A 144,179-nucleotide genomic window follows, 5' to 3' on the forward strand; every position below is an offset into this window, starting at 1 on the left:
CCCGTAAACTCACGCATTAACCCAGAGGCCCCCTTGACACTAGGGACAATTTAGCATAGCCAATCAACTCAACCCGCACATCTTGGGTTGGGTGGGAGGAAACTGGAGCACCCCCACGCAGACACGGGGAGAATGTGCAGACTCCACACAGACAGTCATCCGAGGCTGGAATTGAACCTGGGACCCTGGCGCTGTGAGGCAGCATGCTAACCCTGTCTTGTTGAGGTGGCAATTGTCAGCCTGGGCTGGAGGTGGGGATGGGAGGAGGTATGTGGGTGGCGGGGGGAATGGAGCAGAGATTGCAAATGTGAGACTCCTTCCACACCAATTTAAAATGGGAGTTGCTTTCATTGTATGGTAAGGAGAGGGTTTGGTCTTGTTGAGGTAGCAATTGTCAGGCACTCAATCTGTCAGTTCATTATTGGCTGTCCAGCTGGATTTTGTGCAGAGACCACCATGGGGGTTCATGAGCATTTACACTCGCCAACACATAATGATGTTGAAAAGGAGGTGAAAGTGAAACATACGCGTGTATTTGACGTGGACAATGAGTTGCTTCCTGGGTGGGGGTGAGTAGGTGGGTGGGGCGGGGGGTGATGTCCTTCTGCCTCTTCAGCAGCTGCTGGTCTGCACAAACATGGCGGCTGACGTCTGGCAACCGTCTCCATGGCAACCGTAAACAGACGGCTTCTGCGGCTGCGCAGTGCACGGCGGGCGGCAGGACGGTCAGAGCAACCCCAGCAAAGCTGCAGAGATCAAAAGCTGTGAGCGCAGGAAGGGCAGAGCGGCACTGAACCTCCCCCACACACACTCATCAGCAAGAGTGAGTACCGGAGGGAGAGGGGGAGGGAGGACACACACACACACACTGAGGGGGAGAGAGAGGGAGGACACACACTGAGGGGGAGAGAGAGGGAGGACACACACACACAGGGGGAGGGAGGACACACACACACACACACACACAGGGGGAGGGAGGACACACAAACACAGGGGGAAGGAGGACACACACTGAGGGGGAGGGAGGACACACACACACACTGAGGGGGAGGGAGGACACACACACACTGAGGGGGAGGGAGGACACACACACACTGAGGGGGAGGGAGGACACACACACACAGGGGGAGGGAGGACACACACACTGAGGGGGAAGGAGGACACACACACACACGGGGAGGGAGGACACACACACACTGAGGGGGAAGGAGGACACACACACACTGAGGGGGAGGGAGGACACACACACACAGGGGGAGGGAGGACACACACACTGAGGGGGAAGGAGGACACACACACACACAGGGGGAGGGAGGACACACACACACTGAGGGGGAAGGAGGACACACACACACACACAGGGGGAGGGAGGACACACACACTGAGGGGGAAGGAGGACACACACACACACACGGGGAGGGAGGACACACACACAGGGGGAGGGAGGACACACACACACGGGGAGGGAGGACACACACACACACTGAGGGGGAGGGAGGACACACACACACTGAGGGGGAGGGAGGACACACACACACTGAGGGGGAGGGAGGACACACACACACACACACTGAGGGGGAGGGAGGACACACACACACACTGAGGGGGAGGGAGGACACACACACACAGGGAGGGAGGACACACACACTGAGGGGGAGGGAGGGAGGACACACACTGAGGGGGAGGGAGGGAGGACACACACAGGGGGAGGGAGGACACACACACACACACATACACACATACTGAGAGACAAGGAATGGTTGCTGGGTTGGACAGCTTGCAAACACACACAAAATCACGAAATCAATCTCAAAAATAGAAAATGCTGCAAAATCTCAGCAGCATCTGTGGGAGAGAGGGAACAGAGCTCTGACCAAGGGTCACCCACCTCAAAACGTTGGCTCTATTCTCTCTCCACTTGGTGCTCAGGGCGGGATTTTCTGGCCACCCTCACCCCCGAACTGGAAAATCCCTTTCCATGGTCCGCCCCTTGCCGGCTTCGATTCCTGTGGCGCGTGGGACGGGAAAAACCACCCCTTAGGGTCTATTTATTAGTGTCACAAATAGGCTTGCATTAACACTGCGATGAAGTTACTGTGAAAATCTCCCCAAGTGGCCACACTCTGGCGCCCGTTTGGGTACACCGAGGGAGAATGTTTAGCAAGGCCAATGCAGCTAACCACCACGTCTTTCGGACTTTGGGATGAAACTGGAGCACCCAGAAGAAACCCATGCAGACACGGGGAGAACGTGCAAACTCCACACAGACAGTGACCTAAGCTGGGAATTGAACCCGGGTCTCTGGTGCTGTGAGGCAGCAATGCGAACCCCTGTGCCACCGTGCATTTTCTGTGTATGTTTCAGATTCCAGCATTCGCAGTAATTTTGCCTTTACTGCAAATCGATTTTGTCTAGTTACAGTTTATTCTTGCCCATCCAAAGAGGCTCGGCAGCTGTGTGAGAGGATGGAGTACAAGTGGGTGGCTGCAGGCATTTTAGATGAGAGCGGTAAATTTATTGGTCAACAGCTCGGTAGGCAATCACTGTCTTAAATATAGTTTGCACATTCTCCTTGTGTCTGCGTGGGTTTCCTCCGGGTGCTCCGGTTTCCTCCCACAGTCCAAAGATGTGCGGGTTAGGTTGATTGGCCATGCTAAAATTGCCCCTTAGTGTCCTAGGTAGGTTAGAGGGATTAGCGGGTAAATATGTAGGGATATGGGGGTAGACATTAGACAGCACCTTCCAAACCCACAACCATGACCATCTAGAAGGACAAGGGCAGCAGATACCCTGGAACACCACCAGTTGGAGTTTTCCCTCTAAGTCATTCACCATCTTGACTTGGAAATATATTGCTGTTCCTTTACTGTCGCTGGATCAAAATTCTGGAAATCCCTCCCTAAAAGCACCGTGGGTGTACCTACACATTATGGACTGCAACGATTCGCCACCTTCTGAAGGGCAAATAGGGATGGGCAATAAATATTGACCTAGCCAGCGATACCCACATCTAGCAAAATAAATAATAAAAAGGTCAAGGTTGCAGGGAACAATTTCAAAGTTTGCGGGTGACACAAAACTTTAAAGTATTGTAACCTGTGAAGAGGACAGTGTAGAACCTCAAAAGGACATAGACAAGTTGGTGGAATGGGCAGTTATGTGGCAGAGGAAGTTCAATGTGAAGAACTCTGAGGTGATGCATTTTGATAGAAGAAAATGAAGAATATAAAATAAGGGGTAAAATCTTAAGGGGGAGAAGGAGCAGGGACCTGGGTGTATATATGCATAAGTCATCAAAGGTGGTGGAATAGATGGAGAAAGCAGTTCATAAAGCATAGCATTCTGGGCTTTATTAACAGGGGCATAGAGTACAAGAACAAGGAGGTTATGCTGAACTTATACAAAACACCGGTTAGGCCTCAGCTGGAATATTGTGTACAATTCTGGGCACCACACTACAGGAAAAATGTGAAGCATTGCACAAAATGCAGAAGAGGTTTATAAGAATGGTTCCAGTGATGGTAGGATTTATGAGGATAGATTGGAGAGGTTGAGATTCTTCTTCTTGGAGAGAAGAAGGCTAAGAGGAGATTTGATAGACATGTTCAAAGTCACGATGGCGGCTGGACAGAGTAGGTAGGGAGAAACTGTTCACGCTTGTGAAAGGATCAAGAAAGTGATTTGCAAAAGAAGGAAATGGGATGATGAGAAAAACATTTTTCACAGAACAAGTGATTCAAATCCGAAATGCACTGCCTGGAAGTGTGGTGGAAGCAGGTTCAGTTGCTGTATTCAAGAGGGCGTTGGATGATTAATTAAATAAAAACAATGTGCAGCAGTACGGGGGAAAAGCAGGGGAATGGCACTAAGGCATGATGCTCATTTGAAGAGTTGGTGCAGACATGATGGACCAAATGGCCGCCTTCTGTGCCATAGCAATTCTGTAAAACCCATCTCTGAGCTAACACCTACTTATGTAACTCAGTCTTATACTTTGTTTCATAATGCTTCTATTAAAGTGCCTTTGGATGTTTCATTCTGTTAAAAGGTGCTGTATCAATATAAGTTGTTGTTAATGCTGTATGCCGAAGTTCTGCCATCTTTACTACTTACCATGACGTACGTAAGAACACAAATGATGGTAATAGGCAACAGTATTCCTTTATTAATAGTCGTTTACGGTGTTTTCAGGCCATCATTATTGCAACGTTGCATAGAAAAGCAGACATTTTAATCTGCGTAGTGAAGCTCTGTATATAAAGCTGTTATGAAAACGACTAAGTTGGTATATACGTTGGTTTTAAGGAAACATTGCTACGATCTGCGTGTAATCTTTTATGATAATTGAAGTCAATAGTACAGTTGGAAGTAAGAAAAATAAAGCTGTCATCTTTTCTGCATCCATGCAATTTTCTAATCCCATTTGATATGTAGGTTTGAAAACCATAGCAACCTTTTTCTCTCTCATGGGTGTATCTAATTCACAGTCAGGTGGTTTGACTTGTTACAACAGGAAAAAAGAATTCCTCCACGTAATTTGTATCTGCAACCATTTCTCGGGTGAAAACTTAAGAGTAAGGGATCATTGTTTGTTGCCCATACTCTAACACAATGTAGTAAAGAAAATTATCATATAAATAAATGCAGGATGCTGTACAAACTAACTTTCTAATTGTGCCATATTTTAAAAAGGTGACGGGAGCTGTTTTGGTTATAATCTCTTATCGTTTTGAGGGCCTGGTCCAAGTGTGACTTTGGCACTTGTGGAATGTGCAGTGTAATTAAAATGCAGTTGATTGCTGATAATTCAAAGCTGATTCTGCACAGGACTAAAATTATCTACCAATCTGAATTAAGAAGCATAAAGAAAACTTCAAACTGGGTAATTTAGATCTAAATGTTTCAATTATCAGATAGTTTGAATGAACCAACTTTAAAATAAAAGTAGATTCTTTGTAGTATAACTTGTTCTCATTGCATTTTCCCCATTACAATTAATTCATCGAATCCCTACAGTGCAGAAGGAGGCCCGTCAGCCCATCGAGTCTGTACCGACTCTCTGACAGAATATCTCACACAAGGCCCTCTTCCCTGCCTTATCCCGCATTCTAATCAGTATTCTGTAACTTGATTTTGTGTCGCTGTGCACTGTTTGAGAGCACATTTCCACTCCATCCGACGAAGGAGCAGCACTCCGAAAGCTTATGGTATTTGCTACCAAATAAACCTGTTGGACTTTAACCTGGTGTTGTTAAAACTCTTACTGTGTTATCCCGCAACCCCATACATTTACCATGGTTAATTCACCTAACCTACATATCTTTGAACACTCGGGGGAAATTTAGCATGGCTAATCCACCTAACCCACACATCTTTGGACTGTGGGAGGAAACCGGAGCACCCAGAGGAAACCCACGCACACACAGGGAGAACATGCAAACCTCACACAGTCACCCAAGGCCAGAATTGAACCTTGGTCCTTGTGGGGCAGCAGTGCTCACCACCGTTCAGTTAGCACATGGTTAGCACATCCACTGGTGAAGCATACATTACTATTTGTAAACTTGTATTAAGGCTGTTAAAAAGTATGGCAAATGTCTAGACAACCATTTTCCACATGGTAATCGTCGGGTGTAGTCTGAGGACAGGCTTCAAGGTGTGAAACTGAAATAGGATAATGAAAGACTGAATTGCAAGTCACAGAACCAGAATGTTCAACACAAATTAAAAATAAGGCTGACAGTAACAAGCAAACAGCAATAAGCAGACAAATTAAGAACAGAGATAACAAAGATATCAGGCTTCTGCAGATTAATCTTCAATTCTCGGTAATTCCAAGACAGTCCAGGAAGGTCGGCAATTCTCACGTAACGCTGTAATAAATGGTGTAACAATATAGGATGTATTGTAACAAGATAGCACACAAGCTTATCAGAGATATCAGAGACAACAAAACTGATGCATTCAATCTCTGTTAGTTAATAATAACTGCAGCCATACCTCCTCCTGGATTCAACACACAAGATGGAAATGATTGAGAACCTGTTGGGATCAGCAATTGCAGGGAATACCTTCTAGTCAACATTTGACCTGGTTACCCGCTGAATAAACATTCTGGGCCATTTCTGAACTCAGGTACAGTTTACTCTTTCTTCTCATGATGCTGACTTTAGTGTATCTTTTTTCTGTTCCTTCTGTAAAGCGAAAGACTAGTTTAACTGCAGATTAATAGACCAGGACCACCATGAATTGGCTGGCAGGTGTTTTGTCTATAGTTTGGTAAGTGAGTCAGTGGGGTCAGTGATTTCCCTGACCTCATCTAAGGCACTCCACCAATGTGAAATGGGCTTTCTATCAACACAGCAAAGAGCTGATGACACTAGCAGACAGAATGGAATGACAAAAAGACATCAGTGGGACTGAAGAAACTCGCGCACGCTGACTGTATCAGTTGTATCCTTCATTTCCAGTTTCTTTTTATTTAAATCTCCCAGCAATATTTCAATTGTATTTTATTTTTTGATTACACCCAAATGAAAACTAAATTCAATATTACAAAACCTTTTCTCCACTTTTCTTTACATTTTAATTCTTAAACTTGAGATTTATTTCTTTTACGTACATGTTTTCTGACTCTGCTTACATAAGATTTTTATATTTGTAGGTAGAATACCAGAGAGAAGATGAACAAAAATGCTGCATCCATATTGGACACCATCACAGTGTGCAGCTGAAAAAGACACACAAAACCAAATGTGAAAATAAATAAAAGTGAGTGTTTTGTTTGGGGGGAGCAATGGGAATTATGTATGTTGACAAATTTGACAGTTCTCTGGACCCAATCAGTAAAATCTGATTGTAGATACTGTACATTGAGATTTTATTCCTCTATGTCTGGTTAGAGTGACAATTGGCTCGAGGGGCACTGTCAGGGAAGTCTAGAACTAATGTAGGGGGGAGCTATACAATAAATGGCAGAACCATAAAGGGTGTAGATACGCAAGTCCACAGATCCTTGAAGGTGACGTCACAGGTGGAGAAGGTAGTGAATAAGGCATATGGCATGCTTGCCTTTATAGGACGGGGCATAGAGTATAAAAGTTGGGGTCTGATGTTGCAGTTGTATAGAACGTTGGTTCGGCCGCATTTGGAATACTGCGCCCAGTTCTGGTCGCCACACTACCAGAAGGACATGGGGGCTTTGGAGAGAGTGCAGAGGAGGTTTACCAGGATGTTGCCTGGTATGGAAGGGCTTAGTTATGAGGAGAGATTGGGTAAAGTGGGGTTGTTCTCACTGGAAAGACGGAGGATGAGGGGTGACCTAATAGAGGTGTATAAAATTATGAAAGGCATAGATAGGGTGAACGGTGGGAAGCTTTTTCCCAAGTCGGTGGTGACGTTCACGAGGGGTCATAGGTTCAAGGTGAGGGGGGGTAGGTTTAACACGGATATCAGAAGGATGTATTTTACACAGAGGGTGGTGGGGGCCTGGAATGCGCTGCCAGGCAAGGTGGTGGAGGCGGGCATACTGGGAACGTTTAAGACTTATCTGGATAGCCACATGAACGGAGTGGGAATGGAGGGATACAAAAAAATGGTCTTGTTTGGACCAGGGAGCGGCGCGGGCTTGGAGGGCCGAAGGGCCTGTTCCTGTGCTGTATTCTTCTTTGTTCTTTGTTTATTTTTCTTGAAACTCAAACCATGCCATGTACTCTATCGACCGTTCAGATCCTACATGGATTGCAACTCAGTTTATTATGTATACCTAAGGATGATTAAATGAGGGACGACGACAGTGTCCCTACTGATTACACCTGTGGGAAGTGCACCCATCTGCAGCTCCTCCAAAACCGTGTTAGGGAACTGGAGCTGGAGTTGGATGAACTTAGGATCATCAGGGACGCAGAGATGGCCATAGACACAAGCTTTAGGAATACAGTTACTCCGAGGATTGAAAACAGATGGGTGACGGTGAGAGGGGCTGGGAGGAAGCAGTCCGTGCAGGGATCCCCGGTGGTCGTTCCCCTTAGCAACAAGTATTCCGCTTTGGATACGGTTGAGGGGGATGACATACCAGTGGGGAGCCGCAGTGAGAGGATCTCCAGTACTGTGTCCGTCTCTGTGGCTCGGGAGGGAAAGGGGGAGAGCGGGAGGGCGATAGTTATTGGGGACTCGTTAGTTAGAGGGATAGATAGGAGGTTCTGTGGCAGCAAAAGAGACTCACGGATGGTATGTTGCCTACCGGATGCCAAGGTCCGTGATGTCTCAGACCGTGTTTTCCAGATTCTGAAGGGGGAGGGGAAACAGTCACAAGTCGTGGTGCACATTGGTACCAATGACATAGGTAAGAGAAGGGACGGGGATTTAAAGGAGGAATTTCTGGAGCTGGGCTGGAAGTTGAGAGCCAAGACGAAACATGTGGTCATCTCTGGTACGTTGCCGGTACCACGTGATAGCGAGTTGAGGAACAGGGAGAGAGTGCAGTTAAATATGTGGTTGCAGGGATGGTGTAGGAGGGAGGGTTTCAGATACGTGGATAATTGGAACACGTTCTGGGGAAGGTGGGACCTGTACAAACAGGACGGGGTGCACCTGAACCAGAGGGGCACCAATATCCTCGGAGGGAAATTTGTTACGGCTCTTCAGGGGGGTTTAAACTAATTTGTCAGGGGAGTGGGAAAGGGAGTTGTAGTCCAGAAGTCAGTGAGGGTGGTGAGGTATTGGGGAAGGTATCAGGGTCAAGGGTGGGTACTGGTAGACAGGAAGGTGGGTTGAAGTGTGTCTACTTCAATGCAAGGAGCATCCGGAACAAGGTAGATGAACTTGGGGCGTGGATTGGTACTTGGGACTACGATGTTGTGGCCATTACGGAGACGTGGGTAGAACAAGGACAGGAATGGTTGTTGGACGTTCCGGGGTATAGATGTTTCACTAAGTGTAGGGAAGCTGGTAAAAGAGGTGGAGGAGTGGCATTGTTAATCAAGGATAGTTTAACGGCTGCGGAAAGGCACTTCGTGGGGGATCTGCACACTGAGGTAATATGGGCTGAAGTTAGAAATAGGAAAGGAGCGGTCACGTTGCTAGGAGTTTACTATAGGCCCCCAAATAGTAATAGAGATGTGGAGGAAGAAATTGCTAAGCAGATTATGGATATGTGTGGGGGTCACAGGGTAGTTGTCATGGGGGACTTTAACTTTCCAAATATTGATTGGAACCTTTGTAGGTCAAATAGTTTGGATGGGGCAGTTTTTGTGCAGTGTGTGCGGGAGGGTTTCCTGACACAATATGTGGATGGGCCGACTAGAGGTGAGGCCACATTGGATTTGGTACTGGGAAATGAACCGGGCCAAGTGTTAGATTTGGTTGTGGGAGAGCAATTTGGAGATAGTGACCACAATTCGGTGTCTTTTGTTATTGCAATGGAGAGGGATAGGGCCGTACGGCAGGGCAAGGTTTACAATTGGAGGAGGGGTAATTATGATGCGATTAGGCAAGAATTAGGGGGCATAAGTTGGGAACAGAAACTGTCAGAGAAAGGAACTAATGAAAAGTGGAACTTTTTCAAGGAACAAATACTGGATGTCCTTGATAGGTATGTTCCTGTCAGGCAGGGAGGAAATGGCCGAGTGAGGGAACCATGGTTCACAAAAGAGGTGGAATGTCTTGTGAAAAGGAAGAGGGAAGCTTATGTAGGGATGAGGAAACAAGGTTCAGATGGCTCGATTGAGGGTTACAAGTTAGCAAGGAATGAGCTGAAAAAGGGGCTTAGGAGAGCTAGGAGGGGACATGAGAAGTCCTTGGCGGGTCGGATCAAGGAAAACCCCAAGGCTTTTTACTCTTATGTGAGGAATAAAAGAATGACCAGGGTGAGGTTAGGGCCGGTCAAGGACAGTAGTGGGAACTTGTGTATGGAGTCAGTAGAGATAGGCGAGGTGATGAATGAATACTTTTCTTCAGTGTTCACCAAGGAGAGGGGCCATGTTTTTGAGGAAGAGAAGGTGTTACAGGCTAATAGGCTGGAGGAAATAGATGTTCGGAGGGAGGATGTCTTGGCAGTTTTGAATAAACTGAAGGTCGATAAGTCCCCTGGGCCTGATGAAATGTATCCTAGGATTCTGTGGGAGGCAAGGGATGAGATTGCAGAGCCTTTGGCGTTGATCTTTGGGTCCTCACTGTCCACGGGGATGGTGCCAGAGGACTGGAGAATGGCGAATGTTGTTCCTCTGTTTAAGAAAGGGAATAGAAATGACCCTGGTAATTATAGACCGGTTAGTCTTACTTCGGTGGTTGGTAAATTGATGGAAAGGGTCCTTAGGGATGGGATTTACGACCATTTAGAAAGATGCGGATTAATCCGAGATAGTCAGCACGGATTCGTGAAGGGCAAGTCGTGCCTCACAAATTTGATAGAATTTTTTGAGGAGGTAACTAAGTGTGTTGATGAAGGTAGGGCAGTTGATGTCATATACATGGATTTTAGTAAGGCGTTTGATAAGGTCCCCCATGGTCGGCTTATGATGAAAGTGAGGAGGTGTGGGATAGAGGGAAAGTTGGCCGATTGGATAGGTAACTGGCTGTCTGACCGAAGACAGAGGGTGGTGGTCGATGGAAAATTTTCGGATTGGAGGCAGGTTGCTAGCGGTGTGCCGCAGGGATCAGTGCTTGGTCCTCTGCTCTTTGTGATTTTTATTAATGACTTAGAGGAGGGGGCTGAAGGGTGGATCAGTAAATTTGCTGATGACACCAAGATTGGTGGAGTAGTGGATGAGGTGGAGGGCTGTTGTAGGCTGCAAAGAGACATAGATAGGATGCAAAGCTGGGCTGAAAAATGGCAAATGGAGTTTAACCCTGATAAATGTGAGGTGATTCATTTTGGTAGGACTAATTTAAATGTGGATTACAGGGTCAAAGGTAGGGTTCTGAAGACTGTGGAGGAACAGAGAGATCTTGGGGTCCATATCCACAGATCTCTAAAGGTTGCCAGTCAAGTGGATAGAGCTGTGAAGAAGGCCTATAGTGTGTTAGCTTTTATTAACAGGGGGTTGGAGTTTAAGAGCCATGGGGTTATGCTGCAACTGTACAGGACCTTGGTGAGACCACATTTGGAATATTGTGTGCAGTTCTGGTCACCTCACTATAAGAAGGATGTGGAAGCGCTGGAAAGAGTGCAGAGGAGATTTACCAGGATGCTGCCTGGTTTGGAGGGTAGGTCATATGAGGAAAGGTTGAGGGAGCTAGGGCTGTTCTCTCTGGAGCGGAGGAGGCTGAGGGGAGACTTAATAGAGGTGTATAAAATGATGAAGGGGATAGATAGAGTGAACGTTCAAAGACTATTTCCTCGGGTGGATGGAGCTATTACAAGGGGGCATAACTATAGGGTTCGTGGTGGGAGATACAGGACGGATATCAGAGGTAGGTTCTTTACGCAGAGAGTGGTTGGGGTGTGGAATGGACTGCCTGCAGTGATAGTGGAGTCAGACACTTTAGAAACATTTAAGCGGTTATTGGATAGGCACATGGAGCACACCAGGATGATAGGGAGTGGGATAGCTTGATCTTGGTTTCAGATAAAGCTCGGCACAACATCGTGGGCCGAAGGGCCTGTTCTGTGCTGTACTGTTCTATCTATGTTCTATGATTGGCAGCGCTTTCCCTCCACACTCAGCTCTGCACTCTGATTCTGCCCACTTGCACACCCCTCATTTTCATCACTCCCTCACTGACGGCCACGCATTAGGCCCAAAGCTTTGGAATTCCTCTCCGCCTCTCACTCCTTACCAACATTCCTTACAACCTACTTGGGTGGCCATGCTTTTGGTCACCTATCCTAATATCTCCTTGAATGACTGTCAAATTCTGTTTGATAATTGTGAAGTTCCCTGGGATGTTTTGCTACAGTAATGATGCTATATAAATGCAAGTTCCTGTTGTAGATTACATCAGGTAGCTGCTCTTTGATCAGCTAGTGAGTATGCTTGGTTGACAATGAATTCTTAGAGAAAAGTAGGAGAGTGGTGACATTAACAGGCATGTTTCTATAATTTGTCATTACATTCATTACATGACATTACATTACATTCATCATTGCCATCATTGTCACTGTTACCAAAATAATTCAAAGCCCAGAACTGTTACTTTTACAAAATATGAGCCATATTTACAAAGAAGAACAGTACAGCACAGGAACAGGCCTTTTGGCCCAACAAGCCTGTGCCGACACAGATGCCTCTCTAATCTAATATTTTCTTGCCTCTACTTAGTCCATATCCCTCTATTCCTTGCCTACTCATGTATCCATCCAGATGCCTCTTGAACCTACAGTATCTTGAACGTTGTTATAGAATCTGCTTCCACCACCTCCTCCGGCAGCGCATTCCAGGCATTCACCAGCCTCTGTGTGAACCATAATTCTCTGATGGCTGTAAAGAAATCTCATATTGTGATGCTCAGTGAACACAAATGATGTGTAGAATAGATCAGGCTGGAATCCTTGTTCAAGCAACATATGTATAACTGAGAGTTTTAAGCATAGAGTCATGCAAAAACCATGGGTTCAGCACAAAGACTCCTTTCAGAATATATGGCAGGTGTTGACAAATTATAGAACAGAAAGGTAGCACCTCCCTTTTCATTCGCACTCATAATCTGAAAGCTGATTGATTAGCTGTCACAGGTGAAAATAGTTCTCACTATTGCTAATACACCCTTACTGTGTTAAACAAAGAACAGGACGGGGCGGCACAGTGGTTAGCACTGCTGCCTCACAGCGCCGGGGACCTGGGTTCGATTCCGGCTTGGGTCACTGTCTGTGTGGAGTTTTCACATTCTCCCCGTGTCTGCGTGGGTTTCCTCTGGGTGCTCCAGCTTCCTCCCACAGTCCAAAGGCGTGAGAGTTAGGTTGATTGGCCATGGTAAATTGCCCCGTAATATCGCGAGATGTATAGATGTGAGGGATTAGTGGATAAATGTGTGGGGTTGTAGGGCCTGGGGTGGGATTGTTGTCAGTGCAGACTCGATGGGCTCAATGGCCTCCTTCTGCACTGTAGGATTTCTATGATTTAACGCGAACCTGGCCCCTCAGTACCTTGTGACTGACCCTTCAACTAAAGGGCTGCTCCTTATCCACCCTGTCCATGCCCCTCATAATCTTGTACAACTCCATCAGGTCGCCCCCTCAATCTTCACTGCTCCAATGAAATCAATCCAAGCCTATCTAATCTCTCCTTCATAACATAAATGTTCTATCCCAGGCAGTCACCACCTTCTGGATAAAAAGGTTTTCCCTCCCATTCCTGTCACCAGCAGATGCAGCAAGACCTGGACAATACCCAGGCTTGAGCACTCAGCCGCCCAAGTAATTAACAGAGCTACCCCACTAACTTTTCCTAACTTCCTATCTTTTCAAAACATAAAGTATGCTTCAGTGTTTAGGTCCTAGTCTTGGTCACCCTGCAACCATGCCTCTGTAAGAATAAAAGGAGTGAAGCATTCCAAAACATTTAGGCCTTGGAAAGAAACTTATTCTCAAAGTGGATAATGTGGACAGCCTGCATTTATTTATTGACCCCAATTGCCATGAGATCGTGGTGGTGAAACTTCTCCTTGAATCACATACTGCTTCCACAGTACAAGGGCAGTAGACTCATGGGAACACCACCACCTGGAAGTTCCCTCCAAATCACTCGCCATCTTTATTTGGAAATATATCACCGTTCCTTCACTGTCGCTGGGTCAAAATCCTGGAACTCCCTTCCTAATGGCACTGTGAGTGCACCTACACAACATGGACTGCAGCGGTTCAAGAATGCAGCTCACCACAACCTTCTCAATAGAAATTAGGGATGGACAATAAATGCTGGCCTAGCCAGCAACAGCCACAACCCATAAATGAACGGAAAAAAGTAGTGTTCGGTAGGGAAGATATTGACCCAGCGACGACAGAACAGTAAGGTGGGGTCAAGTAAGGCTGGTGTGGTATGAAGAGGGACACGTGGATGTGATGATGTTCTCACAATATTGCCTGTCGTGTTCTTCTCAGTGATATCATCATCAGAGTGATTAAAATAAACTTGATGAATTGCTGCAGTCTATCCTGTAGACTTTATTTGATTTGATTTGATTTGTTATTGTCACATGTATTAGCATACAGTGACAATTGTTTCTTGCGCTATACAGACAAAATATACTGTTCATAGAGAAGGAAACAAGAGATTGCAGAATGTAGTGTTACAGTCATAGCTAGGGTGTAGTGAAAGATCAGCGTAATGCAAGGTAAGTCCATTCAGAAGTCTGATGGCAGCAGGGAAGAAGCTGCTGTAGAGTCGGTTTGTACGTGACCAGTGGTAGTTACAGTAAAAGATGGTGCAATGAATCTTGATTTCATTACAGGAAGGAAGAAGAACTTGTATAAAAATAGTCTAACAGTGAAATATATATGCAGAACAGAGTTGAGGTTTGATAACATGCTGGAGTACGGCATTCCAATTCTAGCCATCATATCAAAATAATAATGAAGAATATTTTACAAGTTGTTGCTCCCAATTGAAAGCTTTAGCTGACAAGAAGAGATGTTATGAACTTAATGGACAGCAAAAGTCATCGCCATGCCAAAACCCAGAAGAAAATCCATTCTTACAGCTAGCTACCATCCAATCACTCTTCTGTCGGTCCCATACAAAATCCTTTGACATCTCACCCTTCATTGCATATCCCCAATCGTAGAAGTCCTTAGCATCAACCAAGCTAGTTCCCGCAAGATCCACAGCACAGGGAGCTGGACCTCATCACTAAACATAAAGACGTGTGTTATGTTCCTTGACCCCACAGCTGCCACAACACTGTTTGGTACACTGGCCTCTTCCTGATGGTGTCACGCTCCACCCACACCCACCCCCCTCCCCGAGTGACTTGAACCATCAAAACACTGTTGAACAATGAAAGGTTCAGAGTTCACCTTGGACAGACGACATGTATATGAGAAAGATAAACTAATGGACTCCCCCAAGGCTCAGCACTGGCTCCAGCCCTGTTCAACTTGTACACAAATGACCTTCCAAGAACTACCTCCTGGAAATTCATATCTGCCGATGACATCTGCCTCGCGACTCAAGCCCCTGCCTTCACCACCTTGGTCTGGACCTGAAATGAGGACTTGTCAAAATTTGGAACAATGTTATAACACAAGGCAACTCAAGCCAAACCTTGCAAAATCAGTATTGAACTTATCCCATTTTCAGATTGCAAAAACTAATAAAGAGATCAAATTCAAATGAGTGGCCACAAGTTAAAGCACCACCCAACTCCAGCATACCTCAGAGTGACCCTAGATAGGACACTAACCTTCTGGGAACATCTAAAAACAACTGCAACCAAGGGAAAGCCCAGAAACAATTTCATTACCAATGTGAGGTGCTGCTACCATTACCCTCCAAACCTCAGCACTCGCATTCCCATACTCAGTAGCAGAATACTGTACCCCTGTTTGGTCAAGATCAGCACACACACTTAGTTGATACCCAACTGAATGTTGCCATGCATATCATTACTGGAACACTGAGCTCAACACCACTCCCTTGGCTCCCTATCCTGACCTACGTCACTCCTCCACATATCCGCTGACTTGCACCAACCCACAAAATAATAAAAAAAAGTTTGCAATGCCCCCCACCTGCCACTTCATGCTCTCTGTTCAGTCCACCCAAGGTATGACTCCCATCAAGAAGGTCGATCTCAGAAAACTCTCCCACACAGGATTTCAACTCAAATTCGACCTGGACAAATAAATGGGAATCATTGGACACAACAAACAAGTATCTGGTCTTAAGCCCAACCAAGCAGCTGCTTGGTAGCAACATTCCAAGGAAAGAGTGGTCTACCCTCAACAGGTTCAGGACCGGCCATGGCCTTTTCTTGGCCAAACTCCACAGATGGGGTATTGGTGCCAGCCCCTTCTGTACCTGTGGAAGAGAGCAAACTGCACCCCATCAGAGGAAAGTGTCCAATCCACAGACAGCGGAGGCCTATCTGCACACAACATAACAGGACCGAAAGAAACTGCTTGGCTTAGGGACTTTGCATTCGCTCAATAAATATATCAATGAATTTGTGGAAAGCCAGCGTCTGATCTGGTGTCTGGAACCGATGGAGCATGTGATGGTGCATCTGCAAGAGGATTATATTCCTCTCAGTGCACTGGCTACCTCCTGCGGCACAGGACCGAGAAGAAAATGAAATAGGACAAAAATTGTACATGGTCTTGACTTACAGAAAGAAGGGAGGAAAGTTATCAAGTTAATATTTTGAAGTGACAAATGCAGATCCATGTGGTTTATGTGTTCAGAATTGGGGAAAAAGCAAGATGGAATGAAAATGGAGAAATTTGATTTGATCTGATTTATTATTGTCACATGTATTAGTATACAATGAAAAGAATTGTTTCTTGCGCGCTATACAGACATAGAGAAGGAATGGCTAGAGAGTGCACAATGTAGTGTTACAGTCATAGCTAGGGTGTAGAGAAAGATCAACTTGGTGCGAGGTAAGTCCATTCAAAAATCTGCTGGCAGCAGGGAAGAAGCTGTTCTTGAGTCGATTGGTATGTGACCTCAGACTTTTGTATCTCTTTCCCGACATAAGAAGGTGGAAGAGAGAATGTCCGAGGTGCGTGGGGTCCATGATTATGCTGGCTGCTTTGCCGAGGCAGCGGGAAGTATAGACAGAGTCAATGGATGGGAGGCTGGTTTGTGTGATGGATTGAGCTACATTCATGACCTTTTGTAGTTTCTTGCGGTCTTGGGCAGAGCAGCAGCCATACCAAGCTGTGATACATCCAGAAAGAATGCTTTCTATGGTGCATCTGTAGAAGTTGATGAGAGTCGTAGCTGACATGCCAAATTTCCTTAGTCTTCTGAGAAAGTAGAGGCATTGGTGGGCTTTCTTAACTATAGTGTCAACATGGGGGGACCAGGACAGGTTGTTGGTGATCTGGACACCTAAAAACTTGAAACTCTCGACCGTTTTTACTTCGTCCCCACTGATGTAGACAGAGGCATGTTCTTCTCTACGCTTCCTGAATGTAAAGCGATAAGTGAGGTAGAAGCACTGAAGGAGCTGGTAGTTGTGTTAATTTCTACCATTTATCATTGCTGCACTGACTTTGTTTATTTATTTATTTATATTATTGTCACAAGTAGGCTTACATTAACACTGCAATGAAGTTACTGTGAAAATCCCCCAGTCGCCACACTCCGGCGTCTGTTTGGGTACACAGGGAGAATGTAGCACGGCCAATTCGCCTAAACAGCAAGTCTTTCCGACTGTGGGAGGAAACCAGAGCACCCGGAGAAAACTCACGCAGACGGGGAGAACGTACAAACTCCACGCAGACAGTGACCCAAGCCGGGAATTGAACCTGGGCCCCTGGCACTGTAAGGCAGTAGTGCTAACCACTGCGCTACCGTGCCGACCACAGTGTTTAGTGATAAGCAGCAGATTGATTCAACACAGCAGCACCATATGGAATATTGAACAGTTTGAAAACTTGGAATTGACATACTTACTGATATGGGATGGCCAGATTAATTGTGATGAATTACAATTTTTGAAAATGTTGAAGTTCAGATTGCTGGTGCATGTGTCTATTTCCTTCCTTGCAAATCTTTCTGTTGTACAGTGAACTGTATCGGTGTTTGGTTTCACAGCACTTTACCATATCTGTGAAATACTTTAGTATCCTTCAACTTATTTACAGTAAACTGTGCAGGATGTCAGCATCTCACAGATAAACCTGGGACATAATCTCCTACCAAATATGGACAGTAGGAGTTACTTAGTTACCTCCCCCATCTCAGCTGCCTGAAACTGAGCCAGAACATGTTCCTGTTCTGTCTGACAAGTCATAACAATCTCTTCCTCTCACATGAGTCTTATTAGACACCAAAAAGAAAGAACATTCTTGCTAGTGTCGCACTGAATAAGTCAGAATCTCTGACAATTAGCAAAGTGAATTTAAAGGAAGTAATGATTTCCCATCTTTTATCATGCAATTATTGATTTAGCTGACAATCTCAATCTGTAACAAAGATCCCTCCAACTTGGTCCAGCAACCCAGTCTCTGACCATTTGCATTAACTGGTAGGAAGCCACAGATGACTTTTGCCAACTAAATAAGGACGTTGATTTCCAATACTCCTTTGAGGAAGAAAGAGAACTAACAAAGCTGTAGGCTATAGATTGTGCTATGGGATCTTTACATGTACTTAATTTACTGGAATAGAACCTCAGAGCCTGGTCTAATCTCTAAACCAAAAGAGAGTGAACCGGGTTTTCACTAGCAAGGCAAATAGCGGAAGATTTCCTGGCTTGACAGACACATTTAGGTTTAAAAGGCCTTGTAACATTATAGCTTTGCTCCAGGGAGGTAGGGATGGGATAGAGTGGGGCCTGCTGACCCCAGAAATTGTGCTCTGTGGGAAATGTCTGTCACAGTAACAGTTCTGTCCAAAAATGGAAGGTAGCTAAAGCCTTCTTGAGTGTAATTGTTTTTCTTAATATATTTAGCTCAATATTGCAAGGCTTCTGATCTAAAAAAGACCTGGGTCATCAGCCAAACACTAATCCATTCAATAGAATAATCATACACGCAAGCCTATCTAATGTTTATAACAAAAACAGAGTGTGTTGGAAAATCTCAGCAGGTCTGACAGCATCTGTGGAGCGAGAATAGAATAGAGCTCTGATGAAGGGCTATCCAGACTCGAAACATTGGCTCTATTCTCTCTCCGCAGATGCTGGCAGACCTGCTGAGATTTTCCAGCCTTTTCTGTTTTTGTCTCAGATTCCAGCATCCGCAGTATTTTGCTTTTATTTAATGTTTAAATATGTTTACATCTGTTTCATCTGTTTCCCCATCCCATTCCCATAAAGATACTTGTTTAGGCAAAGTTCAAGGAAGCCACTACACGCTTCCCTTTAGTCAAGTCCAGTAGAAAAATCCTAACCATTGTGGCAGTTCATAATTGTGACTTACAGTTATGTTACTCTTATAACAGAGCAAAAATATCTACAGGATCAAGGACAAGATGGCTGGTGGCAGCTGTTCCGAGGAGAATGGTAAGATGCAAAGCACTCACTGTTGCAATGTGAGTTTAACTACTCTCTGAACTTATCAAAACATCTCTTTCTGTTTCCTTTGGAGAAAATAAAAATTAACCCACTTTCTTATTAATTCCACCATCTTTAGGGAGCTTTGCAAAGTGGCAATGCTGTGTAGGTTCAAATTAAAATAATTTTCAAAAAGTAGAAAAAAATCACAAGCAGAGTATTTTATTCAAGAAATATTATTTTAGGTGATGATTCAGTCAACACAAGATTTATACGACAGGCTAATCTGGAATGGGGCTAGCTGTGTGCATGCTACGGCAATTTTTAAACCAGGGAGAGTCATTGCCTGTAATGTATTGCATTCGATAAGAATGCTTGCATTATAGTCTACTCTACATGGGCAGCACAGTGGTTAGCACTGCTGCCTTACAGCGCCAGGGACCTGGGTTCAATTCCGGCCTTGGGTCACTGTCTGTGGAGTTTTCACATTCTCCCCATGTCTGCGTGGGTTTCCTCCGGATGCTCCGGTTTCCTCCCACAGTCCAAAGATTTGCAGGTTAGGTTGATTGGCCATGCTAAATTTGCCCCTTAGTGTCAAGGGGACTAGCAGGGTAAATGTGTGAGATTACGGGGATAGGGTGGGATTGTTGTTAGTCCAAGCTCGATGAGCCGAATGGCCTCCTCCTGCACTGTAGGGATTCTATGATTCTACACCATGCCTGAACAGAGCCTCAGTTAGAACCATTTTGTACTGCCTACAGTTGTGATGACAGAAAAAAATTGAAGAAATCATCTAGACATTAACTATTATTCCCTGAATGGAATTAGGGAACACTCGATAAATCCAAAGGATGCACTTCAGTCTGAGGTCCTATAGTGTTTGGTAAACAAAGAAACATAGAACACTCCTCTCAGTCCCTCCACCAAGCCAGCAGATCTGAAAAGCAACACCCTGACCCTCAAAAATTAATTGCATCTGTGTGCACACCATTTCTGATAGGAAACAGGGCTTTGGGTGACTGAACCATCCCTTTCAGACAAGTGAGCCAGAGTAATAATATCCTGTGGAAGTGGGACAAGTCAAAGAGTTAAGAGGAATATTTCCCTCGGCCTGATTTAGATTTCACAGAACTGATTCTCCAGACTGTCCTCATGTTTTAATTAGATTTTCTCTTTCGTTGACCTAGTTTCTGAGAAACAGGATGACACCATTCAAATCATGGATGGAATCCGATTGAAACAAAATTCCAACTCCCAGGATACTGAAGCCAAAGGGACAACCAAGGCTTGCGGTGAGAAAGTAGCTGTAGCCATGTCATCTGCTGTATTCATCTGTAACTCATACTGACTCTTAGATAACACATCCGTGATTCGCAGTCTCTGAAATTTCAAGCTAATGTTTATTTATTAGTCACAAGTAAGGTTTACATTAACATTGCAATGAGGTTACTGTGAAATTCCCCTAGTTGCTACATTCCGCCATCTGTTCGGGCCAATGCACCCTAACCAGCACGTCTTTCTGACTGTGGGAGGAAACCGGACCACCCGGAGGAAACCCATGCAGACACGGGGAGAATGTGCAAACTCCACACAGACAGTGACCCAAGCCGGGAATCAAACCCAGGTCCCTGGAGCTGTGAGGCAGCAGTGCTAACCACTGTGCCACCGTGCATTCACAAAGGGTTTATGATATTTATATTTCTGCCTGCGACTCTTGTTTCTTTAACAATGAGTCTGTCATTCACACCGCATACCTGTCAGAAACACTGTATTTCTAACTTACAATGTGTCTCTGGAACTCAGTGTATTCTCAGGCTACTTGTACTCGCATCTGTCCCTCCTACCCCATACAATGTTCACAAGAGACACTTGTGTTGCTTTCACTATAACTGTATTGTTCAGATGTACGCACACTTACTATGTTTGCCTATGACTGAGTCTGTATCTCTGTAACTGTCATGCTGCATAGGTGTGTTGATTTTGTATGATTCACCTGTATTCTTCTGTTGTATCTTTTACTTGGACCATGTCACTATCTTTTTCATGTTGTACAATGATGTGATCTTCACAATACACACCCTCTCAATGTAATTGTAATTCTCACACTATACACCTGGATTGTTTACATACAGCATTCTTATACTGTACACTCGTATTATTCTCATATTATGCATCTGCATCATTCTGCATTGTACATGTCACACACACTGTACCTGTGACATTTACAGTTATTCATTTTTGCCTGTTAGATCAATATTCCTTAATTGAAAGATCTACCACGTTGACCTCTCAACCTTAATTGAGCATGATGTCCACCACCCAGAAGCACTGGTATCCTATCTCAGGCAATGGCTTACGTCTGAGCTAGAAATACTTTGTTTTGAAATGGATTTGTAAAGTCTTTTAAATCCAAAGATGTGGTGATTTATAACCTTGCAGCAGTAACTGTATTTCTTAAATGGCAAATAAACTCCACGAGTCAATCTTTGTAATATACCTCAGAGTTGTATGATATCATTCAGAGAATCCCTGCAGTATAGAAGGAGGCCATTTAGCCCATCGAGCCTGCACTGACAACAATCCCACCCAGGTCCTATCCCCGTAACCCCATGTTTTTACCCTGCTGATTGCTCTGAAACTAAGGGAGAATTTAGCATGGCCAATCAACCGAGCCCGCACATCTTTGGACTGTGGGAGGAAACCGGAGCACCCAGACGAAACCCACACAGTCACGGGGAGAACATGCAAACCCCACACAGACAGTCACCCAAGGCTGGAATTGAACCCGGGTCCCTGGCGCTGTGAGGCAGCAGTGCTAACCACTGTGCCACCATGAAACTTAGGGCAGTATGGCTGAGTTGTCACAAACCTAATGACACTTCACAGTCCATATGAAAATTATTTGTAATTGAATAGGGAGAAGATTATACAACTGATTTCTACAATTTGCCAGTGCATTTAGACTCAATGCAAGTTGATGAGAAATTTAAGAATTCATTTTTTTTAAACTTCAGAGTCTATGGTAAGCAAAGAGATCAAAACCCACAAGCCTCCATGTATGATGGCGTCAGAGATAAATTTCGACAGAATGAAAAACTGCAAACGCCTTGTGGAAAAAGCTGTGAAGGTAAAAGAAAAAAAAACTTTGGCAAAGTTTTAAACTACTTTGTGAGGAGCTGAATGTTCAACAGGTCAAAAGAGAAAGTCGTGGCCATAACACCTTCTGACTGCATTTCTTCAAGGCCACCTACACTTATACTAGAACTTTGTATTCTGTTCTATTTTGCTGCAAATGCTAAAATTGTAGGGTAACCTCAGAATCATGATCTGACCTGACTCCAGACAGAAGTGGTGTTACACTCCTTGGAAAGTTGTCTCATATCACTTGCATATACCACTGCATGGAGTGTAACCAGACTTAAAAATGAGCTGTGGGTCCATTGTGCCCGGTGAACACATTTTAATCACACCTGTGATTTATTTAAATAGTTAATTAAACAGCAGGGAGACTGCTGCTTCCACTCTCTAACCATTTAAATTATAGTAAGAAATCTCCCAACACCAGGTTAAAGTCCAACAGGTCTATTTGGTGGCACGAGCTTTCGGAGCGCTGCTCCTTCATCAGGTGAGTGGAAAGGTAGGTTTCACAAACACGGGCATATATAGACAAAGACAATATTGCAAGATAATGGTTAGAATGCGTGTCTTTTCATGTATTATTATCTTGCAATTGTGTCTCTGCCTATATATGCCGTGTTTGTAAAACCTACCTCTCCACTCACCTGATGATGTGGAGATGTCAGCGTTGGACTGGGGTAGGCACAGTAAGAAATCTCACAACACCAGGTTAAACTCCAACAGGTTTATTTGGTAGCGCGAGCTTTCGGAGTGCGGCCCCTTCATCAGGTGTGATGAAGGGGCACCTGATGAAGGAGCAACGCTCCGAAAGCTTGTGCTACCAATTAAACCTATTGGACTTTAACCTGGTGCTGCGAGACTTCTTACTATGTTGGAGACTAACAGTTTATCCATTATCAGTATAGATGCTTTGATCATTGTTTGCAGATGTGAACACCTTACACCTACTTCCCACTGAAGCAACCTGGGCTCCCCTTTCATTTTTAATACTGTGGCCACCCAGGTTTGCTGTCGGCAGAATTCAGAACAGGTCACATCACCCGCTTCATTCCTCCCATTTCACCCTAAATTAAAGACACAGTGTGGAATTTTCCTGTCCTGCTTGCCACGGGAATCATAATGGGCGGGACACGGACCATACAAAGGTCCTTTGAACTCAGGTGGGATTTTCCGGTCTTGAGGCGAGCACGGCTGGAAAATCCCATCCACACTCCCAAAACTTAACCGTCTTCTAAAACCTCATATTTATTAAAATCATAGGCTAATAGTGACTGTCACATTTTTGATTTGCACTTTTAATGCATGGGAAAGAGCAGTGCGGTGAATGTTTTAATTCCTAGCGGGGACATAAAGCTGTCCCTTACATTTGGCACAAAATGTCATTAAAATGGCAACAATACTCAGAAAGGGAATGAAGATTGTCAGTATGGAAAGATGCACACTGGTTCAGTGGGGTGATGGGTAGGGTGGACTGTATGCAAATATTTCTGTCTGCGTTATCATTGATCTGAAAGAACTTGATGGTGAATCTGGAAAACAAAAGTGGAAAATAGACTCCTCTGCCCAGCAGGATCAATTTATCAAAGAAATTGAAGACAGCCTGCAATCTAGTCAGAACAATTAATGCTGTGATCAAATATAACTAGTGGGAAAGGAGCTGCACTTTGCAGAGGAGAAAATGGTTTATCTGTTGGGACAAGTTGCGCTCTGCACGAGGCATGTTGTGAGCTAACATTGCCGTTTTCTGTTGTACAGAGTGAGTGAGTTAAATATAATTTCATCAAATAGTAAATAATTGAACAACGTTTTCATTGCTTAGCTAAAAAAGATATTTACCATCTACGGTCCATATCCAGTGATCCGACAAAGTTTGCGCAACAGAGGGTGGTTGGAGAAGAAGATGCCTAGACCCCCAAAGAGTCCTCAGAAGAAAGAAAGGATAATCATTGAGGAAAATGACCCAGATGATGGTGTTGGTGATTCTGATGGTTGTGACTTTGATGGTAAGCAGGATTTTATATAAAGCTGATGGAAATTGTCCTGGTAGAGTGCAGCATTTCACACAGATATAACTTTCAATGTAGTTCCTCTAATTTTATACTACTTTCACTATGCGTTTTCATCCAGTATCCTGCACATAAAACATTAACCACAAGAAGCTTGACAGGCCATCACGTTCAATGGAACATCAAATGCATTTTCTTGTACAAACAATGCACTGATCACATAGCTTTTCCACACCCAATCACAATTACATACAGCTGAATTATCATGTGCTGTTTCATAGATAATCTGGTACACACAACAAAGCACACACATGGTGTTGCATATACTGCACACAGAATGCAATGAAGCACATCATACATACACTTCCCTGTAGAATTAATTCATTTAACACACACGCACACACTCCCCTCTTTAGTTCTTAAAGATGCTCATGCTTTTCTGGGCTATGGCTTTGTGTGTGTCCCCCAGCGCCTCATAAAGTAAAGTTCATCTGTTTGTGAATCTTGGCAATGAGCTTTAGCAAGTGATTCATTTGTGGGAAACATCAAAGCAGATCCCTGCAGAGGTCCCTGGCATCACGGGTGCCAGTCTATGTCCAAATGCAGCAAGACCTGGACAATATCCAGGCTTAGGCTGACAAATGGCAAGTGACATTCACACCACACAAGTGCCAGGCAATGACCATCTCCAACAAGAGAGGATCTCACCATCGGCCCTCGACATTCAATGGCAATACTATCGCTGAGTTTCCCATTATCAACATCTTGAGGGTTACCATTGACTAGAAACTGAACTGGACTCGCAATATAAATGCTGTGGTTACCAGAACAGATCAAAGGCGAGGAATCTTGCAGTGAGTAACTCACCTCCTGACCCCCCACCAAACCCCGTCCACCATCTACAAGGCACAAGTGAGGATTATAATGGAATTCTCTCCATTTGCCTGGATGAATGCATCTCCAACACCATTCAAGAAGCTTGACACTATCCAGGACAAAGCAGCCCATTTAATTGGCACCCCTTCCACAAACATTCACTCCTTCCACCACAAACACACAATAGCAGCATCTACAAGATGCACTGCAGGAACTCACCAAGGCTTCTTAGGCAGCACTTCCAAACCCACAACCCCCATTACAATCTAGAACGACACAGGTAATAGAAACATGGGAAAACCACACCACCTGGAAATTCCCTTCCAAGTCATTCCCATCCTGACTTGGAAATATATTGCTGTTCCTTCACTGTCACATGATCAAAACCTTGGCACTACCTCTACACCAGAACTGCGAGTGCCTCTACATGGACTGCAGTGGTTCAAGAAGGGTGCTCACCACCACCTTCCCAAGAATAATTAGGGTTTGGCAATAAATGCTGGCCTATGTGATGATCACAGTAAGAAGTCTCACAACACCAGGTTAAAGTCCAACAGGTTTATTTGGTAGCAAATACCATAAGCTTTCGGAGCACTGCTCCTTCGTCAGATGGAGTGGAAATGTGCTCTCAAACAGTGCAAACAGACACAAAATCAAGTTGCAGAATACTGATTAGAATGCGAATCCCTACAGCCAGCCAGGTCTTAAAGGTACAGACAATGTGGGTGGAGGGAGCATTAAACACAGGTTAAAGAGATGTGTATTGTCTCCAGACAGAACAGCTAGTGAGATTCTGCAAGCCCAGGAGGCAAGCTGTGGGGGTTACTGATAATGTGACATAAATCCAACATCCCGGTTTAGACCGTCCTCATGTGTGCGGAACTTGGCTATCAGTTTCTGCTCAGCGACTCTGCGCTGTCGTGTGTCGTGAAGGCCGCCTTGGAGAACGCTTACCTGAAGATCCAAGGCTGAATGCCCGTGACTGCTGAAGTGCTCCCCCACAGGAAGAGAACAGTCTTGCCTGGTGATTGTCGAGCGGTGTTCATTCATCCGTTGTCGTAGCGTCTGCATGGTTTCCCCAATGTACCATGCCTCGGGACATCCTTTCCTGCAGCGTATCAGGTAGACAATGTTGGCCGAGTTGCAAGAGTAGGTACCGTGTACCTGGTAGATGGTGTTCTCACGTGAGATGATGGCATCCGTGTCGATGATCCGGCACGACGTGGTACATTGGGGAAACCTTGCAGACGCTACGACAACGGATGAATGAACACCGCTCGACAATCACCAGGCAAGACTGTTCTCTTCCTGTGGGGGAGCACTTCAGCAGTCACGGGCATTCAGCCTTGGATCTTCAGGTAAGCGTTCTCCAAGGCGGCCTTCACGACACACGACAGCGCAGAGTCGCTGAGCAGAAACTGATAGCCAAGTTCCGCACACATGAGGACGGCCTAAACCGGGATGTTGGATTTATGTCACATTATCAGTAACCCCCACAGCTTGCCTTCTGGGCTTGCAGAATCTCACTAGCTGTTCTGTCTGGAGACAATACACATCTCTTTAACCTGTGTTTAATGCTCCCTCCACCCACATTGTCTGTACCTTTAAGACCTGGCTGGCTGTAGGGATTTGCATTCTAATCAGTATTCTGTAACTTGATTTTGTGTCTGTTTGCACTGTTTGAGAGCACATTTCCACTCCATCTGATGAAGGAGCAGTGCTCCGAAAGCTTATGGTATTTGCTACCAAATAAACCTGTTGGACTTTAACCTGGTGTTGTGAGACTTCTTACTGTGTTCACCCCAGTCCAACGCCGGCATCTCCACATCATGACTATGTGATGATGCCAGCAATTCAATGAGTGAATTTTTAAAAAATCTACTGTACTCATTTCTGGCCATAGTTGTGATCAGGAGCAGGAAACTTGACGAGTCTTGCTCTTTCCAACTCGGGCGTACTGAGCTAGGCAACCCTAACTGAGATCAACTCGCCCAATCCAGACCAGGGATCAAACCTGGAGTTTTTCCTGGACAGTATGGACAAACTCACCAAACCATTAGTGGAGCCTGCAACCTTTTGTTTTGCTAATAAAAGTTCATGACTTTGAGAAAAATCATACTACTTTGCCCGGTATGAAATGAGTTTCACATGAACAGTCTTCAAATTCTTTGAAAGATAACACCCCGTGCTGGATTTTACAGGAGTGGGGAAGTCGGGGCCTGACCCCGGCATAAGAGTTAGGGGAAAGCCCAGACTCACTTGGCAAGCTTGCCCCATGGCTGTTTAATGACCATAAATTGGCTTGAGACAGGCCTTCTGCCACATCAGGGGAGGATTAAGTGCGCCTCCAGGAGCATCTAGTCAATCAAGTGGCCAGCAGCCCTCTAGACCCAGCAGAGCCACTAGGAGACAGTCTCCAGTGATTGTTGATGGAGCCAAATGCAAAGATAATTCAGGAGTGGGATGTAGGTATTGCCAGGCCAGGCTGGCTGGCCCCGAGAGAGGGACCAAGGGTGGGGAGGGGAAACACAGGGATTGGAAAGATTTTAGGCAGAGGAAATCTTCTGGGCATAGGGAACCTGGAAAGGAAGTTACTCCCACCTTAACCAGCCACCTGCCTGAGAGTTGAAAACATACCTGGTATAGATCTCGCTCATCATGAGTTAAATCCCAGCAACAACAGGAAGAGGCCCTAATTGATCATTAATTGACCATTTAAGTTTCTCAGTTGGCCCACAGGTGGGTGACCTCCTGATGTCTCCCCCACCCACCCCATTGCTGATAAAATTGCAGCAGCATTGGATGGGTAGACGCCAGGAATGTCAACTGTGGCATGGTGCCCAATTTTACACCCAGGGGCTGTAGAATTCAGCCCTTTGTCTGTGAAGTGTTTAAGCTTAGACTGCAAAGCCATCAGCCTTTGAAATGTTCCATATCCTAGGCTGACGTAAGTAGGACTTAAATGAGATTGACATTTAGCTATAATTGTTTTATTTTACATCGCAGATAAACAGGGCGATGAGAAAGACAACTCTGATGACCCAGATAACATCTATAACATCACGGTTAGTGTTGTATAGATATTAATCTTATTAACACTGTCATTCTCAGGTTCGAGAACAATGGGCGTAATGTTGATTGTAACGACATACAGTGTAATGGTCAATTTCAGGATGCAGGCCATTTAGTGCAGATTTAGTGGCAAGAGGGAGATCATGTGGATAAACACAAAAGATGTGCTCTGCGTGACCTTGGTTGGAATTGGCTACCAGAATCATACTCTGCATGTGGAGCTATCCATCTTGGAGATACTAAATAGGCAAACTGGAACCTCAACTAATGGGATATGTCCAGCAGTTTAGCAATTTATCTTGGTTGGTATTGGGGTTGGGAGGTTGAAGCCTTCATGACAGCATAGCTAACCATCTCAATAATGTTGGGGTAAGGTAGTATGTGGAACTTGGGGCATCCAGATGCTGCATCTGGAGGTAAATGAGGTAAGTACTGTCAGGGCAGTTGCATATTAACCGGTCAGATGGCCAGTTCCTCAGATTATCCTGCTCTCCTGGGAATAATGCAGTAACATAGAGCAGGAGTAATTAAATAAAGGGGACAAATACATTACATTTTAGGCCATCCATTATAAGAAAGATACAAAAGCATAGAAAAGGTGCAGTAGAGTTTCACCTGGATGTTACCATGGTTATAATACCAATAGTAGACAGGATTTTATTACTAAATTGAGAGGTTACAGTTATTAAAAAGGCTCAAGAAGTTCAGATTTTTTTCACAGGAACTAATTTGATTTGATTTATTATTGTCACATGTATTAGTAGTGAAAAGTATTGTTTCTTGTGCGCTATACAGACAAAGCATACCGTTCATAGAGAAGGAAAGGAGAGAGTGTAGAATGTAGTGTTACAGTCATAGTTAGGGGTAGAGAAAGATCAATTTAGTGCAAAGTAGAGCCATTCAAAAGTCTGATGGCAGCAGGGAAGAAGCTGTTCTTGAGTCGGTTGGTACGTGACCTCAGACTTTTGTATCTTTTTTCCAACGGAAGAATGACATTCCAGATTATTGAAGATTATGATAAAGTAAACAGTGATATATTAAAGTTTATTTATTAGTCACAATTAGGCTTACATTAACACTGTTTTCACAAGTTACTGTGAAAATCCTCTCGTCACTACACTCCGGCGTCTGTTTGGGCACACTGAAGGAGAATTTAGCACGGCCAATCCACCTAACCAGCACATCTTTCGGATTGAGAGAGGAAACCAGAGAACCCGGAGGAAACCCACGCAGACATGGGAAGAATGTGCAAACTCTACACAGACAGTGACCCAAGCCGGGAATCGAACCCAGGTCCCTGGTGCTGTGAGGCAGCAGTGCTAACCACTGTGCCCTTGATTGGCAAGATAAGAGGAAAAATACACAATTTTGAGATAATCACAAAAATGATACTGCAAAGTCAAAACAAATTTCTCATACAGAGTGTGGTTAGAATATAGAAACCTCTGCCACGAGCAGTTATTAAAGAAAAATCTATGATTTTTTGCAAAAGAAATTAGACAGTTACTTTCCAGGCCTCGGAAGAGTATAATGTATAGGGATTAGTATAATGTATAGGGATTAGTATAATGTATAGGGATTGGCAAGGTGACCTGTGGAGAAAAATGCTGGTTGCAAATTTGATGAGCCAGATGACCTGTTTTCATACTGCACAAATCTATGATTCTGCTGTTGAGCAGAAAGTAACAGTGAATGGCAGAAATGCAGATATTACCAACTTGTGATGATTTATAATGGAAACAGCGGCATAGTCAATATGTGACTGTCCTAGTAATCCAGAGGCCCGGAATAATGCTCTGGAGGTATGAGTTCAAATCCAACCATGGTAGGGGGAATTTAAATTCAATAAATTAATAATTCTGAAATAGAAAGCTAGTGCGAATAATGTTCATGAAACTAACAGATTATCATAAAAACACATCTAGTTCATTAATTAAAGTTTACTTATTAGTCACAAGTAGGCTTACATTAACACTGCAATGAAGTTACTGTAAAAATCACCTAGTCACCACACTCCGACGCCTGTTCGGGTAACACTGAGAGAGAATTTGGCATGGCCAATGCATCTAAACCACATATCTTTGGACTGTGGGAGGAAACCGGAGCACCCGGAGGAAACCCACACACAGACACGGGGAGAATGTGCAGACTCCACCCAGACAGTGACCCAAGCCGGGGAATCGAACACAGGTCCCCGACACTGTGAGGCAGCAGTGCTAACCACTGTGCCACCGTGCCGTCCTTCGGCGGGAGAAACTGGCCATCGTTTCATGGTCTGAACTACATGTGTTCTGTGAAATAACCTTGCAGGCCATTCCGTTTGACCAAACTGCTACAGAAAAGTCAAAACTAAAACCAGTTGGATCACCCGACATTGATTTAAGCACTTCTAAAAACGTACTCTTTCATGGGGTATGGGCGTTGCTGATTAGGCCAACATTTATTGCCCAACCCTAATTGACCTTGAGAAGGTGGTGGTGAGCTGCCTTCTTGAATCGCAGTAGTCTATGTGGTGCAGTTAGATCCACAGTGTTAGGATGAGAGTTCCAGGACTTCGATCCAGTGACAGTGAAGGAACGGCAATATAGTTCAAAGTCAAATTGGTGTGTGGTTTGAACGTGGTCATGTTTGCCTCCATTGGTTGCCTTGTTCTTCTAGGTGGTAGATGTTGTGGGTTTGGAAGGTGCTGTCAAAGGAGCCTTGGTGAGTTATCGCAGTGCTTCTTGTAGATGGTACACACTGCTGCTACTCTGGGATATGGTGGTGGAGGGCATGAATGTTGAAGGTGGTGGATGGGGTGCCAATCAAGCGGACTGTTTTTTCCTGGATGGTGTCGAGAGTCTTGACTTTTGTTGGAACTGCGCTCATCCAGACAAGTGGAGAGTATTCCATCACAATCCTGACTGTGCCTTCCAGATAATGGAGAGGCTTTGAGGAGTCAGGAGGTGTGTTAGTCCCTGCAGAATCCCTGGCCCCTGACCTGCTCTTGCAGCCACAGTATTTACATGGCCGGTCCAGTTCAGTTTTTCTATCAACGGTAACCCCGGGTGGATTCAGCGGTGGCGATACCATTGAATATTGTTGGGGGAAATGGTTAGATTATGACTTGATGGAGATAGCCATTGCTTATGGAGCATGAATGCTATTTGTCACTTGTCGGCCCAGTCTGAATGTTGTCCCGATCTTGCCATATCTGAATACGGATTGCTTCAGATTCTGAGGAGTCACAAATAATGCTGAACATTGTGTAATCATCAGCAAACATCCCCGGTTCTGACCTTATGATAAAGGGAAGGTCACTGGTTGAGCAGCTGAAGATGGTTGGGCCCAGGACACTACCCTGAGGAACTCCTGAAGCTATTTACCCAGACTGAGATGATTGACCTTCAACAACCACAACCATTTTCCGTTGTGCCACGTATGTCACCAACCAGTGGAGCACTTTCCCCTGATTCCCATTGACTTCAGTTTCGCCAGAGCTGCAACACTCAGTCAATTGCTATCTTGATGTCAAGGCGGTCATTCCCCTTTCATCTCTTTGGTTCAGCTCTTTTATCCAAGTTTGGACCAAGGCTGTCATGAGCTGAACGGCCTTGGTAGAACCCTCCATAACTGTGAGTATGATCAAGAATAGACTGATGGGTGATAACTGGCTGGGTTGGGTTTGTCCTACTTTTTACTGTGAACAGGACATGCCTTGGCAATTTTCCACATTGTTGTGTAGATGCCAGTGTTGTAGCTGTATTGGCTAAAGGTACAGCCAAGTGGCTAGTTCTGGAGCACAATAAAATACTAGTTCTGAAATATTGTCAGGGCCCATAGCCTTAGCAGTATCCAGTGCCTTCAGCTGTTTCTTGATATCATGTGAAGTGAATTGAATTGGTTGAAGACTGGCAGCTGTGATGCTGCGAACCTCAGGAGGAGGCCCAGCTGGATCATCTACTCGGTACTTCTGGTTGAAGATTGTCACAAATGTTTCAGTCTTGCCTTTTGCACTGGTGTGCTAGGTTCCTCCATCATTGAGGAGGGAATATTTGTGAAGCCTCCCCACCCAGTTAGTTGTTTGATTGTCCACCACCATTCATGATTGGATGTAGCAGGACTGCAAAGCTTAGATCTGATCATTTGTATGTAAGATTGTTTAGCTCTGTCTGTTACATGCTGCTTACGCTGTTTGGCATGCAAGTAGTCCTATGCCATAGCTTTAACAGGTTGACATTTCATTATTAGGTATGCATGGTGCTGCTCCTGGCATGCCTTTCTGCACTATTCATTGAAACAGGGTTAATCGCCTGGCTTGAGAGTAATGGTAGAGTGGGCTGGGGCCGTGATTGTGATTGAATACAATTCTGATGCTGTTGGTGACGCACAGCGCCTCATGTATGCCTTGTATAGGGATGCCAGATTTATCTGAAATTTATTCCATTTAGCAAAGTGAATATAAAAAGAGAAAATACCATGCATCAATAAAGTTGCTGCAATGTATTAATATCAATGTGTGTTTGTATTGTGGTAGAAATATATAAATACATTTGGTTTTCTATTGCAGTCCCGACTACTGAAGAATGAACCTGCATTTTTTGTTTGGACAAATGGGACTGATGCTCAGAACCTTCAAAAAGATCAGATTTTTAACCATTATGTTGGGGCTGGCTCTTTCACTACTAAGGTAGGCTCTAAGACTGGTCCCTTCTTCACAAGCTGGTCTCTCCATTGTTTGGTAATCAGCTTCTTTAAACATAGGTATGAATTGCATTATAGCCAGGTCCTTAATCATTAACATAGGATCTCAATTACATAGCTGACTTCTTTGTCAATGGATGTTCAATGGACCTCTTCTCTTCCAAGTTAAACCACCCCCCCCGCGCCATTATACCACAGTTTACTATATAAATAAAACATGCTCTCTGTTATATTTGGGCTTGCTCCCTCACCACAATGGTAGGTTTCCATATGTATTGCAGCTTGTTGTTTTACAACTAAGGCAAGATCTGCTCAAAAAGTTACATCTATGAGCCAGTGTTCGTGCCAATTCATTGAGATTGAATATGGTGAAAGTGGGACCTTAGTGCAAGAGTTAGTTTTCATTTTATTACTACCACAGAGTAATGTATATTATTCGCAGTTTGACGTACCAGCCAACAGCAATTCATTTTAACCCCTTGTGTAATATGGCCGACAAAAAAAATAAAAAAACAATCAAACTTTGACAAAAATACTTTATGTTAGTCACAATTTTATTTTGAGTTTCAGAAGTATTTGATTAGGTGCCTCATGGGAAGAATGAATAAATGAAACAAAGTTAGTGTCCAAAATGAAGTTTTAACTTGCATTATTTATAGAGAATTAATAGGAAGCAGTGGTAGCTATATCAATAGAACAAAGAAAATTACAGCACAGGAACAGGCCCTTCGGCCCTCCAAGCCTGCACCGACCATGCTGCAGAATAGTTGTTCTAAATGTGCTACACTGGCCACCGGACTCTCCCAGGAATTGGATTTAGGAAATTCCTCTTCATAACAATCATATGTTAATCTTGATGAGGATGTTGAAAGTGGAAGTTTGCTGATAAGTAAATGTAGGATATATGTAAAAGGATAATAATCAAAGAATTGTATAGTCAGTTATGAAATCATATTTAACCATAAAGTAAGGTTTTAGAATGCTAAAAATATTTAGCCAAGAAAATTCTGCTTCTATGGCTGCCAGTCATCAGTTCTTCCTCCATTGGAATTTTGGAGTTATGTAGTTTCAATTAGTGTATATGTTTGTTATGTTTTATGGGCATGAAGTTTATATAAGTAGATAAAAACAGAGCTAAATATCTCCACTACAAATTTGACAGCAGCAGGAAATGGGGCTGAATTTTTCATTGGACGAGGGTGCCCTCCTTGCTCTGCCCCATGCAAAGTCAGGGTGGAGCCCGCCTGCACTCCGTCAGCTCACCACGCTGCCATTTAATGGCTGATGAGCATTTAATTGGCTTGAGGCAGAAACCCCAACCCCATCAAAGAGAATGTCCCTCCTCCAAGAGCTGCCAGCCATTCAGCTACTTAGCAGTTCTCTTGTCCCAACAGTGCCACTGGGAGTGGTGGCCACTGCTGGGATAGCATTCACTCCTGAAGAGGACCACTGATGAAGCCTGGACTTTCGATAAATCTGGGTCTTACTGGTGCCAGGCTGTAGGCCCTGATGAGGGAGGGGCTGGGGGGGCTGAGATTGACAGGGCTGGGGGAGAGAAAATGTGTTGGTGGGAATTAAGTACTTTGGGGGTGCCTCTGATGGGTGCCCAAACAGGTAGCCCTCCACCCACCCTGACAAACCCCCCAAACTCCGGGCCCAGCCACAATGCTGCCAGGTTTCACCTATTCATCCAGCAGCCTGCACATGGGAAAATCTCAGGAGCAATTGGAGAAGGCCTTATGGCCATTAATTGGCCACTTAAGAATCTCAATTGGCTCCTGGGTGAACAGGCCATCCATGCCTCTCCTGCTGTGTGTAAAATATCCATGGGGGCGAGTGGGATGTACAGTGACCGGCACAACATTGTTGTCATGACACCCAATATTATGTCTTTCACCTGCCTGTCATCTCACACAGGGAAGCAGGGGTGGCTGGGAACAAAGAACAACAAAATAACAAAGAAAGGTACAGCACAGGAATAGGCCCTTCAGCCCTCCAAGCCTGTGGCAATCATGATGTCTGCCTAAACTAAAACTGTATGCACTTACAGAGTCTGTATCCTTCCATTCCCACCTATTCATGTATTCATCTAGTTGCCCCTTAAATGCCACTATTATACCTGCTCCCACCACCTCCCCGGGCAGTGCGTTCCAGACATTCACCACCCTCTGTGTAAAAAACTTGCCTCGCACATCTCCTCTAAACTTCTGCCCACTTGACTTTTCTACCGTAGGCAAGAGCATCTGACTATCCACTCTGTCCATGCCACTCATAATTGTGTTAACCTCTATCAGGTCACCCCTCAACTTCCGTCGTTCCAGTGAGAACAAACCGTGTTTATCCAACCTCTCCTCATAATATCCTCCAGACCAGGCAACATCCTGGTAAACCTCTTCTGTACCCTCTCCAAAGCATCCACATCGTTCTGGTAGTGTGGTGACCAGAATTGTACACAATATTCTAAATGAAGCCTAACTAAGGTTCTGTACAACTGCAGCATGACCTGCCAATTTTTATACTCGATGCCCCAACCGATGAAGGCAAGCATGCCGTATGCCTTCTTGACTACCTTATCCACCTGCGATGCCACTTTCCATGATTGGTGGACATGTACAGCCAGATCTCTCTGCTTGTCAATACTCTTAAGTGTTCTACCATTTACTGTATAATTCCTACATGCATTGGACCTTCCAAAATGCATTATCTCACACTTGTCCGGATTAAATTCCATCTGCCGTGTCTCTGCCCAAGTTTCCAACTGGGCTATATCTTGCTGTATCCTCTGACAATCCTCTTCACTATCCGCAACTCCACCAATTATTGTGTCATCTGCGAACTTACTATTCAGACCAGCTACATTTTCCTCCAAATCATTTATATATACTACGAACAACAAAGGTCCCAGAACTGATCCCTGTGGAACACTGCTAGTCACAGCCTTCCCTCTACTGCTACCCTCTGTCTTCTATGGCCAAGCCAATTCTGTATCCATCTTGCCAGCTCTCCTCTGATCCCGTGTGACTTCACCTTTCATACCAGTCTACCATGAGGTACCTTGCCAAAGGTTTTACTTAAGTCCATGTATACAACATCCACTGCCTTTCCCTCACCTATCATCTTTGTCACTTCCTCAAAAAACTCGATCAAGTTAGTGAGGCACGATCTTCCCTTCACAAAACCATGCTGTCTGTCACTAATAGTCCATTTGTTTCCAAATGTGAGTAAATCCTGTCCCTAAGAATCTTTTCTAATAATTTTCCCACCACTCACCGGCCTATAATTTCCTGGATCATCTCTGCTGCCCTTCTTAAACAATGGAACAACATTGACTACCCTCCAATCCTTTGGAACTTCACTTGTAGCCAATGACGATACAAAGATTTCTGTTAAGGCCCCAGCAATTTCCGCCCTTGCCTCCCTCAGTATTCTGGGGTAGATCCCATCAGGCCCTGGGGACTTATCTACTTTAATGCTTTTAAAGACGCCCAATACCTCCTTTTTGATATCAACATGACCCAGAATATCTACACACCCTACCATAGGCTCCTCATCCATCAAGTCCCTCTCTTTGGTGAATACTGAGGCAAAGTATTCATTTAGTATCTCACCCATTTCCTCTGGTTCCATGCATAGATTCCCTTCACTATCCTTGAGTGGACCAACCCTTTTGCTGGCTACCCTCTTGCTCTTTACATACATATAAAATGCCTTAGGATTTTCCTTAATCCTGTTTGCCAAGGTCTTTTCATGACCCTTTTTAGCCCTCCTAACCCCTTCCTTAAGTTCCTTCCTACGTTCTTTCTCTTCTTCAAGGGCTTCATCTGTCCTAAGCCTTTTAGACATTATGAATGCTTCCTTTTTCTTTTTGACAAGGCTCATAATATCCCTCGTTATCCATGGTTCCCGATACTTGCCACACATTTCCTTCATCCTCACAGGTATATGCCGGTCCTGAATTCCAATCAACTGACATTTGAAAGACTCCCACATGTTGGATGTTGATTTCCCCTCAAACAGCCTCCCCCAATCTACACTCTCCAGATCCTGCCTAATTTTGTTGTAATTAGTCTTCCCCCAATTTAACACCTTCACCCGAGGACCACTCTTGTCCTTATCCACAAGCACCTTAAAACTTATGGAATTATGATCACTGTTCCTGAAATGCTCCCACTGTGGGAGTAAATTTCAGCCCATATCTCCTGATGCTAAACATGTATGCTGTAAATTCAGAATTAGTGCAAACCCGATTCCAGAGCAACATAGAGTCAAATGCATTTCCTCCCAGGAAGTTTCATTCCACTTTACTCCAGTTGGGTTGGATGGTAGCTTGAGATTTAGGTTGCACTAACTGAAACAAAGTGAAAGTGCTTGTTACCAACATTACAGTTGGAATGGAAATGCATGTAAATATTTCAGTATAATTCCAGGAACTGTGAAACTATGCAGCAACATTTTTCACAGCATATTTGAATTTCTAAGTGTATAACAGTTGTGTTAGGTGGGATTTTCTGGTTGTTCCTGCCAGCGGAATCTTCCACTCCCACTGATGGCAACTCCTCGCCACAAGTTCCCTGGCAGCGGAGGGTGCAAACAACTGGAAACCCTGTTGACAGTGGCGGGACCAGAAGATCCCTGCAGAGGCTGGTGGGGGGGGGTTGAATCAGTATGTAAAACATTTCCAGGTCTGTTCTGCGTGTACACCGGTGTCTTGCTGTGTGTGCTTATTGCTCAAGTTTTTGCAAAGAAAATTAGTATTCCAAAGATGTGTAGAGTAGGTGGATTGGCCATGATAAATTGCCCTTTTGGGCTCGATTTTACCATCCAGTTGCACCCGCTTTCGAGCGCGAAAACTTGGTAAAGTCGGGCATGAGGCGAGTAGTGCGATCCGCGCCCGCCTCCACGCCGGTTCCCCCTTTACCAAGGCCCGAAAATGGCCGTGATTGGGAATGCATCCGAAATGGGCGCGACGGCCATTTAGATGCATTTGCATGCATTTAAATTGACTTAATGGGCTGCATGCCCAACCTTACCGGCACTTCCCCCTTTACCACTGCGTTCGTCCATCCAGAATTGGTGCGAAACAGACATGCTGCACAAAAGTCCAATTCGGGCGCTCCAGTTAGTGAGGAGGCAAGTGCCGAGCATCCGATGGCTCTCTGCTTGAGATCAGTGGGATGGGGAAGCGGGGGGGGACCGCTGCCACTCTGCCTGAGATTAGTGAGGAGAAAGGGGAGAAGGGCCCTCAAACAGTCTGGGTGGTGGAGGGGGTGGGGGAATAAGGGGGTCAGTAATGTTCTGGGGATGGGGCAATGTCTGTGGGGGTCGGGGGGGGCATTATCCAGCCCGGGAGGGATGTGGCAGGGGAGCCGCATTCTGTCTTTTTTTTCTCCACGTGCAGTTGGAGGTGCCGATCGGAGCTGCAGGGTTTCAGGCGCGGTAAGCCCTGCCCACAGGCTTGTGCACCGCGATTTGGAATGGCTGATATTTTTTCAGGCAGAGTGCGCATGGAGACCCCTGAAAACGGGCCTAAAAGTCAGATCTGAAACACTTTTAGTTTCAAGTCCGTCCAGCACTTGGAATCAAAATGGTAAAATAAGGCCCTTAGTGTCCAAAGATGTGTAGGTTAGCGGGATTAGCCATGGTAAATGTGTGGGGTTACAGGGAGCGGGTGGGCTTGGGTAAGATGCTCTTTCAGAGAGTCGGTACTGACTCGCTGGGCTGAATGGCCTCCTTCTGCACTGTCAGGATTCTATGATTCTAGTTTTGTCCCAGACTATGAATAAATTGTTAAGTATGTTAGATTATGTATGAGTGAGTAATACTGCTGTTTATTTTCAGGCAGGACTTTGTGTAAATCTCAGAAACTTCCAGTGGTTTAATGGGGTGAATCCTGACACTTTCTTCCCACGATGCTACAGAATTGCAGTTGAAGAAGAAAAGCAATCATTCATTGGTATGTTTCTAGTCAACTGTCTTCCATCTGAAACATTCCAAAGGTATAATATTGACAGATGGGCTTTTTAAGAAGACAAAGTGGGGCTTGGTAGCTTAGTGGTAATGTCTTGGGACTGACAACTCAGAAGCCAGGCTGATACTCTGCAGACACGGATTCAAATCCCACCATGGCAGCTGGTGAAATCTGAATTCGATTCATAAATCTGTAATCAAAAGCTAGTGTCAGTAATGGTGACCATCATTGATTGTTATAAAAACTTAACTGGTTCACTTTAGGAAGGGAAATCTGCCATGACTTCAGGCCTACAGCTAAACTTTTTACTCTAAAATGGTCCAGCAGGCATTCAAAAGCAGAAAATGCTGGAAAATCTCAGCAGGTCTGACAGCATCAGCGGTAATAGAGAATAGAGCCAATCTTTCGAGTCATCATCCTGACTGATGGGCCGAAGGACCTCTTGATGTGCTGTGAAATTCTATGGGCCCGATTTTACCATCGCGTTGCGCCCGTTTTCGGCATGAAAACTTGGTAAAGTTGGGCGTGAGGCGAGTAGTACAATCCTCGCCTGCCTCCGCGCCGGTTCCCCCTTTACCAAGGCCTGAAAATGGCCGCGATTGGGACCGCACCCAAAATGGGCGCGACGGCCATTTAAATGCATTTGCATGCATTTAAATTGACTCAATGGGCTGCATGGCTAACTTCACTGGCACTTCCCCCTTTACCACCACATTCGTCCATCTGGAATTGGTGCAAAACAGACATGCTCCATATAAGTCAGAGTCAGGCGCTCCATCAGTGAGGGTTAGTGAGGAGTAAGTGCTGAGTGTTTGACGGCTCTCTGTTTGAGATTGGTGGGGGGGGAAGGTGGGTCTGCTGCCACTCTGCCTGAGATCACTGGGGGTGAAAGGAGGTCCGCTGCCACTTTGCCTGTGAAAAGTGGGGGTGAAAGGGGGTTCACTGCCACTGTGTCTGAGATCAATGGGGAGGGAAGGGGGATCTGCTGCCACTCTGCCTGAGATCAGTGGGGGAGAAAGGGGAAGAGGGGCTCGCGATCGATCTGGAAGTTGGGTGGCAGAGCACTGAGGGGGTCAGTAATGTTGTGGGGGTGGAGCAATGTCTGTGGGGGCCAGGGGGAGGCATTATACGGCCCGGGAATGATGTGGCAGGGGAGGAGCATTCTATCATTTTTTTTCTGCGCATGTGCAGTTGGAGCCGCTGATCGGAGCTGCAGGGTTTCAGGCACGTTAAGCCCCTCCCACGGGCTTGTGCAGCGCGATTCGGAATCGCTGATATTTTTGCAGGCAGTGTGTGTATGGGGGCGCCTGAGAATGGGTCTAAAATTCGGATGTGAAACACTCCCAGTTTCAAGTCCTCCCAGCACTTGGAATCCAAATGGTAAAATAGGGCCCTATGGCTCTTTGGACTGCCATGATGGGTTGTGCAGACGGGTATACACGACCAATGATTGATCAACAACTCAGCTCCCTTTCATTCTAATGTTTACAGAAAATACTGGACCTCTGGGGAGTGAACTGTGAGGCACTAATCTAGTTGAGCAGTTCAGTAATGTTATACACAAAAAATACCATGTGTCTAATTAATTATTTGTCATTATCTGAAACAACTCAATTACTGCCTCCAATTCATTGACAATAGAACCATAGAACCATTTCACATAATTAAAAATGTATTAGTTTTTTAAAAATTGGACGATTGCTATGCAGTGTTGCATGACAGAAGAACACTCAGAATATGACAAACAAAACTTAGTACCCAGTAAATATTCTAGAATAATCCATTCTGCGTCTCAGCACAAGTCTCCCCCGCTTTGGAGCCTGCTCCCCACATTATTATAGAATGGATTTTGTATGATTCTGAGAAAGCAGAACACTACTATTAGCCAATCAGAACCAATTTAAAAATCATGCCAGATTCAAGTATCTAATCAAATTTCTGAAATTTGCCTTCAATTCAATACTTTAGGTTTCCTAGCAACTGCATACATTGCTTACACACCAGTCGTTCGCTGTGAACAGTCTTTTGCCAGCTGTGAGGAGTAAAAGTTAAGATTAATCCCATGACGTCAGGTTGATTCTGGGGACGAAGGGGTTGATGTATGAGGAGAGATTAAACAGTTTGGACTTGTACTCGCTGGAGTTTAGAAGGATGAGAGGGGATCTGATCGAAGTATATAAAATTTAAAAAGGAATTGATAAAGTAAATGTAGACCAAATGGTTCCTCTCATGGGGCAATCATAGTGCAGAAGGAGGCCATTCAGCTCATCGAGTCTGCACCAACCACAATCCACTCAGGCCCTATCATCCTAACCCCACATATTTACCCTGCTAGTCCCCCTGACACTATGGGGCAATTAACCATGGCCAATCAACCTAACTCGCACTCATCTTTGAATCTAGAACAAGAGGGCACAGGTATAGGTTGAGAGGTGGTAGATTTAAAACTGAAATGAGGAGGAACTACTTGCAGAGGTTGGTGAATTTGTGGAACTCGCTGCCCCATAGCACGGTGGAGTCTGAATCGTTGAATGGTTTTAAGAGGGAGATAGACATACTTCTAGTGAAAAAAAGGAAACGGGGATATGAGGAGGTGGATTTGAGACCAGTGAGAGATCAGCCATGATCTGATTGAATGGCGGAGCAGGTTGAAGGGCTGAATTTGCCGCCTTCTGTCCCTAATTCCTATGTTCATGAGCCACAAAGACCATATGATGCCTGAAACACAGATTAGGGAGGTGGTGGAAGAGTAGTATTGTCACTGCACTTGTAACCTAGAGCACCAGTTCCAAAGAATTGGCGTATTGGAATCAAAATCAAACTCTGTTTCTCTCTGCAAAGATGCTGCCGGACATGCTGAGTTTTTCCAGCACTTTTTGTTTTTATTATTAATGCTCAAAGGTCACAGGTTCAAATCTCACCGTGGCAGCTGGTGAAATTCCAATCCAATTAATAAAAACAATCTGGAAGTGAAACTAGTTAGTGGTGATAATGAAGCTATCATCGATTGTTGTAAAAACTCATCTGGTTCACTCATGCCCTTCAGGAAATCTGCCATCCTTACCTGGTCTGGTCGACATGTGACTTCAGATTCACAGCAATCTTAACCGCAGATTCTTAACTGTCCTCTGCAATAGCCTAGTAAGCCATTCAGTTCATGGATAATTAAGGATGGGCAACAAATGCTGGCTTTGCCAGTGACATCCAGATCCAACAAAGAATTTAAAAAATCCAAGCTGTATTGATGGCAGTTTGGCAGCATGTTGGGGTTCCTTTTGGACATAGGAGGGACATAATCCAGGGAGATAAGATTGGGGGGGAGAAAGGTACACGGAACATTACCCTGCATTATACCTTTTTAAAAGATCAAAAATAATAAATTAACATGGAAAGGAGAGCATTTGGTCATTGAGCTATAACAGCTATTTGTAGATTCCTAATGTTTGACGAGTATAATTAATTGTAAGTTCAGGTAATATTTTTAATGCATAGAAAAGTCCTAATTGTGCATTATAGAGTTTTACCAAAGCAAGTGTTATTATTCATTGTTCTCATTTTTATTGTTCCGACTTGGAAAATGAGCCACCTTAATCATTACCCTTCATTATCTTCAGAGGATTTCAGAATGACAGCAGCCCGAAGCATTCTGAAGTGGGTGGTGGAACTGAAGAAGAAGAGTGACATAGCTCATAAAGGGCATGATTGGAGAGAGAGGACACCAAGATCTTCAGTGATGGAAGGTATAGAGAATGGGACTCCTGATTTTCACTTACAAAATATTGTGGAGAAAGGGACCTCTTCAGGTTCATGATGACACAAAATTCCTAAGTTCACTGTGATATGAAGTGGAGGGGAAAAGGGAGCCTGTCAGCATGGATGTTTGGGAATTTGGGGAAATAAATAGTGAAGTCTTGAGGAGTGTACATATGACAGAGAAGGAGGTGCTGGAAGTCTTAAAGCACATCAAGATAGATTAATTCCCGGGACCTAATGCAATGTATCCCAGGACACTGGGAGGCTAGGGAGGAAATTGCAGGTTCCCTAGCAGAGATATTTGAATCATCGATAGTCACAGGTGAGGTGCCTGAAGATTGGAGGGTGGCGAATGTTGTGCCTTTGTTTAAGAAGGGCTGCAGGGAAAAGCCTGGGAACTACAGGCCGGTGAGCCTCTCATCTGTAGTGGGTAAGTTGTTAGAAGCTACTTTGAGAGACAGGATCTACAGGCACTTCGAGACACAAGGACTGATTAGGGACAGTCAGCATGGCTTTGTGAGTGGAAAATCATGTGTCACAAATTTGATTGAGTTTTTTGAAGGGGTAACCAAGAAGGTAGATGAGGGCAGTGCAGTTGATGTTGTCTACATGGACTTTAGCAAGGCCTTTGACAAGGTACCACATGGTAGGTTGTTGCATAAGGTTAAATCACACAGGATCCAGAGCGAGGTAGCCAAATGGATACAAAATTGGCTTGATGATAGAAGACAGCGGGTGGATGTAGAGGGTTGTTTTTCAAACTGTGACCAGTGGTGTGCCTCAGGGATCGGTGCTGGGTTATTTGTCATTTATATTAATGATTTGGATGAGAATTTAGCAGGTATGGTTAGTAAGTTTGCAGATGACACCAAGATTGGTGGCATAGTGGACAGTGAAGAAAGTTATCTAGGATTGCAATGGGATCTTGATCAATTGGGCCAGTGAGCTAACGAATGGCAGATAGAGTTTAATTTAGATAAATGCGGGGTGATGCATTTTGGTAATTCGAACCAGGGCAGAACTTACTCAGTTAATGGTAGGGCGTTGGGGAGAGTTACAGAACAAAGAGATCTAGGGGTACATGTTCATAGCTCCTTGAAAGTGGAGTCACAAGTGGACAGTGTGGTGAAGCAGGCATTCAGCATGCTTGGTTTCATTGGTCAGAACATTGAATACAGGAATTGGAATGTCTTGTTGAAGTTGTACAAGACATTGGTAAGGTCACACTTGGAATACTGTGTACAGTTCTGGTCACCCTATTATAGAAAGGATATTATTAAATTAGCAAGAGTGCAGAAAAGATTTACTAGGATGCTACCGGGACTTGATGGTTTGAGTTATAAGGAGAGGCTGGATAGACTGGGACTTTTTTCTCTGGAGTGTAGGAGGCTTAGGGATGATCTTATAGAGGTCTATAAAATAATGAGGGACATGGATCAGCTAGATAGTCAATATCTTTTCCCAAAGGTAGGGGAGTCTAAAACTAGAGGGCAGAGGTTTAAGGTGAGTGGGGAGAGATACGAAAAAGTCCAGAGGGGCCATTTTTTCACACAGAGGGTGGTGAGTGCCAGACGTAGTAGTAGAGGCAGGTACAATTCTGTCTTTTAAAAAGTGTTCACGTAATTACATAACTAAGATGGCTATAGAGGGATATGAGCCAAATGCGGGCAATTGGGACTAGCTTAGGGGTTTAAAAAAGGGGCGACATGGATAAGTTGGGCTGAAGGGCCTGTTTCCATGCTGTAAACCTCTATGACTTTATGACTCTATTGACCAGGATACAAAATTGCAGCATAGGCTGTTATGCTATTTTCAAAGACCTACTTTCACAGGAGAGAAATACATAACAAAATGACGAATGATGTGTTGGAAGAGCCAAGTTTAACGGCCATTTTAGTTCCATGCTTTCCAATATTCTCCACTTTGATTACCATAATGGTCTTAAATAGAATACTTTTGTGCAGGTTCAGTCCAGTCCCTCTGGGATGAGTCCACAGTATAAAGACTATGCAGAAATTTTAGGACTCATTAAAAGAGGCTTCTAAGAGGAAAACTAAAATGTTAGACTATTACATGTTGCACTTCCAAGATTAGGGCTAAACTACAATTTTGGGAAGTAGTGTGGATGCACTTTTACCCTGTATCCACCCTGTGGAATATCTAACCGAGTCAGTGGTTAATTCTCATATGGGTGAAAAATTGACAAAACATTTTCCAATAATTAGTTATCCAAACAGAAATCATTGGAGTCTGACGACTGCCTATTAATTGTCATCACTTTGATTATTTAATGTGAAATAATTGAGATGTCACAGCTGTAAATACAATGCATACCAGAAATAAGTTATTTTAATTTTGTGTACTCTGGCATGACTTTTAAAATTGTATGTATGATTTTTGAAGGCTCAGAGGTACAACAAGTAGCAAGTTACTCAAGAAGCACGGATGAAGGTGAGATGTGGCATGGCAGATCCCCCGTGGCTTTATGAATACCAATAACGGTCTGGAATGCGCTGCCTGGGAGGGTGGTAGAAGCGGGTTGCCACACATCCTTTAAAAAGTATCTGGATGAGCACTTGGCACATGCAGGGCTATGGGACAAGTGCTGGCAGATGGGATTAGGTGGCAGTTCAGGTGTTTCTAATGTGTCGAAACAGACTCGATGGGCCAAAGGGCCTCTTCTGCACCGTATGATTCTATGAAACTCAGTTTAGCAAGTGGCAATATACTTTAGAGTTTCTGCACATGAAAAAAAAGCAGGCTGCATATGATCTTTGAAACTACTGGGATTTATTGCACAAGGACTCTTATCAATGTGTGGGATTCCCCTGTTGAGCATATCCTTCATTGTTATTTCTTTATTCCATTATACATTCATTTCATTGTGAAGTTTTATAATATTATCTATCAAAATCAATGTTTAACTTTTAACATTCGATTGACAAGGACGGGATGGACCAAATCATTTATGACCTGTTGGGTGTGCCTATCTCTAAGCTAAACTATGCAATGTTGGGCGGTGGCATGGTGGCACAGTGGTTAGCACTGCTGCCTCACAGCACCAGAGACCCGGGTTTGATTCCCAGCTTGGGTCACTGTATGTGTGGAGTTTGCACATTCTCCCCATGTCTGCGTGGGTTTCCTCCGGATGCTCTGCTTTCCTCCCACACTCCAAAGATGTGCGGGTTAGATTGATTGGCCATGCTAAATTCTCCCTTAGTGTCAGGGTTATAGGGGTAGGTCTTGGGTGGGATTGTGGTTGGTGCAGACCCGATCGGCCGGATGGCCTCCCTCTGCACTCCAGGGATTCTAAGAAGATATCTTTTGGTTGTAATCCAATCCAAAATGAGTGAAAGCTTTTCCTAGACATTTGAAACGACTGTTCATCTGTCACTTCATCTGTCCCTTTGCTAGAGGAATCTCTTTCAGATTTACTGGATCTCTAATTGGTGTCATAGAGAGGCCAGGTCACCCGGAGGTGTCAGGGAAAGTGTAGTTGCCTGGAATGGGCATCCTGGCAGCAAACCAGGGGGTAAGCAGTCCAGGCAGGCTCATAGGCCCTCCTTGTCCTCTCAGCTGCAGACCACCCTGTGACCAGGTTGGGGAGGCCATTTTTACATTTGAAGTTAAAGAAGAGAGGGTGCTTTCATCTTGGGCTGCTTTCTCCCTCATGTCACCACCAAAAAAATGTGAGTGTGCCAAACTTTGTAGAACTGACCAGTCAAGCAAAACCTGACATAGTCAGATTCACAGAATTATACTTATCAGTCAATTGTCCCACAGAGCCACACACTTAGTGACACATGTGGCACTTAGAATTCTTAAGTCAGCTCCAGACCCTATGAAGTCTCATGGCATCGGGTTAAAGTTAAAGTTTATTTATTAGTCACAAATTGGCCTCCATTCACACTGCAATGAAGTTACTGTGAAAATACCTTAGTCACCACATTCCGGCAGCTGTTCGGGTACACTGAGGGAGAATTTAGCATGGCCAATCCACCTAACCTGCACATCTTTTTGGACTGTGGGAAAAAACCGGAGCACCCGGAGGAAACCCACACAGACACAGCGAGAACATCAAACTCCACACAGATAGTGACCCAAGCCGGGAATTGAACCCAGGTATCTGGTGCTGTGAGGCAGCAGTGCTGACCACTGTGCCATCGTGCTGGAGTACCTTCTGTTGATTACCACCTCTCAGCCTCCTTCCTCTGGTGAATCAGCACTACTCCATTTCAACACCACTTGGAAGATGCGGTAATGGTAGCAAAGGCACAGAATGTATCCTAGTGAGGAACTTCAATGTGTATCACAAAGAGCGGCCCAATATTTCCAGCATTGAACTCTGAAGGATGGAGTTACCAGACTGGGTTTGTGCCAGATGGTGAAAGAACTGACATGAGGAAAAAAAAATTACTTGATCTTCTCCTGGCCAATTTCCTATCCTAGTTGCATCTGTCCATTTTAGTATTTGTAGGAATGGCCATTGGACAGTAACTGGCGATATTCACTCGTAACTGTGAATAATAGTGTCTAAAAAAAAATACATAGTTCGAACGAATACACAGCATTCAGTTCCATTCACAATTCTGGAGATAATGAAGTAGTCCATACCTGCTTGCAGCAAGATCTGCCAAACATTCAAATTTGAGTTAATAAGTGGAAAGTAATATTTGAAGCACTCTAATGCCAGACAATGACCATCTCCAACGAGAGACAGTCTAACCACCTACCCTTGGCATTCAATGTCATTACCCTATCAACAATATCCTGGAGTTCTCCATTGACCAGAAACACCACGAGCTCCAAATTCCCCTCCAAGTCTCACACCATCCCAACTTGGGAAAAACATCATTCCATTATTGTTTCTGTGTCAAAATGCTGAAGTTCCCCAACAGCACGGCGGAGTAGCTTCATCTGCAAACTGACCTTCTCAAGGACATACAAAAAAGGGTAATAAATGTTTGCCTTGCCAATGATGCTCAGATCTGTCAGTGATTTTTTTTAAAATTCCTGTTATGTACTGAGTTAACTAATTTCAGACAAGAAACAAGAATAAATATCAGGTTCTCTGGGTTCGGAAGAAAAATTAGTCAAGTGTCTTGCTTCTGATTGCTAGCCACTGATTCCCTTCTTGAAGTTCACTCTTGAGGATTTTTGGTAAGCAGAGGATCGAACTGAGTTGTGATGCCTGCCGCAGTCGAATAATACTAAGTGATGACTGCACAATGTTCAACACCATTCGCAACCCCTCAGATACTGAAGCAGTCCATGTTCAAATGCAATATCTGGACAATATCCAGGCTTGGGCTGACAAGTGGCAAGTAACATTCGTGCCACACAAATGTCAGGCAATGACCGTCACAAATAAGATACATTCTAACCACCGCCCCGTGACATTCAATGGTGCTACCATCACTGAATCCCCCACTGTCAACATCCTTGGGGTTACCATTGACCAGAAACTCAACTGGACTCACCACATAAACACAGTGGCTACAAGAGCAGGTCAGAGGCTAGGAATACTGCGGCAAGTAACTCACCTCCTAACTCCTCAAAGCCTGTCCACCATCTACAAGGCACAAGTCAGGAGTGTGATGGAATACTCCCCACTTGCCTGGATGGGTACAGCTCCAACAACACTCAAGAAGCTTGACACCATCCAGGACAAAGCAGCCCCCTTGATTGGCACCACATCCACAAACATCTGCTCCCTCCACCACCGACGCTCAGTAGCAGCAGTGTGTACTATCTACGAGATGCACTGCAGCAATTCACCAAAGATCCTTAGACAGCACCTTCCAAACCTATGACCACTTCCATCTCAAAAGTCAAGGGCAGCAGATACATGGGAACACCACCATCTGCAAGTTCCCCTCCAAGCCACTCACCATCTTGATTAGGAAATATATCGCCGTTGCTGGGTTAAAATCCTGGAATTCCCTCCCTAATAGCATTGTGGGTCAACCCACAGCACATGGACTGCAGCGATTCAAGAAGGTAGTTCACCACCACCTTCTCAAGGGCAACAAATGCTTGCCTGCCCCACGATGCCCATGTCCCACGAATGAATGAAAAAAAGCTGCCTATCAGTCACATAAGAATGGCTACTTTAGTGATGTATCATAGGGGCGTTGGTGTCTATAGAATTGTTTCCTAGCAAAGAGTTAATGCCTTCCAGAGGGAAGAAGGAGATAGAGAAATTGGCAGTAAAAAAAGGGGAAAAATAAAAGTACTTTGAGTTTTGTTTTTAATATGGATATATTTAGCCAGTGGACACACAGAAGATACGTTTGTCTTTTTCTTAGCTTTTCACAGACAGACTCAAAAGAAGGGCGGTGTTGTTCCAGTGCAACTGGTCGAGACAGCACTCCGTGCCTGTGAGGAGTACTTAAACACCATGGACCACAAGGATATTGATGTGAGTCTCGATGCACCACCAGCAGTAACAGAAAGATGCTGGGAAGAGACCATCCAACAGTATTACGAGGTCATTCAGTAAGTATTGATTAATCCGGCAGATAAATCGTGCCTGATACATTCGCTCACCTCAAAAAAACATTTTTTACTACTGATCCTATTTCTAATTATTTCATTTTGACTTCGAAAGTCTCTGTTGTTTCTATCAGATTTCAGTTTGTAAAATCACATTGACAACATAATATTGCACTACAGCAATCTTATCACAAGAGCCTGGATAATTCGATTCAAGATTGGAACCTCAGTGCAGTGTTTTATTGATAACATCCATCAACTTAAGTACTTACCCAATGTACTATTTCTATTATTCTTGATACATATCACTTTGATTCAAACATACTACCTCAATGCACCATTGTCATTAAATAGGCTAATTGATCCAGGCATGAAATTCCAAAGTATCAATCCCTGTTCTATTATAGGTATTATTGATCAAAGGGCACAGATTCTACTACCCTTCCTCATTCCTGTTGTGCAGAGGTGTAATCACTGTGAGAATTGATGAGTAACAAGACAGATAAATGAACAAGAGGTTTATTTTGGAAAAACAACAAAATACATAGGACAGCGCTAAGAAAGCTTGTTAACGCAACGACTCCCAGACTCCAACTGTCAATCGCCTCTCCACAATTGGCCCAAGGGTCATGTGATTCCCCCTTCCGCTTCTAACCTGTTGAGAGCATTGCGGTTTTTTAACAGGTGCTTCAGCAGTCAATGTACTTTCATCTGAAATGACAGCACAAAGGCTTCCAGTTTGCACAGGTACTCTAGTGCCGGTAACCTCCAGGAATAACAGCAGAATGGACTATTATTTAAATGGTACAAAATTGCAGCATGCTGCTGTGCAGAGGGACCTAGGTGTCCTTGTGCACGAATTGCAAAAAGTTGGTTTGCAGGCGCAGCAGGTAATTAAGAAAGCAAATGGAATTTTGTCCTTCGTTGCTAGAGGGATGGAGTTTAAAAACAGGGAGGTTATGGTGCAGCTGTATAAGGTGCTGGTGAGGCCACACCTGGATTACTGTGTACAGTTTTGGTCTCCTTACTTGAGAAAGGATATACTGGCACTGGAGGGGGTGCAGAGGAGATTCACGGGGTTAATTCCGGAGTTGAGAGGGTTGGCTTATGAGGAGAGACTGAGTAGACTGGAACTATTCTCATCGGAATTCAGAACAATGAGGGGAGATCTTATATAAAATTATGAAGGGAATAGATAAGGTAGAAGCAGAGAGGCTGTTTCCACTGGTGGGTGAAATTAGAATTCAGAAGCATGGCCTCAAAATAAGGGACAGCAGATTTAGGAGAGAGTTGAGGAGGAACTTCTTCACCCAATGGGTTGTGAATCTGTGGAATTCCCTACCCAGTGAAGCAGTTGAGGCTACCTCATTGAACGTTTTTAAGGCAAAGATAGATATATTTTTGAACAGTAAAGGAATTAAGGGTTATGGTGAGCGGGCGGGTAAGTGGAGCTCAGTTCACGAAAAGATCAGCCATTATCTTATTGAATGGCGGAACAGGCTCGAGGGACTAGATGGCCTACTCCTGCTCCTAGTTCTTATTTCCCACCAGAATAACTTCATTGCAATGTTAACATAAGCCTACTTGTGACAATAACAAATAAACTTTCAACTTTGATATCGGCCCCATCTCATGTTTATTGGATCCGGTTCCACTTACAATCGCTGGAACCGCAGTAAGGTATGGCAGGGACAGACTGCACAATCTCTTGGGGCACTTGTGGCAGTGGAATACTTTGTGGCAAAGGAAGGCGGTTTAAAGCATCCACATTGACAATGTGGATGAGTGGCTTATATTGGAATGTATAATCAGAGAATCATAGAATCCCTACAGTGCAGAAAGAGGCCATTTGGCCCATCGAGTCTGCACCGACCACAATCCCACCCAGGCTCCATCCCCATTTACTCTAGCTAGTCCCCTGAATAAAATCAAAGAATCACACAATAATACAGCATAGATGGAGGCCATTTGGCTGATTGTGCCTCATATCCCGACATATTTACCCACTAATCCCTCTAACCTACGCATCTCAGGACTCTAAGGGGCAATTTTTAGCATGGCCAATCAACCTAACCCGCACATCTTTGGACTGTGGGAGGAAACCGGAGCACCCGGAGGAAACCAACGCAGACACGAGGAGAATGTGCAAACTCCACACAGACAGTGACCCAAGCTGGGAATCGAACCCAGGTCCCTGGAGCTGTGAAACAGCAGTGCCAACCACTGTGCTACCGTGTCGCCCTATCATATGCCATCAACAGTAGAGCCCGATGTTGTACACTCACTGAAGTGATGGGGGGGAAGGACTTTGTCTTCTCTGATCCGGTTTATTTGGAGATGGTGGATAGGGTGCCAATCAAGTGGATTGGTTTCTCTTGGAGGATATCAAACTTTGCGCGTTGTTTGAGCTACACACAGCAAGTAGAAAGGATTCCGCCACACTCCTGACAGGCTTTGGGGAGTATGGAGATGAGCTACTCACCGCAGGATTCCTAGTCTCTGACCTCTCTTGTAGTCACAGTATTTATATGGCTGGTCCTGTTCAGTTGCTGGTCAATGGTAACCCCCAAGATGTTGATATTGGGGTGTTCAGTGATGGTAATGCCATTAAATGTCAAGAACAGATGGTTGGATTCTCTCTTGTTGGAGATGATCATTGCCTCGCATGTTGGGGTGTGAATGTTACTTACCACTTATCTGGCTGGGTTTCATGACCCTTGAGGCCATGACCCAGAAGCTGAAGGTGGGTGAGGGCTACAGGAATGAATAATTAAGTGTCTTTCCTGGACGAGTTCTGAGTCAGCTGGAGCTGGAGTCTTTCCACTGACCCTTTGAGGAATCCTGTTGACAGATTCCCCACATGGTAATCAAATCCAGCCAATTAAATCCCCTCAGGATACGAGGAAAACCCAATCTTCCAACTTTCCTGACCAATAAACTACTACAGCCTCTAATGTCTCTCTGCCTTCCTCTAAACATCATTATTGCCTCTAACATACTGACGCTTCAGGATGGTGTTAAGAAGCCCTCCAAATCATTCCCATATATTAATAAATAATACCAACGTAGCAGATATGTTGAACTGAGCATGGAATCCAAATGTTCCAATCCTGTTACTAAAAATTCCAGAGATTTCTGGAAACATTTGCTTATCAAAATATGATTTTTCTTTTCCTATTTATTTGCAGGATATTCTTAGTCTAAAAACATAAAATGCTGTAGTCCACCTGCCCCAGTGGAAGTCTGCCAGGATTAGTTTCTGGAAGCTGTATTTTGTACTTTTGTATTGCTTTGTCATTTGTCTTTATCTCAGTGAGGGAGCAACAATTCAGAACTGGAAGGTCTACGCTGCTGTTTGTGAGAATATGCTGAAGCAGCTACAGGAGGTGAATACACAGGTGAAGATGGAAGGAATGCGGAACATCTGGATTGTGAAACCTGGAGCCCAGTCCCGTGGTAGAGGTATGGAAACAGAATCAGAAATCCAAAGCGACCGGTTTGAAACAAAGCCAAAAAATCTAGTCTGGTGTCCCTTATATTATAAGAGGAAAGAGATCATGAATTATTTACACACCCCACCCCATGTATTGGAACAAGTTTCTATTACTAATAAACCTTCAATATGGTCTTTGTATGGGAGGGTTAATATCACTGATACACTATTTTGTCCTTTTACTGTGAGCAGTTTACTGGGTGGCACAGTGGTTAGCATTGCTGCCTCACAGAGCCAGGGACCTGGGTTCAATTCCGGCTTGGGTCACTGTCTGTGTGGAGGCTGCGTGTTTTCCCCGTGTCTCCGTGGGTTTCCTCCAGGTGCTCCGGTTTCCTCCCACAGTCTGAAAGACAGGCTGGTTAGGTGCATTGGCCATGTTAAATTCTCCCTCAGTGTACCCGAACAGATGCCGGAGTGTGGCGACTAGGGGATTTTCACAGTAACTTCATTGCAGCGATAATGTAAGCCTACTTGTGACATTGATAAATAAACTTTAAACTTTAAGTTTACATTACCAATACATCTTGTTACCTTTCAGGCTTTTTCTCAGCATGCTAAGGTGTTCATAGAAACATTGAAGATAGGAGCAGGAGGAGGCCATTTAGCCCTTCGAGCCTGCTCCGCCATTTATCACGATCATGGCTGATCATCCAACTCAATAGCCTAATCCTGCTTTTTCCCCATAACCTGTGATCCCATTCACCCCAAGTGCTGTATCCAGCCGCCTCTTGAATAGATTCAATGTTTTGGCATCAACTATTTCCTGTGGTAATGAATTCCACAGGCTCACCACTCTTCATGGCTAGATGTTAGGCTCCATAAGCAAACTAGATAGTCAGTCCAGATTTAATGAATCCTTATTTGTAGTACATTGTTTACTGGAGGATATACAGATTTCCCACTACACGCATTCAGCGATTCTTAAGATAGAAAATATCATGTCACCAAACCAGCATATGCAGTCTAACATGAATTAGTCAAATTTATACATGAAATATGAGAAGCAAAAAGACACCCTTTAAAACAATACATAAACGTTTTCGAAGTTGAGAAATGCTGAAACTTTGTCGTTCTTTGTAATAGCTTTTGAGTAACAGTTTCCTGGAAGCTAACTGGGAGATAATTTCTTCACTGAGTTCCTCATTGCTCACTGATGTACAGAGCAAAGTAGGGAATCCAAGACTCAAGATGTTTGTGTATTTTCAACGCATCTCTTTTGCTGTTGTAAAATCATGTGCTAATAATCTCGGGAATAATTGTCTGGTTTCCGACCCTGCCCCATTGTGGGCAGCACAGTGGTTAGCACTGCTGCCTCACAGCGCCAGGGACCCGGGTTCGATTCCCAGCTCGGGTCACTGTCTGCGTGGAGTTCGCACGTTCTCCCCATGTCTGCGGGGATTTCCTCCGGGTGCTCCAGTTTCCTCCCACAGTCCGAAAGATGTGCTGGTTAGGTGCATCGGCCATGCTAAATTTTCCCTCAGTGTACCCGAACAGGCACCAGAGTGTGGCGACTAGGGCATTTTCACAGCAACTTCATGTAAGCCTACTTGTGACACTAATAAATGGATAAAATAATAAAATAAATAACCCAGGAGGAATAAAAGTTACAGCTTCAATTCGAATAGCACAAGTTACTTGTGGGGGAGAGATCCAGAAGCCTCGTGGCTGAGATGGTAAGCGTTGGGTGTTATTTGATCGTGAGGGCTGGGCAAAGCAAGTAAACTGGATCGAGCAGGTAAGTGGAAAGGCTCATCTCCTGGATTATGTGGATAGCACCATCTAAAAAGAGGCTGGAAGTAGATTCATTAGTAACTTCCATAAGAGAATTAAATAAATATCTGAAACAAATAAAATGACAGGAGTATGGGGGACAGGATTAATTAGATAATTGCCAAATTTTTGTCACAGGCACAATCAGCCAAATGGCCTCCATCTATGCTGTATTATTATGTGATTCGTTGATTTTATTCAGGGGACTAGCTAGAGTAAATGGGGATGGAGCCTGGGTGGGATTGTGGTCGGTGCAGATTCGATGGGCCGAATGGCCTCCTTCTGCACTGTAGGGATTCTATGATACACTGAGTGCGTTCTTAGAATTGGAAGGTAGCAAGTGTTACCAGCAGAGCCGTCACTGTATCCTTTGTTCATTCTGCATTTTCCAACAATTTGCCTGAATTGTAGTTTTAATGGGGTGGAAAGAGATTTTAATTGTCTGTCTCTGCAGGAATCACTTGCATGAACCGACTGGAGCAGATTGTGAAGCTAGTTTGTGGCCAGACAACTCTCATCACAGATGGCAAATGGGTAGTGCAGAAATACATTGAACACCCGCTACTCATTTATGGGACAAAATTCGATATGCGGCAGTGGTTTTTAGTGACCGACTGGAACCCTGTAACGATCTGGTATTACAAGGACTGTTACCTGCGCTTCTCAACTCAAGCATTCTCATTGGACAATCTGGACACGTATGTATCACCACGGCATCATGCCTTTTGAATGGAATTCACTGCAGAGTATCATCACATTCACTGTGAGAGTTAAAAGTGAGGAGAATATGCATTGAGTGCCATCAAAGCGTTGGGAACTTTGGGCGATTAGTCAAGTTGGGATGCAAGGGATGTAATATCCCTGACCTTCTACCAAAGTTCAATATAATAATCAGTAGTTGCACCAGTTGCTAATGGTGGTTGACATACAAGTCAGTCAGATTTAACAATAATTGCCTATCTGGACAACCCATTCATTTTCCAAAATACCTCTCTATGGGTATCATATACCTAAATTTTGGCGCTTAATTTTAACTGTTACCCCTTCCCTGCTTCATCTAATGGAAAACAGGTAAGAAGAGGTACTTAAAATGGACTGTAGAACTTACTCCCGCCTTTCTCACTCAAATATGACTGCAGTTTAAAGTTGAAGATGGCAACAAGTTACCAATATTCACTGTATATGTGGAAATCAGGTACAATGATGGCACCTGGGGCCAATTTCATTGATGTATATCATGGAATCGCACTTTGATATCTGTCAAAGTAGACGTATGCAAAATCTTACAGGTTTACTCTACTTTTTAGCCTGTTGAATTAGGGTTGATTCTTAGGATTGAAATGGTCAGTTATGGAATTTCAGCCGTATCATATTCCACAGCACGTTGTAAGTCAGTCATATCTTACAAATATTTTTGCCTCATAATGCAAAAGAAATGCTTTATTTTGCATAGTGCACACACACCACAAAAATAATTATGATCCATCATTTTGCAGGTAACAAATTTCTCTTTGTGTCTTTCAGAGCAATTCACTTATGCAATAACTCGATCCAAAAACACTTTGTGACCTCCTCCCACCGTCACCCATTAGTTCCTAGAGAAAACATGTGGTCCAGTAAACAGTTCAAAGAGTATCTGAACAAAAATGGCTTTGAAAACATCTGGGATGATATCATCTCCCCCGGCATGAAGAAGGCAATTGTGAATACCATGCAGGTAATGCAGGACATTGTGAAACCTCGCAAGAACAGTTTTGAGTTGTATGGTGCCGATTTCCTACTGGGAGAGGACTTCAAACCATGGCTGATTGAAATTAATTGTAGCCCCACAATGTCAGCCTCGACATCTGTAACAGCCACATTGTGCAGCAACGTTCAAGAGGACACAATAAAGGTTGTTATTGACCGAAAGAATGAGAAGACCTGTGACACAGGTGGATTTGAGCTTCTATATAAACAGGTAATGTAAAACATCACTGAATAAAGGAGAAAGTGACCCTGTTTAGAGAGATAAAGGAGGTGATTGCTTCCTGCTCAGAATACTGTAAACCTGTTACAGTGAAAAAAAGATGTGTTCTCTGGTTACTGGCCCTTCTATCACTGGAAATGGTTCCCCTTCATTGGCTCTATCCAAACTACTCTTACTCTCCTTTGCTCTAAACGAAACAACTTCAAATTCTCTGGTCCTCCTACATAACAGATAACATTCTTGGTACTATCCCAGTAAATCTTTCCTGAACCCTCTCCAAAGCCTTGACATACTTCCTAAAATGTGGTGCCCAGAATTGACCACAATGAGCTGGAGTTTTGTCGAGTCAGAGAGACTCTGTTGACGTTTAAAAATGATGCCTGGGACCTGATTCCAGGATTGAGCAATGCATAAATAGATTTAAGAGAAAAAGCTGCCAATTAAGCAATGATTTTCCTTAGGCACAGCTGTTTCAATGGACTAATGGATGTCTGGGCTCTCAGCCAAGAATGGCTGATACAAATCAACCACAACAGGCTAGCAGAAAGAGCACTCAAGTTGATTGATGAAATTTAACACAAAGATTTGTGAGGTGATGCATTTTGGCAGATGGAATAGGGAGAGACAATATAAAGCAAAGGTGACAGTTCTAAAGAGTGTACAAGGACAGAGGGATCTATGGTTCCTGTTCATCGACCATTGACGGTGGCAGAACATATTGGTAAGTTGTTAGCAAAAACATATGGAATATTGGGCTTCATAAATAGAGGTGTTGAGTGCAGAAGCAGGAAAGTTATGCTGAGTCTTTATCAAGGTCTGATTAGGCCCAAACTAGACTACTGCATCCAGTTATGGTCACCACACTTTAGGAAGGATGTGAGGATCTTTGAGAGGGCATGGAGGAGATTTATAGTAATGGTTCCATGGTTAAGGGATTTTAGCTACAAGGTTTGGTTGGAGGAGCTGGAGTTCTCCCTGGAGTAAAAGAGATTCAGAGGAGATTTGATGGAAGTGAACAAGATGATGACAGGTTTAGTTAGATAAGGTAGCCAAGAAAAGCTTCTCATTAGCTTATATTACATGGATTAACAACACATTTAAAATTTTGGGCAATAGATGCTGGCAGGTTACGAAGAAGAACATCTTTATACCGCAAGTGATAATGACCTGGAACTTAAGGTTGCGGAAGTGTGGATAAATAATGATTTCAAAAATAAATTGTATGGGCACTTGTGGGAAATAAACTTGCGGGATCACAGGGAATGGAATTAATTGGATTGTTCTACGCAATTGGCTCTGTAGGCCAAATGGCCTTCTGTGCCTTAATGACTCTCTGTGATACATGCAATCCTTAAAGCATCTTAACAACTCATTATCTCCCATTCCACCAGCCTGGTTAATTACCTGTGAGAAGCTTAACAAAACAAATAAATAAGTACAAGATCAAACTAAAAAAATATATTGGATCTTTCTTTTCCGAACCTCCTGAGACCAATTCAGACCACCAAATTAACTGTGATTTAATATTATTTGGTATTCCACCGACATTCTGCTTGTAACAATCCCGATTGCACCCAAGAACCGGTCCAGCCCTTTCTTGAAGGCATGCAGCAAATCCAGTAATTCCATTATTTTCTGACCAAACGATTTAAAACTTCGTCCCAATGTCACCAACGTTCAAATAATGTACATAACCATGAATGCTGAGAGGCAATCTAGCTTGGCTTTGATTTGATTTACTTTCTTTGACAGTGCACAATGGCCGTTCCTCTGTACCTGGGGATAAACCTGCTGGTCGAAGGTTCAAGCATCAGGAAACCACCTGCACCCGTTCCGAGGAGCCAGAACAATGGTCTGCGTAACATCTCCGAAACTGTGCAAAAGATCTGTGGTCTCACACCGCAAGGCTACCCAGGCATCCTGAACAATGATGTAAACAAAGCAGCGAATGCTGAAAATTCCAAGAATGAAGATGGTTCAAAAATGTGCAGCAACCTTGGCAAATCAAAATTGCCCTTTACTGACAGCAATCCGGAATTTGCAAAGCGTTGTCCCATTTCCAGCATTTACGCTAATGCAAAGAGTTACAGTTCCAGCAATATAAAGAATCTCATCAATTTGGGTAGTGAAAAAAATCCTATAATGCCCAATCATCATTGCACTGCAAGGATTCCATTTAATGGCAATAATTCCTGCATTTCAAAGAATTTGCTAAATTTCAATAATTTGAGTATGGTAAGGAATCCCATAATTCCCAACAATTTCAGCGTCACCAAAAATATATTGTATGCGACTAGTTCCAGCTCTACAAAAGAGCACAATCATTCCAGCACTCCAAGCACCTCTTTAAATCCCAGTCACTCTCGCACTGGAAAAAATCAAACAAATTTGACTAAATCCAACTCCACAAAAGATCCTTTAAATTCCAATAATTCCAGCGCTCCAAGCGATTCTTCAAATTCCAATAATTCCAGCGTTGCAAAAAATCGATCAAATTTGACTAATTCCGGCGCGGCACAAGATCTCCTAAATTCCAATAATCCCAGCACTCCAAGCGATTCTTTAAACCCTGATACTTCCAGTGTCGCAACAAAACCATTAAATGTAACTGATTCCAATGAATCCATTGAAAGGGATCAATCAAATCCCAGCATTGCAAACAGTTCTTTATATCCCAATGAGCCCAGTCATACAGAAACTTCTCCCATTTCCAGTAATTCCAGTAATGTAAATACTTCCACAGCTCCCAATCCTAACGTTGCAAAAAATTATAATAATATTTCCCCAGATCCCAACAATATTCTCCAAGACCATGGCAGTCTCAACAGTTGCAGCAGCAGCAAGGAGAAAAGTCTTGACACCACCACCAACTTCAGCAAGATAAAAATGTCCAATGTTTCCAAACATTTCCACAAGGCAAGGAATTGCCCCACTTACAGTCGTAAAAAGCCCAGGAAACTCAGCAGCCCCAAGGTTCTAGGCACCAGTATCCTAAAGGCATGGGATGAGATGCAGGAAATGAAAAATAACATTGCTGTGACAGCTCAGTCTACTGAGAGTGAAAGGGATACCCACATTGACTCAGGTGACATGGAGGAACAGGATTGTGAAGTGTCGAGGTTGAGCAAGGCTGAAGGGATTAGAAAAACTGGCAAGCAGCGTTTACAGCCTAAATCCAAAATCTCTCAGATGAGCATGTCCGTAAAGCACCTAATCCTGCCCAATCGACAGATACTCAGGGATCCCCTTCATGTCAATTTGAAATGCTTGAGCCTTGACATGTTGAACTTTAAGGACAGGCAGAGCTCAAGATCCTCTGCTTCCACAGATGCCAACAGAGTTAGAACCATCCATGAGAAAACTACTCCATTGCGTTACTCCTACAATTCACCACGGCTGCAACTGAAGGATCAGAATATTCCACAGCTCCACATTACTGGCTTGCAGCATCATTTTAGAGCTTCAAGTGATATCAGCAACAGATACATTGAAACTCATAAGAACGCAACGAGTAACCTGTTCAACATCAAGAAGCATCTGCTGACAAGCTCTTTCCCACTCTTTCAGTAACACGATTGCTGTGCTGATGCTCCAGTTCCTCCAATAAATTGAGGGTGTTTCTGTTCGATGTCTCAGTGAAAAGAAGGACTTGACTTGAGTGGCCCTTTCTAACTCTCTCACTCACACAAAAGCAAACTTTCTGCACTTCCTGTCAAGGAATTCCTGCTCTCGGCGCTCATCGTTACATCAAATACAATTGGCACTGTTAGACAGGCAATGCTGTTTTGCAAAGAAAAAGCTCCTTTTGAAAGATAATGCTTTATAAAAAAAAATTAAAAGTCAACTGTCAGGTTAAATAGGTTTAGCTGGAAAACTGAAGGTGATTTTAATAATGAATCATTGTTCTCATCATTGATTTATATTATGAACTGTTGTTTCTCTCTACTTTATATATTTTTTAAAAATCCTACCTCTGCTTTTGTCAATCTACCAGCAAAATTGAATACATCAGAGGCAAACTGAAATACTACGAAAGCAACAGAGCAGAATGGATCAGACACATTAGATATTGATAAGATGCAATCAAGTACAATAAATACTGAATGTAACAAAGTATGAATCGATCTGACAGCGTCTATAATGTTAATCCTATGCCTGTGTGATTTTCCTGTATACGAAACCTTACTTTTTGATGATGTCTTATTGTGGCTCTGGTCAGACCCCATTTGAAGTATTACGAGTAGTTTTTGGCCCCATACCTAAGGAAGGATGTGCTGGCCTTGGAAAAGCTCCAGAGGAGGTTCACAAAGAATGATCCCTGGAATGAAGAGCTTGTCGTATGAGGAACGGTTGAGGACTCTGGGTCTGTACTCATTGGAGTTTAGAAGGATAAGGGGGGGGATCTTATTGAAACTTACAGGATACTGCGAGGTCTGGATAGAGTGGATGTGGAGAGGATGTTTCCACTAGTAGGAAAAACTAGAACCAGAGGGCACAACCTCAGACTACCTCTGTCCTTTAAAACAGAGATGAGGAGGAATTTCTTCAGCCAGAGAGTGGTGAATCTGTGGAACTCTTTGCTGCAGAAGGCTGTGGAGGCCAGGTCATTGAGTGTCTTTAAGACAGAGACAGATAGGTTCTTGATTAATAAGGAGATCAAGGGTAATGGGGATGAGAAAAATATCAGCCATGATTGAATGATGGAGCAGACTTGATGGGCCGAGTGGCCTAATTCTGCTCCTATGTCTTATGGTCTTATGGCACGGTAGCACAGTGGTGAGCACTGCTGCCTCATAGTGCCAGGGACCCGGGTTCAATTCCAGCCTCGGGTCATTGTCTGTGTGGAGCTTGCATGTTCTCCCCGTCTGCTTGGGTTTCCTCCGGGTGCTCTGGTTTCCTCCTGCACTCTAAAGATGTGTGGGTTAGGTTGATTGGCCATGCAAAATTGCCACTTGGTGTGGGGGGGGGGGGGGAACTAGCAAGGTAACTACATGAAGTTACGGGGATAGGGCCTGGGTGGGATTGTTGTCGGTGCAGGCTTGATGGGCCTGAGTCCTTCAATTCCTCAGTTCAAACTGTTGAGAAATTGCTACGCTCTAGCCGACACTATTTTTTACTTGCCAAACTGCTGTTTAATGATTTATATAATACTTTGATTTGATATTATTAAAATAAGGAATGAATATCTGATTTTAAAATGAGGACTGAATTATACCTACACATCTTGGTCAAAGTATGCTCTCCTCCTATATCCCATATCACATGCCCACTATATTTGGTCCAATTCCCTATGTACAAAAATATAGGTGATCAGCTAGATGACTTCTGACTATTAGGTACAATCAGCACTCAATATAAGTTGAGTGATGCTGGTCATTTAAATCCAGCATTAATATAAACCAGGAACGTCCATGATTTTCCAGATGTTCAGTTGCTTTGACTCCCCATATCAACCATATCTGAGCGAATGGTTAGGAGGCTCCCAGTCCTGATGCCTCTGCCTCCATCACTGAGCTGGCTGCTAAAAGATGCGTAAAAGTAGACCAATGATGACTCATCCAATATTTTCTTTCCCAATGGGGTAGGGAGGGGAGGTGTAAAACAAAACAGCAAGAAACACTGACACAAATGATAAACTTGGTGCAGGTTTTTATAAATGAACACAATCATTTTCCTGATATGTGTGCATTGGGCATTTTTGGAAATGACCAATTTCTCAAAATCCCCTGAAGCCAATCAGAGCAAAAGCATGAGACAGATATCAACCAACAACAAAGGACAGTCAGTTTTTGCAGTCAATCTCAGTAAGTTCAAAGTTAACAGCTGAACAAATAAAAATTAATACAGTACCATTTACGTTTATTTAGCGTCTTTCTCATCACAGTACTTCAAAGCACTTTCACACGATCAACAATTTATTTTAACTGCAGTGCTTGTCACTTTGGTAGGGTGTCAATTTCTCCTCCGACTGCATCCCAAAAACAATTGACCTTGGAAAGGTAATGTGGTGTCCGCTGGTATGTGTGAAACCTTCCTTGAGTGGGGCACCAGAGGGACTGGCATTGCTAACATGGGGGTGACAATATTTAATTTTGTAAGTTTCCTTTGCGTTATGGTGGAGTTTCTTTTATAGTTTTGCTCCTTTAAAGAGGGACATTTTTTGAGGCATTTCGTTGATGGCCTTATCATTTCATTAAGAAAAAGCATTCTATAAACAGCCAAGAACAAGTAACACAGCAATATTACTGCATGTACTTTCTGATAGTTTGCAAAGCACCCAACCCCTCAGAAAATACAATGTGAAAAGAACAGCCGAAATGGTCTGTTACTTAATGTAATCTCAGTGCGTTGAGAGGAAAGTAACCGACTGTGGGGAGGAAGAGGGTGAATGCTTGCATAACTTTAGTTAACACTTGAGAGGCATTGCAACCCCATTTGCTGCAGAATGGAGCAGAAATGGAACCTGCACAGAAATCCAAACACAGAAAGTTGCATTCCCAGAATCTTTAAACATAACCAACGGGACATTAAAAAATCTCATGCAATATGCTTCACATTACATTTTGATGACAAAATAAGATGTCAAACAAATTATTCGAATTGCCAAATTTGTCACGTTCCATGTCAATGCTGGAAACGTAATTTCTTAGCATGCCTCCGTTGGTTATTTAATTATTTTCATTAAGGATTACTTTGATCTGCGAGCAAGACATTAAAATTGCCTCAAAATAACATCTAATTGCTAACACCTTATTTAAGGCAATTGCCAGTTTGACTCAAGAGGTCAACCATGCTGTGGGGACTTGATGGATTGAATTATAAGGACAGGCTGAATAGACTGGGACTTTTTTCTCTGGAGCGTAGGAGACTGAGGGGTGATATAGAGGTCTATAAAATAATGAGGGGCACAGATCAGCTAGATAGTCAATATATTTTCCCAAAGGTAGGGGAGTCTAAAACCAGAGGGCATAGGTTTAAGGTGAGAGGGGAGAGATACAAAAGTGTCCAGAGGGGCAGTTTTTTCACACACAGATTGGTGAGTGTCTGGAATAAGCTGCCAAAGGTAGTATAGAGGCGGATACAATTTTGTCTTTTAAAAAGCATTTAGATGGTTACATGGGTAAGATTGGTATAGAGGGATATGGGCCAAATGCATGCAATTGGGATTAGCTTTGAGGTTTAAAAAAAAAAGGGCAGCATTGACAAGTTGGGCCGAAGGGCCTGTTTCCATGCAGTAAATCTCTGAGTCTATGACTCTTTCCAATTATGAATCAGATTTTACTGCACCATGAACAAGCAACAACCTATATGATTATATCAGTGCATTGGAATATCGGTTGTAAGAGCTCTTGTGATCTGTAACATTTCCACTACCTTCTTTCAGAAAGGAAACACATAATGACAGCAACTGTAAAAGCATGTCCATCATCTTTACCTGTACGCTGTACCATTTAGATTCAAATGCTGATTTGTGGTGGCATTTTGGTAGGCTAATTTTATCTCTGTTCCGTTTTCTTGTAGTTAAGCTACTTTTGAGTATACTTCTACATTTGAAGTGTCAAGTGTTGAGAGTTTTCTTTTAGTTTGCATATATTATACTGCGGTTTTTTTCAAAGCCTTAGGATTTAATGATGCTTCAATTACTCTTTATGTTAATAATTATTTTTCTTCTTTTATTTGACTCAAATGTTGTCCTTGTAACTGTCTGAATTGTTACCTGTAAACTTCAGTGTTTTGAACATACAGGATGGCTTACACAGAGTCTAAAAGAGAATTGAGCAGATAATGTCCATAATGGAGCTTCAATATTTGAAATGGTTAAAAAATGTGAGTTCTTTCTTGGGTGTATGACCGCCCCACCTAGTTTTTCTCCATGTTCTTATCCACGGAAAGACCTTCTACATCAAAGGAAAGGACTTCTACATCAACAGAAAGAAAAGAGAGACTTGCATTTAAATGGATCTTTTCACGATATCTCAAAGCGCCTTACAGCCAATGAAGTACAGGGAAAAGCTATTTCTTTTATCCATTTTTTAGATGTGGGCATTACTGATAGGACATTAATTTGCTCAGCCACTCCACAGACTGGTTAAATTAGCGATAGAGTATACTAGGGAAAGATGTGTTAGTGGACCAGCATTCTCACTTTAAACCGAATACATATTTTCAGGTTAGCATGGTAGGATTTGAATTTGGAATCAGGATTATTAGTTCAGGCCTTGGGATTACCAATCCATCTAACCTGCATATTTTTGGACTGTGGGAGGAAATCAGAGCACCTGGAGGAAACCCATGCAGACACAGGGAGAATGTGCAGACTCCACACAGACAATCACCCAAGTCTGCAATTGAACCTGGGGGTTCCTGGCACTGTGAGGTAGCAGTTCTAACCACTGTGGAAAGGGTGGCATGGTGGCAAAGGGTGGCACAGTGGTTCGCACTTCTGCCTCACAGCGCCAGGAACCCGGGTTCGATTCCCAGCTTGGGTCACTGTCTGTGCAGAGTCTGCTCGTTCTCCCCGTGTCTGCATGGGTTTTCTCTGGTGCTCTGGTTTCCTCCCACAGTCCAAATATGTGCTGGTTAGGTGGATTGGCCATGCTAAATTGCCCGTTAGTGTCAGGGGGACTAGCTAAGGTAAATGCATGGGGTTAGGGGGGTAGGACCTGGGTGGGACTGTGGTCGGTGCAGACCCGATGGGCCAAATGGTCTCCTGCACTATAGGATTCTATAATATAGCATGCATCTATAGGGATTGGAGTGAATTGAGTATAGAGTGCTTTTGTGATAGGGAAGTGACTGAGTTGTGTTTTGGGAATGGTGCTAAATAAACTGAGGTGCTAGACCTGCCAATTATCGCTTATTCTCAACAACAGTCACTCTTTCATTTTTGAGTTTAACTGGCTTATTTGTATTTCGCTTTTAGAAATACCCTCTGGATCACTTAATCTTGCAATCTGTGTCACTAATTCGCTAAAAAAAATTCACTCTAATACCTCTGAATGTGCTGTAATAAGCAGAAACAGGAAAAGTAAGCTAACATAAATGGTATGTACAGGGGCTGAGGTACAAGAGGCTGCTGCAGCTTCATGCTGGGCTCTCTCAATGGAGAGGCGGAACCAATCTTCCGAGCTCGGGTTTCTGACCGGCGGATAGGAAGTGGAGCTCAAGAGGGGCCTGGGGCTTGGGGTGGAGGCAGTAATCTGGGTGAATCGCATTCGGAAGGTGGATGTTGACAGGCGGCGAGGAGAACCGGAGCCGGAGAGAAACGACAGCTGATTGCAGCGCGGGGGGAACGCGGCAGGGTTAGAAACACTCAGATGTGACCGTCTTATCCAGGCCCTCCTCGCCGGTGCAACTCAAAAACTCATCCCCCCCCTCCCACACTGCTCTCCACAACTTTACATCTCCCTGTGGTTCAAGTATTTATCCAGTGTGCTGCTTTATAATATGATTGTATAACTTTATCTGAGATCGCACTTATAAGGTCAGCATCTTTCCATCATGTGTTTTTTATTACTTGGAAAGTGTATTCTGTCATGCTTATCCATATTAAATTGCATCTGCCACCTGTCTGCCCAATGCCACTCAGCCTGGAGTCTTCTACAATCTGATAAAGGGTCTCCCAGACTCAACGTTTGCTCTGTTCTCTCTCCACAGGTGCTGTCAGACTTGCTGAGATTTTCCAGCATTTTCTGTTTTCGTTTCAGATCCAATATCTGCAATAGTTTGCTTTTATCTTGTATAATCTTCCCTGTTTGCCTGTCAGCACCTTTACATCGGCAAATTTTGTGTATGTACACATTTTACATGACTGGAAACGGATTAAAAATATAATATTATAGTGCTTTTTACATGAAACTTTGGTTCTTAACATGCCTTACAACCAGTAGTGTAGTCACTACTACCATGTACAAAATATGTCAGCCAATTTCCATACAGCATGGTCTCACAACGTGACAATGACCAGATAATCTGTTTTCTGGAAGAATATCGATGGACCCCGCACTGATGTTTCTGGTGTTCCACTTCCAATCTGGCAGAACCCATCAGTGCTTGATGGGTTAGAAACATTCACTTTTGTACCATATGCTGGTATTTTTGTGACAAGCCTTGTTAAAAATATCCTTAAAATCATGTATCTATACTGTTTACCCTTTAGGTTCTTTACGCAGAGAGTGGTTGGGGTGTGGAATGGACTGCCTGCAGTGATAGTGGAGTCAGACACTTTAGGAACATTTAAGCGGTTATTGGATAGGCACATGGAGCACACCAGGATGATAGGGAGTGGGACAGCTTGATCTTGGTTTCAGATAAAGCTCAGCACAACATCGTGGGCTGAAGGGCCTGTTCTGTGCTGTACTGTTCTTCTATGTCTATTTATGCAATTGATTAACTCTTCAAAGAACTCTTATTAGATGCACCAAACATAATTTGCCTTTAATTTGTATTGTCTGAAATTAATTCCTGTTTCTAAAACAGCATTAATCTAGAGTTATGTATTCTTGTGTTTTTCCCACATCTGTCACTTGTCTTGTTTTTCCTTCTGTTGCGCCTTAAACACAAATATTAAATTGGTTATCCTCTAGATTCTGGCAAAATTTGCACACCTAGTCAGGACTAAAAAAAAATGATTAGAGCCTTTATTATTCCATATCTGATCCGACTTCCATCAATAGGGGAGATCTAATAGAGGTGTACAAGATTATGAAGGGGATAGATAGGGTGAACGGTGGGAAGCTTTTTCCCAGATCAGAAGTGACGATCACACAGGGTCACGGGCTCAAGGTGAGAGGGGCAAAGTATAACTCAGATATTAGAGGGATGTTTTTTACACAGAGGGTGGTGGGGGCCTGGAATGCGCTGCCAAGTAGGGTGGTGGCGGGAGACACGCTGACATTGTTTAAGACTTACCTGGATAGTCACATGAGCAGCCTGGGAATGGAGGGATACAAACGATTGGTCTAGTTGGACCAAGGAGCAGCACAGGCTTGGAGGGCTGAAGGGCCTGTTTCCTGTGCTGTACTGTTCTTTGTTCTTTACTCGGTGGTGCACAGTGGTTTGCACTGCTGCCTCACAGTGCCAGGGACCCGGGTTTGATTCCCGGCTTGAGTCACTGTGAGGAGTTTGCACATTCTCCCCTTCCTGCGTTGGTTTCCTCCGGGTGCTCTGGTTTCCTTCCACAGTCCAAAGATGTTGGAGGTTAACCCAAAGGTTAGGTGGATTGGCCATGTTAAATTGTCCCTTAGTGTCAGGGAGATTAGTTAGGGTAAATGCATGAGGTTATGGGGATAGGGTCTGAGTGGGATTATGGTTGATGCAGATTCAATGGGCCAAATAGCCTCCTTCTGCATTGTAGGGATCCTATGATTTAGCCATCAGTGATGAGTGATTTATTCTGGCTTTATTTCTGCTAACCTTTTTAGAATAAATCTATTTCTGTAATTTACCTGTAACATATGTTCTGTTTGTAGTCTTGAGTCTATTATGAGGTTAATAGATATACAGTCAAGTGTGTCACAAGAATAAAACATTGGATTGCATCTGAATCACTGGCATTAAACTTATCAATGAGATTAGCCTGGCTTTTGTCAATAGTGTGGTAATAGTAATGTACATAAGCAAATGAAGGAATAGAGTCAGAGGTTTACAGCATGGAAACAGACCCTTCGGCCCAACTTGTCCATGCCGCCCTTTTTTAAAAAACCCCTAAATTAATCCCAATTGCCCGTATTTGGCCCATATCCCTCTATACCCATCGTACCCATGTAACTGTCTACAGAGTCATAGAGGTTCACAGCATGGAAACAGTAGGAAGCCCAAGTAATTTTGCTAATATTTAACGATGTTTCAGATGATCATTGTTTATGGCACATTCTCTGAAACTGAACTTTGATAACTTTTATTGGCCTCATTTTGTTAGTAGAATCTAGCTATATTTAGAATCAAACAATGATTCAGCACTGAAAGAGGCCATTTGTCCCAACATACCTATGCTAGCTCTTTGGTAGAGCTCTCCAATTAGTCCCACTCTCCTATTTAAGGCAGATGAAGACATAGGTTTTGTTTTGTCTGGGAGCCAAATAAAAGATTCTGAGAATATGATGCCACCCTGTGAGCTCCAGCTGTGGTTGAGATGTTAAAGTAGTTGTGGTTTTAATTTAGGATGAATCACATAAGGAAGCAAGTATGGACAGGAAATGTGACTCGGACAGCAGTCATACTTGGATGCTCCTGGGTTTTCATACGAAGACTTGTGACTGACTCAGCATCACATCTCTCCCATCCAGTGTCCTGGTGAGTGGGTGAATTGTTTTATTTCCAAGTATTTTAGAATTCCAGGCACAGTTCCATACTTAGCAAAGTATGGGTAAAGTTCCAACAATTATTCGACATAGGCATGCAAAATAACGTGTTTAGCGTTGAGAATGTTCCCATTTAGAGAATCTCAAACATGTACAAAGTTGAGCACATGTACACAGAAGGGGCCTTTAAACAGGGGAATTGTGGAAGAGCAGCAGAATAGAGATGTACACTGATGTGGTACCTAGTCTCTCAATGACTAAACCCAACTTTCATACTCTTGTCTCAAATGACAGTGGACAGTTGGACCTCCCTCATGGGAAGTTTGCCATTGTAGGAAAGGATAGAGAAGGGTAAGTTCTTGGCAGCTTGACCATTAGCTATATATTCGAGTACTAATACATCTGATGAGGATAATATAAGTAAGCTGATGAGGAATAAAATGCAGGTAGTATTGTGAGCGGAGGGATGGGCAGGATTGGAATTCGAAAAACACTGGCATAGGTCAAACTGGAGCTGGAAATTCCAGAGGAACAGATGGATCTAGACGTTCAGAGAGAGGAGTGATAAGGCTACCATTGTTTTACCTTTCATTCTATGTTCCTGTTTCTTTATAGGTATAATATACAGCTAAAGGAGCAGATACCGAAACGTAGGCAGCATTTGAAAAAAGACAAGGCTGTTAATATCCTCCAGGATCCAGGTACCCCAGTGCTCCAGAAACTGACCAGGGATGAACTCCTGGAATTGCTAACAACCAGTGTGGTATACCAAGAAAGTGAGTGCCCGTTTCAGTAAAATCAACTCCACTATTTTTTGAAGTTAAACAAAAGGTGTGTGCAGCATACTTGTAGGGCTTTAAATGTGTAACTGCATTAGGACCTGTGTATCCAGGGACAAATTGTGTGTCCAGGAGTCTCCGCAATGCTGCCTCTGTGGTTAACTGCCATGTTGTCAATCACTACTGTTATATGTGAATACGTGGACCAAATACCATAAGATGCCGATATAACTTTACTCCTTACTCCAGTAAGGAGTCAATACTTAAGCTCAGGGCAGCAAAAGAATCTCACTTTCAGCATCCACTGTCAATGTTCAGCATTCGCAGGTCCGTCAAGTATTGCACAGGTTAGATAGAGAGTACTGTTTCTAATGCTTTATCTTAATAAATGTGCCTCTTAGTACAGCTTCTGAAGGAGTGTTGCAATCCCAGCTGTGTTAGTACTGGACAAGTCAGACAGTGGAACCTGGCTTGATAGATTTTTTTGCAAAACCGTAGAGGAAAACTACGAACAAATTCACAAAAGTCTGCTGCTGAATTTTAAATACGAAGAATAAGACACTTATTAAACAATAAAAATGAACTACATTACATCAGACAGGTTGGAAAGATCTCAAAACAAACACAAGAAAATAATTCAATTATTCAATTTTCCTTCACATCAGCTATATCATTTTTGATTTGATTTATTATTGTCACATGTATTAGTATACGGTGAAAAGTATTGTTTCTTGTGCGCTATACAGACAATGCATGTCGTACATAGAGGAGGAAAGTAGAGGGTGCAGAATGTAGTGTTACAGTCAGCCAGGATGTAGAAAAAGATTCACTTAATATAAGGTAGGTCCGTTCAAAAGTCTAATGGCAGCAGGGAAGAAGCTGTTCTTGAGTCAGTTGGTATGTGTTTTCAGATTTTTATATCTCTTTCCTGATGGAAGAAGATGGAAGAGAGTATGTCCGGTGTGCGTGGCATCCTTGATTATGCTGACTGCTTTTCCGAGGCAGAAGGAAGTGTAGACGGTTAATGGATGGGAGGCTGGTTTGCGTGATGGACTGGACTTCGTTCACGATCCTTTGTAGTTTCTTGCGGTCTTGGACAGAGCAGGAGCCATACCAAGCTGTGATACATGCCAAGCAGAGGACCAACTTTTGACTGCCTCCTTGGATCTTCAGGGCTTCTCTTCAGCCCCCTTTGCTCCAAGTCTGCATCCTGCAGCTCTGTCTTTAATTTGAACTCTATTTCTCTGCTTCTTTCTCCAACCTTTACTTCACAGGATCTGTTTCTGATCTCTGTCCTTATCCCTTACCTGGATATGGGACCTCTATCTAGTCCCTGCCTGAGACTTTCTCCTGGGGCCTCCATTCTGTTCCACTTCTTAGTTTGGGGCCTTCTCCCTGTCCCTCTTCCAGTGTCCTGCTCCTTGGGGGACACATTCTGGAATGGTGTGGCAGTTCAGGTCACCTGACCTGCCTTTTTCATACCGTTTGACTTCTTTTGGTCTGCGCATGTACACAGGGTTAGCATGTGGGCCGAAGAACAGAAAAACAGGAACCGTGTATATGTAGTCTTCTCCAGGTCAGCACAAATATGGAGGTTCCAAAGTCCACTGGGGAACTGTAAACTGCAGCTGTTGATTTAAAACCAAGGTAAGTATAGAGTTTTGTCACTACTGCAGCAGTAGAATTGTTTTCACATGGGATCTGACAAAAAATTAAGATGCAGCATGTTATTTGATTCTTTGATTTGACCTTAATACTGAAGGTTTTTTAAACCAGCTTAATGTGAAACAATTGCTAGGATCTCAGAGACCCCAGGTAACCATTTTTAAAATAGAAGAAATATGAAATCCCGGTTATTGACTAAAGACTAAAGTCACAAGATTCCATGGTTTAAAACAGAGGTATTTTTACTATACAAGAATCAACAAAGCAAACACTACATATGACATATCCTATACTCTAACATCAATAATTAACATGAGTCAAACATGAATTAACGGGCAAATTGTGGTTGAATATAAACTACAAATTGCACATTGAATAGCAGATTACAACTAGGATCATCAGTCCATTCAGATTTTGGTGATCACACTTGGTCTTAAAGTCCTTCAAACTCTGTCTTCCTCACCAGTAATTTCCGCTGCTCTCCTCCTAGAAGCTAATATGCATCTCAGCTGAGAGTAGCTCACAGCCAGCCCAGGTTGCAATAGCACAGTCTTCACCAAAAATGGCACACACTATAAAATCTGCTCAACTAAGTTAAAGCTTATTAGTGTCACAAGTAAGTTTACACTAACACGGCAATGAAGTTACTGTGAAAATCCCCTAATTGCCACACTCCGGCGTCTGTTTGGATACACTGAGGGAAAATTTAGCATGGCCAGTACACCTAACCAGCATGTCTTTTGGACGGTGGGAGGAACCCGGAGGGAACCCACACAGACACGGGGAGAATGTGCAAACTCCACCCAAGCTGGGAATTGAACCTGAGTCCCTGGCACTGAGGCAGCAGTGCTAACCACTGTGCCACCGTGCCATCCAACTCAGTCTGCTGGGGGTGGATCCAGTCTCACAACACCAGGTTAAAGTCCAACAGGTTTATTTGGTAGCATAAGCCACAAGCCTTTGGAGCACTGCCCCTTCATCAGGTGAGTGGGAGTTCTGTTCACAAACAGGGCATATAAAGACACAAACTCATTTTACAAAATAATGGTCGGAATGCGAGTCTTTACAGGTAATCAAGTCTTAAAGGTACAGACAATGTGAGTGGAGAGAGCGTTAAGCACAGGTTAAAGAGATTTGTCTCTTTAACATCTCTTTAACCTGTGCTTAATCCTCTCTCCACTCACATTGTCTGTACCTTTAAGACTTGATTACCTGTAAAGACTCTCATTCCAACCATTATTTTGTAAAATGAGTTTGTGTCTTTATATGTCCTGTTTGTGAACAGAACTCCCACTTACCTGATGAAGGGGCAGCGCTCCGAAAGCTTGTGGCTTATGCTACCAAATAAACCTGTTGGACTTTAACCTGGTGTTGTGAGACTTCTTACTGTGTTTACCCCAGTCCAACGCCGGCATCTCCACATCAGGGGTAGATCCACCAATGTTATCTTCAAGTAATGGAAAAGGCTGCAGAAACCTATTCTCAGCTTCTGGATCAAGCCTCTTCAGCTTGCTTGTACTGCATTAGTGGACCGAACTGCTATTGCTCAGATTGAACTTATCTGTGGCCTTTTATTTCTTTTAAACAGGGTCAGTTTTTCCAGAACATTTGGTTTCCAAACCTCAAGTTTGTTTTTGTTCCCTTAGCGAATGAGAGGGTCGGTTCCCTTTCTATGTTTCCATTTTGTTTTCCATTTCAATTCAGTTGTTGTTTTAGTTAGGGTCTGTGACAAAAAATACAAATGAAGTTTATAAACACTGATCCACTATCCTGGAATAGTTGGTTTGCAGAGACTAGTATGAAAGGGAGAGGCCAAGTTATTCATTTGAAAGCAGGGGATGTGGTGTGATGATGTGGTTGATAGTTATTGCTTTGCTATTTCAGTCCCAGTCACTTTAATGTATTTATTGACTTGTCTTGTTCAAATCAGAGAATCTCATCTAAAGTCTTGAAAGAAGGACAAGGTCTGGTAGTTTCATTATAGTTTGTGAAGTAATTGTATTTTCTACTATAGGAGGAATTGGCTAAGTTTAATATTACTGTGGAAATATGAGTTGTCACTTTGCATTTACTCAGTTCTGATTTATCATGGAATCCCTACAGTGCAGAAGGAGGCCATTTGGCCCATCGAGTCTGCACTGACAACAATCCCACCCAGGCCCTATCCCCGTAACCCCACATATTTACCTCACTAATTCCTCTAACCTACGCATCCCAGAACATTAAGGGTCAATTTTTAGCAAGACTAATCAACCTAACCCGCATGTCTTTGGACTGTGAGAGGAAACTGGAAGAAACCCACGCAGACAAGGGGAGAACATGCAAACTCCACGCAGACAGTCCCCTGAGGCCGGAATTGAACTCCGATCCCTGGAGCTGTGAGGCAGCAGTGCTAACCACCCCTAAATTTCTTAAAGATTACTTGGCATTTAAAGCCTGTATTTCTTTTAAAAACTAGCACAATGAGATGGTGACATGCAGAAGTTAAGAAGAGACCTTCAGATGATGAAACTGTGTTCAAGACCTGAAGAATGTTGGGGAGCAATTCTCTGACCGCACCATGCTTGGAGCAAATTGGGCCGATCCCAAAGAATAAATAGCTTGCAAGCCTAAAATTCTGTATTGTGCCCAGTGTCAACCAATTCTCCCGACCCCTTTCTAATGGCGCGAACCAGATCAGTCCCAGAAAGGGCACAAGTCCGATTAGCGTATTTAAATATGCATAGCTCATTCAAATTCCAGCACACGGAATTCACCAGCCTTCAGACGCTGGGTGGGAGTGCATGGAGACCATTGAAGCCCCTGGGGGGGTTGGGGCAATAGCTGGACATGCCCACCTGCCGGGGTGCAACTGGCACCCCAGCGGTGGCACCAGGCACTGGTGCCAGTTGGGCACTGCTAAGAGGGTGAATCCTGAGTGGGGGCTATGCAGGGGGCCATGACAGGTGGGTTGTGCAGGGGTGGATCATGTCAGGGGTCCTATTGTGGGGGGGATGGGGGCACGGGACCCTTTGGGATGGCCCCGATGCCGGAGACCTGTGTTGGGGAGGGGAACATGCAACCGATGAAGTGGGAGGTCCCGACATCCGTGGGGTGAGGGAGGGGGTGCACTGAGTGGTTTGGTACAAGCGAGTGGCTTGCTAGGTCACTTTAGAGGCAAGTTAAGAATCAACCACATTGTGGCGGGTCTGGAATCACATACAGGTCAGACTAGCAAAGATGACATGTCTTCCCTAAAGGACATTAGTGAAACAGATGGATTTTTACAACATATAAACATATGAATTAGGACCAGGCATAGGCCATTCAGCCCTTTGAGCCTGCTCTGCCATTCATTATTTGATCCCTTTAGCCCCAAGAACTATATCTAACCCCCTCTTGAAAATAATGTTTTGGTCTCAACTGCTTTCTGTGATAGGGAATTCCGCAGGCTCACTGCTCTCTGGTTGAAGAAATTAATCATCGTTTCAGTCCTAAATAGTTTACCCCTATCCTTAAGACTGTGAGCCCCTGGTTCTGGACTCCCCTGCCATGGGGAACATCTTCCTTTCATCTACCCTGTCTAGTCCTGTTAGAATGTTATAAGTTTCTATGAGATCGAAGGAGATTGTCATCGTCTTCAGGAAGCGTAAAGGAGAACATGCCCCTGTCTACATCAACGGGGATGAAGAAGAATGGATCGAGAGCTTCAAATTTTTAGGTGTCCAGATCACCAACACCAACAACCTGTCCTGGTTTCCCCCCCCCCCATGCCGACACTATAGTTAAGAAAGCCCACCAATGCCTCTACTTTCTCAGAAGACTAAGGAAATTTGGCATGTCAGCCAGGACACTCTCCAACTTTTACAGATGCGCCATAGAAAGCATTCTTTCTGGTTGTATCACAGCTTGGTATGGTTCCTGCTCTGCCCAAGACTGCAAAGAACTACAAAAGGTCATAGATATCATAGAATCATAGAATCCTACAGTGCAGAAAGAGGCTATTCGGCCCATCGAGTCTGCACCGACCACAATCCCACCCAGGCCCTACCCCCATATCCCTACAGGTCGTGAATGTAGTTCAGTTCATCACGCAAACCAGCCTCCCATCCATTGACTCTGTCTACACTTCCCACTGCCTCAGCAAAACAGCCAGCATAATTAAGAACCCCACGCACCCCGGACATTCTCTCTTCCACCTTCTTCCGTCGGGAAAAAGATACAAAAGTCTGAGGTCACGTACCAACCGACTCAAGAACAGCTTCTTCCCGGTTGCCGTCAGACTTTCGAATGGACTTACCTTGCAATTAGTTGATCTTTCTCTACACCCTAGCTATGACTGTAACACTACATTCTGCACTCTCTCATTTCCTCCTTCTGCTTTGTCTGTATAGCGCGCAAGAAACAATACTTTTCACTGTATGCTAATACATGTGACAATAAGTCAAATCAAATCTCACTCATCTAAACTCCAGTGAATATAATCCTAACTGATTCAATCTCTGTCCTCATATGTTTAAAGTTTATTTATCAGTGTCACAAGCAGGCTTACATTAACACCGCAATGAATTTACTGTAAAAATCCCATAGTCACCACACTCCAGCGCCTGTTCGGATACACTGAGGGAGAATTTAGCATGGTCAATGCACGTAACCAGCACATCTTTCAGACTGTGGGAGGAAACCGGAGCACCTGGAGGAAACCCACGCAGATACTGGGAGAACGTACAGACTCTGCACAGCCAGTGACCCAAGCCAGAAATCGAACCCAGGTCCCTGGCACTGTGAGGCAGCAGTGCTAACCACTGTGCCACCGTGCCGCCAGTCCCACCATCCCAGGAATCGGTCTGATAAACCTTTGCTGTACTCCCTCCATAGCAAAAACATCCTTCAGATAAGGAGACCCAAAACGGCACACAATATTCCAGGTGTGGCCTCACCTAGGCCCTGAATAACTGCAGCAAGGCATCCCTGCTCCTGTACTCAAATAATCTCGCTATGAAGGGCAACATACCATTTGTCTTCATTGCCTGCTGCCATCAACTTCCCAAGGGCAGTCCCAATTTCATGAATGAATAAATACAAATGAAAATGATTGGGATTGGGGAGACTCATTTTAAACCCTGTGGTTAAAGAAACATTAGCCATCTGATCCTTAACTTTAACCTTATGAACATTGGAAATATACAAAAAGAGTTAATTTATTACATTTTTGTGCAGTGACTATGTCCTTTACATCCATGTCTTTGCCAAATTGAAAGATCGTCGATGTAGAAACACCAATATTTACTGAAGAGATTCCACTGCTCCGCAACAATAAGGAGAAAGTTTGTTTAATGCACATTATGTAGGTCATGTGAAACATTTTAAAGAACGTGAGATACATTAAGATAAAGGCAAATTGCTGCAGATGCTGGAATCTGAAACAAAGGCAAAAAATGCTGGAAAATCTTAGCAGATCTGACAGCGTCTGTGGAGAAATAATCAATTTTCCACCATTTTCTGCTTTTGTTTGAGATGCATTACCATTGAGAGTTTGCAAGTTTAATTACTTTGTCTTTATTCCCTTCAGCCAAGCTCAGATCAAGGTTTCAGCTCCATATGAATAGTTTTATTAAGCAACAAAGGCGTGTTCCTTGTAGTTTCTGTGTCGTAGTGACATGGCATGTAGCATTTCTCTTAATCAATGCATTGTGTGCGTAACAGAATAAGCTGAGTCCTAAACTTAATGTTTGCTTCCCCACCAGATCCTCTGATCGCCATCAGTAAACCTCCAGGGCTCCCCATCACAGGTAAGTGTGCACATTCTTGAGTTGAAGTGTGTGTGTCGCCTTTATTTGAACCAGATTAAAAATAACATTCCAGTCTGGGTGGTGCCAGGTATTGGGGTTCTGAAGGTTGCAGGACGTACCTTCAGGCCACCCTTACATAGAACATAGAACAGTACAGTACAGCACAGTACAGGCCCTTCGGCCCTCGATGTTGTGCCGAGCTTTGTCCGAAACCAAGATCAAGCTATCCCACTCCCTATCATTCTGGTGTGCTCCATGCGCCTATCCAATAACCGCTTGACAGTTCCTAAAGTGTCTGACTCCACTATCACAGCAGGCAGTCCATTACACACCCCAACCACTCTGAGTAAAGAACCTACCTCGGACATCCCTCCTATATCTCCCACCATGAACCTTATAGTTATGCCCCCTAGTAACAGCTACATTCACCCGAGGAAATAGTCTCTGAACATCCACTCTATCTATCCCCCTCATCATCTTATAAACCTCTATTAAGTCACCTCTCATCCTCCTCCGCTCTAAAGAGAAAAGCCCTTGCTCCCTCAACCTTTCCTCATAAGACCTACCCTCCAAACCAGGCAGCATCCTTACCTTCGCAGTAAGGCTCTGATCTAAAAATTGCGGTCATACGATGGCATTGAATAAAGGCTCAGTGCCTATCCATGAAGAAAAGAAAAACTAGATGTAGAATTACCCTCTGCCACATTCTCCTAACACCGACATTCTCCTAATGCAGCTCTTGGTGGCTAGTTACAGAACAACCTTGATTTGAATGCTGGAAATAACTATCCAGCTTTCCTCTCAGTTGAGCATTGGTAAAATTGTAAAGGGAGAAAATGACAGCATAATTAGTGTTCTGCCTGCAATGTGTGGGAGGATGCAGTTTGAATCATTATTCTGCTCTGCTGTTGTACTGATGGGTGAAGAAAATCATTCAGAATATTTCATTGTGGCAGTAGCTCATGCCAACAAAGGGCACAATGATAGAGGAGTATGTTCAGATCGACTGAAGAATAGAGAATGCACTTGTGACATGTATGTGTCTGTAGGCTGGGTGAGGACAGAGTTAGCCCCAGCAGTGATTCTTCTGTACAACACTCACTGACAATGCTCACACACAAATAACTGATACTGAATGAAAGGAGTACTGAAGGATGTCCCTGCAGCATGGAAACAGACACTAGGAAGAAGTTAATACCTTCAGGAGGGGCAGGACTGCAAGCAGAAGAAAGGTGTTTAAAATATCACTATTTTCGAGCACAAGCTTAGCTTCCTTGGACCCACAATATTCTGTTTGTTACACTCAAACACATACACTCAAAGTGTGGTGATATTCCATACATTTCAGGTATAATGTGCTGCTACAGAATTGCAATTTTGAGCCAGGATTCTGTTCCTTTTCCTATGCTTTACAATTGGTTTTACTAGCAATGTTATTATTCAAGTTGCTCAAAACACTAAAGTAGAATCTTGTAAAGATATAAGTATGAATATTATGGAAGCTAGCTGTACATTGGAAGGCAAATGAAGTTTTGGTTTTTGTTGGAGGAAGAGTCCCTTGTGTAAAAAAAGGAGTTTTGTCAACTGTGTAGAGATTATGTGGGTCAAGGGAAAGAGTGGGAGGGAAAGAAGTTGGTATTAATTCTTTGTTCACCACTTAAAAAGGAAGTACAAAAAGAACTTGACTCGTAAATATTACAGTTGGAGAAACTCCAAACTCTCCCACAGAGGGCACTGCAGATACACTGAGGTCAGCCACTCCTTGCCCTCGCATACACAAAAACGGGGACCCTGATGAACTCTCTCTCAGAGCACCACAGGGAGACCTCTTGAGATTCTTTCAGTTTAAGTATAGTTTCTGAAGTGTTTTTGTAGCGTTTGTAAATCGTGGCTCTCAAAGTTGGCTGTGAGTTAAAGGACGGCTATGGGTCCTTTAAATGTGGCGCTACGAGAATTTATGACGGAGGATAGGGAAATGGCTGAGAAACAAAACTTTGGGTGGAATTTTCCCGTCCCACTTGCCACAGGAATTGTAGTGGGCGGGGCACCGACCATGCAGAAATCCATTGACCTCCGACGGGATTTTCCGGTTTTGGGGTGAATGCGGCTGGAAAACCTTAGCCTTGTGTCTGTCTTCACAGAGGAAAATATATAAAACTTCCCAGAAATACTAGGGAGCCAAGGAAGTAGTCAAAATGAGGAACTGGAATAAATTATTATTGATGAAGCGATAGTACTCACAAAATTAATTGGATTGAAGGTTGATAAATCCCCTGGACCAGATGAGCTACATCCCAGAATGTTGAAGGAAATGGCGATAAAGATAGTGGTTGCATTGGTGGTGGTTTTCCAAAATTCTGTAGATTCAGGAAAGATTCCAGCAGACTTAAAAGCAGCCAATGTAACCCCACTATTTAACAAGGCAAAGAGTGAAAAAATTGAGAACTACACACCTATTCGTTTGACATCAATGGGGAAAGTGTTAGAAGCTGTTATAAAGGATGTGATCCCAGGACACTTAAAAAATAATGATATGAATGGGCAGAATCAACATGGATTTATGAAAGGGAAATTGTGTTTGACAAACCTGTTGGAGTTTTTTGAGGGTGTTACTTGTAAGCTTAGACAAAAGAGAACCCGTGGGTAGTAGTATATTTGGATTTTCAAAAGGCCTTGCATACGATCGCACAGGGGAGATTAATAAACAATAAATAGAGTGCATGGGATTGGGGAAATGTATTGGCATGGATTGAAAATTGGTTACCAGGCAGAAAACAGAGTGTTGGAATAAATGGGTAATTCTCAGAATGGCAGGTTGTTACAGTGGGGTACGTGAAGATCAGTGCTGGGGCCACAGCTACTCACATTCTATATAAATGATTTGGATGTGGGGACCAAATGTAATATTTCCAAATTTGCTGATGAGACTAAACTAGGTGGGAATGTAAGTTGTGAGGAGGATGCAAGGAGGCTTCAAGAGGATTTAGACAGGCTAAGTGAATGGGCAAGAACAAGGTAGATGGAATACGTGAATAAGTAAGAAATTATCCACTTTGGTAGAAAACACAGAAAGGTGAGATGTTGGGAAGTGTTGATGTCTGAAGGAACCTGGCTGTCACTGAAAGCTAGTATGCTGGTGCAGCAAGCAGTTAGGAGGAAAATGGTATGTCGGTCTTCATCACAAGGGGATTTGAATACAGGAGTAAAGATGTCTTGCTGTGGTTGTACAGAGCTTTGGTGGGATCTCACCTGGGGTATTGTGTATAGTTTTGATCTCATTATCTAAGGAAGGGCATATTTGCCATAGTGGGACTATAAAAAATTCACCAGACTAATTCCTGAGATGTTGAGAAGTGATCTCATTCATATTTACAAAATTCTTTCAGAACATGAAATGTAGATGGGATGTTTCCCCTGGCTGGGAGCCTAGAACCAGCGTTCTGAGTCTTCGAATAGGAGCAGGCCATTTAAGTCTGAGATGAGGAGGAATTTCTTCACATCGAGGGTGGTGAATGTTTCAGATTCTGTATGTCAGAGGGCTATGGATCTCAATCATTGAGTATGTTCCAAACAGAAATGGGTAAATCTCTGGATATTAATGACATCAAAGAACATGGGAATAGTGGAGGGAAATGGCATAGAAGTAGATGATCAGCTGTGATCTGTTTCGGTGATGGAGCGGGCTTGATGGGCTGAATGGCCTACACCTGTTTCTATGCTTTCCCCCCTTTCCATTTGCTGAATGATGGACTATGACCAGCAGTGGACCATGAAATGTTAGTATCGTGTCAGCTCCAACCTGACTACAAAAACTGATTAGTTACTGCTGACTGAATGAGAATCATTGCTTAAAAGAAACAAAACATTTTTTTTTCACTGTACATCAGGTAAAGACCTCTCTTTGACCTCACTGCTTCCAGAACTTCAGCAGCAATTGCATCTTTCGAAAGAACTCCACATTGTAAAAGCAAGTAACAGGTAAGTGGCTTCAATGTAGAAATCTGACAGGTCTTTAGGAAGTACCGTGAAACTAACAGTACACACAGGATCAGAATGTAATTTGGAAGTCCGATAACAAAATGTAGAAACAGAGCATAATGGATTTTATTTTATTTAACATATCACCAGTGATTATGCCAGAGCAATAGAACACAGATACAGGACCAATGCAGAATTAATTTTGATTTGATTTATTATTGTCACATGTATTAGCATACAGTAAAAAGTATTGTTTCTTGCGCACTATACAGACAAAACATATCATTCATAGAGAAGGAAACAAGAGAGTTTAGAATGTAGTGTGACAGCCATAGCTAGGGTGTAGAGAAAAATCAACTTAATGCAACCTTAATAAAGGTAGGTCCATTCAAAAGTCTGACGCCAACAGGGAAGAAACTGCTCTTGGGTTGGTTTGTACGTGACCTCAGACCTTTGTATCTTTTTCCCGACGGAAGAACGTGGACGAGAGAATGTGTGGGGTCCTTAGAGAACGAATGTCCTGGCTGCTTTGCCGAGGCAGCGGGAAGTGTAGACAGTCAATGGATGAGAGACTGGTTTGCGTGATGGATTGGGCTACATTCATGACCTTTTGTAGTTTCTTGCGGTCTTGGGCAGAGCAGGAGCCATACCAAGTTGTGATACAGCCAGAAAGAATGCTTTCTATGGTGCATCTGTAAAGGCTGGTGAGAGTCGTAACTAACATACCAAATGTCCTTAGTCTTCTGAGAAAGTAGAGGCGTTGGTGGACTTTCTTAACTATAGTGTCGGCATGGGAGGACCAGGACAGGTTGTTGATGATCTGGACACCAAAAAACTTGAAGCTCTCGACCCTTTCCACTTCGTCCCCATTGATGTAGGCAGTGGCATGTTCTCCTCTACGCTTCCTGAAGTCGATGACAATCTCCTTCATTTTGTTGACATTGAGGGAGAGGTTATTGTTGCCGCACCAGTTCACCAGATTCTCTATCTCATTCCTGTACTCAGTCTCCTCATTATTTGAGATCCGACCCACTACGGTGATGTAGTCAGCAAACTTGAAAATCTAGTTGGAGGGGAATTTGGCCACACAGTCAGAGGTGTATAAGGAGTACAGTAGGGGTAAAGTAAGGTAGAGTAAAAAACAAAACTGGTGAACTGTTCTTCATTGCGAAAAGAGCAATGAAAGTTTTGAACTTTGATGCATTCTGGAGCATAAAAAAGGATGAGGTATACAGCATGGAAGAGCACATCCAAACTTTAAAAGCAGATAATTGAGGATCTAATGAGTGAATTGGAAAAGTCTTAAGGAGCCGTCAGTAACCATGGGAGAAAGATTGCAAAATGAACCGAATGTCTGTGTGAAGTTGTTAACCTTGTATAAGGACGATTCTGAAAGAAAGGCAACTGAACTGACCAGAATAGTTGCTGCTGTGAATGAAAAGATTAATAGGCTTGGAAAAGAATTGAAAAATAAGAGAACAAACATATACTGGGATGAAATTGTGTAAGAGGTGCACAGTTCTGATCATCCTATTATAGAAAGGATATTATTAAACTAGAAGGAGTGCAGAAAAGATTTACTAGGATGCTACTGGGACTTGATGGTTTGAGTTATAAGGGGAAGCTGGATAGACTGGAACTTTTTTCTCTGGAGCGTAGGAGGCTTAGGGGTGATCTTATAGAGGTCTATAAAATAATGAGGGGCACTGATCAGCTAGATAGTCAATATCTTTTCCCAAAGTTAGGGGAGTCTAAAACTAGAGGGCATAGGTTTAAGGTGAGAGGGGAGAGATACAAAAGGGTCCAGAGGGGCAATTTTTTCACACAGAGGGTGATGAGTGTCTGGAACAAGCTGCCAGAGATAGTAGTAGAGGCGAGTACAATTTTGTCTTTTAAAAAGCATTGAGACATTACATGGGTAAGAGGGGTGTAGAGGGATATGGACCAAATGCGGGCAATTGGTACTAGCTTAGTGGTTTAAAAAAAAGGGGCGGCATGGACAAGATGGGCTGAAGGGCCTGTTTCCATGCTGTAAACCTCTATGACTCTAAGTGGCGATGAAGATTCCATTTCTCAAGCATCAACAAGAAGAATATGGAACATGTGTAGAAGGCTGTGGGACATCTCTTGAATAAGCTAGAAAATTACTTGACTAAAGTGAGGAAAGCTCCCTCAGTGCCAATATTTATCTGGTGTTGATCAAAACAATTAAATTACGAAATCTGTTGTGGAAGAAGTGAGTGAAGAAGATCATTTTGAAGCAGGTTTTCAAACAGGCGTGTATGTTTTCTGTAGCAAACTTAGAGGACCCATTGAAGGCATGTTTGCAACAACAGAGGAAAAGAGTTAGAAAAATCCCATGTTCTGTAATAATGTTGAGAATCCTATGCAGAAATCATTTCTATCTTAGAGTGAATAATATGCATCCACATTGACCCGGGGAGTATTGATTTACTGTTAAACCAGAGAGATTGAAAACCCAGGTACAATCTAGAAATACAAGCTGGTCAAACTGTTTCTAAAGGAAACTTTAATGTTTCTTCCCTACCTTTAGTTGACCACGAAGAGATTATGGGGGGAAAAAAAACATGTAATCGTTGTTAAACTCTCTCTTTAACTCTGTCCAAAGTTTAAAGAACGAGTATAGGAGGAAAAGCAGGTTCTGAATAATAATAATTCTCTGATGTTTAAATCCTACTTGTTACGTGTACTGGCTTTTTTTTGGTTATACCTTTGTAATTTTGTGGCATGATATGTGTAAGTGTGGAACAAAATGATATCTGTACAACATGTATTAAACTATTTGTTAGAAGTTTGTGACATTAGGTATTTCTTGTCATGAAATTGTGAAGAAACCTTCACTATGGTGCAGTTTTCTTTCCCCCAAAAGTATAAGATAGATTTGGTTTATCTTTCTGATCTTAAGTTTATTTTGGCCGGAATTTTCTGGCTGTACACACACGCAGGATCTTTCAGTCCTGCCAAAGCGCACTCCCTCTATGGGTTTCCCAGCACAAGGAGTACATTCAAAGGGAAAGCCTGTTGACAATGGTGGGACAAGAAGATCCCGTTACTGGTGGGTTGCTTCCACGACGGGTTCCACGGTAAAGCCTGCCCTTTGTTTCGTTTGTTCAAAAACTATGGAATTTTGTGTCTTTATGCAAGTGTCTTGAATCTCATATTTTATTCACTTTAAAGTTCCTAACCAGATTGGACCAAAAATTTGGGGTCTGACTACTGGTGCTATATAATCTGTTCATTGTGAATAACCTAGTTATTCATGTTCTTCTGTATTAACAGAAGGTAACTCTTGGCAAATATTGCACTGTTCCTTCGCAGGGTCTGCTCTGGCCTAGTGCTACTTTCCACCTGTCATCACACCACCAAACTCATTGAGGATGCCTTCATCCAAGCTCGGAGAAGGAAGGAAGCATTTGTCAGTTACTGGTAATGGTTGAGTTATGGTACAAATTTAAAATGAAAATTTATAAAAGTTTGTATATGCTAACCTGGGGTTCTTGTCACACGTGCTAATCAAAGGAACCAAAATCTGCACTAACTATAATAAAAACACAATTGTAGTATCTTTTAACAATTCAACAATAAAATGGAGCTGCCATTTGGTTACACCTAGAAATGGGCATTATGCACAGACTGACATAAATTTTCCTGGAATAGAATTATAGAATACCTACATTGCAGAAGGAGGTCATTCGGCCCATCGAGTCTATACCGAATCAGTGACAGACCTTTCCCTATAACCAAATGCATTTACCGTGTTAATCCCCTTAACCCACACTAAGATCTTGGGACACTAAGTTGCAATTTAGCATGGCCAATCCACCTCACGTGCACATCTTTGGACTGTGGGTGGAAACCGGAGCACCCGGAGGAAACCCACGCAGACACGGGGAGAATGTGCAAACTCCACACAGACAGTCACCCAAGGCCAGAATTGAACCCAGGTTGCTGGCGCTGTGAGGCAGCAGTGCTAACCACTGTGCCACCATGCTGCTTCTGCATTTCTCTGCATTCAAGCCACATTAAAGCCATTTCATACAAGGTTTGCTGTGTTAAAGTGCCAATACCACAGCTGTTAGCAGCTGTGCATTACTGAGCACTGTGAGTAACAGGGCTATCACAAAGTCAAATTCACGAGCACAGGTCATAAGACGTAGGAGAGAAGTAGGCTATTTGGCCAACGAGTCTGCTCCGTCATTCAGTGAGATCGTGACTGATCTGATATGATAATCCTGATCCAATATAATAATAACAGGGCTATCACTAACTACATTTCTGACCCATTTGACCTGGGAGTAACACTCCAGTCAGCAGTTTTGTTTAAAACTCTGTCAAGCGTTTTTGCCATGTTTTGAAACGCAACTTAAATTGAAGCTTAAATTTAAAAAAAAGATGTGTGTGTTCTTTCCCGCTGATTTTTAAAAATCACTGTGCTAAATGCTGTCCCCAACTTATTTTGTAGCCAGCTGCAGGACCTGTATCACTGCAGATATGCAAGTGTGGCTAAGAGATGGTGGAGGGACAAGAAAACAATGGTATATGTATAGGGGTGAGCAGGGTTTTGAGAGTGAGACTGGGAGGCATCACAGAAATCTTAGAATCTTAGAAACCCTACAGCACAGAAAGAGGCCATTTGGCCCATTGAGTCTGCACCGACCACAATCCCACCCAGGCCCTACCCCCATATCCCTAGATATTTTACCCACTAATCCCTCTAACCTACGCATCCCAGGACACTAAGGGCAATTTTTTAGCATGGCCAATCATCCTAACCCGCACATCTTTGGACTGTGGGAGGAAACTGGAGCACCCGGAGGAAACCCACGCAGACACGAGGAGAATGTGCAAACTCCACACAGACAGTGACCCAAGCCGGGAATCGAACCCAGGTCCCTGGAGCTGTGAAGCAGCAGTGCTAACCACTCTGCTACCATGCCGCCCAGAGAAGTGTGAGAGTGCCCCAGAGGCAGAGTGGGAGGGGATGCATCAGTGGCTGGGATCAGAATAGAAAAGATTGTGAAACTTGTTATGATAAGATGTTGAAGAAGGCGGTGAGAGAACGAGTTAATCCCCTTCAATGTCTTGGCTGTCAACACATAATTATTTCTTAAATTTCTTAACTTATCGACGTAACAACAATATTTCAGAAGTAATACATTAGATGTAAACTATTTCAGGAAGCCCCGAGGATGTGAGAAGGTACTATATAATGAAGTCCTTGCATTGTTTAATTACATAAGTATGTTGGATCAATTTATTCTGTATGACAGCATCAAGTTTAATGATTTGAAATGATAAATTTATGGTACATAAAGATGATGTGAATCACACTGTACTGCTCCAGAGTTCTGTGCATTGGTGGATTCTCTTTTTTGGTTTATTTGTATTTAGTGTCTGTCTCCCTCTTTTAACAGTGCGGTGACAGTGGGTGTCCCAGAACCAGCAGAGGGAGAAATCAATGTTGCTTTGAAAAAACAGAATATTGGGGAGCATGAGCTGGTAATTTATTCTATTTGATAACACCCCATCCCTTCCATTATCTCCATCAGAATGGTGTGGAGATGCCGGCATTGGACTAGGGTGGGCACAGTAAGCTTGAGGAAGAAGGAGCGCTCCGAAAACTCATGATCCCAAATAAACCTGTTGGACTTTAATCTGGTGTTGTGAGACTTCTTACCGTGTCCATCAGAATGAGCAGTGAAAAAAAGACAAAAAAAGAAAATGCTGGAAAAACTCAGCAGGTCTGACAGCATCTGTGGAGAGAGAATAGAGCCAACATTTCGAGTCAGGATGACCCTTCGTCAGCGCTCTGACTCGAAACATTGGCTCTATTCTCTCTCCACAGGTGCTGTCAGACCTGCTGAGATTTTCCAGCATTTTCTGTTTTTATTTCAGAGTCCAGCATCCGTGGTATTTTGCCTTTATCTTAGTGAAAAACGGCGACTGGTTAGTGAAAAATGTGTGGAAAATCAGAAACAGGCAACAGTGTATTGCAGTGTTGTGGAATGATGCACAGAACACAGTGGCTTCCTCACATGAGATCTCTCCATAATGAGGGCTTGATGTTGGCTCCACTGTTGAAGGAGATGCTGGGCCATGTTGAGACACTTCCCTGGATGGAGGGAGAGAAAATAAGAGAGAGACAGCTGTCTTTCTACCTCAAAGCATTCTTCCTGCTAATAATAACCAAATAACATCCATGGAAGTAACCTGGATGTAGTTAACTACCAATTCTCTTACAGAGAAAATGCAAGAAATATAGAAAAGTAACAAGTTTGAGTTCCTGCTGCTTTGGCAATGCGTTTCTCTGTTCTGGAAGTAATGACAGCCCCATATCCCCAGTAGTCATGCAGTGATTAGAATGTAGCACAGATATACAAACACTATTCCTGCCTCTATGGGCTCGTAAAACTTGCAATGATGTTGCTTTACCATATTTTATCGCACTGATAGGTGGTTCCTGTGTTTCATCCCACTCCTGGAAACTTTCAGCGGAAGGAAGTGAAGAAGGCTGTTACACGGTACAAGGTTCTGGATACTACAGATGGCTGTGCATTGGTACAGCTTCAACCCCTGGCATGTGAGTCAGTCAGACATTAACTGCTAAAATACTCCCTGTCTATCAGTGAAAGGAGTGCAGACCAGATGGGCTTGGGGGAGTTTCCATAGTGCAGACAGTGGTGAGAGCAGGGAGTAACAACAGAGTCTTGTGCTTCGAAGGGGAATGTGGACTGGTGTCTGCTCCTGTATGGGGTGGTAGCAGAAACCATCCTTTTGAAGAAGTGGTTGCTGTCTGTACCTCCCAATGATGAGAGGATTAACAGAATTGAACCTGGCTGAAACAGGGTTAGGGAAAGGGCCATGAATGTTGTGAGCGAAGCAATGGGAGTTTTTGGAGTTTGATCATTTCACAAGCAGTGATGGCTGAAGCAGTGCTTTGTTGCCTCTGTGCTGATGATCTTCACTCTTGTCTCTGGTTTCAGATAGCCACTGAGATAGAGCAGAGATCAGTGGTACAAGCCAGAGGATTGTGTATTTCTGAGTTTTGTCTCCATCACTAAAAGTGGACAAGTACTGGAAAAAAGATGATTTAGTAAACTGGTATCCTTAACTCTGTTTCTTAAGAGTCTGTAGGGTCTGTTCATTTCTTTGAATAGAGATAAGCCGCACTGGTCCGAAGTTGAACTTTCTTTATTGAGCATCATTTAAAATTAACGCATCAGAAAGCGAAAAGGGATTACTTGAGCGAGAGAGAGGGACCAGCAGAGGCTAGCTAGTCCTGATACAGACTTGATTCAAACCTTGCACAGGACAGAACTAAACAGATAACTGTTACTACAATATTTGAATTCTTATCTGTGTTATTGAAATTGCTAGTACAGACTGTGTCCCTAACTTTCATAAACAATTGGCAGCTGTGGCCATGAAAAAGTTGTGTTTGGGCTTATGAGAAATCCTTGCTTGCAAAATTACTTTCAAAAAAATGCAGTCAACTTTCCAAGCTAATCCCAGAATGCCCAGCTGAGTTTAAAATGTGGCCAAGTTATCTTTAAATCTTAGCATAGTTAGTTACACAGGCAGAAATACCTTAAACTGAAGTCTTTTAACTGAAGCAAATGATACAAAGGATCCCTCAGAGTCCTAGGCAGTCTAAAATTTTAAAAAGTTGTTAAAAATCATGACCTGTCATTCTTAACTTCCATTTACTTTTAAAACACCGGTCCCAACCCCCATGACAGTTTGCGGGAAAGTGAAATATATTTATGTTACAGGATTGTGTAGTCTGGGTTCACTTTCATTAAGCCGCTGTCAGGCGGCTATATCCTAACTAAGATTGACAATTTCCCAATGTTTGCTTACTTTTCCAGCCTTTGAGAGCCTGTTGCAGGTCCATCTCACTGTCAAACTCTGTGCGGTTCTTGGGGATCACGTGCATTCTGCACGGCTGGGCAAGGTTCTTGGAGTTCCCTTCTGCCTCCCAGTGGAATCAGCAATTCCTCGAACTCAGGTGGGTATAGTGTAGTAGTGTAATAGGGATAGAGTGCTGAAAGAGGAATGGGATATTGTTAGGAAAAGTGAGCAGAAGGGAAGTATGTTTTACTGGATGGGGTATTGTCAAAGGGTGGGGGAGATTGTGTGTCTGTGTGAGGGATTTTAAAATTCTCATAGTTTGTTTTCAAAACCTTCCATACCTCACCTTATCTTTGAGATCTCCAGCCCACATCCCTCCGAGACATCGACATTCCTCTAATTCTGGCCTCTTGAAAATCCGGATTTTAATTGCTCCATTATTAGCAAGTGTGCCTTCAGCTCCCTGTGCCACTAAGCTCTGAAATTCCCTTCTCTCTTCCAGCATCCCCTTTAACATTGTCTCATTTAGTCTACATTGCAGCTCATCATTCTTCCTACCAAAATGTATCACTTCACACTTCCCTGCAGTAAATGTCATCTGTCATGCGCCTGCTAATTTCACTAGTTCATCTATGTCCTGAAGTCTATTACTGTCCACCTTTATTGCTCACAAGTCTGTGTATTAATGAGTACTGATGATATTGCTCCAGCTTCAAGGGAATCATTGATTCACGCTAACATTTCCAGTCTTACGTTGGGGGAATCTTTCTTCATACCGTCTGGGATACATTAGGCATTTATGTCCAAATCTTAACTTGAAGTTGAATGAGTCTTGTGTCTGTCCTAGTATCAGTAGTTATTGGAAACCCTTGCTAACACTTCATTTAACCCATTAGGTCTTGGGTGACTCCTTGTTGCGGAAGCTACATTTTGACCAGAAGCAGATGTGGAAAATGCCGCTTCACCTTCACCTACACAAACTTTTAATTCCACCATTTGAAACTAAGAAATCCGAGACTGTGATTACAGCCGCTCCACCAGCTTACTTCCTTAGGACCCTAGAACTCTTGGGTTTAACAATGAATGAGTTTGCTCAAGAAAGTATGACAAAAAGAAAATAAGGAACTGTGTTCAGTAGTACAAGCAAATACTGAGAAGTGTCAGCTCTCTGCGCAGTTTATTTTGTAGTAAAATCCAACTGTTAAGTGCTGGTTAGAAATTCGCAAGTACAGGGGATGGTTCCTCACTTTCATGCAATGAGGGAATGGGTCTGAATGAGGTGTGTGCCCAACGTGTCTAGCCCACAGAACAATTGGAACAATTATCTGTAATAGAGTTGCTGTGGATATTTGGTGTGATATTTACCAAACTCTAATTTTATCCAGAAATCTTGGTGCATCATATCTTAATGCTCCTGAGTTCAAGAGAGTAAAATCAGCTAGAGTTTCTCATTTCTGATAATTGGCTACTAATATACCTATGTAGATGGTGGGTGAGAATATAATCATGTGTGCAATGTGCCCCTCTAGCTTGCTGACACTCATTGTCTAAGCTTCATTGGAGAATGACCGCTTGGGTGAGATAGGGAAGTGTGCCTGTTGTCAGCTGAAGTATCAGCAGGTTCAGGAGAAAAGGGTTAAGAAGGAAAAGATCATGGTGAAATACCAGACTGTGATGCTGAACTAGTGAGTGGTACACTCCAGTGAGTTGCAAACCCCACTTACTGCTGCAGGAAAAGACAGGGGCAGATGTTCCTAGGTTCCTATCTTTGGTGTCCTTGCTGAGTCTGTAGCTCCAGGCAAAAGGTGGGAGCAATTCAGTTTACCCACTTGCAGCCAAATATGGTCCTTATCCTGGAGTTTGAGAATGGGTTGATACCAGTCTCTTGTAAACACAAAACATAGCTGTAAGTAGGCTTACATTGTCACTGCAATGAAGTTACTGTGAAAATCCCCTAGTCGCCACACTCCGGTGCCTGTTTGGGTACACTGAGGGAGAATTTAGCATGGCCAGCATGTCTTTTGGAATGTGGGAGGAAACCCACGCAGACACAGGGAGAAAGTGCAGACTCCGCACAGACAGTGACCCAAGCCAGGAATCGAACCTGGATCCCTGGTGCTGTGAGGCAGCAGTGTTAATCACTGTGCTGCCCTAATAACATCATTCTTACTGTGCTTACCCCAGTCCAACGCCGGCATCTCCACGCTAATAACATCAGCCAGGACGGCACAGGGATAGGCAATTTTACTGGGCTGGTACGGGGACTGAGCCCACGACTTTGGAGTTATTAACACCATGCTCTAACCATCTGAGCTAACTGGCCACCTACTCGAAAGGGTTGATTTAGCAGTAGCCAGATGAAAGCATTTTTTATGGAAATAAATCTGTGCTAACAGATATTTAAAATCATGAATTACAATAAATAAAGAGAAACTGTTCCAGACTTCAGAGTCGATGACCAGACGGCAGGTGACGAAAATCATTTACACTATGAGTGGAATGCACTGTGTAGCAGGGGATACAGAAACCCTACTTTTTGAGACTATTAAAACAAAGTAAATTAGTTTAAAATAGGGACCACGGTGTGCCTTATATATAAAGGTATCACAATGTGCCTCACTTACATATTATATGAAGATATTGACTGTATAAGCACATATTTAATCATTTTTGAACAAGTATTATAAATTTAAACTATATTTTTGTATTTTCTTGTGAACTTTGGCCAACAAGCAAATTACCCTGCCAGCATAATGGGAAATAAGCTAAATTAGACAGACCGCATTCTTTGTAGATGGTGGGCGAGAATATAATCATGTGTGCAATGTGTCCCTCTAGCCTGCTGACACTCATTGTCTAAGCTTCATTGGAGAATGACCGCTTGGGTGAGATAGGGAAGTGTGCCTGTTGTCGGCAGGTTCAGGAGAAAAGGGTTAAGAAGGAAAAGATCATGGTGAAATACCAGACTGTGATGCTGAACTAGTGAGTGGTACACTCCAGTGAGTTGCAAACCCCACTTACTGCTGCAGGAAAAGACAGGGGCAGATGTTCCTAGGTTCCTATCTTTGGTGTCCTTCCTGAGTCTGTAGCTCCAGGCAAAAGGTGGGAGCAATTCAGTTTACCCACTTGCAGCCAAATATGGTCCTTATCCTGGAGTTTGAGAATGGGTTGATACCAGTCTCACGTAAACACAAAACATAGCTGGCATAGAGCATATACCCTATTATCACAGGCAGGCCAAGCAGCTACAAGCCACCAAGGTTTTTGAAAATGAATACAAGGATTTAGCTTCTAGCTGCAATGAATAGACATAGTCAGCCTCCACTGATATAAGGGACAGAATACAGATAAGAAAGATGATTCCCTTCTTCTTCCCAGGACTGCAGGTGTTAAGAACGACCCTTCAACCTACCAGATTTGTGTAGGCATGGTTACTATGCAATGGGGGGGAAAAACCTCTGGGTTCAGTTGACCAATGAATTCCTAATGTTGCACTATTCTATGGTTCTATCATGAAATAAATCATAATGTATTGCAATCGGGTGGAGTGGCAAGTTGCTGCTGCTGGTAAAATACGACGAGTGTCCAGAATGGTTGCTGAGTATGTCTGATTGTAACTGAATCTACAACTCCAATTCCATATTGATTGCTCTTGTGAGAATTATTGAACCCATTTCCTGAGGCTTTCCATTTTCACACGCATCAGCCTGCAATTCATACTTCTTGAAAGCGAGTGGGTGAAAAATCCTGGACTGACAAACCCCTCGGCTATTAATCTTTGGCTGTGAGTTTCTTGCTGATGTCTGCTACGTTTCAGCTCTGAGATACACACACTCTTGTTTATTTAATAGCATTTGCAGCAATTATAAAATATCACCTGCATGGGAGATTTTGAAATCACACTAGGCCATACAGGAGGCCTGAGTTATTAATCTGGTACAACCCCTTTTCCTCAATTAGTATTTGAGTAGAAGTGTAAAACATTCATAGAATCTATGGCATGGAGACAAGCCCTTTAGCCCAAACTGGTCCATTCTGTGATACTATTTAGGAGAGGTGCTATGTTGAGTATGGAGCACTGATATCGGTGCTATAAAAGATGCAGATACTTTGTTGATAGATTAACTTGAGTTGATTTTCATGTATGTCTGAACACTCACTGTGCTAGCGTACCGGGGCGGCACAGTGGTTAGCACTGCTGCTTCACAGCGCCAGGGATCCGGGTTCGATTTCCAGCTTGGGTCACTGTCTGTGTGAGTTTGCCCTTTCTCCCCATGTCTGCGTGGGTTTCCTCCGGGTGCTCCAGTTTCCTCCCACAATCTGAAAGACATGCTGGTTAGGTGCATTGACCCCAAGCAGGCGCTGGACTGTGGCAACTAGGGGAATTTCACAGTAACTTCATTGCAGTGTTAATGGAAGCCTTACTTGTGACTAATAAATAACAACTTTAGTTACTCCAAATTGCAGCACTATAGATTATTGGTTTCCTTCCTGGAGAATTACGATACAATCACCCTAAGGTTTGCTGCCACAAACAGACCAAGTGTGGGAACAGCTTACATTTAAACACACTGCCCCTAAAACTCAAATGTTGTTACACAGTCATCAGTGTGCTCCATCTTTCTGTCGTAATGAGATCAGCGTACATAAAGCTGGGCTAGAACATTCACTATAATTGCTATAATTATCAATGTGCTGCAAAGAGCAATCATGGCTCTCTGCTCGAATGACTGTAATGTAATGGAAATTTCCTAGTATGTGGGCTGATAAGCACAGAAACAGAAAACTGGCCAATGTAACTTCACAATCAGAGGTACAAGTTCATGTTAAAGACATTGGGCATCTGTTTTTCTTCCATCATTTCACATGATTTGATTGACATTGAGACAAATGAAGTCACCAAATCAGCTAGTCAAAGATGGGAAACTCACAAAGGATCAGAGGGCCAGAAAGATCTTGAAAATGATCAATTCTGGTGCCGTTAGAACAACCTGCTTTAGCTATAGTTCAAAACCAAACCTTGGGCATTTAGTGATTCTTCCACAAGAGGGCACAACTATTTCTATTTGACACGCTGTGGATTAAAATCCTGCAAAGTTGTCAAGCTTCCACTGTTTAGCATTCCAGTCACACTGTCCTTTACCAGGAAAAAAGAATGATTGTTGCGAAATGGTCAGTATTTTGTGACATGGTTAGATTAAGTATTACCTCTGCCAGGCAGAAGACTCGGCTGGAACATACTTCAATCTGCTCCTATCTGGACATTTTCTTTATGACCAAAGTTATTGAAAGTCTGTGCAAATAACAGTTCAGAAATAATCTGCCAGTTAATTCTGAAAAAAAGTGAAATGTTTGGTAAGGGAGCAAGGTCTGCATAATTGACCTTCAGCTTAGATGCTATTCAATACGAGAGGAATTAAGTTTGGCTTTAATACTTTCCAAAACTCAAAAGGAGGAACACATTGATTTGTCATGAGTGCAACCAATTTCCCCCAACGAGAGAAGAGAGAAGCAAAGCCACAGCACCTGCTGCACCATAGTATTGTGGTTGCCCAGACATCACGAAAGCACATGCATGCGATGCAAGCCCACAACCTGATTGCAGTGTGTTTCACTAAGCAAGACAAATCAGGAGTATTTTTCAATCCAAACCCCCCGTGGCTTTTCAAATTTGAAATAAACTGGTGAAAAATCCACTGTTTGGGGTGGCACAGTGACTAGCCCTACTGCTTCCCAGCTCCAAGGACCTGGGTTTGATTCCCGCTTGGGTCACTGTCTGTGTGGAGTTTGCACATTCTCCCCATGCCTGCGTGGGTTTCCCCCGGGTGCTCCGGTTTCCTCCCACAGTCCAAAGATGTGTGGGTTAGCTGGATTGGCTATGCTAAATTGCCCCTTAGTGTTAGGGGGTCTAGCAGGGTAAATACATGACGTTATGGGGATAGGGCCTGGGTGGGAGTGTGGTAGGTGTAGACTTGATGGGCTAAATGGCCTCCTTATGCACTGTAGGATTCTAGTCTATGTTTATGACAGGAGCCTACAACTTGATATAAATTCAAATATCAGTGCTACAAATAAGTCATTGGGAACTTGGTGCTAAAATTTGAACAAACTTTTTTTTCAGTTGTCATTTATAATTATCCAGAGTTTTATTAAAATAATTGCATAAACAATAAAAGGGTTTTGTGAAAGTGACATATTATGCTTTATCCCTGGGATTTTCTATTGGTATGAGATGATGGCTGGAATTCTCCCAAAAGAATATCTAAGTACCTAACATATGGGAAAACGAGTATTTCTTGCCGGTTTTTTTAGTGCAATTACCAGAACAAATCTCCGACACAGCATTGCAGAGTGCTTCAGCGGAATTCACTCTGGAAAGTAGGGGCAGGGTCTATTCCCGTCCGAGGGGCTGGCAGCATAGCGCTGAGCAGGTCATTGTGCATGCACTGATCTGTCAGCACGGAGATCAGCGCATGTGCAGTGCCCCCCACACCACCCCACCCCACCCCACCAAAAAGATTGTTGGCATTCCTGATCCCCTCCCCCCCTCAACCGATGGCCAGCCTCAACCCTCCCTCACCTGATCCTCTTGTAAAATGGCGGCAGCAGGTCTCCCCCCCGCCCCCGACTACTGTGGCCCTGCCCCTTGGAAATGCCTAGTGGGCTGTACCAGGCTGGCAGTGCCCAAGGGGTGCCCCCTTCCTTTGTGATGGGGGGGAGGTGAGGGAGGAGAATAACCCCAAATAGCTCTGTTCTGTGAGGTGGTGTTCAACCTTTACCTCTATTTTGTTATTTTATGCACTGAACCAGACATGAGCCCAACTGCGCAAAGTTAGATTAGAGAGATGAGTAACGGTAGACACAATCTCAGTGGCATTTAGTACTGAGCAAGGCAATTGCAGATACACTCCACTACAGGGATATGGGAGAAGAGCGACTTACTGCATTGCTCTTTGAAAGAGTCAACACAAGACTCCTGCAAACCTGGAGTTAACATCCAGTGGAAACCCAAACCTTCAAGACCGAGCATGGAATTGCATCGTAATCAAGTTGCAGATTCAAAAGTCAAAATGCTCTAAACCAGGATACAATTCTTCACTTGAAGATTTACCAGGATACAATAGTCCAAGATTCAGTTTAATAAATATTTCATTTATCCACTTCAGTCAGCTTTATACAAAAACCATTTGAGTGTAAAGGAACCAAAGCTCGAGTAGTATGCTCGCAATAGGATTATAAATTGTGCTTGTTTTTCCTGGGATCAATGCAGTTTTATCATATCCATATCGAAAATAATCAATGGGATTTTTGTCAATTGCATCAATTCCTTCATAAAGGGAGGCAGAGCCCTAGAGGCGGCAACTTTCAAGAGCCACCTTCTTCCTGCTTACTTTTATACACGAATCCCAGCCACACGGATTCATGGAGGGGTGAAAAGAGGGGAATGCAATTTGGATAAATCATACGTATATCAGTTAATCTCTGCTCCGCTGTGCAGTCAAGAATAAATTAAGCAATAGACTTTCAATTCAGTCATTTTAGAATACAGCTGATCAATACCATTGCAGTTTAAAATAGAGGATGGAATTTTAGTTTTAAAATAGAGTTGTACAGTCTGCAAGCTTGGGTGCCACTTTTCCTGACCCTATGCTCGGGTTTGGTTTAAATCAGTCACTTGTTAATAGTACCAGTTCAGTTTTACTATAGCTGGAGGCTGGTTAACTGATGCAGGCAGTGCAGTGGGAGGGGGCACAAACAATGTGAGCGATACTAGCTCTGAAAGGAGAGAAAAAAAAACTATCCCCAGAGTTAATAGCCATCCTCAAATGGATTAAGTGTAGACTATAATTTGATACGAGTTATTGGCTGTGACTTACTTTGGCAAGTATTATCGCAGCCTACAATATTCCAGTCAAAAGCATGATTATTCCACAAAAAAAATGCTTGGAAGACACATCCTCTAGTTATACAAGTGTTACCCTGTACTAGTATAGCTCCTTGATGAAGCAGATGCATTCAAGTGCAAGATACACGTAGTGTACAGAACATGTTGTACATTCTAATTATGTATTTCTGCATCAAATTGACCATAAACATTCTACGTACATCAACATGCAATCTTTCAGGGCAACCTTTTGTGGTTACCCAAATCATGCCAAAGTGAGCTTTCTGGTTAAGGTTCATTTGCAGGTGTTTTAAGAGTGGACAGGGCGGGTGAACCATTTCATTCAAGGGCACAGAGGGGCTTGGCGGCTGCCTGCTTTTCATCCTCATCCAACAGATGCTGTACATAGTACGAAGTTCCAAGTAGAACATGGCCTGTTGCTTGCATTGTGAACATTGTCAAACGCAAGGCTTCCCTAAAAGGGAACAGAAAGAATTAATAGAAAGGCACCGGAAAACAGGCAAGAGGTATAAAATGATAATTTCTGTCAGACCAAAATCAGTAGTGAAATAAATCTCTTCTGCACACTTTGTACCTTATAGGGCTGGACAGAAAGTAGATCTCATTTATTCCCCTCTATATAAGGAAGGGTGGGGGATAGGTTGGTAATGTCAATTATGGAAGCAGCAACTTTGCAGTTACATCAAGTGTGTAGCACAGCACAGTGTCACTGACGATGTATTTGCTTTCTTACTGCCTGCAATCAATTTTCCTTACCTTTGGATGTGTGTATTTGAATTAAATAATTCAGCAGCAAGCTATTGCAAGTTTAAAAATAAAGGTTTTTTCCATTTGCACACATTAATACCAGATTGCAACAGCACAAGTTCCCACGCATGCACAAAGATTGGATACAGATAAAGAATGTACTTTTATAAACTGCTGTTAATTCAGTGCTTCATTTATAGTCACCCAGATGGCAGGTCTGTGGTTGCTTAAATGTAAATGATTTAAGGTTGAAGGGAGGATCTTCAAGTCGTAAGGTTTCAGATAACCAGAACAAGTCTTTGGCTGCTTGATGATGCAGCTAGTTTCAGCTGGCTGAAGACCAGGAGTCCCAATGTAAACGGTACAGTCACTGAAACCAACTTTACAGAGGCACTTTGTTTATACCTCTGAGGCTCACTCCATCTAGTTTGGATTGGAGAAGCCATTGCATTACAAAAGGGATGTCGCTGGTGGCCACAGGTTCAATTTTCCCTTTTGTCTAATGTGAAAGATGGAGACAGGCAGGAAACTCTAATCTTTAGCTGTTAGCTCATCCTTAAAAATAAGTGTAATTCCTCAAATGGCTGTGAGGTACCCTCAACTATGTTCATATTTAATTAGGTATTCACTGGAGACCAATAATCCAAATATCAAAATTTGCATAATTTGTGGCAGCCATCTTAGCTTGTTGGGGACCAGTTTTTTTAAAGAACAGGTAGAACATGTCTTTACTGAGTATCAGTAAACTGCTCCATGGTGGCCATTTAATTTTCACCATTTGTTCCGGTCTCTTGCACGAATCAAGATAAGCTGTTTTGTTTAAGCAGCAGCCTTGGTGCCAAAGCTACACTATATATGGAGGCTGCACTAAGGGATCAGTAAAATGAATCATTTGTCTTTCTTTCACTTCTAGTAGGTCAATATAGAGAGGTAGGCGTGGCAAAGAGAAATAAAGAGGTAGTTTATTACTCTTAGATATGGAGGGAGAGAGAGACACACACACAAAGTTGGAGGGGGTCTCATCACCATAAGTAATGTAAGTGCCATGCAAAATAAAATGGAGGGGGAAAAGAATGGGACAGAGGAATTTGATGTAGGGCCAAAAGGGTCAGGAGCACAGTAAAGTTTACCAATTGTAAAATTGCTGAGACACAAGTGGACATTCCTTTGACATGGAAGAGATGGCAAAAAATGGTGAAGGAACTGGGGTTGGTGAAGAGGAGGAGAAAATGAAATGAGATTTCAGTGACAATGTAGCAAGAGACATGGAACAAGGAGAGATATGCCAGTGGCAGAAAGGTTAGGGTTCAGAGGATGGGATTTATGAACAGCTGCAACACCTTTCACAGGCCAAATTAGTCACAATGACCGTCACCCAGGCCTACTTTTCTGACCAAGGTTGTCCAGTTTCAATCCAATTTGAAAACTGCGCCCATCCTAGGAAAAACATTGCCAAAAGCAAATGCCAGGTTCCCAAATAACACAGTCATGAAACTTGAGGATTTAAGTCTCTGGGTCTTTGGAGTTGAAAGATATCAGTTGTGCTATGAATCCTACGACCAATAATCTACTCCAAATGGAAAATACTTGAGCCATAATGTACTTGAGTAGCAATCCAATGATTTTAAACCCGCAATTCTATTTTCTTACCTCACTATTTTCTTTGCTCCCACACACTGGACGTCATATGACAGGGAGTACGAGCCATAGAGTGTCACTTTTACACTCAGGCAGCCAATAAAATCCTGAGGATTTTCTTTGTAGAGATCAAAGGTTATTCTGGCAACATCTTTTCTTCTCCGCAATTTATCTGCGAAACCCAGATGCAAGCTACTATTCTGTTTGGAAAAAAAATGACAATTATTCTCCGCACCAGGTAATATCTTGTAAAAGGAAACTCGAACTACTACTAACTTATCCCAGAATTGTGCTTTGTTCACTTATGAACTGGTAGAATGTACATTGTGAGCAATAGGCTGGACAAATGGCTACTGTTTTTGAGCATCAGGTTTGGACTCGAATTGTGCTTAGTAAAGATTGGTGGCACAGTGGTTAGCACTGCTGCCTCACAGCGCCAGGGACCCGGGTTCGATTCTGGTCTTGGGTCACTGTCTGTGTGGAGTTTGCACATTCTTCCCATGCCTGTGTGGGCTTCCTCCGGGTGCTCCAGTTTCCTCCCAGTCCAAAGATGTGTGGGTTAGCTGGATTGGCTGTGCTACACTGCCCCTTAGTGTCAGGGGGACTAGCTAGGGTAAATGCATGGGGTTATGGGGATAGGGCCTGGATTGTGGTCAGTGCAGACTCAATGGGCCGAATAGCCTTCTGCTGCACTGTAGGGGTTCTATGATTTATGGTGTCGAAGGATACCTGGAACAAAGGCACAGTTCAATAAGACTACAGAATTGGAAAATATTCCCTAGTAAACTACCACTGCAGTCCTCACCTCTGATGGTGTCCATTTCTGTCCCTTCTCAAGTACCATGAAGAGCACATTGTCTGGTACTGTCTGAAAGAATTCTTCTGTCTCAATGACAGTCCCATCCTCCTCCAGTAGTAACGAGGGACTGGATGTTGCTTGTAATGATTCTTGAGCCTGCAGCACAAGTGTGAAATTGTTCATCCAGAGAGCAGAGACAATCCGAGGAAGTGACAAGCAAGCTGTGTCACACAAGACTCTTATGCAGTTTAAAGGACACAAACATTTACTGTACACACAAGATGAATAATTAGCCTTGGTTCAGAATTTGAGAGAGTGATAGGGAGAGAATTCAAGGCCAAAAGGCTAGAATTCAGGAGGCTCCTGGAACAAATCTCAACAAGAATCAGGAAGAACCCCATTTCCCAGTTAGATCACTTGTTGTATGTATTTCATAAGCTAAAGGGGGAGGCAGTGGAGTTATTGCTGGACTAGTAATCTACAGACCCAGGGTCATGTCTGCTGAATTAGATCCCATGATGTGGAGATGCCGGTGTTGGACTGGGGTAAGCACAGTAAGAAGTCTTACAACACCAGGTTAAAGTCCAACAGGTTTATTTGGCAGCACTAGATTTTGGAGCCTCAAGCTCCTTCTTCAGGGGAGTGAGGACTTGTGTTCACAAACAGGGCATATAAAGACAATCTTATATATGCCCTGTTTGTGAACACAAGTCCTCACTCACCTGAAGGAGCTTGAGGCTCCGAAAGCTAGTGCTGCCAAATAAACCTGTTGGACTTTAACCTGGTGTTGTGAGACTTCTTACTGGAATTAGATCCCACCATGGCATGTGATGGAAATTAAAAGTTTAATGAGGACCATGAAATTACTAAATAAAAGCAAATTTTTGCAGATGCTGGGATCTGAAACCAAAAGAGAAATTCTGGAAAATCTCAGGATGTCTGGCAGCATCTGTAAGGAGAGAAAAGGGCTGACGTTTCAAGTCCAGATGAGCCTAAAAGGCATAGAAGGTGGGAGGTATTTATACTGCAGGGGGAGGGAATGAAAGATGAGTCATAGCCACAAAAACAAGGGGAAAGGCTGCTAATGGCTGTCCACAGAGAATAAAAAGGTGTGAATGGCCAAACGGCAGAGAAACTGAAATCAGAGGGTAAGCTGGGACAGATGAAAAGGGTGGGAAGAGAGGCAAAATTGAGAAGGGGGAAAAATGAGAAGCAAAGAGGAGAAAAGGTAAGAAAAGGGGGTAAAGGGGGAAAAAAGAGTGGGGGAGAAAGAAAAATAAAGAAAGACAATAATGAAAAGGTAGAGAACAGTTAAAAATGAAATCAGTGGGGTAGAAACCATGAAACTATTATTAATTGGGGTAAATATGTGGGGTTACAGGGATAGGGCCTGGGTAGGATGCTCAAGATTTGGTGCAGATGTGATGGGCCAAATGGCCTCCTGCACTGTCAGGATTCTATGATTCATTCAGCATTTGTGCAACGTTACTTGACTAAAGATCTACACCTTAGTTAACGTTGACTTTCTTTACTCAAGGTGACAAGAGGAAGAGATTGAACAAAGAAGACTAAAGTTTTTCAAGTTAGTTTATTTATTAGTGTCACAAGTAGGCTTACATTAACACAGCAATGAAGTTACTGTGAAAATCCCCATGTCACCACACTCTGGTGCCTGTTCGGGTACACCGAGGGAGAATTTAGCATGGTCAATGCATCTAACCAGCACTGGTTTTGGACTGTGGGAGGAAACCCACGCAGACATGGGGAGAACGTGCAAACTCCGCACAGACAGTGACCCAAGTTGGGAATTGAACCTGGGTCCCTGGTGCTGTGAGGCAGCAGTGCTAACCACTGTGCCACCATGCTGCCTATAACACAATGTCCCTGCTCTAGCACTGAGTCATTTGACACAGTGTCTGTGCTGGTTCTCTGAAGGAGCAATTTACCTTGTGCCATTCCCCAGCCTTCAACATAGCCCTGCAATTTCCTCCTTTTCAGATAATAACTCAAATCCCTCTTCAATTCCTCAATTGCAGCGGCTTCCACTAGATTGTGGCAGTGCAATTCCACTGCGTGAAAACATTTTCCCCCCTCATGTAACGACCACACTCCCTTGCCACAAGGCCACATGACCTAGGAGCAGAAGTAGGCCATTCTGCCCATTAGTCTGCACAACCATTCAATGAGATCATGGCTGATCTGATATAATCCTCAACTCCACTTCCCCACAGGAACAGCTTCTTCTCTGCTGCCATCAGACTTTTGAATGGACCTACCATTTACTAAGCTGATCTTTTTCTACACCAGCGGTCTCCAAACTCCGATCCGGAAGCGGCCTGCCGAGGGCCGGATGTGGCCCGCGGGCCGTAGTTTGGAGACCCCTGCTCTACACCATAGCTATGACTGTAACGCTACATTCTGCACCCTCTCCTTTCCTTCTCCCCGATGTAAATTATGAACGGTATGTTTTGTCTGTATAGTACACAAGAAACAATACTTCTCACTGTATCCCAATACATGTGACAGTAACATAATCAAATCCAATTGCAGGGAAGTAATTGTACATTCTGATAAATTGCTCATCTGCAACTCCCTCAGTCTCTTCGGCATTTACTAACTCAAGGAGTGGGGTGCTCAACTGAATAAGTCCAGATGTGCCACTGATTTGTACCACATCTGGCTACAGTATGTACCATGTAGAGTAACTCAAAATTTTCTGACAGCAGCTCCTTGTCTCCATCAGCTCTACACATGGGTAAGAGCAGCAACATCATGGGATCATCAACCAGCCATACACCACCTGTCTTAATAGTCACAGGTTGATATCCTGGAATTCCTCAGCTCAATTTCATCACGGACTCATTCAAGGAAAGGCCCATCAATTCCTCAGGACAAAATAGGCATTGTAATAAATGTGGACATGCCACCACTACCCATGTCCAATAAACAAAAATGAAACAATACTGGCAAATGCACGACGAGGAAAGCATCCCCTCTTTGGTTTAGTTGAGTGCACGCACACACAACAAAAAGCAGAAATGGGCATCTTAAAATCTTACGAACCTCAGTTCCGCAACTACTGTACTTCTATATTTAAAAAAAAAGAATAAAGGCCAGCTTCTGAATGTTAGGGACAACCCGATAAAAAGTTTGGGTTAACAATAACTTGCAGGCTTCCTGGAGGAAGCAAATACAAACTAAAATGCTGGAAAAAACTTTAGCAGGTCTGGCAGCATTTGAGGAGAGGGGAACAGTTAATGTTCTGAGTCCGTATTAGTATTCCCCAGTGCCTTGAAGTTAAGTTAAAGTTTATTTATTAGTGTCACAAGTAAGGCTTTCATTAACATTGCAATAAGGTTACGTGAAAATACCTTAGTCGCCACACTCTGGCACCTGTTTGGGTACACGGAGGGAGAATTTAGCATAGCCAATGCTAACCAGCACGTCTTTTGGATGGTGGGAGGAAACTGAAGGAAACCCACGCAGACATAGGGAGAACGTGCAGACTCCGCAAGACAGTGACCTGAGCTGGGAATCGAGCCCGGGTCCCTGGCACTGTGAGGCTGCAGTGCTAACCATTGTGCCACCCATAGTAATATAGACACAGAACATTAACTTTGTCAGCACAGATGCTGACAGACCTGCTGAGTTTTTGTTTCAGATTTCCAGCATCCGCAGTATTTTGCTTTACAAATGGAGGGAGAGTTTAGACTGCCTTCAGCAATTTGTGCATCACAAAATAATGTTACTAGCCCACACCAAAAGCCCGACAGAAAGAAGGTCTAGCAGATTAATTTTCACCTTGTCCAGTAAATCCTGAAGGCCCCCAGCCATGATGCCTTTCTTCAGACTCCGATCCCAGTTGCACACCCTGAACGGTCTTTGATGTGGAGTACTGTGCAACAGTTGTGATGTTGCTGATGCACTGGCTGACACACACCTATTCAAAGACAAAATTGGAGATGCCCATTCATATCCCTACCGCCACGGAGACATTTTCTTGGGTTAACTAGTAAGAGTAGGGTGGTGGAGTCAGAAACTCTCGTAACATTTATGAACCATTTGGATGTCCACTTACACTGCCATAAGCTCCAAGAGCTGGAAAATGTGATTAGTGTAGTCAGATCTTTGTTGACTAGCACTGACAATGGGCTGAATGGCCTCTTTCTGTATTGGAAACATCTATGAATGAGAGCACCACAGTGCAGTGCTGAATCAGTCATTGAATCTTGCAATAACAAAACCATTAACTGGTTTTCTGGGGCATAACAGGTTTGACATCTCATTTCAGGAAAGCTGTACTTACTGCCTATTCCTGGTACGCCCCATGGGGCTGACCTTGCCATCGCGCCAACGATCAACAGCCATGAGTGAGGCATTAGAACTCCTTGTAGGGCCAACTAACCAAGCGAAACATTGCAAAAAGATAGAAGCCAGGAAGGAAAGGAACTTCTCCAGCCCTACAAGTAGCATTTAGAATCAGGCCAATGACCTGACCATGTTAAAATGCTTTTTATTATAATAACCCAGAGGCAAGACAAGTCTATTTAGGACCTGTAATTATGGAGAATTCTGTCAAATGCCTAGTCTGGAGGGAAAGCAATGGAAAAAAAATGTTGTTCCAGAGACCAATTGGACTTCAAAACTTGAGGTCTTTGCGTTGACTGCACTCCCAATGACAGCAAAGCTCCAGAACATGGTGGACATTGGTGGTATGGGAACAATAGTGATTGAATTACAAATGGCAAACCAAAGAATGAGACCCAAACACTCATGATCAATCTGTCCCATTCCTCGCTAGAATACAATTTATATAAACCAATGCTTCAAATGGCCAAGAGGAAATGATATTTTATCCAAATGCCAGACCCATTTTTAATCTTATCTTGAGGGATTGGTGGAGATATATTTGGCGTTTTGGTCTGAATTAATCTAGGTGTCGTATGAAGCGGGCACATTTGTAAAGTTTCCTTCCCTGTACCTGATGCGCGATTAATTCACTCGGGAGGCTAGATCGTACCCGGGAATAAAGGCTTTTATTCGCAACAAGAATAGAGCATACTGCTTAACAATACTATCCCAGACTAAGGGCCACTAGGAAGTAGCAGTGACCTTTATACTCCTATAAGGCGGAGCCAAACGGAGTGTACCACAGAACAATGCTAACAGGTGGAACACCCCAACCCTAACCCCAACAGTAACAAGAGTAACATATGTACAAGTACCCATAGTGGTAACCATCTATGGTTCACCACAGTACCATTCTCTGAAAATTTATGGTGGTTTCCATTACAGCCTTTACTAGCCACCAGCAAGTGCACTGAACAGCTCTTGAATACTATGTTGTCCAGCAGCAATACAGGAAGCATTTTAAAGTTTAACGTTGGAGGGTCAAGTGAGAGGTCAATAGGTCAATCTTCTGAACAGTTCATGAAAAGGATTATTGGTTCCCAAAGGTCACAAACAAGCAGGTGGTTGTATGAATTGAAGGATTTCTTTCTTAAATCCTCAAGTTTTCAGTCACAATCTGGGGAGGCTGGTAGAAAAAGTTAAATAAAATAATGTGGAGATCTTACCTGGAGATGGAACTTGGGGATAAGAAACTGAGGGATTTCTTTGCATATTCCATTTTCATAAAGGTTTAGCCTGTCAAATTAAAAATAAAGTTACATTTTTTCAAAAATGTCAGTAGGTGAGAATTGGAGTTGAGATTACAATCAGATCAGCCATGATCTTATCGAATAGCAGAGCAGGCTCGAGGGGCCGAGTGGTCTACTTCTGCTCCTAATTTGTACAGTCATCCGTTCTTTTTAAGACTCTCCTTTAAAACAACCCCTTTGACCAAGCTGTTGTCATCTGCCCCAATACCTTCTTGTGACTCTCAATTTTTGTTTTATAGTGCTCCTGCTTAGGACATTTTGCTATAGACCCCACGTAAATGCAATAGGCAGCTGCACTGAGGTTTAAATGCTCCCTGTGCCTACCCACTTCCTTAGGTGAACGAAACCAAGTTACCACCTAATATGATCCATACATCGAGACTAATGGAGTTATAATAATAGTTACTGAGCATGTGCTGTAACTGGCATGACAGAATCTTACAGATGCACACAACATCCTAAAGACAGTAGTATGGGAACTGGTCAGTTCAAAGAAGCTGTTTCACTTGTGGATAGGGTCGTAGTAACGTCACTGGACAAGTAACCTAGAGGCCCAGGTTAATGCTCTGAGGACCTATCATACCAATTGGTAGAATAACCAATCTGGTTCACGAATGAACAAAGAACAAAGAAAATTACAGCACAGGAACAGGTCCTTCGGCCCTCCAAGCCTGCACTGACTGCCCCTTTGAACTCAAATCTCCTACCCTTCTGGGGACCATTTCCCTCTATTCGTGTATTTGTCAAGACACCCCTTAAAAGTCACTATCATATCTGCTTCCACTACCTCCCCTGGCAGCGAGTTCCAGGCACCCACCATCCTCTGTGTAAAAAAAAACTTGCTTCACACATCTCCTTTAAACCTCCCCCTCACACCTTAAACCTATCCCCCCTAGTAATTGACTCTTCCACCCTGGGAAAAAGCTTCTGACTATCCACTCTGTCCATGCCCCTCAATCTTGTAGGCTTCTATCAGGTCACCCCTCAACCTCCATCGTTCCAGTGAGAACAAACCAAGTTTCTCCAACCTCTCCTCATAGTTAATGCCCTCCATACCAGACAACATTTTGGTAAATCTTTTCTGTACCCTCTTTGGGGAAGGAAATCTACCACCCTTACCCAGTGGCCTGCTTGTGACTCAATCCACAGCATTGTGGTTGACTCTCAACTGCCCTCAGTCAGTAAGTTCAGGGCAAATAGGGATGGGCAACGCTGGCCTGGTCAGCAACACCCACGTCCCATGAAAGGAACTCACTCAGAAAAGGTCTCACATATGGGGAGTGATTTGAGCTGGAAAAGGAAAAACAACATGTATAGATCTAGAACACTGCCAATTCTGTCCAGGCCAGGCAGACTAAGTAGACAATCCAAATAAAACAAATACACAAACTGGAAAGAAAGCACTCACTTTTCAGCTGATCTTGGTGTTTAGAACTCCCTAACCCACTCCTTTTCAAACCTCTTTCTTCTTGCCCAGTCTGGATTCTGACGGAAAAATAAAATCACTAGTTCCAACAAAAAGGTGAATGACTCATGTGGGTCAAAGTTCTACCAACGAGTCAGTTATTGCTCCACGTCAGCACTGACGGGTGTGTTAATAAATACATGTTTATATCATCACATTTACAATTGGAGCTCTGCATTCTCATTTCCCCAAATTAAAAATGATCCAGTGTTGAACCACGTTCTTTAAAAAAAAATCACTTGCTGTAGTTTTAAAAGAAAAAAAAAAGGTCTTTGGAAAACATGAAACTATTAGCGATGTTCAATGGCAATGGGAGAGTTGCAACGCAATCCAGGGCCCCCCCAAACATACACACACAGGGGTGTGGGAGTTACGCATTAAGCAGATTTGAAATTGATTATGAGGAGTTTGGATTATGAGGAGAGGCTGAGGAGATTGGGTTTGTACTCGTTGGAGTTTAGAAGGATGAGGGGGGATCTTATGGAGACTTATAAGATAATGCGGGGGCTGGATAGGGTGGAGGCGGAGAGATTCTTTCCACTTAGTAAGGAAGTTAAAACTAGAGGGCACAGCCTCAAAATAAAGGGGGGTCGGTTTAAGACAGAGTTGAGGAGGAACTTCTTCTCCCAGAGGATGGTGAATCTCTGGAATTCTCTGCCCACTGAGGTGGTGGAGGCTACCTCGCTGAATATGTTTAAAGCGCGGATGGATGGATTCCTGATCGGTAAGGGAATTAAGGGTTATGGGGATCAGGCGGGTAAGTGGTACTGATCCACGTCAGATCAACCATGATCTTATTGAATGGCGGGGCAGGCTCGAGGGGCTAGATGGCCTACTCCTGCTCCTATTTCTTATGTTCTTATGAAGGAGGGTGGGGGGTTAGCAGCTCTTCCAACAAGCCCCAGACAAGAGTATGAATCAGAGACAAAGCTTTAAAACTTTCAATAGGAAAGCAAGCAAGAGAACAAACATCCACGATATTAAGAGATCAACGAAAGGAATGTCAACAAGTGCTATTAAGGTTGCAGGGGGCTGAAAAGAAAACTAGCCGGACCCTACATAAATGTTATTTGCTGAGCTCTAGTATAAAGGGTTAATATTAAATGGGCGGCATGGTAGCACAATGGTTAGCACTGCTGCTTCACAGGGACCTGGGTTCGATTCCCAGCTCCAGGGACCTGGGTTCGATTCCCAGCTTGGGTCACTGTCTGTGTGGAGTTTGCACATTCGCCTTGTGTCTCCGTGGGTTTCCTCTGGGTGCTCTGGTTTCCTCCCACAGTCCAAAGATGTGTGGGTTAGGTTGATTGGCCATGCTAAAAATTGCCCCTTAGAGTCCTGAGATGCGTAGATTAGAGGGATTAGCTGGTAAAATATGTAGGGACATGGGGCTGGGGCCTGGGTGGGATTGTGGTCGGTGCAGACTCGATGGGACAAATGGCCTCTTTCTGCACTGTAGGGATTCTATGATTAATATGTAAAATATTATCCACATTAGTCACAATCACACAACATTGCAATCACTCCTACTGAGTCTGTGTTGTACATAGCTCAACCAACAGCCTTGTCATCAAATCCATGCCCAGAACCAGAATAAAACTCCACAAGATGTCAGAGTAGAGTTTACTCAAGGGAGTAGTTTTTAAAAATGAACATTGTGTTTTAAAAAAAAAGAGAAAGCTCCACACAGGAGTTTCCTCCGGGTGCTCCGGTTTCCTCCCAGTCTAAAAACCTGCAGGTTAGGTTGATTGGCTATGCTAAATTAACCCTAGTGTCAGAGGATTCATAAGGTAAATATGGGGGGTTATGGGAATAGGGCCTGAATGGGATTGTGATTGGTGCAGTCTCGATGGGCCAAATGGCCTCCTTCTATACTGTAGGGGTTCTATGATTGGGACATAGAATTCCAGAGCTTAAAGTCTCAGCAACTGAAAGCATAGAGACTGGTAGAGCAGTTAAAATAGGAAATGCATCCAAAATTGCAAATACCATAGGGTCCTAGTCAGGAGGTGATTACAGAGGGTGTGAATTTTAAAATCAAGGCATTGCTTAACTGGGACCCAATTCAGTCAATGATCAGAAGGGTGATGGCTGAACAGGACTTGATGCCAGTTAGGACAGCAGCACCAGAGTTTGGATCATGACCTTAAGTAATAGTTGCCTAAATGGAACCACTAGTTCAATCCCTTCCATCAAGACCTCCTCCCTAAAAACTGTCTCAAGAGACTGGACCAGACTATGCTGCACCATTATTAAGACCACATATTGCCACCCCTGCAATGTTCTCTCTCCTCAGGTATGGAATGGGAGTTTAGTCAGCAGTTGGAACCCCTAGGTATGATGAGTTTGGGCAGCAGTTGGCACCATATCCTCACCACAGGTTCACTGTCAGATTTACATCCTTCCACAGCCAGTGGAAAAAAAGAGTGGGGAAACCAGACTGCATTATAAACGTTTCACCATGCATCCTTTTAATCATATGCTATGGAAGGTCATCAGATTTCCATTTGGAAAAGGGTTTATCTTCTGTCCGGTTATATACTTATCCCATTAGGCAACAAAGGGGTCTAACGAAGAGAGCAATTTCACATCCCGACCCATAACAATAAACATTCACCAATTTCACTCAGCACTTCCAGGAACTGCAACCAGGGGTCACAAAGTAGTAAAAGACCACATTTATCAGCACAAATAGTCATACCAACATATCAACGATTTCATTAAACGTGTTGCAAGAAGCGCCTATTATACCAATTACATCAATTAAACCCGCCAGGTTGGGTTCCATAGTGAGCAGTTAACCCTGACTCACACAAGCTGCTGAGTTTGGATGGAATGAGACCTGGTTAATTTGCGGGGATCTCTGATTCTCTCACGTTTCTGAACGATTAGGACTGAGCTGAGGGAATTCTCTTTGAAATGTAATAGGGCTACATTTCAAATCTGTACTCACCTAAAACAAGGCAAATCTCTCTGCTCGCCAGGGGGCTGATATTTATACATACACACACACGTGTTCCAAGAACATCATCTACTGTGCTTCATCGCGCCCTGTGATAATACCACCTCCATTAACATTTAGCCTATCATACACACACTGACAGTTAAACCAAACACCCATCCCTCAATTAGCGGATACTGCAATGTGGCTCAATTTCACACCAGCATCCGAAGAACCAATTTATCCAAGCTAAAATCTTGAAGCAATTCAAAAAAGGTAATTGAATGAAGTTTGTCATAGACTTGTCAGTAAACACAGTCATTTCGAGCAAGCAGGGAACAGTTTCAAACTGGTAAAACACACTAGAAATGATTCACAGGATCAGTAGGTGTGAAAACGTTGCAATCATTAAATCAGAACGGATGTTGTAATGATAGACTTTAGAATGTTGCTGGATGGGGTAATTCATTGGCTGAGTGAGCTGACAGGGTGAGCTCATCATTCGAGAGTAGAGTGTATTGTGAAACGCAGTTGGAGCAGCACATTGTGTGGCTGTAAAGCAAGGTCACCTGGACATGTCCTAAAAAGGTATGGATTGTGCAGTCATACCCTGCTGTGAACTGCTTTGTTCACAGTTCCTGTTAATCCTGCATTTGTCTCAGTAAGGAGTCTAACAACACCAGGTTAAAGTCCAACAGGTTTATTTGGTAGCAAACGCCACTAGCTTTCGGAGCGCTGCTCCTTCGTCAGGTGAGTGGGATATCTGCTCATAAACAGCAAACAGGGCATATAAAGACACAAACTCAATTTACAGAATAATGATTGGAATGCGAGTCTTTACAAATAATCAAGTCTTAAAGGTACAGACAATGTGAGTGGAGAGAGCATTAGCACAGGTCAAAGAGATGTGCACCGTCTCCAGACAAGACAGCCAGTGAGACTTTGCAAGTCCAGGCAAGTTGTGGGAGTTACAGATAGTGTGACATGAACCCAAGATCCTGGTTGAGGCCATCCCCATGTGTGCGGGGGCTATCAGTCTCTGCTCAGCGACTCTGCGCTGTCGTGTGTTGTGAAGGCCGCCTTGGAGAATGCTTACCCGAATATCAGAGGCCGAATGCCCGTGACCGCTGAAGTGCTCCCCAACAGGAAGAGAACAGTCTTGCTTGGTGATTGTCGAGCGGTGTTCATTCATCTGTCATCGCAGCGCCTGCATAGTTTCCCCAATGTACCATGCCTCAGGACATCCTTTCCTGCAGCGTATCAGGTAGACAATGTTGGCCGAGTTGCAAGAGTATGTACCGTGTACCTGGTGGATGGTGTTCTCATGTGAGACGACGGCATCCGTGCCGACGATCCGGCATGTCCTGCAGCGGTAGCTGTGGCAGAATTGTGTGGTGTCGTGGTCACTGTCCTCCTGAAGGCTGGGTAGTTTGCTGCGGACAATGGTCTGTTTGAGGTTGCGGTTGTTTGAAGGCAAGAAGTGGGGGTGTGGGGACATGCTGAAGGCTCCGGAAGAGACGCCGCAGCCCCTCGCTCCAGGGAAGCACCGGACGACGAAGGGTACTCTGTCCGCCGTGTCCCATGCCTGTCTTCTGAGGAGGTCGGTGCGGTCCCTCGCTGTGGCGCGTTGAAACTGTCGATCGATGAGTCGAGCGCCATATCCTGTTCCTATGAGGACATCTCCCAGCGCCTGGAGGTGTCTGCTGCGATCCTCCTCATCCGAGCAGATCCTGTGCACACAGGATGTGACGCTCGACTTCACCAGGATGTTGCCAGGATGTCGCGCTCGACTTCACCTGGATGTTGCCTGCCTCGAATTCACCAGGATGTTGCCTGGGATGGAACATTTAAGTGGTCAAGAGAGATTGGATAGGCTTGGGATGTTTTCTCTGGTGCAGAGAAGACTGAGGGGCGACCTGATTGAGGTGTTCAAGGTTATGAGGGGCATGGGCAACCCGGTGTTGTGTGACTTCTTACTGTGACTAACCAGTCCAACACCAGCATTTCCACATCTTAGTTAAAGGGTCAGTTACGAGGGGACACAAGTTAAAAGTGCGGGTGAGAGGTTTAGGGGGGATTTGAGGAAAAGCTTTTTTACCCAGAGGGTGGTGACGATCTGGAATGCACTGCCTGGGGGGGTGGTGGAGGCGGGATGCCTCACATCCTTTAAAAAATACCTGGATGAACACTTGGCATGCCGTAACATTCAAAGCTATGGGCCAAGTGCTGGCAAGTGAGGTTAGGTGGGCAGGTCAAGCACTTTCATGTATCAGTGCAGGCTTGATGGGCCGAAGGGCCTCTCCTGCACTGCAGTATTGTGATTTTGTGACCCCCCCCCCCCCCAAAGGCTGCCATGTCCTCTTAGTCAATGTAATTGTTAATTTAATGGTTTTCTCCAAACCCACTAAACCTTGGTCTAAGATAAAATGGACGCTAAGTCAGCCAACAGTGCCTATTTTATAGTATGCGTGGCTCTAAACCATTTGGTTAAAAGTTACAGAGTTGATGTCAAATTGTTATGTATTGTAAAGCAATCTCTGTGGGATTAGTCGCATAATGTGCTGTGACATCACCAGAGGTACTTATGGGTTTTTATCTCTCTTCCATGTTGGACTTCAATTAGGCAACACCCTATAAATAAAGCTGCATTGGTTTGTTTAAGTAAGAAGTCTCACAACACCAGGTTAAAGTCCAGCAGGTTTATTTGGTAACAAAAGCCACTAGCTTTCGGAGTGCTGCTAAAGCTTGTGGCTTGTGCTACCAAATAAACCTGTTGGACTTTAACCTGGTGTTGTGAGACTTCTTACTGTGCTTACCCCAGTCCAACACCGGCACCTCCACATCTTGTTTAAGTAACCCATGGTTTAGCACCTCAGAAATCCCTTTTTCCTTGTTATCATAGAATCTCTACAGTGCAGGAGGAGGCCTTCTGGCCCATCAAAAAAAAGTTTTAAAAAAATTTATTTATTAGTCACAAGTAAGGTTTACATTAACACTTACTGTGAAATTCCCCTAGTCACCACCTGTTCAGGTCAATGCACCTAACCAGCATGTCTTTCAGAATGTGGGAGGAAACTGGAGCACCCGGAGGAAACCCACACAGACACGGGGAGAACGTGCAAACTCCACACAGACAGTGACCCAAGCCGGGAATCAAACCCAGGTCCCTGGTGCTATGAAGCAGCAGTGCTAACCACTATGCTACCGTGCTGCCCCTGCATCAGGCCTGCACCGACAGCAATCCTACCCAGGCCCTACCCCTGTAACCTCACATATTTACCCCACTTGTCTTCCTGACACTAAGGGTAATTTAGCATAGCCAATCCACCTAACTTGCACATCTTTGGACTGTGGGAGGAAACCGGAGCACCCGGAGGAATCCCACGCAGACACGGGGAGAATGTGCAGACTCCGCGCAGACAGTAACCCGAGGCCGGAATTGAACGTGGGTCCCTGGCGCTGTGAGGCAGCAGTGTGCCACTGTGATGCCACCGTAACGCCGTCAAATCGGTCAGAAACCAATTACACATGCACAGCAAGAAAAAAACTTGGAACGGGATTGGATTTGAGCCAAAACTGACCGGATTCTGAAGTTTTTCTTTTAATATGTGACTTTGGCGCATAACGGAACATCAACGTCAAGAAGGCGAAAGTAAAAAAATTCAGTGCCTCTTCTATGAACCAGGTAGGAAAACCCTCCAATGCAAGAAAATATCTCTCAAGAGGAGAGAAAACGGCTAGAGAAAAAAACCTGTTGGTAGTTTTTCGAAAGAAAAAGAGTTTGCTTACTGTTTAGAGGGTGGGTAGACTTCCAAACGATGGGACCTCGCGTGTGGGGACTGCAGCAATGAGATCCTCCCACTCATTAGAAAAAGAGAGTCTGAGCATTGTAAAAAGGGAAGCTACTGCAAATTTAACAAAAGCCAAACAGGAATAACAAGTAAAGTCTTCTTGTTGAGGGAATAAAGTGTGATTGCCTATCAAAAAGCAGTTCCAAAAGAAAATTTAAAACTACCGACCCAACTAAGACAAGACCAATCACACAAATGAATAAAGAAGGGAAAAGTAAATAGGAGGGGAGGTAAAGTTAAAGATGATTTAATAACCCATAATTGCAAAGGTGGCACCATAGAGGCTTTCAAAGAAAATGTGGAAACATAGAATGCTTACAAAGAGAGACTTCAATATTATCTGGCTGTGAATAAGATACCGGATGAACTTAAAGTGTCACTTTCCTAAGCATGATGTGGAGATGCCGGCGTTGGACTGTGGTAGGTACAGTAAGAAGTCTCACAACACCAGGTTAAAGTCCAACAGATTTATTTGGAATCACGAGCTTTCGGAGCGCTGCTCCTTCACTCACCTGATGAAGGAGAAACGCTCCAAAAACTCATGATTCCAAAGAAACCTGTTGGACTTTAACCTGGTGTTGTGAGACTTCTTACTGTTTCCTAAGCATAGGAGAGCATAAAAAAACTTTACATTGCTTGTCCATCCTGAGAAGGCGAATGAAAAATCCTATCAGGAACTGACCAAGATTCTTGAAAGTCTCTTCTCGCCTAGACCACTAATAATTATTGAGAAATTCCAATTTCAGTGATGGAGAAGGTGAAATTATATCGCAATTCATTGCAATGCTGAGAAGGTTTGCAAACAACTACAGCTTTGGCTCGACCCTTGAAGACACTCTGCGAGATAGACTTGTTTGTGGACTTTGAAATGAAGCAATTCAAAGGCGATGCTCACCGAAAACGCTTTAAGATTAAAACTTGCTGTTGAGATTACGATGTTCATGGAACTGGCCATGAAAGAAGCTTCCCAAACTGGAGCTGGAGCCCAAATACACAAGATGGGAATAGATAGGAAGAAATCTCTTAAAATGCAAGCATGCCATAGGTATGCTTAGGTGGGGCACTCGCCACATGAATGTTAGAGTTGAGAAAATAAATGTAGAAGCTGTGTCAAGAAAGGCCACACAACTAAAGTATCTTGGACACAAAAGACTTCTCCAACCCTGGAGGCGTGCAAACACAAGTATGCGGCAAGATCTACAAAAGGGGTCTACAAAATATCTGATGATTTCCAAGATGATACTGGATTAGGAAAGATGCAAGAACTTAAACTAAGATGTCCTGTTCATGAAAGAGGATACCCAAAGTTAGATGGACAAGAAGTAAAGATGGAAGTAGATACAGGAGCTGCTCTATCACTTCTCCCAGAAAACATTTACAATCTGAAGTTTAAGCACTCACCACTAAAATCTTCAAACGTAATCCTGTGAATTTATACCAAGGAGGTAGTTCCACTGTAGGGATATGTCATGGTTCAGCTAGAAGCTAATGGCCAATCAGCAGAATTGCGTCTGCGCCTAGTAAAGGGACATTTCCCTGCATTTTTTGGAAGAGCTAAACTGGGGAGCAATTAACCAATTGGTTGACAGCAAGAACATAGAATCTACAGTGCAGAAGGAGGCCATTTGGCCCATTGAGCGTGCACCAACAACAATCCCACCCAGGTCCTGTCCTATCCCTGTAACCCCACATATTTACCCTCCTAATCCCCCTGACACTAAGGGGCAATTTAGCAGAGCCAATCAACCTAACCCGCACATCTTTGGAGTGTGGGAGGAAACCGGAGCACCCGGAGGAAATCGACATAGATACGGGGAGAATGTGTAAGCTCCACACAGACAGTGATCCAAGGCCGGAATTGAACTCGGATCCCTGGCGCTGTGAGACAGCAGAGCTAACCTCTGTGCCACCATGCCGCCCCAAAGCTGCTACCAAAACCTCTGGAGAAGTATAGGAAGGTGTTTGAGAATACACTCATAGAAGAAATCATAGAAACCCTACAGTACAGAAAGAGGCCATTCAGCCCATCGAGTCTGCACCGACCACAATCCCACCCAGGCCCTACCCCCACATCCCTACATATTTACCCACTAATCCCTCTAACCTACGCATCTCAGGACACTAAGGGTAATTTTTTAGCATGGCCAATCACCCTAACCCGCACATCTTTGGATTGTGGGAGGAAACTGGAGCACCCGGAGGAAACCCACGCAGACACGAGGAGAATGTGCAAACTCCACACAGACAGTGACCCAAGCCGGGAATCGAACCCAGGTCCCTGGAGCTGTGAAGCAGCAGTGCTAACCACTGTGCTACCGTGCCGCCCGGATCCGTGTCTGGAGTGGAGGCAAAGCTCAATATCAAAACTGATAGTAATCCCAGATGCTTCAACACAAGAACTGTGTCTTATGCAATTAAACTGAAAGTAGAAGTGCAACTAGAGAAATTAGTCAAGGATGGCGTGATTGAATGTGTAACGTTGAGCAATTGGCCAACCTCAATCACCCCAGTTATAAAGCTAAATGCTCTGTACATATTTACAGGGATCTTCAGACACTGATAAATCCAGCTCTGGGTTCAAGTCCAACACCAGGACTTGTTGGCCAGGGAAGGAGCATTCAGAACGCGGTTTACTGGGCTGATAACGAGCTCGAGAATCCTTCCACCACTTCCCCCACTGTTCCCTAAAAAGGAAAAACACTGTGTGTGATGATACACTAAAAAAAATCTCAGACAAGGTGGTTTATCCAAAGAATGGGTTTGATGACAAAGGTGGAAAACAAACCATGATCTTAATTGAATTACTGAAGAATAGACCCCTTAAGATGTAAGCTGGAATATCCTAGCAAAACTGGAAATGCTTACAACACTGAGATGGATTTTAAATAACACAAAGGACTGAGGAGGAATGGAAGTGGGGTTATTCTTTAAACTTGGTGGTAATTGTTAACATTTGAGAAGGAACTTCTACTAATGTTCTGAAATGGGGAATATTGCACGTGTCAGCTTGGCTCTGGGTGGCATTCCCATCATAGGGGTTTCAGCCCCATTCCAGGAACTTAAACACTCGATCTGACACTTCAATGCCATTCTCTTCACGTGCGGACTATCAGCTGAGGTGTTAAATTGAGACGTGGTTTTGATGCATGTAAAACATTTACAGAAGAATGGGGCACTTTCTTAGTCCCTAACCAACAGATTAACTAATCATTTATCATGGCGTTGCTTGTAGGATCTTTCTGTACTGCCATTGGCTACATTGTCACACTGTCTACACTTTAGAAGTAATTAATTGGTAATGTAAGAGGGGGTTATCATGAAAGTTCCTTCTGTCCGTTAACTCTGAAGGATTACTAATGTTTTGGTTGTGTGGTTGCACTGTCACCTCTGTTTCAATACTGAGAGAAGTTTAGTCTTGGCACACAAGCAAGTTATGACTGGCACCCTGTTATATATTTAAGTGGTTGCATGATTGCTTTAAGTGCTGATCACATGATTTGATAGTGTTTCACAGGCTGCTGTTTAGTTTCATTTTCTGCTCTGTACAGGCAAGAGCTCCTGGAATAAAGCCGTGTTATTAATTTGAATCTACATGTGCAAACCACATCTTTTTCTTTTTGTGTAAACCCACAACCCCTAATATCGTTAGGACATTACACACCCTAAGAGGAGGCTAGTATTGATGGATTGAGATGAAGAATGATGTCAATAGCAAGGGATTTCCAGCTGACATCATTGAACGGGGTTATCAACAACAGGGGGGTAGTGATGTAGCAGTATTGCCGTGAGATTAGTAATCCAGGGACTCAGGATAATGCTTTGGGGACCTGGTTCGAATTCCACCATGGCAAATGGCGAAATCTGAATTCAATTAAAAATATCTGGAATTAAAACTCTGATGATGACCATGAAACCGCTGTCAATTGTCATAAAAGCAACAGTGGCTCATTGGTTGAGGGGTATGATTCTCGCTTTGGGTGCGAGAAGTCCCAGGTTCAAATCTTGGACGAGCCCCACTTTGGGGCGGCACGGTGGCACAGTGGTTAACACTGCTGCCTCACAGTGCCAGGGACCTGGGTTTGATTCCAGCCTCGGATCACTGTCTGTGTGGAGTTTTTACACATTCTCCCTGTGTCTGCGCAGGCTTCCTCCGGGTGCTCCGGTTTCCTCCCATCGCTCAAGATGTGCGGGTTAGGTTGATTGGCTATGCTAAATTGACCCTAGTGTCAGGGGGATTAGCAGGGTAAATGTGTGGGGTTATGGGATTGTGGTCGGTACAGACTCGATGGGCCAAATGGCCTCCTTCTGCACTGTAGAGATTCTATGAAAAACTCAGTTGGGTTCACTAATGTCAACCTTACCTTGTCTGGCCCACATGTGACTTCTCATCACTGTGCGGTTGATTCTTAAGTGCCCTCTGAAATGGTCTAGCAAGCCACTCAGTTGTATCAAACCACTACAAAGTCAAAAAAGAATTAAATCAAACAAACCATCCCGCATTAATCTTGGCACCAGAACTAGCAATGGTCACACTGTCCACCCAGCCCTGTCAACCCTGCAAAGTCCTCCTTCTTAACATCCAGGGCCTTGTACCAAAATTGGAAAATTGTACCAAAAACGTTCTGTCCAACAGATTAATTGAGCAGGAGAGGGGAGATGGTGGCATAGGGGAGATGGTGGCATAGTGGCAATGTCACTGGACTAGTAAACCAGTGGTTCAAACTAATGCTCTGGGGATGTAAATTCAAATCTCACTGCAGCTGATGAAATTTGAATTCAATTGATTTTAAAAAATCTGGAATTGGAAGTAGTCTCTGTAACTATCATTGATTGAAGTGAAAATCCATCATGTTCACTATCTAATGAAGGAAATCTACCATCCTTGCCCAGTCTAGCCAAAAGTAATTCCAGACCCGCAGCAATGTGGTTGATTCTTAAATGCCCTCTGAAATGGCCGAGCAAGCCATTCAGTTCAAGGGCAATTATAGATGGGGCAATAAAGCCAGCGATGCCCATAATCCCATGAATAAAAATCTCTCCTCCAGACAATCTCTCCTACATGATGTCAAGCATCTTGTCAAAAAAAGTTGTCTTTTTTGTGGTCACAATGTTTCTGAATGCCAATGCAGAAAATCTCTGCTGTTTTCACACTTCATGCTGTACACACACCACACTCACCACATGTGCTTTTCATAAACCATCTCACAGAGTTTGTGATCACCGTTTCATCCAGCAGTACAGAACACAGTGAGATCACAGTTTGGCCATACACATCCCATATACAGCACGCCCCCTGAGGACATTTCTTAACATTAATCAATTAATGAGACAGCTTAACAACAATGTGAAATGGTTAAATGTTGAGTGTGTGTATTGCATTGATATTGTCCCCAGTAAGGAATAGGGTGAAAACAAATAAAGGTGGGTTGGTTAATGAAGCACTGCTTAAACTGCATAAACTTCAACTAATCCAAAACTCTGCTGCCAGGACATTCTGCTTCTCCCTCATTCCTTCAGAATCCCTATGTGGTGGACTTCGGTTGTGCCTTTGTCCTGCCTGGACCACCGTTGTGTGTTTGTCATGCCTGGACACATCCCCTGCCGGCTCGGCTCCTCCCCTTGTCACCTAGTTGGCTGTTTCCTCCCCCTTGTTCAGTTCGGGTCGGTTATCTGTTGGGATGTGCTCCTGGTTCTGTAATGAATAAAAGCCTACAGTTGTATTGGCACACAAGTAGTCTTTTGCCTAATTGATAGCGCATCACCCTACAGTGCAGAGGAGGCTATTCGGCCCATCGAGCCTGCCCCGACAAGAATTCCAGCCAGATCTTATCCCCATAACGCCACATATTTGCCCTGTTAGTCCCTCTGACACTAAGGGGCAATCTGGCATGGCCAATCAACCTAACCTGCACATCTTTGGGAGGAAACCGGAGCACCCGGTGGGAACCCATGCAGACAGAGGGAGAACGTGCAGACTCAGCACAGACAATTCCCCAAGCTGTAATTGAACCCTGGTCTTTGGCGCAGTGAGGCAGCAGTGCTAACCACAGTGCCACCGTGCCGCTCTCTTCTTACTGACCTACATACAGTCCACTAACACCCCCAATTTAGAAGTTTCATCCTTCAGTTTTAACCCTTTCATGGTCTAACCCCTCTCCATTTCTTAACCTCCTGTAATTCTATAGCATCCCTCCCTAAAACTCTTCATTCCTTGACTCTAACTTGCAAATCCCTCTCCTCTTTTGTGTCCTATGTCTTCAATGCCCAGGCTCCACATCCTGGAACTCCTCGACTAAATCCCTCTCTTTCTTTAAGGCCCACCTTAGATCGAGCTTCTGTTTAAGCTTCCGAATATTGCCTTCTTAAACTCAATGCACATTTTTGCATTATGCCTCTGTGAAGCATGTTGAGCACGGTGCTATATCAATGCAAGTGAATATTTAGGTACTTTTAAATTCTGGTTTGAGTTTACCAAAAATCTAGCGTGTGAAACCTACTGGAGTGCCAATTTTAGCTCCCCGCTAAGGGCCCTGTGGGTGAAAGCTGAGGAGAACAGCAAAGGATCTGGGCATCTTGCATGTGAGTGAGGCCTGGAGATTTTCACCTGTCAGTTTGCGAGCAACCATGACCATCAAGTGAGAGGGTGATTCAATGTGGAAGCAGCCAGCATAATTAACGATCCCACGCACTCCGGACATTCTCTTTTCCACCTTCTTCCATCGGGAAAAAGATACAAAAGTCTGAGGTCACGTACCAGTCGACTCAAGAACAGCTTCTTCCCTGCTGCCATCAGACTTTTGAATGGACCTACCTTGCAGGTTGATCTTTCTCTACACCATAGCTATGACTGTAACACTACATTCTGCACTCTCTCATTTCCTTCTCTATGAACGGTATGCTTTACCTGTATAGCACGCAAGAAACAATACTTTTCACTGTATCCCAATACATGTGACAATAATAAATCAAATCAAATCAAAATCAAGCCCTATGGATGGCACGGTGGCACAGTGGTTAGCACTGCTGCCTCAAGCGCCAGGGACACGGGTTCGATTCCTGGCTTGGGTGACTGTCTGTGCAGAGTCTGCACGTTCTCCATGTGTCTGCGTGGGTTTCCTCCGGGTGCTCCGGTTTCCTCTGACAGTCCGAAAGACGTGCTAGTTAGGTGCATTGGCCATGCTAAATTCTCCCTCAGTGTACCTGAACAGGTGCCGGAGTGTGGCGACTAGAAGATTTTCACAGTAACTTAATTGCAGTGTTAATGTAAGCCTACTTGTGACACTAATCAATAAAGTTTAAACTTAAACTTTTAGTGCTAAGATTGGAAGGGTTGCTGGATGGACATAGCAATCTGGGGAGGGAATTAGCAAGGCAGGGGAGGCCGTGGCGAAACTCTCCCGCTCCTCTTAACCAACAAGAACATTTTAAAAATTCATTCTTGGGACATGGGCGTCGCTGGCTGGCCAGTATTTATTGCCCAAACCTAGTTGCCCTTGAGAAGGTGGTGGTGAGCTGCCTACTTGAATCGCTGCAATCCATGTGATGTGGGTCGACCCACAATGCTGTTAGGGAGGGAATTCCAGGATTTTGACCCTGTGACTGCGAAGCAACGGAGATATATTTCCAAGTCAGGATGGTGAATGGCTTGGAGGGGAACTTGCAGGTGGTGGTGTTCCCATTTATCTGCTGCGCTTGTCCTTCTAGATGGAAGTGGTTGTGGGTTTGGAAGGTGCTGTCCAAGGATCTTTGGGGAATTGCTGCAGTGCATCTTGTAGATAGTACACACTGCTGCTACTGTGCGTCGGTGGTGGAGGGATTGAATGTTTGTGGATGTGTTGCCAATCAAGCGGGCTGCTTTGTCCAGGATGGTGTCAAGCTTCTTGAGTGTTGTTGGAGCTGCACCCATCCAGGCAAGCTCCTGATTTGTGCCTTGTAGATGGTGGACAGGCTTTGAGGAGTCAGGAGGTGAGTTGTTCGCCGCAGTATTCCTAGCATTTGACCTGCACTTGGAACCATTGTGTTTATGTGGCGAATCCAGTTGAGTTTCTGATCAATGGTAACCCCAAGGATGTTGACAGTGGGAGATTCAGTGATGGTAACGTCATTGAATGTCAAGGAGAGGTGGTTAGAGTGTCCCTTATTGGTGATGGTCATTGCCTGGCATTTGTGTGGCGTGAATGTTACTTGGCACTTGTCAGCCCAAGCTTGGATATCGAACAGAAGTTGTTGCATTTGAACATGGACTCTTCAGTATCTGAGGAGTCACAAATTAACAGTAAATACTAGCCTGTCTGGGGTTTCTCAGGCTCCAGTTCCACACTGACAGTTTGACCTGTTGTTTCCCCTGTAGGCTTCCTGTTAACACTAGGCCCCAATCATGTCATAGCCCAATCTACATATTTAAAGAAGAGAAATATTGCTTTCTAGTAGGTTACCCTCAGGTCAAGATAAAACCTGCTGGAAAACCGAAGGATCAGTGTCGATAAATTGCCTCATTTATCTGCCGGCCCACTTAGTTTCAGTCTTCCAGCCAGGCTTAGTATCACCTCTTGACCACAAACTTAGTACTTGGAGAACTACAGGCTTAAAAATAATAGCAAATTTTTAACATTAGCAAGCTCCTTAATATAAACTTTTGCAGTTTCCTAATGATTTTATTTTTGACAGTCGAATCAACAACCGATACAGCTGCAACATTTTCTAAGCTTTCAATTGCCTCAAACTTTAATAACATCGGCTAAAGTTCCGGTTCTGATTACCAATTAGGTGCGCATGTATTGAATGATCTAACTGGTGCTTAAGAAATGTCTTCTACAAAACAATGTCTCAACAGCAAATCCACGCAATATCTAGCCTTCCACTTCGATCACTTGGTTGGTGAGATCTGTTGTAAATACAGTAGTTACCTGATGACATAGTAATCATATTTCCATAGTAATAAGAGGTAACTTGGGAGGACGGAGGACATCTTAGTAACTCTAAAGCTTGTACGGTCTGAATTAAACCTTGTCTAGTCTTTGAGGGTAAAAGTATTCTGGTGGAAGCTGAATAATAGATAAAAGTTTAATGTTTGGAAAGTCTTTAACTTGTGATTCATCCTGAACTGGAATTAGTTTTCTTTCCTGGAATTGATAAAGAGAAGCTTAGATAGTTTACCATTTGGTGCCTCTGATAGGTGTGCACTCGCCTGATCCTTCAACAATAAATGCAACACTGTCTTTTAGCATTCGTCAGATTGTTTCTTCCACTAGGACAGATGCTCGTATCAATTTGTTTAGTTCTTGGAGATGTCCTTATTCCATAAGGACGAACGCAAGTATCAGTTTGTTCAGTTCTTGAAGATTTGCTTCTGTGAGAACGAATGCTAACATCGATCTTTGGAAATGCCTTATATATAGTGCGAATGCTAGTATCTGTTGGATCAGTATTTGCATATTCCTTACGCAAAGCAGGAATGTGAACATCGGTTGGTTTAGCCCTTGGAGATAGCTTGTGTAAAGTATGAGTGTTAATATCTAGTTGATCACTCCTTGGAGGTGTTGGAGTGGTCTGCTGCCTAAAACAAGTGATTGACCATACATTATGAGGTGTTTCTGGAGTCGCTTTGGTGGCTTCTTGGATCAGGAATATATGAATGGGTACTTTAGCATTGCTTTGCTTCCTCTGCTGTGCCTTCCCTTCTCTTTCTAGTTTCTTTAGCAGCTTTGTGAAATTTAGAATGACTGATCCCTTGGGTGTGCCTGGTTCCCTTTGTTGTTGTACATTTTCCTGTGTTGCTGGTCCTTTTGGACGAATTGTGAGACTTTTGAGGTCTACGAGTGTCAATGTCACATCTAAATCAGAGCTTTGGTTTTCGATGGGGAATAGATTCCTTGATGTAACTTTGTTAATGTACCACTGAAGAAAGACAAGAAACCTTATTACAAATAAAAAACCTGACAAACATTCTGTACTCTGACAATTGATTGCTTATCGTTTACTGGAGTTGCTAACGAAAATTTTGCTCCAACTTTTATTGCATTTACTTGTTGGAGCACCATCTTGTCCTACAGAATATGAAACACAGCTCATTGATCAGTGGAGAACATGTCCCTGGCTACATCAACGGGGATGAAGTGGAAATCATAGAATCAACAGTGCAGAAGGAGGCTATTCTTCTGCACCAACAACAATACCACCCAGGTCCCGTCTTATCCCCGTAACACCACATATTTATTTACCCTCCCAATCTTCCTGCCATTAAGAGGTAATTTATCATGGCCAATCAATCTAACCTGCATGTCTTTGGACTGTGGGAGGAAACTGGAGCACCTGGAGGAAACCCATGCAGACACGGGGAGAATGTGCAAACTCTACACGGATAGTGACCCAAACCGGAAAACAAATCTGGGTCCCTGGCACCGTGAGGCAGCAGTTCTAACCACTGTGCCACCATGCTGCCCCAGTGGTTGAGAGCTTCACATTTCTAGGTGTCCAGGTCACTAACAACCTGTCCTGGACCTTCCATGCTGATGCTATAGTTAAGAAAGCCCACCAATGCCTCTACTTTCTCAAGAGGCTTAGGAAATTCAGCATGTGACTCTCAGCAACTTTTACAGATGCACCATAGGAAGTATTCTTTCTGGTTGTATCACAGCTTGGTATGGCTCCTGCTCTGCCCAAGACCACAATAAACTACAAAGGTTGTAAACATAGCCCAGTCCATCACACAAACCAGCCTCCCACCCATTGACTCTGTCTACACTTCCCGCTACCTCAGGAAAGCAGCCCGGCCATACTCTCTTCCATCTTCTTCCATCGGGACAAATGTCTGAGGTCACATACCAACCAACTCAAGAACAGATTCTCCCCTGCTTCCATCAGACTTTTGAATGGACCTACCATATATTAAGTTGATCTTTCTCTACACCCCAGCTGTGACCGTAACACTACATTCTGCACCCTCTCCTTTCCTTCTCCCCAAGGTACTCTATGAATGGTATGTTTTGTCTGTATAGCATGCAAAAGATATTTTTCACTACATCACAATATATGTGACAATAATAAATCAATTCAATTCATTTTAAAAAAAAACAGGCTGCCATTGTCAGTGAGTGTTTAAAACAATCCTCTGGATTCCTTTGATAGAAATGCCATCCGTTTATGCAGTTTCAAGAGAGCTATTTATTGATAATTCCCCAAGTGTTGGTATTATGTCATTATAAAGGCTTGGCTGAGTTTCAAAGCCCACAATTATCACACCAGGGGTCTCTGAGTTCACAGTATGATTGACAGTATTCCAACCAGTATCTTATAATTGAGTTTGTGTCTATATATGCCCTGTTTGTGAACCAAATCCTGCACTCACCTGATGAAGGAGCAGCGCTCCGAAAGCTTGTGCTACCAAATAAACATGTTGGACTTTAACCTGGTGTTGTGAGACTTTTTACTGTTTCTCTAAATATGCAGAGGGGTTTGAGGGCCTATTTTTAATCCGGACTAAAATCTTCTCCAAACTGCATGACTATCAATGGCACCTGTAGTTGAATCAGGCAGGGGAAAGTCGCCATGATATTTACATTAAACAAATAAAGCTGATGGAACTGTATTCCAATACACCAATCACAGTGTTTCACTGGGGCAGAGTGTTACCGACGTCTGGATAATTAGAAAATTCAGAGAAGTTACAAGTAAATTGAGAAAATACACGCACAGGCGCACACAGACACTTCTGAAGAAATTCCTGAAGCGGGATTGTAACTTGCCAGCGCTCTATGGAAAGGAATTTCCACTTGTGTGCAGAGCAGTGGATCACTGGGTTCCTCGTTTTCCTAATCATCTCTACTTTCACATAGAATGTTCTTGAATTAGCTCTTTTTGTATCCCTTAACAGAACGGTGAATGACTTGTAGATGGCTTGAACTTTGACCTTATACTTGTCTGTCAACTTCCCAGATGGCAAGTTTTTGTAGCCATGAATAATCACTTGGATGGCTGGAACTGGAGTGTCTACCTTTTCTTTCATCTCCTGTCATCAAACATTTAATAAATGTCTTAGGTGGCCTACAAACCACATATTGATCTGGAACATTCAGGGGAACTGCCAACTTTATTATTATATGTCATTATGTCATCAGATAAGCATCACAATGCTATTTGTTCTGAGATTTCTCATTGTACATTAGCTAAAAATATATCAACAATTAACATTGTATGATCTGTGCTGTATATTAACAGGTAAGAGTTATTTCCCTCGACATCAAGGAAGCGTTTGCCTGGACGTGGCATCAATGAGCCATAAAGACAATGGAAGTCTCTCCACTGGTTGGAAGGAAGATGGTTGTGGCTATTGGACGTCAATTATCTCAGTCCTGCGATATTGCCACAGGAGGTTCCTCAGGGTAGTACCCTAAGCCCGACCAGCTGCTTCATATAATCTAACCATCACCCCAACTGGGCAAGTCAAATAATTACTGTGGCTACAGGAGCAGATCAAAGGCTGGGAATTCTGTGATGAAGAACTCACCTCCTGACTCCCCAAAGCCTACCCAAAATCTACAAAATCCAAGTCAGGAGTGTGATGGAACACTCCCCACTTGCCTGGATGGGTGCAGCTCCAATAACACTCAAGAAGCTCGACACCATCCAGGACAAAGCAGCCCACTTGATTAGCACCCCATCCGCCACCTTAAACATTTACTCCATCCAGCACCAATGCATAGTGGCAGCAGTGTGCACCAATCTGAAGGTGCACTACAGCAACTTACTATGGGCCCTTCGATAGCACCCTCCAAATCCATGACCTTACTACTTAGGACAAGGGCAGTAGATGCATGGGGAAATCACTATTTGCTAGTTCTCTCCCCCCCCCCCCCCCCAAGTCATACACCATTCTGACTTGGAACTATATCACCATTCCTTCTCTGTTGCGAGGCCAAAATCCTGGAATTCCCTCCCTAACAGCACTGTGGGTGTACCTACACCACGTGGACTGCAGCGGTTCAAGGCGGTGGCTCACCACCATCTTCTCGAAAGCATTTAGGGGTGGGCAGCAAATGCTGGTCTAGCCGGTGAGGCCCACATCCTGTGGAAGAATATTTAAAAATTAGGAGTTTATTTACATTGTGCTTCAGCCAAAAAATATCTACTTCGATCTCCTTCATGGCCAGAATTGTAACAGCCCTGTTTTAAAGATAGAGGGCGGGATCTTACAACCTCGCTCGTCCCGAAACCGTAAAATCCCAACTGAGGTCAACGGACCTTTCCATGGTCCGCCCCTCGCCCGCTCCGATTCCTGTGGGCGGGCGGGACAGTAACATTCCAGCCAGAGTTTTGACTATTATCAGGTTTTGCACATGGACAAAGATATCGATCAAAAATGAGATATTTAAGTGTTGAAAAAGTGGGAAGTGCAGCATTGCATTTTCACTAACAGTTAAATCCACTTTATTTGTGAGTCAGTTTGGGTCATGGGAGCTCTGCCTTTAATCTGCAAAAATCGCACTAGGTCCAGCATAACTCAGTTCGAACCAACAGGAAATTTGCAGTGTGAATGCCCCTTTGTTGCCTTAGAACTGGCCCACCTGCTGTTCTCCTTCAGTCCATTTTACAAGATCAAAGGGCGGCACAGTGGTTAGCACTGCTGCCTCACAGTGCCAGGGACCCGGGGTTCGATTCCCGGCTTGGTCACTGTCTGTGTAGAGTTTGCACATTCTCCCTGTGTCTGTGTGGCTTTCCTCCGGGTGCTCCGGTTTCCTCCCAAACTCCAAACATGTGTGGATTAGGTGAATTGGCCATGCTAAATTGCCCATTAGTGTCAGGGCGGACTAGCCAGGGTAAATGCATGGGGTTCCGGGAATAGGGCCTGGGTGGGATTGTGGTCGGTACAGACTCGGTGGGCCAAATGGCCTCCTTCTGTACTGTAGAGATTCTATGAATTCTATGAATAAATTGCCCCTTAGTCTCAGGGCGGACTAGGTAGGGTAAATGCATGGGAAATGGGGATAAGGCCTGAATGGGATTGTGGTCAGTGCAGACTCGATGGGCCGAATGGGCTTCTGCACTGTAGGATTCTAGTGATCACCAATTAAAGATAACCTATTGACCAGCATTCCCTAAACTCCAAAGGGGTAGAAGTTTAGAAGTAGCCCTTGAAAATCAATGATAAAAGGGAGACAGTGGCATAGCAGTAATTTCACTGGGCTAGTAATCCAGATATTCAGGCTAATGTTCTGGAGACATAGGTTCAATTCACGGTGGTTGGTGGAATTCAAATTCAATTAATCAAAAAACAATCTGGAATGTAACATGGCCTCGGTAATAGTGAGCACAGAATCATCATCAATTGTTGTAAAAACCCATCTAGTTCCTGCTCTGGTCTGCATGGAACTCCAGACTCACAGCAATGTGGAAAGCTAATAACTGGCCTCAAAGGGCCATGAGGGACGGGCAAACAATGCTGGCATTGCCAGTGGCGCTCAGCTACCATGAAAGGATAAATTAAAAAATAAAGATATTGAATATAATATTCCTCATTCTTAAAACATCCCTTTACTTATAGGGTGGAATTTTACCGGCACGTCCGCCCAAGGTTCGTACATTCCTGCCCAAGGCCAACGGAGAATGCCGTTCTCCGAGCCTCACCCGCCCACGTAATCGGGGCGGGAGTGCCGGTAAAATTCCGGCCAAAGTCTTTAAAAGGCAAAGTCTTTATTCTTCAAGAGGTGAACAGGATAAAATTGTTTCCCTTGGCAGAGAATTCTAGAACCGGATTCAAGATAAGTGGCAGATGGCGTAGAGGGGACATGAGGAAAATCTTTTACTCGGAGAGAATAGTCTGGAATTCGCTGCCCGAGTTGGTGGTGGAGGCAGAGGCCCTAAATCCTTTTAAAAGGTTCCTGGATCTGCACCTTAGAGTGCTGTAAGATACAGGACTATGGGTTGGGTGCAGGAAGGTGGGATTAGAAAGGGCACCTGGGCATCATCAGGCTGGCATTGACAAGATGGGCCGAATGACCTCCTTCTGTGCTATAACTGTTCCATGGGTCTATGGTGACTGGTGGATTCTGCATACCAGAAAGGCAGGAAATAGATAATCGGCAGAATTTTACAGCCTCGTCGCGCCCATTTTGCGGCGGGAAAAAGTCCTAAAATCGGGCGTGATGCGACTAGCGAGAATGGCGCCCATTTTCGTGCCAGTTCCCATTTTACCAAGAAAAAAAAGTCGACGTGATTGGGATCCCGCCTAAAACGGGTGAAATGTCAATTTGCATTCATCACAATGTAATTAGTGAGCTTCACTCCCAATCTTCCCAGCTCACCTGCCTTAATGACCTCATTCACTGCAGCTGAATAGATCAGGAAAACACCTCAAATATAAAAGTCGCATTCAGGTGCTTGATCAGTTAGGGTGAGCGAGGAGGTAAGTCTTTGCTTTTAAACTTCTCCGTTCTGCTCGCGGGCGGAGGCGGGGGGCGGGGGTGGTGGTTGTTTTGTAGCAGCCATGTTGCCTTTTGGGTCGGGAGGGGGCCTGTGAGTGTGGGAGGGGTGGGCGTCTGCTGTTGTTCACGGGGTCTGACTTCGGGGTCTCAGTACGGACCCCGGTCAGAGCACTGACCTCGGCTCTGAGCGCTGACTCTGGGTCCTAGTGCTGGCAGCAGCAATCATTGTTGCAGGTGGGGCTGGGTTGGAAACTCTCTGAAGTGGCAGTGTTGCAGCCTCAGGACTTGTCAAGCAGCACTGTCTGTGGTCACTATTGCGTGGGTTCTGTGTGTGTGTTTGTGCGTGGGGGATATGGGGAGGGCTGCGTTGCCATTCTGGGGGCTGCGGTGGGGGATGGGGAGCGTATGTTGCTGGGAGGCTGTGGGGGGTATGGGGAGTGTGTGTTGCTGGGAGGCTGTGAGGGGGGTATGGGGAGTGTGTGTTGCTGGGGGGGCTGTGAGGGGGGGATGGGGAGTGTGTGTTGCTGGTAGGGCTGTGAGGGGGGGATGGTGTTGTAGGTAAAAAACCTCTGACACTATTAGTGGTTCAAAATGCAGTGTTTATTTTCACAATTGTGGGAGAAGTGAGGTTCCTAACAGTGGACCCCCAGCCTTCTCATCGAACACAATTAAGAACAGAGTTTATATATGTCCCGGGCCCCGCCCTCATTACATTGCAATTCTCTAAGATGTCTGTCATTGTTCATGGTGAGATTCTTGTTTATTAGCAGTATCTTCCTCTGCGTAGTTTGTTCGATCTCCAAGGCCACGATTGTTCATCATTTGTATCCTTGAAACAACATCACAGGTTTTGCACAAACAAGTTAACTAATATACATACAAGTTTGTATAATACTTTATATCAGGATAAGATGAATAACGTATGATGAATATATATATATAAATCTATGGTTATACAAAGACAGAAGGCCTACATGTCAACTCCATCGTGTTAAACAAAGGTACATGAAAATGGAGACTGTTTAGCTTATTTCGAGCTGGGTTATCGCATTTCTTAATAACAAGAAAAGCTGTTCCTCTTATCTGGCACAGACATGAAAAACACCGAACTCTGACAAAAACATGAACTCTGCAGTGTTCTCAACAAAATCACAGAGTTCGGGTCTTAATGCTTAAGTGTGACAAAGTTCATTAACCCATTCCCGACTTCAATGTGGTGTGTGTGTTGCTGGGAGTTTGTGTGGGGAGCAATGGGGAGTGTGTGTTGCTGGGGGGCTGTGAAGGGGGGGATGGGGAGTGTGTGTTGCTGGGAGTTTGTGTGGGGAGCAATGGGGAGTGTGTGTTGCTGGGCTGGAGGTGAGCAGGGATCTTTAACCTCTCCATCTGTCTCTCCCCTTCCCCAATATCGCCCCATCCAGATTGACGGCATGGCTTTTGGGGGGGAGGAGGGAGGTACTTGAGGGTCAGAGGTTGAAAGCTTGCACGACGCTGGGGGTGGGGGGGATCTGTTGGTCATTAGGGGAAAGATGCTAGATGAAGTTAAACACTCACCCTTGCTGCCCGGATTAGGTGATTCAGTTTTTTGTGACACTGCTTCCCGGTTCTCCTGACCAATGCCCTGGCACCAACACATGATGTCACCGCCTCCCAGGCTACATTTCCTTCCCTTCCCCTGGGATGGCGTCCTGCTAGGGGGGAAGAGGGTGTCCCGCCTTGCCTCCACCGCCTCCAGCAACCTGGCCAGATCAGCATCGGAAAAACAGGGAGCTGTCTTCCTGGAGGCCATTCCTTCCTGCACTGCCTGTCTGTCTGCCCATCCCTGGGGTTTTTATGGAGCTGTCCCTTGTTCGGGCAGATCAGCTGCAGGCAGTTTGGGCAAGTCTCACGCCCGTGAGAGCATTCCAGCGAATTTAATGCAGTTTTCCTTGTTACCATGGAGAGGAAGCCAAGTCAGCACTTGCTGATGTGCTGATGGAGGGGGGGAGGGGGGAATTTGTGCCTCTGTGATGATCGGGGGCAGGCGAAAGAGAGGGACATGTCAATCAGCGATCTGGGCCAGGGTTTAGTGTAGTTTATTTTTTTGTGTCACAAGTAGCTTACATTAACACTGCAGTGAAGTTACTGTGAAAATCCCCTCAGTGCCACACTCCAGCACCTGTTCGGGTACACTGAGAGAGAATTTAGCATAGCCAATGCACCTAACAGCATGTGTTAGTGCCAGCACGTCTTTCGGACTGTGGGAAGAAACCGGAGCACTCAGAGGAAACCCACGCAGACATGGGGAGAATGTGCAGACTCCACACAGACAGTGACCCGAGCCAGGAATCAAACCCAGGCCCCTAGTGCTGTGAGGTAGCAGCGTTAACCACTGTGCCGCCCACCGGGAGGTTGGGGAGATAAGGGGGCATGTGGGTCAGTAATGTTGGGGTTCCTGGTCCCCGATGTCTGTGGGCGGGAGAGGGGGTGGATGTTTCTGACTCGGGGATATTCTGCGAGGAGAGCTGCTTTTTTTTGCGCATGCGGGGTTTGTGGCTCCGATCTGAGCCGCTGGCTGTCTGACGAATTCAGCCCCGCCCACTGCCTCCCGTGGCCAGACATCGTCTCGCGCCCAAAGACTGAGTGCTTAAAATTTGACGTGAAAACTCACCCAAGAAACGGATCCGGAACTCTCCCGTTTTCACGCGAGCTGGACACTTAGAAAAAAATCTCGTAAAATTCTGCCTAATGTATCATTGTCAGTCAGTGAGTGTGGTAAATATCCCCACAGAATTAATCTGATTAGAAAGATGATTATCAAAGTATTAAATGTTGGTAACATTCAACCTCAGTTATAGATATGATATCTGAGGGCATAATCTTTAGATAAGGCTAATCAGTTAGTTTCTCGGCCTTTTGTCTAAGATCAAGTGTAGTATGAAGAGGATGCTGCACTTGGTTGAGGCCATTGGGTTATATTTAAGCTTCATATTCATATGAAGCAATTTTTAAAAGCGGCATCTCGGCCTTTTGGCTAAGATGCAAATGAGATCAAGCCTTGGAGGAGGAAACCTCCCCCTCCTCCAATCAGCTTGGCTCATGCAGATCAGGCCCAGGACAGGGTAAATGGTCGCTTGGCCCAGGACAGGGTAATTGGTCGCTTGGCCCAGGACAGGGTAATTGGTTGCTCGCCCTGTCTTGTCAGCCTGGATCGGAAATGTCTCAACTTGTTGAGGCTCTGAATTGGATTTGATTTGATTGAATTGGAAAAGTATTTTTTAAAAATCAGTTTTTATTCTTGACAAATGATCAGGACCATGAGCCTGAGTATGATACGTCAACCCTGAAAATCCTTGACTTTACAACCAATTACAGACTTTTTTTTGGAATGCAGTTACTGTTGTAGGAAACACAGAAGCAAATTTTCACAGAGAAAGATCCCATAAATAGCTATGCAGTGATGTAACAATAGTTACAACCAACGCTTTAAAAAGAAAGTACCAGCCAGGACACAGGAGAGACATCCCCTGCTCAACAGTGCCAAGGAACCTCTTTGGTCCACCCAAGAGGACTGATAGATCCTCACTTTAATGTTTTACCCAAAGGTTTTCTTTGCCGGGCTATGTATAAAAGAGATATCAAGACAGCAACTTGCACTTAAACAGCATCTTCAATGTAGTTAAAAATCCCAAGGCATTTCATGGGATTGCTAATAAAATTTGACACTGAGCATGTCAAGGTGTAATTTGGAAAAGTGGCCGAAAGCTTAATCAAAGAGGCATGTTTGAAGAAGTGTCTTAAAGGATAAAAAGCAGTAAAGATGTAGAGAGATTTAGGGAGATAATTCCAGAGCTTTTTTAAATTCATTCATGGAACCTGGCCATCGCTGATTGGCCAGTATTTATTGATGTGGCTTTTGCTACCAAATAAACCTGTTGGACTTTAACCTGGTGTTGTTAAACTTCTTACAGCATTTATTCCCCTTTCCTAGTTGCCCGAGGGCAGTTGAGAGTCAATCACTGTGGCTCTGGAGTCACATGTAGCCCAGTTAAGGATGGCAGATTTCCTTCCCTAAAGGTTCATTAGTGAACCAGATGAGTTTTTCTGACAATCGACAATGGTTTCATGGTCATCAGTAAATTCTGAATTCCAGATTTTTTTTATAGAATTCAAATTCCATCATTTACCGTGGTGGGGATTCGAATCCGGGTCCCCAGAACATTAGCTGAGTTTCTGGAGTAAGGTCTGACCGCCAAGTGTGAAGAGAACCTTGAACCCCATTCACTCATCATCACTTTGTTCTAGCTGACCCACACAGCATCCATTTCCCCCAAAGTATCACAGTTGAACTCTTCATCTGCAAATAGATATTTACAGCACAGGAGACCATTCGGCCCATCATGTCCATACTGGTCAACAAAGTTCTGACTACACAAATCCCATTTTCCAGCTCTTGGCCCAGGGGTATGGCAGCGTAAGTGAATATTTAAATACTTCTTAAATGTTATGATGTGGAGATGCCGGCGTTGGACTTGGGTGGGCACAGTAAGAAGTCGCACAACACCAAGTTAAAGTCCAACAGGTTTATTTGGAATCACAAACTTTTGGAGCACTGCTCCTTCATACAAGGAACAAAGAACAATACAGCACAGGAACAGGCCCTTCGGCCCTCCAAGCCCGCGCCGCTCCCTGGTCCAAACTAGACCATTCTTTTGTCTCCCTCCATTCCCACTCCGTTCATGTGGCTATCGTCAAATGTTACGACAGCTTCTTACTCAACCACCCTTTCAGGTAATGAGCTCCAGACTCCCACCATCCTCTGTGTGAAAATCTCTCCACTACCTTGTCCCATCCTATCTCTGCAACCTTCTCCTGCTTCACATTTGTCTCCAAAGCCTCAGGTCATTTGTCAATGACCTTTAGGGTACTCCCTAAAGTGCCACACCATTGGTGACAGAGCTTTGAGTCACCTTGGTCACATTCCGTGGTAAGTCAGAATATCCACACACAATTGAATGCTGAACAAGTGAACACAACATTTTTTCCCCTTTGTAATGTAAAGGGCCCTTGTTTTAAAACAGACAGTGACCCGAGGGCGGAATTGAACCTGGGTCCCTGGCACTGTGAGGCAGCAGTGCTAGCCACCGTGCCGCCCCTTCATGGGATTTTAACAACATCTGGATGTCCTTCAATGGGAAAGATGCACTTAATGTTGTGAAGCAAGTTTCACGTGCAATACAGATGCCTTCAATAAATGCAAGCACATTGCATACTCTGTAACACAGGACTAGTTCTTCATCTAATTTGATTTGGTTTGATTTATCATTGTCACATGTGAAAAATACTGTTTCTTGCGTGCTATACAGACAAAGCATACCATTCATAGAGTACATAGGGGAGAAGGAAAGGATTGGGTGCAGGATATAATGTCGCAGTTACAGGGAGGGTGAAGAGAAATATCATCTTTATATATGGTAGGACTATTCAAAAATTTGATAGCAGGAAGGAAGAAGCTGTTCTTGAGTCGGTTGGTACGTGTTTTCAAACTTTTGTATCTTAATCCTGATGGAAGAAGCTGGAAGAGAGTATGTCCGGGTGCATGGGGTCCTTGATTATAGAATCCTAATGTGCAGAAGGAGGCCATTCGCCCCATCGGGTCTGCACCGACCACAATTTTACCCATGCCCTATCCCCATAACCCCATGCATTTACCCCAGCTAGTCCCCCTGACACTATGGGGCAATTTAGCATGGCCAGTCCACCTAACCAGCATATCTTCGGACTGTGGGAGGAAACCGGAGCACCCGGAGGAAACCCACGCAGACGCGGGGAGAATGTGCAAATTCCACACAGACAGTGACCCAAGCCGGGAATCGAACCCGGGTCCCTGGCGCTGTGAGGCAGCAGTGCTAACCACTGTGCCACAGTACCACCCATTGTTGTTTTTAGGTACTAGCTTACTTTCTGCGGTACCCTCTCTTGTTGTCGTTTTTGCCTTCAACCCCTCTCCCGTAACAGGATTCATGGCTGTGTGTGAATTCACCGTGATCACATAGTCTTCAATATTGCTTTGCTGTTGCCAACACTGTCTACAATAATAATACAGTGCATCAGTTACTTGGCTCCATGAACCAACAAGTCACTCAACCTCAAGATGATCTGACCAGCTATAGGTGTGTAGAAGGCCAGATCCTGATGTGGCCGCAACACAGTCAGTGCTTGGTGATCGGTGCGGAGAATGAACTTTCTACCATTTGTGGCAATGTTTACGAATGTAAATCCAGGCTCGTGCTTCCTGCTCTCCAATATATTATTTATGTTCGGTTTCAGATAATGAGCATGACTCATCAGCAAGTGATAATTCACTTCCTTTAATGTACTGAGAGGCATTTCCTGATACATTTATAGTGATTAAAATACTGTGGATGCTGGAATCCGAAACAGAAACAGAAAATGCTGGAAAATCTCAGCAGGTCTGACAGCATCTGTAGGGAGAGATTAGAGCCAATGTTTCGAGTCCAGATGACCCTTGGTCAGAGCTGCATCTATTGTGACATACATTCCCACATGTGGTTTGAAATGTGCAAGGACTGACGTAGATACTATGATTACCTTTAACGTGTCAAACATTGTTCGCTGTCTGTGTGTCCATTCCCACTGCGCACCTTTGTGCAATTGCTTCCAAACAGGCTCTGCGATACTTGCATCCTTAGAGCACTAATTTGTGTTAAAATTGGTACTAATAGAATGATGACAACTCTTTGATTTGCTCCCTCAGTAAGAGGTTAGTGGGCAAAATTAAAGCACTTGGGAAAGTGGGTAATGTATTGGTATGGACCGAGAAATTGTTGACAGACAGGAAACAGAGTGGGAATAAATGGGTCTTTTTCCAAGTGGCAGGTAGTGAGTGACAAGTGGGATACTGCAGCGTTGAGTGTTTAGGACCCAGCTGTTCATGATACATATAAATGGCCTGGATGAGGGAACCAAATGTAACATTTCCAATTTTGCTGACGACACAAAACTGGGCGGAATTGTGAGTTGTGAGGAGGATGCAAGGAGGCATCAAAGTGATTTAGACAAGTTGACTGAGTGGGCAAACACATGGTAGATGCAATACAACGTGACGAAATGTGAAGTTAAACACTTCAGTGTGAAAAACAGAAAGGAAGAGTGTTATTTACATGGTGATTTATTGGGAAGGGATCTGGGTGTCCTTGTACACCAGTCAATGAAAATAAAGAGGCAGGTGCAGCAAGCAATTAGGAAGGCAAATGATATGTTGGCCTTCATTGCAGGAGCATTTGAGTTCAGAAGTAAAATACAAGATTGAAGAAATGATCTTCTGGAATGCACTGGGTGCTGAACTTAGTCTCTCAGATGTTCTGCTGGACTGAAACACTTTCTGGAGTAACAAAACTTGTGAGATTTTGGCTTTGCTGCATGAAGAGTATTTGAAGATGGCTCCATCACGTAACGGCTGTCCAGGAGTTCCTCAGTGCAGGTTCCCAGACCCGACCATCTTCAGCTGCTTCATCAATGAGCTTCCTTCCACCATCAGATCAGAAATCAGGATCTTTGCTGGTGATTACACAATGTTCAATACCATTAGCCACACCTCTAGTACTGAAACAGTCCATGCCCATATGTAACCATGCTGGACAACATATAGGCTTGGGCTGAAAAGTGGGAAGTAACAAGTGCCAGGCAATGGCCATCTCCAATAAGAGAGAATCTAACCAGCACCTGTGGACATTCAAGGGCATTATCATGACCAAATCCCCCATGATCAACATGCTGGAGGTTACGATTGACCAAAAACTGGACTGAACCAGCCATATAAATACTGTGGCTACAAGAGAAGGTCGGAGGCTGGGTATTCTGAGGCAGGTTACTCACCGCGTGACTCCGCAAACCTGTCCAAAATCTACAAGGCACAAATCAGGAGTGTGAGGAAACACTCTCCAATAGCCTGGATGAGTGTAGCTCACTTTCTCACGCCTCTATTTTCTCAGGAAGCTAAGGAAATTTGACATGTCTGCTACGACTCTCATCAACTTTTACAGAGATGTATCATTGAAAGCATTCTTTCTGGTTGAATCACAGCTTGGTATCACTCCTGCTCTGCCCAAGACCGCAAGAAACTACAAAGGGTCGTGAATGAAGCCTAGTCCATCACTCAAACCAGCCTTCCATCCATTGACTCTGTCTACACTGCCCGCTGCCTCGAGAAAGCAGCCAGCATAATTAAGGACCCTACGCATCCTGGATATACTCTCTTCCACCTTCTTCCGTTGGGAAAAAGATGCAAAATTCTGAGGTCACGTGCCAACCGACTCAAGAACAGCTTCTTCCCTGCTGCCATCAGACTTTTGAATGGACCTACCTCGCACTAAGCTGATCTTTCTCGACACCCTAGCTATGACTGTGACACTACATTCTGCACTCACTCCTTTCCTTCTCTATGAACAGTATGCTTTGTATAGCACGCAAGAAACAATACTTTTCACTGTATACTAATAATAATCAAATCAAAGCTCCAACAACACTTGAGAAGGGCAATTGGGGATGGGCAATAAATTCTGGCCTTGCCCGAGTTGTCCACATTCCATGAAACAATGAAAAAAATAACATTAGTAATGTTGCACATTTGAGACTTGTTAATTTTAATAGAATTGTAGGAGAATTCAATCTCTGAAGCTCTATTGTTCTGTTAGGTTGAAGTTTAATGCTACTCAGAGCACCACTCCCTTTATTTGCAAGGCACACAAGATATGTAAAATCAATAATGTATTGAAAGACTATTCACAACGTTGGATTCTAATCTGATGCCCTGTTGTAATTAAGGCAGTTGCATTAGAATCATCAAACCTTGTAACATAGAAAGAAGCATTCAAACTTGTATATCTGTGCCAGAACTTTGAGGGAGCTGTCCATTATTCCTATTCCCTGATCGTTGCCCCCTCAGCTGCAGCTTGGTAAAAAGCTGTGGACATTAGGAATGTCCACATGGTCCACTGGGGACTTTTCAAATTCTGCATGAAATATGAAATAATGCATTTCCATGTTGACTTCATAGAATCCCTACAGTGCAGAAGGAGGCCATTCGGCCCATCCAGTCTGCACCGACAATTACCTGGGCCCTATCCCCGTAATCTCACATATTTACCCCACTAATCCCCCTAACCTATATATCCTGGGACACTAAGGGGGCAATTTAGCATGGCTAATCCATCCAACCTGCACACCTTTGGACTGTGGGAGGAAACCCACGCAGACAATGTGCAGACTCACACAGACAGTGACCCAAGCCGGGATTGAACCCGAGTCTTTGGTGCTGTGAGGCAGCGGTGCTAACCACTGTGCTGCTCATGTTATTAAGCAGGAGACAAGGCTCTACATTCATGTCCAGCCAGTGTGCACAAAATCCCTTTCTGGCTGACCCGATAGTAATCTGGGAAGTGTACACTGGCCTTCTAGTCTACATGTTGAGCAACACACCATCAAAACTAATCTGATACAATTATAATTGAAACTTCATTGCCTTCAGGGTATAAAGCTGACTCTCCTCAAATAGGAAGCATTGTTCTTTTTAAGTCTTTTTGATGGTACTGAGTTAATAAAAACAGGCTGCATGCCAACTGGAGATAAAGCTCTGACATTCTGATGGTGATGATGCGGAGATGCCGGCGTTGGACTGGGGTGGGCACAGTAAGAAGCCTCACAACACCAGGTTAAAGTCCAACAGGATTATTTGGCACTAACTCACCTGATGAAGGAGCCTGAGACTCCGAAAGCTAGTGCCAAATAAACCTGTTGGACTTTAACCTGGTGTTGTGAGACTCCCTACGAGAGCAAATCTTATCCGAGCCACTGGCAAGATGGCACAGCATGGAGCAGAAGGGATGGAGCAATATTCACTTTTACATATTTACAAATTCTTCTTGTAATTTGCATTGAATTTGTACGAAATGTTAGTTATAAACTAACAATTACCAGAATATGATGTTGTTTTAATTAATAAGGAATCACATTGGATTCAAGTTTTAGCTTTAGAACTCAGGACTTTTCTGCTCAAAGAACAAATAGCTCACCAGCATCCAATGTTTTGATGCTGTAACTGCCCTTAGAGCTCCAAAATAATGCACTTTGATTTGAATTGCACCAGATGCCATGTTGGTGAGGGTGGCACATACATTATTACAGTATTAATGTAAACCTACTTTTGATAATAATAAAAAACTAAATAAAATAATAATACAAAAGTCTGAGGTCACGGACCAATCGACTCAAGAACAGCTTCTTCCCTGCTGCCATCAGACTTACATAGAACAGTACAGCACAGAACAGGCCCTTCGGCCCACGATGTTGTGCTGAGCTTTATCTGAAACCAAGATCAAGCTATCCCACTCCCTATCATCCTGGTGTGCTCCATGTGCCTATCCAATAACCGCTTAAATGTTCCTAAAGTGTCTGACTCCACTATCACTGCAGGCAGTCCATTCCACACCCCAACCACTCTCTGCGTAAAGAACCTACCTCTGATATCCTTCCTATATCTCCCATCATGAACCCTATAGTTATGCCCCCTTGTAATAGCCCCATCCACCTGAGGAAATAGTCTTTGAACGTTCACTCTATCTATCCCCTTCATCATTTTATGAACCTAAACTTTCGAATGGACCTACCTTGCTTTAAGCTGATCTTTCTCTACACCCTAGCTATGACTGTAACACTACATTCTGCACTCTCTCCTTTCCTTCTCTATGCACAGTGTGTTTTGTCTGTATAGCGCGCAAGAAACAATACTTTTCACTGTATCTAATACATGCGACAATAATAAATCAAATCAACAAATAAAAAACACACTGTGAATGCCTGCCAGAGGTATGCAGAGCCAACTGAGGTTGGGCGGCACGGTGGTTAGCACTGCTGCCTCACAGTGCCAGGGACCCAGGGTCGATTCCTGGCTTGGATCACTCCCTGTACAGAATCTGCATGTTCTCCCTGTGTCTGCGTGGGTTTCCTCTGGGTCCCCAGTTTCCTCCCACAGTCCAAAAGACGTGCTGGTTAGGTGCGTTGGCCATGCTACATTCTCCCTTAGTGAACCTGAACAGGCGCCGGAGTGTGGCGACTAGGGGATTTTCACAGTAACTTCATCGAAGTGTTAATGTAAGCCTACTTGTGACACGAATAAACTTTAAACCCCAACAGCAGAATCGCCGACTTACAGGTTAACTGCTGATTGATTCTTCTGGCTGTTGCTATGATTCTACAAGTGTTTGTTGCTTTCCAGGTGGTTTTGAGGGGTGCTTTAGGAGTTTCTTTCTTTGTTGCTGATTTTAAGGCTTCTGTACAAAGCAATTGTGCTTGGTCATTGGAATCGAGCATGTCTTGGAGAATAGACAGAGAGCATGCAGAATAGGACAAACTGCTGGAAGAGGGAGATGGGGACATGTATCAATGAGTGTGGTGCAATCTGTTTGTGGGGAATATGGCTGTCATAGAATCCCTATAGTGCAGAACGAGGCCAGTTGGCCCATCGGGTCTGCACCAACTGCAACCCCGCCCAGGCCCTATCCCCATAACCCCATATATTTGCCATAGCTGGTTCCCCTGACACTAAGGGGCAATTTAGCATTTCCAATCCATCTAATCTGCACATCTTTGGACTGTGGGTGGAAACCGGAGCACCCAGAGGAAACCCACACGGACACAGGGAGAACGTGCAAACTCCACACAGACAGTGACCCGAGGCTGGGAATCGAACCCGGCTCCCTGGCACTGTGAGGCAGCAGTGCTAACCACTGTGACGTGATTGAATAGCTGGATGAATGTACAAAGAGTGAGATGTGGGTGTGAGGCTTGCACAATGTGAGGATGCGGTGCAGCATTTGATTGCGAGAGTTCTGATTGATGGAGATTATTGATAGGTGAGTTATTGGAGTGTAATCTCAGGCTCGTGGTGCAGTTGGTGGAGGAAGGCTTTTGAAGATGCATTCACTAACTTGACCTTTTGTACAAAGTCACTGAACATCTTGTGGCACTACATTCATAGAATCCCTACAGTGCAGAAGGAAGCCATTTGGCTCATTGAGTCTGTACCGATCACAATCCCACCCAGGCCCTATTCCCGTAACCCCATGCATTTACCCTGCTAATCCCCCTGACACTAACGGGCAATTGATCATGGCCAATCAACTTAAACTGCACAACTGTGGGAGGAAACCGGAGCACCCAGAGGAAACCCACGCAGACAGAGGGAGAACGTGCAAACTCCACACAGACAGTGACCGGAGGCCGGAATTGAACCTGGGACCCTGGTGCTATGAGGCAGCACTGCTAACCACTGTGCCACTGTGCCACCCCTAAAATTTTGCCTACAGGCTCCAGTGAGAAGGCAAAATATTAGGGGCGGTCAATGACCTCCAATGCTATCTGCTCCCACCAAGAGTGCAACACACCTCCCCTTTAAGAGGCCAGCTTAAAGCTGTTGCTAACCACTCAATATGTCGGCCCTACTGATGTACTTCTTTTGGAGTAAACAAATAAATTAAATCAACAAATTGAGGGATAAATTTCAAGACAGCCCCTTAAAGGGATACTGAATCAAAGTAAAGAGTCCAGCGAAGGGTTGCCAGGCTGATTCCTGGGATGGCAGGTCTGTCATATGTGGAGAGACTAAGTCAGTTATGATTAAATTCATTGGAATTTCGAAGAGTGAGAGGGGATCTCATTGAAACTTATAAAATTCGAACAGGATTGGACAGGGTAGATTCAGAAAGAATGGCCGCAATTCTCCCATCGCCACCCGCAGCTTTTCTGGCAGGTCGAGGTGGAAGATGTGTGTCGTCGGCCTTGAACTGGGATTTGCGCATGCCCAGGGAGCACCTTGGCACTGCCCATCAGGCATTGGGCAGTGCCAAGGGGACAGGGCCTATTGTGGGTGGGGCCGAGGGGTGATCAGTTGGAGGGTCCCGCTGTCTTTCTGCAGACAGGATCTGGGATGGAGAGAGGGCAGCATTTGGGGCGGGCTGGGGGGTGGGTGGGGGTTGGCCTGCCTCTGGGTGGGGTTTGTTCCTGGGGGGGGGGGAGGGGGGGGTCAGTGGGGGGATGGGGGTCTACCGGGGTGAGGGGGTAGGGGGATCGCTACTGCTTGGGGGGGGGGGTGTGCATTGGGGCGCTCCGGGCCAGAAGAGTCAGGGCTGGCCCGGGAATTGCTGTGGGGGCAGCGATCGGGCCTTTGGGGGGGGCTGGAGGAACAGCACTGCGGGGGTCCCGGGCTGGCCATCAAACGGGGAGTCTGACAGTTTGGGGCCACTGTGCATGCGCGGAGTTCCAGAACTGTCAAACTCCGGCGCGAATAGGCCCCGCCCCCCTGGATTTTTAATTAGATTCCCGACTGGGATCTCTGCAGTGCACAGAGTGCGGAGATTCAGGTGAGAAGCTGAACTGACAAAACAGTTGGGATTTAGAACAGTTTTCCCGGCAATTCAGCGCTTCTGGGAGAATCGCCCCCAATGTTCCCAATGGTGGGAGAGTCCAGAACTAGGGGCCATAGTTTGAGGATAAGGGGTAAACCTTTTAGAACTGAAGTGAGGAGAAATGTCTTCACCCAGAGGGCGGTGAATGTGTGGAATTCACTGCCACAGAAAGTAGTTGAGGGCAAAACATTTATGATTTCAAGAAGAAATTAGATATAGCGATTGGGGCTGAAGAGATCAAGGATATGGGGGGACGGAGGATCAGGATATTGAATTTGATGACCAGCCAAGATCATCATGAATGGCGGAGCAGGCTCGAAGGGCTGAATTGCCTACTCCTGCTTCCATTTTCTATGATCCTATGTTTATATGTTAAAAGGAACTGAAAACATCAAAACAAAATGTCAATGAAACAGTCCAGTCCCCGCGGTGCCCACTGGGTATGGAGGGCCTCGATCGTGCCAACGGACACCACGTGCTTCCTTTCCAGAGACACCTGGCAATGAATAAAGCTGTGGAAGAGGGACAGACAGTCAGTACTGACGCCCACCTCGCTTGCCACTGCCTGGAACTATCAATGACCAGTTTGTCCAGTCCCAGCAGCTAGCCAACGATAGGGTCCTCCTCCCTCCCAGGGCAGTCTGCTATTTGCTCCCACTGAGAGTGAATCTGCAGTCCTCCTGAATCCCTGCAGATATAATGTGGAGATGCCGGCGTTGGACTGGGGTGGGCACAGTAAGAAGTCTCACGACACCAGGTTAAAGTCCAACAGGTTTATTTGGAATCACGAGCTTTTGGAGCGCTGCTCCTTCATCAGGTGAGTCACCAGGAGAAGGAGCAGTGCTCTGAAAGCTCGTGACACCAAATAACCCCGTTGGATTTTAACCTGGTGTTGTGAGACTTCTTGCTGTGCCCTGCAGATATAGGAGATCCTGCTTTTCACCTCATCCACTAAGTCTGCCAGTGCAGAGTGTGAAAGCGTTGGAACCCACTCTTTCCTGTATTGTGCTGCTTCTTAATATTTCTCAACTTGATCAGGTTCACTTCTTACATGACTCCAAGCACCTGAGCTAAGTGCACCACACCTCCCCTTTAAGAGGCGGGTACTCCAAGATCAGAATCGTGGGGCTGAAGTGTAACCAAAAAGGAAGCAACAGATTTTTCAGCGAACCGAAAAAGGACAACTTACTTATGCATGGTCCACGGACTCCACAAGGCCGGAAAAAGACACATGTTCTTGGGAATGTGTGAACCAGCACAACCGGTGGTTGCATGGGACTGCTGTATGCACCACCCTCCACTCCAGCTTCCCGGTGTTAAGAGGAGGACTCCTGTGTAGAGAGCTCTCTAAGAAGTTTAACAACACCAGTGTTGTTACACCAGTGTTGTTACAGTCCAACGCCGGCATTTCCACATCATAGAGAGCTCTCCACAGGGAACATCTGCCACCAGATGGCAAGAAGGCATGCCAGGACATGTCCAGATGGCAGGCAGAGGTGGTAAAAGGTGTACAGCTGCAGCTACAGGAAACCCATCCGCGTCGTACCAAAGGACAGGGAGGGCATTTCCGTGACATGACTCAAATTGTGCGGCATCAGCACCCAA

At 44.1% G+C, this 144,179-nt stretch overlaps 3 protein-coding genes across 4 annotated transcripts; 2 read left to right on the forward strand and 1 right to left on the reverse strand.

Moving 5' to 3' along the window:
* The first annotated feature begins 702 nt into the window (after window positions 1–702).
* LOC144491881 (tubulin tyrosine ligase 3-like) lies at window positions 703–59,894 on the forward strand. Its single transcript, XM_078210171.1, has 17 exons — window positions 703–823; window positions 5,979–6,135; window positions 6,665–6,771; window positions 19,050–19,110; window positions 20,289–20,393; window positions 22,116–22,228; window positions 24,059–24,242; window positions 28,128–28,186; window positions 32,743–32,862; window positions 38,715–38,829; window positions 42,459–42,584; window positions 48,906–49,095; window positions 52,406–52,554; window positions 54,810–55,053; window positions 55,880–56,315; window positions 58,077–58,446; window positions 59,113–59,894. Exons 4-17 carry the CDS (start codon window positions 19,080–19,082, stop codon window positions 59,892–59,894), a joined length of 3,024 nt encoding a protein of 1,007 aa, XP_078066297.1. The 5' UTR covers window positions 703–823; window positions 5,979–6,135; window positions 6,665–6,771; window positions 19,050–19,079.
* Window positions 59,895–65,425: 5,531 nt separating this feature from the next.
* On the forward strand, window positions 65,426–94,876 carry LOC144491666 (mitochondrial mRNA pseudouridine synthase RPUSD3-like). Of its 2 annotated transcripts, none has more exons than XM_078209829.1 (10): window positions 65,426–65,743; window positions 68,487–68,618; window positions 69,242–69,402; window positions 76,797–76,841; window positions 80,729–80,819; window positions 84,159–84,266; window positions 86,255–86,339; window positions 87,294–87,420; window positions 88,709–88,848; window positions 89,588–94,876. In XM_078209829.1, exons 2-10 carry the CDS (start codon window positions 68,488–68,490, stop codon window positions 89,810–89,812), a joined length of 1,113 nt encoding a protein of 370 aa, XP_078065955.1. In that variant the 5' UTR covers window positions 65,426–65,743; window position 68,487; the 3' UTR covers window positions 89,813–94,876. The 2 variants fall into 2 exon arrangements, with proteins under 2 accessions (XP_078065955.1, XP_078065954.1); XM_078209828.1 differs by having other exon boundaries at window positions 65,457–65,808.
* A 939-nt stretch (window positions 94,877–95,815) lies between these two features.
* cidec (cell death inducing DFFA like effector c) lies at window positions 95,816–106,957 on the reverse strand. Its single transcript, XM_078209830.1, has 6 exons — window positions 106,850–106,957; window positions 105,358–105,427; window positions 103,583–103,721; window positions 99,788–99,937; window positions 98,995–99,182; window positions 95,816–97,051 (listed from the first exon to the last, which is right to left on the reverse strand). The coding sequence occupies exons 2-6, from the start codon at window positions 105,414–105,416 to the stop codon at window positions 96,916–96,918; spliced, it is 672 nt and encodes a 223-aa protein (XP_078065956.1). The 5' UTR covers window positions 105,417–105,427; window positions 106,850–106,957; the 3' UTR covers window positions 95,816–96,915.
* Window positions 106,958–144,179: the final 37,222 nt, after the last annotated feature.

This window comes from Mustelus asterias, chromosome 3 (genome assembly GCF_964213995.1).
Source record: "Mustelus asterias chromosome 3, sMusAst1.hap1.1, whole genome shotgun sequence".
NCBI classification, from domain to species: Eukaryota; Metazoa; Chordata; class Chondrichthyes; order Carcharhiniformes; family Triakidae; genus Mustelus; species Mustelus asterias.

Excerpts from the sequence above, each read along its gene's own strand:
- LOC144491666 (XM_078209829.1), top strand. The coding sequence starts at position 68,488 with ATGAATCACATAAGGAAGCAAGTATGGACAGGAAATGTGACTCGGACA. Across the intron at positions 68,619-69,241 it reads CTCTCCCATCCAGTGTCCTG|GTATAATATACAGCTAAAGG; the intron begins GTGAGTGGGTGA and ends GTTTCTTTATAG. Across the intron at positions 88,849-89,587 it reads CAGCAATTCCTCGAACTCAG|GTCTTGGGTGACTCCTTGTT; the intron begins GTGGGTATAGTG and ends TTAACCCATTAG.
- LOC144491881 (XM_078210171.1), top strand. The coding sequence starts at position 19,080 with ATGGCTGGTGGCAGCTGTTCCGAGGAGAATG. Across the intron at positions 49,096-52,405 it reads CAGTATTACGAGGTCATTCA|TGAGGGAGCAACAATTCAGA; the intron begins GTAAGTATTGAT and ends TCTTTATCTCAG. Across the intron at positions 58,447-59,112 it reads AAAGAATCTCATCAATTTGG|ATCCCAACAATATTCTCCAA; the intron begins GTAGTGAAAAAA and ends ATATTTCCCCAG.
- cidec (XM_078209830.1), bottom strand. The coding sequence starts at position 105,416 with ATGAAAATGGAATATGCAAAGAAATCCCTCAGTTTCTTATCCCCAAGT. Across the intron at positions 99,938-103,582 it reads TTCAGGATTTACTGGACAAG|GCTCAAGAATCATTACAAGC; the intron begins GTGAAAATTAAT and ends CTTGTGCTGCAG. Across the intron at positions 99,183-99,787 it reads AGAAATGGACACCATCAGAG|AATAGTAGCTTGCATCTGGG; the intron begins GTGAGGACTGCA and ends TTTTCCAAACAG.